The sequence below is a fragment of the Dendrobates tinctorius genome, unplaced genomic scaffold (genome assembly GCF_039654945.1).
Source record: "Dendrobates tinctorius isolate UK_male_01 unplaced genomic scaffold, ASM3965494v1 ptg000257l, whole genome shotgun sequence".
In the NCBI taxonomy this organism is placed as follows: domain Eukaryota; kingdom Metazoa; phylum Chordata; class Amphibia; order Anura; family Dendrobatidae; genus Dendrobates; species Dendrobates tinctorius.
Genome location: NW_027361924.1, coordinates 6,327,655 through 6,459,133, shown reverse-complemented (window position 1 = coordinate 6,459,133; position 131,479 = coordinate 6,327,655). Strand labels below are relative to the sequence as shown.

General features: G+C 48.1%; 2 protein-coding genes and 1 long non-coding RNA gene across 4 annotated transcripts; 1 reads left to right on the top strand and 2 right to left on the bottom strand.

Annotated features, from left to right (window-relative positions):
* Positions 1–10,226: 10,226 nt before the first annotated feature.
* LOC141069168 (uncharacterized) lies at positions 10,227–13,216 on the bottom strand. Its single transcript, XR_012226524.1, has 2 exons — positions 13,087–13,216; positions 10,227–12,994 (listed from the first exon to the last, which is right to left on the bottom strand). It is a non-coding gene; the product is annotated as an uncharacterized lncRNA (long non-coding RNA).
* Positions 13,215–49,062, top strand: CLCN7 (chloride voltage-gated channel 7). 2 transcript variants are annotated; one of them, XM_073558552.1, is made up of 25 exons: positions 13,215–13,340; positions 26,732–26,803; positions 27,580–27,651; positions 27,877–27,942; positions 28,094–28,226; positions 29,706–29,815; positions 29,894–29,974; positions 30,241–30,303; positions 30,376–30,459; positions 31,817–31,910; positions 32,457–32,521; positions 32,698–32,814; positions 35,725–35,779; positions 35,858–35,918; positions 36,558–36,696; positions 36,944–37,037; positions 37,218–37,390; positions 37,966–38,017; positions 39,893–40,020; positions 40,239–40,324; positions 41,151–41,283; positions 43,371–43,430; positions 46,178–46,354; positions 46,435–46,515; positions 47,139–49,062. In XM_073558552.1, exons 1-25 carry the CDS (start codon positions 13,236–13,238, stop codon positions 47,223–47,225), a joined length of 2,388 nt encoding a protein of 795 aa, XP_073414653.1. In that variant the 5' UTR covers positions 13,215–13,235; the 3' UTR covers positions 47,226–49,062. The 2 variants fall into 2 exon arrangements, with proteins under 2 accessions (XP_073414653.1, XP_073414652.1); XM_073558551.1 differs by lacking the exon at positions 13,215–13,340 and adding an exon at positions 13,347–13,551.
* A 6,548-nt stretch (positions 49,063–55,610) lies between these two features.
* On the bottom strand, positions 55,611–94,166 carry PERCC1 (proline and glutamate rich with coiled coil 1). The gene is made up of 2 exons (XM_073558549.1): positions 93,988–94,166; positions 55,611–56,626 (listed from the first exon to the last, which is right to left on the bottom strand). Exons 1-2 carry the CDS (start codon positions 94,041–94,043, stop codon positions 55,801–55,803), a joined length of 882 nt encoding a protein of 293 aa, XP_073414650.1. The 5' UTR covers positions 94,044–94,166; the 3' UTR covers positions 55,611–55,800.
* Positions 94,167–131,479: the final 37,313 nt, after the last annotated feature.

Here is a 131,479-nt window from a genome sequence, read left to right as displayed (position 1 = left end):
CGCCCCTTTAATTACAGATGCTTGCATAGTATGTGCCCCGGTAATTTATTGTAAGCAAAACCAGGGACAATGGGGATGGAGAAATCACATTCGACTGGTTGTGAAATCTGCTCCTTGTTTTTTGGGAGAGGCAAAGGACCTCCTGCTGTGCCGCTCCTGGACGAAGATGAAACTACATATAAAGAGGAAACAAAAATCTAGACATGGAAAAAGAGTTTGTGCCGCCAGGAACAGCTCAAAATAGGGTAAAAAAAAATAATCACATGTATCTTACTAATCCCTCATTCTTCCTGGTCCCTCACCCCTTAAAGATATATTCATATATACTATGCAGTGACTTAAAATACCACCATATAATGGATAAAGAAAACAGCTATACAGTGCTCAAATAGCACTGCACAGTGTATAAAGACTACTGTTATGTAATACTCGAATAATACCGCTATACAGTGTACAATGATTGTCATACATTGCTCACATACCACTATACCGCGTACAAAGACTACTATGATACAGTGCTCAAATAATACCGCCAGTCAGTATATAAATAATACTATCATACAGTGCTTAAATACCGCCATACAGTTATAAAGAATACTACCATGCAGTACTTAAATAACACCATCATACAGTATATAAAGCATACTATCATAAAGTGCTGAAATAATACTGTCATACAGTATATAAAGAATACTATCATACAGTGCTGAATAATACCATCATACATTGCTGAACAATACCTTCTACAGTAAAGAATACTATCATACAGTACTGAAATAATACCATCATACAGTGGGTACGGAAAGTGTTCAGATCCCTTTAAATTTTTCACATTGCAGCCATTTGGTAAATTCAAAAAAGTTCATTTTTTTTCTCATTAATGTACACTCTGCACCCCATCTTGACTGAAAACACAGAAGTGTAGAAATTTTTGCAAATTTATTAGAAAAGAAAAACTGAAATCTCACATGGTCATAAGTATTCAGCCCCTTTGCTCAGTATTGAGTAGACACACCTTTTGAGCTAGTACAGCCATGAGTCTTCTTGGGAATGATGCCACAAGTTTTTCACCCCTGGATTTGGGGATCCTCGGCCATTCTTCCTTGCAGATCCTCTCCAGTTCCGTCAGGTTGGATGGTGAACGTTGGTGGACAGCCATTTTCAGGTCTCTCCAGAGATGCTCAATTGGGTTTGGGTCAGGGCTCTGGCTGGGCCAGTCAGGAATGGTCACAGAGTTGTTCTGAAGCCACTCCATTGTTATTTTAGCTGTGTGCTTAGGGTCAATGTCTTGTTGGAAGGTGAACCTTCGGCCAAGTCTGAGGTCCAGAGCACTCTGGAAGAGGTTTTCATCCAGGATATCTCTGTACTTGGCCGCGCATTCATGTTTCCTTCAATTGGAACCAGTCGTCCTGTCCCTGCAGCTGAAAAACACCCCCATAGCATGATGCTGCCACCACCATGTTTCACTGTAGGGATTGTATTGGGCAGGTGATGAGCAGTGCCTGGTGTTCTCCACACATACCGCTTAGAACTTTTTGGTGATAATTCTATCTTTGTCTCATCAGACCAGAGAATCTTATTTGTCATAGTCCGGGAATCCTTCGTGTGTTTTTGTAGCAAACTCTATGCATTCTTTCATATGCCTTGCACTGAGGAGAGACTTCCGTCAGGCCACTCTGCCATAAAGGCCAACTGGTGGAGGGCTGCAGTGATATCTGACTTTGTGGAACTTTCTCCCATCTCCCTACTGCATCTGTGGAGCTGTTACACCATTCTGACATACTCACCCGGCATCCGATCCCACGCCGTCTCTGCATACTCACCCGGCCTCCACTCCCACGCCGCAGCCTCTCGCCACCCGACGGCCACGGCGGTCACCTCTGACAGGCTCGCGGCCAACACCATCTCTGCATGCAATGCGCATGCGCCATAGGCCGCAGCCGCGCCTCCCTTCTGCTTCTTGTGCTCCGGCTGTGCCCTGACCCGGAAGCACCTTCGGACCAATGGCAGACCAGACGGGGCCTTATCAGGCCGCTTCCCCCTGAGGGAGGCGCCTGATCGTTGTTACCTTGCACACTGGGCCCTGCTTCCTCCTGTGCTCTCTGCAGCCTCTCGTTGCCGTCCTCGGTGTTTCCTGCAGCAGCCTCGCAGCCTGTCTTCTGTGTTCCCTGCGGTATTCTCAGTCCTGCTCCAGTGTTCCTGTTTCCTCCGTCTCCTGCCCTGTTCCTGTTCCAGCTTACTCCAGTCCTGCCTCCAATGTTCCTGTTCCATCCTGCTCCAGTCCTGCCATTCTACTCCAGTCCTGCCTCCGGTGTTTCTGTTTCATCCTGCTCCTGTCCTTCCGTCCTACTCCAGTCCTGCCTCCGGTGTTCCAGTTCCATCCTGCTCCAGTCCTTCCGTCCTCCTCTAATCCTGTTTCTTGTGTTCCTGCTCCAGCCATCCCTCCACGTTCCAGTCTACTGTCTTACTCCATTACTGTCTCCTGGGTTCCAGCTCTTTCCTGTCATCTACATTTCAGTCCCTCCACGTTCCAGTCTACAGTCTTACTCCACTCCTGTCTCCTGTATTCCAGCTCTGTTGTGTCATCTACACTTCAGTCCCACAGTCCTACTCCAGTACATCCTGAGCCGCCCCTCTCGGTACCGGCTACCGTGGTACTCGAACCCCTGGGCCTGATCCTAATGGTCCCTGTATAGGGGTCGGTTCCACCGGGCAGCTCGCTCGGGGGCCCCTCGGTGCCACGGCCCAGAGGGTCCACTCCTGGAGATTCCGGCTTCAGACCAGCCACGCTAACAGTACGATCAGGCCATGGACTCCGCCGGTACTACTGCTGCTACTCAGAAAGAGTTGCTCTTCCTGCGGGAGAATCAGGGATGCATTATGTCGGTCATGAAGTCTATGGACACCCGTTTGTCGGCCCTTCAGGTGGCAGATCCTGGAAATGCCACTCAACTGGCCAGTCTCCAACAGGAGCTGGGTCAGCAACAAGATACTCAAGCCCACATTTTGTCTTACATGGCCTCTTTTGACAGTCGCTTGTCGGCCCTCCAGGCTGCCACCGCAGCCCCGACTCCTCCTTCCGCGTCTACAGCTCTCCCGACGCCCCGCCTCGCTTCACCGGGGATCCCAAGCTCTGTAGGGGGTTCTTAAATCAGTGTAGCCTCCACTTTGAATGGTTGCCGCAGCAATATCCCTCTGACCGGGCCAAGGTGGCCTTCATCATGTCCCATCTGGAGGGGGAGGCCCTGTCTTGGTTGAATCCCCTCTGGGAACGTGACGACCCTGTAGTCTCGAGTCTCCCGGTTTTCCTGGATACTTTTCGCAGAGTCTTCGATGAGCCGGTTGGCCTCTCTCACTGAGTCACTCTTTAACTTACATCAGGGTTCTCTCACGGTCGGACAGTATGCTATTCGCTTTCGCACTATCTTCTCCGAGCTCGGCTGGAATAACGCGGCTTTGGTAGGGGCATTCTGGCGCGGTCTTTCAGGCAGAATAAAAGATGAACTCGCAGGTCGAGATACCCCGTCCACCTTAGAGGACCTTATCTTGCTGGCTACCCGCATTGACCTACGCTTCCAGTAGCGTGCTCGGGAGTCAGCGAGAGACAGGAGGTCTACCAGGCCAGTTCCCCTTTTCACCCGCTCTGCCAGTCCCCGTTCGGCCGGGTCCTCTTCTCCCTCCTCGGTCGAATCCATGCAGATAGATCGCCTAAAGTTGGCCGAGCTGCGTCAGAGAGAGAGGCGGGCACAAGGTCTGTGCCTCTATTGTGGTGATTCGTCACACTATGTCCGCACCTGTCCTAAGAGACAGGGAAACTTCTCCACCTAGGTCAGGTAAGAGAGGCCTCCCTAGGTGATGATGATCCCTCTCAACCTCTTACGATTTCTGTGCTTTTGGTTTCAGGGGAGAGACGTGGTTCCGAGGTGGCCTACATGGATTCGGGCTCGGCAGGTAACTTCATTCGACCTGAAGAGGTGGACAAATACCAAATTCCCGTGGTTACTCTATCTAACCCTATCCAGATTGCCGCAGTGGATGGCAAACCGCTACAGGTGACAGTCACCTTGGTCACTGAAGAAGTGGAGTTGCAAGTCGGAGCCTTACGCCGAGAGAAGATAGCCTTTTACATTTTGCCTAAGCTCTCTCACGCCTTTCTACTCGATCTTCCATGGTTAAGGACTCATCAGCCTGTTCTCGACTGGTCTTCTGGGGAGATACTCCGCTGGGGGCACCCATGCCAAGCTCGCTGTCTGACTCCTGTCCACCTGGCGGCCACTCCTCGGTCACCTCCAGACCTTCCGGGTCATCCTCCAGCCTACAGCTCCTACGCCGATGTTTTTGATAAGACGGAAGCAGAGGTCCTTCCTCCACACCGGCCGTTTGACTGCCCAATTGAACTTGTTCCCGGTTCAACCCCTCCAAGGGGCAGAATCTACCCCCCTGTCTCCCGCAGAGACCACCGCCATGTCCGAGTACGTCCGAGAGAACCTCGCCAATGGCTTTATACGGAAATCCTCTTCGCCCGCGGGAGCCGGGTTCTTCTTCGTCAAAAAGAAGGACGGAACTCTACGGCCGTGCATTGACTATACGGGCTTGAATGAGATTACCATCAAGAACAGGTACCCTAAACCAGGGGTCCCCAACCGCCGGTCCGCGGCCCAGCACCGGGCCGCTGCAGTGCCCTTGCCGGTCCGCGGACACAAGGGGAGCCAGGGGCGGTCAGTGGTGTAGCGGGGGCTGGGGCGGCGTGTGTAGCGGCGGCAGGGAGCGATCCAAGCAGCTCCGCTGCCTGCAAGAGGGAATAGCAGGAGCGGAGCTGCAAGGACCCGTCCAGCTTCCTGGCCGCCGCCCGCGCTTCCTGTCTCTGACACAGAGAGGAGCACGGCCGCTGCTGTGTCAGAGCGAGGAAGCGCGGGCGGCGGGCAGGTGAGAGGAGAGGTGGTGTCTGTGTGTGTGTGTACGTATAATATGTATGTGTGCGTATGTGTATGTGTGTGTGTGTGTGTATGTATGCGTGTATGTATGTGTATGTATGTACAGTGGGGAAAAAAAGTATTTAGTCAGTCAGCAATAGTGCAAGTTCCACCACTTAAAAAGATGAGAGGCGTCTGTAATTTACATCATAGGTAGACCTCAACTATGGGAGACAAACTGAGAAAAAAAAATCCAGAAAATCACATTGTCTGTTTTTTTTTCATTTTATTTGCATATTATGGTGGAAAATAAGTATTTGGTCAGAAACAAGCAATCAAGATTTCTGGCTCTCACAGACCTGTAACTTCTTCTTTAAGAGTCTCCTCTTTCCTCCACTCATTACCTGTAGTAATGGCACCTGTTTAAACTTGTTATCAGTCTAAAAAGACACCTGTGCACACCCTCAAACAGTCTGACTCCAAACTCCACTATGGTGAAGACCAAAGAGCTGTCAAAGGACACCAGAAACAAAATTGTAGTCCTGCACCAGGCTGGGAAGACTGAATCTGCAATAGCCAACCAGCTTGGAGTGAAGAAATCAACTGTGGGAGCAATAATTAGAAAATGGAAGACATACAAGACCACTGATAATCTCCCTCGATCTGGTGCTCCACGCAAAATCCCACCCCGTGGGGTCAGAATGATCACAAGAACGGTGAACAAAAATCCCAGAACCACGCGGGGGGACCTAGTGAATGAACTGCAGAGAGCTGGGACCAATGTAACAAGGCCTACCATAAGTAACACACTACGCCACCATGGACTCAGATCCTGCAGTGCCAGACGTGTCCCACTGCTTAAGCCTGTACATGTCCGGGCCCGTCTGAAGTTTGCTAGAGAGCATTTGGATGATCCAGAGGAGTTTTGGGAGAATGTCCTATGGTCTGATGAACCCAAACTGGAACTGTTTGGTAGAAACACAACTTGTCGTGTTTGGAGGAAAAAGAATACTGAGTTGCATCCATCAAACACCATACCTACTGTAAAGCATGGTGGTGGAAACATCATGCTTTGGGGCTGTTTCACTGCAAAGGGGCCAGGATGACTGATCCGGGTACATGAAAGAATGAATGGGGCCATGTATTGTGAGATTTTGAGTGCAAACCTCCTTCCATCAGCAAGGGCATTGAAGATGAAACGTGGCTGGGTCTTTCAACATGACAATGATCCAAAGCACACCGCCAGGGCAACGAAGGAGTGGCTTCGTAAGAAGCATTTCAAGGTCCTGCAGTGGCCTAGCCAGTCTCCAGATCTCAACCCTATAGAAAACCTTTGGAGGGAGTTGAAAGTCCGTGTTGCCAATCGAAAAGCCAAAAACATCACTGCTCTAGAGGAGATCTGCATGGAGGAATGGGCCAACATACCAACAACAGTGTGTGGCAACCTTGTGAAGACTTACAGAAAACGTTTGACCTCTGTCATTGCCAACAAAGGATATATCACAAAGTATTGAGATGAAATTTTGTTTCTGACCAAATACTTATTTTCCACCATAATATGCAAATAAAATGAAAAAAAACAGACAATGTGATTTTCTGGATTTTTTTTTCTCAGTTTGTCTCCCATAGTTGAGGTCTACCTATGATGTAAATTACAGACGCCTCTCATCTTTTTAAGTGGTGGAACTTGCACTATTGCTGACTGACTAAATACTTTTTTTCCCCACTGTATGTATGTGTGTGTGATGTATGTGTGTGTGTGTATGTATGTATGTGTGATGTATGTGTGTGTGTGTATGTATGTATGTGTGTGTATGTGTGTGTGTGTATGTGTGTGTGTATGTATTGGTCTGTGTTTGTGTAGCCTGGCCCTGGAGGAGATGGGGACATGAGGAGAAGGCCATGAGGGAAGTGATGGAGAGACAGCAGTGATGGGGTGAAGGCAATGATGGGGAGAGGGGAGTGATGGGGTGAAGGCAATGATGGGGAGAGGGGAGTGATGGGCTGAAGGCAATGATGGGGAGAAGGGGGTGAAGGCAATGATGGGGAGAAGGGAGTGATGGGGTGAAGGCAATGATGGGGAGAAGGGAGTGATGGGGTGAAGGTAATGATGGGGAGAGGGGAGTGATGGGGAGAAGGGAGTGATGGGGTGAAGGCAATGATGGGGAGAGGGGAGTGATGGGCTGAAGGCAATGATGGGGAGAAGGGAGTGATGGGGTGAAGGCAATGATGGGGAGAGGGGAGTGATGGGCTGAAGGCAATGATGGGAAGAAGGGAGTGATGGGGTGAAGGCAATGATGGGGAGAGGGGAGTGATGGGGTAAAGGCAATGATGGGGAGAAGGGAGTGATGGGGTGAAGGCAATGATGGGGAGAAGGGAGTGATGGGGTGAAGGCAATGATGGGGTGAAGGCAATGATGAGGAGAGGGGAGTGATGGGGTGAAGGCAATGATGGGGAGAGGGGAGTGATGGGGTGAAGGCAATGATGGGGAGAAGGGGGTGATGGAGCACTTATTCAAAACCTATGGTGAGTTGAGTCACATTATAAATGTTATTTAATTCTAAGTATGCACTGCTACACTACAACCGTGTCCATAGCCCCGCCCCCTTATGACCAAAGCCCCGCCCCTGCCACACCTCCATCCCCGCCCTGCCGGGCCATGGAAGAATGGTCTTGCTTGAAACCGGTCCCTGGTGCAAAAAAGGTTGGGGACCACTGCCCTAAACCACTCATTCTGGAGCTGTTTGACTGTCTCAGAGGGGCTCGAGTCTTCTCCAAGCTGGACCTGAGGAGCCTATAATCTGGTCCGTATCCGTGCAGGTGACGAGTGGAAGACCGCTTTCAACACTCGAGATGGCCATTACGAGTACCTGGTCATGCCCTTTGGTCTCTGCAATGCTCCTGCGGTGTTTCAAGAGTTCGTCAATGAGATCTTCCGGGGTCTCTTGTACTCCTGTGTGGTCGTGTACTTAGACGACATCCTCGTCTTCTCGCCGGACCTCTCGTCCCACAGAGTGTCCGCCTGGTGCTACAGCGTCTTCGGGAGAACCGCCTGTATGCGAAGATAGAGAAATGTCTCTTCGAACAGACCTCTCTGCCGTTTCTGGGATACATTATCTACGACGCTGGACTAAGGATGGATCCCGAGAAGTTATCTGCCATTCTCAAATGGCCTCGCCCCATCGGAGTAAGGGCGATACAACCCTTTCTCGGATTCGCCAATTATTACCGGCAATTCGTCTCCCACTACTCCGCGATCACAAGACCTATTTCTGCTCTCACCCGTAAAGGGACTACCCCCAAAGATTGGACTCCAGAGGCGGAAGAGGCCTTTCTGACCCTAAAACAGGCTTTCTCCACGGCTCCGGTCCTGCATCGCCCTGAGAGCAATCGACCTTTTGTACTCGAGGTGGACGCTCCCTCAACAGGTGCCGGGGCACTATTGTCCCAGAGATCCGCCTCCGGTCGCCTGCACCCTTGTGGCTTCTTCTCGAAGGCCTTTTCTCCATCCGAGTGTAACTACTCGATCGGTCACTGGGAACTCCTGGCCATCAAGTTGGCCCTGGAGGAATGGCGTCACCTCCCTTTGTCATCTTCTCTGACCACAAGAATCTGGCCTATCTACAGTCTGCCCAGAGACTCAACCCTCGTCAGGCCAGATGGTCCTTATTTTTCGCCCGATTTGACTTCGAAGTGCAGGACATTCTCGCTATGAAGAGGGTTAGAGGTAGGACATTCTTTCTTGTTGATTGGAAGGGCTTTGGTCCTCAGGAGAGATCCTGGGAACCTCGGGAGAATATCAATGCTCCCCTTATCCTCAAGAGATTTCTTGCTAATCTCCGGGGAGGGCGGCTTAGGGGAGGGGGTACTGTTACATCGCTTCGACATACTCACCCGGCCTCCGATCCCACGCCGTCTCTGCATACTCAACCGGCCTCCGCTCCCATGCCACAGCCTCTCGCCACCCGACGGCCACGGCGGTCACCTCTGACAGGCTCGCGGCTGACGCCATCTCTGCATGCAATGCACATGTGCCATAGGCCGCGGCCGGGCCTCCCTTCTGCTTCTTGTGCTCCGGCTGTGCCCTGACCCGGAAGCACCTTCGGACCAATGGCAGACCAGACGGGGCCATATCAGGCCGCTTCCCCCTGAGGGAGGCGCCTGATCGTTGTGTTACCTTGCACACTGGGCCCTGCTTCCTCCTGTGCTCTCTGCAGCCTCTCGTTGCCGTCCTCGGTGTTTCCTGCAGCAGCCTCGCAGCCTGTCTTCCGTGTTCCCTGCGGTATTCTCAGTCCTGCTCCAGTGTTCCTGTTTCCTCCGTCTCCTGCCCTGTTCCAGCTTACTCCAGTCCTGCCTCCGGTGTTCCTGTTCCATCCTGCTCCAGTCCTGCCTCTGGTGTTCCTGTTCCATCCTGCTCCAGTCCTGCCTCCGGTGTTCCGGTTTCATCCTGCTCCAATCCTTCCGTCCTACTCCAGTCCTGCCTCCGGTGTTCCAGTTCCATCCTGCTCCAGTCCTTCCGCCCTCTTCTAATCCTGTCTCCTGTGTTCCTGCTCCAGCCATCCCTCCACGTTCCAGTCTACTGTCTTACTCCATTCCTATCTCCTGTATTCCAGCTCTGTTCTGTCATCTACACTTCAGTCCCACAGTCCCACTCCAGTTCATCCTGAGCCGCCCCTCTCGGTACCGGATACCGTGGTACTCGAACCCCTGGGCCTGCTCCTAACGGTCCCTGTATAGGGGTCGTTCCACCTGGCAGCTCGCCCGGGGTCCCTCGGTGCCACAGCCCAGAGGGTCCACTCCTGGAGATTCCGGCTTCAGACCAGCCACGCTAACAGGAGCTCAGCCACAGTGATCTTGGGGTTCTTCTTTACCTCTCTCACCAAGGCTCTTCTCCCACGATTGCTCAGTTTGACTGGACGGCCAGGTCTAGGAAGACTTCTGGTGGTCCCAAACTTCTTCCATTTAAGGATTATGGAGGCCACTGTGCTCTTAGGAACCTTGAGTACTGCAGAAATTCTTTTGTAACCTTGGCCAGATGTGTGCCTTGCCACAATTCTGTCTCTGAGCTCCTTGGCCAGTTCCTTAGACCTCATGATTCTCATTTGGTCTGACATGCACTGTGAGATGTGAGGTCTTATATAGACAGGTGTGCGCCTTTACAAATCAAGTCCTATCAGTGTAATTACACACAGCTGGACTCCAATGAAGGAGTAGACCCATCTCAAGGAGAATCACAAGGAAATGGACAGCGTGTCACTTACATACAGTATGAGTGCCCGAGCAAAGGGTCTGAATAAGTATGACCATGTGATGTTTCAGTTTTTCTTTTTTAATAAATTTGCAAAAAGTTCTACATTTCTGTTTTTTTCAGTCACGATGGGGTGCAGAGAGTACATTAATGAGAAAATTAATGGACTTTTTTGTATTTACCAAATGGTGGCAATGAAAGAGTGAAATACCATCATAGAGTAAAGAATACTATCATAAAGTGCTGAAATAATACTGTCATACAGTTTATAAAGAATACTGTCACACAGTACTGAAATAATACCGTCATACAGTATATACTATCATACAGTGCTTAAATAATACCTTCATGCAGTGATGAAATAATACCGCTGTACAAATATAAAGAATACTATGACACCGTGTATAAAGAATAATACTATACACTATCCTTTGTGACTGATCGTGTGCGTCCATCGCCTCTGCTATCACAATACACCTCCATTGCTCACACACAACACTACTAACAGCGGCCTCACTCACTACTTACACTGCTGAGGTAAAACGAAAGTTGAGCTCTGACTGGTTGCACAGGAATAACAGCTGATCACTAAGGTTATGTGCACACGCTGCGGATTCACCTGCGGGTTTTTCCGCGCGGATCAGCAGGTAAAACCGCAGGTAAAGTGACCTGCGGTTTTCCTGCGATTCTGCCCTGCGGTTTCACACCTCTACTATGTTAAAGGTGTGAAACCGCTGCGGAATCCGCCCAAACAATTGACATGCTGCGGTTTGTAAACTGCGTGGAAAAAAACGCAGCGTGAGCACAGCGGATTTGAAATGCCATAGGCTAACATGGTACTGTACCATGTCTGCGGAACTGCTGCGTTTCCGCAGGGCCAAAAATGCTGCGGAAACGCAGCAGAATCCTCAACGTGTGCACATAGCCTTATTGGTTGCTCTAACAGTGTCAGTTATACTATAGGACAATTGTGATGAACAAGGCTGGAGAAGCGTCGTCCTGTACCGACCTCACGAAGAGCTGTCCCCTCAAGGCCGTCACATTATGGTCGTCCCCTCACGAGGAGCCGTCCCCTCACGGCCGCCCCCTCATAGCCGTCACCTCACGAGGAGCCGTCCCCTCACGGCCGTCACCTCACGAGGAGCTGTCCCCTCATGGCCGTCACCTCACGAGGAGCCGTCCCATCATGGCCGTCCCCTCACGAGGAGCTGTCCCCTCACGAGGAGCCGTTCCCTCACGAGGAGCCGTCTCCTCACGGCCGTCACCTCACAAGGAGCCGTCCCCTAACGGCCGTCACCTCACGAGGAGCTGTCCCCTCACGAGGAGCTGTCCCCTCATGGCCGTCACCTCACGGCCGTCCCCTCACGAGGAGCTGTCCCCTCATGGCCGTCCCCTCACGGCCGTCACCTCACGAGGAGCCGTCCCATCATGGCCGTCCCCTCACGAGGAGCCGTCCCCTCACGAGGAGCCGTCTCCTCACGGCCGTCACCTCACAAGGAGCCGTCTCCTCACGGCCGTCACCTCACGAGGAGCTGTCCCCTCACGAGGAGCTGTCCCCTCATGGCCGTCACCTCACGAGGAGCCGTCCCATCATGGCCGTCCCCTCACGAGGAGCCGTCCCCTCACGGCCGTCACCTCACGAGGAGACGTCCCATCATGGCCGTCCCCTCACGAGGAGCCGTCTCCTCACGGCCGTCACCTCACAAGGAGCTGTCCCCTCATGGCCGTCACCTCACGAGGAGCCGTCCCCTCACGAGGAGCCGTCCCATCATGGCCGTCCCCTCACGAGGAGCCGTCTCCTCACGGCCGTCACCTCACAAGGAGCCGTCCCCTCACGGTCGTCACCTCACGAGGAGCTGTCCCCTCACGAGGAGCTGTCCCCTCATGGCCGTCACCTCACGGCCGTCACCTCACAAAGAGCTGTCCCCTCATGGCCGTCACCTCACGAGGAGCCGTCCCCTCACGGCCGTCACCTCACGAGGAGCCGTCCCATCATGGCCGTCCCCTCACGAGGAGCCGTCTCCTCACGGCCGTCACCTCACAAGGAGCCGTCCCCTCACGGCCGTCACCTCACGAGGAGCTGTCCCCTCACGAGGAGCTGTCCCCTCACGGCCGTCACCTCACGAGGAGCCGTCCCATCATGGCCGTCCCCTCACGAGGAGCCGTCCCATCATGGCCGTCCCCTCACGAGGAGCCGTCTCCTCACAAGGAGCCGTCCCCTCACGGCCGTCACCTCACGATGAGCTGTCCCCTCACGAGGAGCTGTCCCCTCTTGGCCGTCACCTCACGAGGAGCTGTCCCCTCACGGCCGTCACCTCACGAGGAGCCGTCCCCTCACGGCCGTCACCTCACGAGGAGCCGTCCCCTCACGGCCGTCCCCTCACGAGGAGCTGTCCCCTCATGGCCGTCACCTCACGAGGAGCCGTCCCCGAGCCCCAATAGTGACTATGAATGCCACTTCGATGCACCAGTTACATACTGTACTGTACTGGACAGCGCCATATAGTGACTGAATAATACCGCTAGCACTAAGCCCCTGGTGTATCAGTGACACCCCACACCGGGGAATGGCACACCCCAGCTACCAACACTTACAGGGGTCCTCTGGGAAAATAAGCCGTGACTTAGTAACGGGATGGGGGATAGCTGATGGGGGATTGGCCCAGAATTCCCCGCTGTGGATGTGGCGGTGCCGGACGGCCGCGCCCTCCCTCCGTCCATCCGCCATGTGACTGCCGGACCCGTCTGAGCCCCGCGCTCGGCTTCTTCCCATTCACACGGGCATTCCCGGCCCTCGGAACCAGTGTAGGTGCCGGCGACCCCACCTCATCACCTACGGAAACATGTAAAGACGGAATTAACCCTTTAAGGCGACGCTGAGGGTTTTTTTTTTTTTTTAGCTGGACCAATCCACCGAATTGTTACCATTTTTCGCTGTTATTTTTGCAGCCTTTTGATTGGACAGTGCCTAGTATGGAGCAGATTCCAAAAGGCCACATTGACAGGTCACAGAAGGGTTAAACGAGACAGAGCTGGGTCACGCGACAGGCCGCCATCACCCTGGAAAGTTCCACATGACAGCTCCTCAGCTGCTTAGGAAAGGCCCCAGCCAGCAGCCGTGTTGTTATGGCAACACTGTAGGACTACATTACCCGTCATGCCCCGGGCGCGCTTTCCAGGTATGACCCCGCTGCGGCGCTGTAGATTGGCAGTCACATGACCGTGGGATCTGCCGAGGCTCCGGCTGTCACATGCACAAACAGCGAGCGGAGCGGCCGCACAGGACGGAGCATGGCCAATGTGGCCAACAGGGTGTCGTGGTCCGGCCGGGAGCAGCTGGAGGAGGCCGGGGAGAGCACGCCGCTGCTGAACGGAGCCGGCAACCGGCAGGTGAGGGCGGGAGGAGGGATGCTGGGAATTGGGGGCTGTGCAGATAGGTGGCCACGGGGAGGACATGGGGGGGCTGTGCTGGGGGTACATGGAGAGTCTGCAGGGGGGTACACGGGGAGGCTGTGCTGGGGGGTACATGGAGAGTCTGCAGGGGGGTACACGGGAAGGCTGTGCTGGGGGGTACATGGAGAGTCTGCAGGGGAGGACACGGGGAGGCTGTGCTGGGGGGTACATGGAGAGTCTGCAGGGGGGACACGGGGAGGCTGTGCTGGGGGGTACATGGAGAGTCTGCAGGGGGTACACGGGGAGGCTGTGCTGGGGGGTACATGGAGAGTCTGCAGGGGGGTACACGGGGAGGCTGTGCTGGGGGGTACATGGAGAGTCTGCAGGGGGTACACGGGGAGGCTGTGCTGGGGGGTACATGGAGAGTCTGCAGGGGGGTACACGGGGAGGCTGTGCTGGGGGGTACATGGAGAGTCTGCAGGGGGGTACACGGGAAGGCTGTGCTGGGGGTACATGGAGAGTCTGCAGGGGGGTACACGGGAAGGCTGTGCTGGGGGTACATGGAGAGTGCAGGGGGTACACGGGGAGGCTGTGCTGGGGGGTACATGAAGAGTCTGCAGGGGGGTACACGGGGAGGCTGTGCTGGGGGTACATGGAGAGTCTGCAGGGGAGGACACGGGGAGGCTGTGCTGGGGGGTACATGAAGAGTCTGCAGGGGGGTACACGGGGAGGCTGTGCTGGGGGTACATGGAGAGTCTGCAGGGGGGTACACGGGGAGGCTGTGCTGGGGGGTACATGGAGAGTCTGCAGGGGAGGACACGGGGAGGCTGTGCTGGGGGGTACATGAAGAGTCTGCAGGGGGGTACACGGGGAGGCTGTGCTGGGGGTACATGGAGAGTCTGCAGGGGGTACACGGGGAGGCTGTGCTGGGGGGTACATGGAGAGTCTGCAGGGGGGTACACGGGGAGGCTGTGCTGGGGGGTACATGGAGAGTCTGCAGGGGGGTACACGGGGAGGCTGTGCTGGGGGTACATGGAGAGTCTGCAGGGGGTACACGGGGAGGCTGTGCTGGGGGGTACATGGAGAGTCTGCAGGGGGGTACACGGGGAGGCTGTGCTGGGGGGTACATGGAGAGTCTGCAGGGGGTACACGGGGAGGCTGTGCTGGGGGGTACATGGAGAGTCTGCAGGGGGGTACACGGGGAGGCTGTGCTGGGGGTACATGGAGAGTCTGCAGGGGGTACACGGGGAGGCTGTGCTGGGGGGTACATGGAGAGTCTGCAGGGGGGTACACGGGGAGGCTGTGCTGGGGGGTACATGGAGAGTCTGCAGGGGGGTACACGGGGAGGCTGTGCTGGGGGTACATGGAGAGTCTGCAGGGGGGTACACGGGGAGGCTGTGCTGGGGGTACATGGAGAGTCTGCAGGGGGGTACACGGGGAGGCTGTGCTGGGGGGTACATGGAGAGTCTGCAGGGGGTACACGGGGAGGCTGTGCTGGGGGGTACATGGAGAGTCTGCAGGGGGGTACACGGGGAGGCTCTGTAGGGGAGGACATGAGGGCTCTGTAGGGGGTGTACTGTGGGTCTGTGCAGGGGGAGGACATGTGGGTCTCCTTACACTGTTTTATGGTGCGGCTCTCGGCAGGGCGGTGGTGGAGGGTCAGTAGGGCGTTGGTTTCTTCTGGGGTCCTTGTGGACAGCATTTTTATGGGGGTTGATGTCCGATTTCCTTGACTCTTGATCTGCATCTCGTGTAATAATACTGGGGGAGGGGGCACTTACTTTCTGTGCGGTATTTACACAGGGATTGGTCACAGCTTGTGTCACACTGTTGCCCTTTAAGTGGGGGGGGAGGTGAACCTAAGAGGATCACATGTTTCTTAAAGGAACAGATCTCAATAAAAAGGAGATCTTATCTGGTCCATCTCTTATTCTTGATTTAGGAACTACAGCTCCCAGCATGCTCAGGTCCCCTGTATATTCATGACATTAGGGCTTATTTCAGACCATGTTTTGCAGCAGAATCCGTGTTTGGGTTCTCTTGGGCTGGAAGAGTTAAATTCTGTGCAGATGTCAGCTTGCTGGGAATTGTAGTTATGCAGCATCTGTACATGATATTCTGTCCGGTGTCATAAGAGCTTGTGTGATGGGGTCCCAAGTGAAGTATCCGCTTTCAGGCTTCTTCCTGCTGCAGCCACTGTCTGTTCCTTGTACACGTTGTGGAGTTTCACAATAGATCCTGTGGTCTGACAGTAAGGAACCCGAAAAATCCAGAATGAGGTAAAACCAGTGGAAACCACACACAGCACAAATGCTGTACTGCAGCTCCCCAGGGGGTCCTGTACTGATCCTGAGAAACCTCCAGCATTATACTCCAGAGCTGCACTCACTATTCTGCTGGTGCAGTCACTGTGTACATACATTACATTACTGATCCTGAGTTACATCCTGTATTATACTCCAGAGCTGCACTCACTATTCTGCTGGTGCAGTCACTGTGTACATACTGTACATTACATTACTGATCCTGAGTTACCTCCTGTATTATACCCCAGAGCTGCACTCACTATTCTGCTGGTGCAATCACTGTGTACATACATTACATTACTGATCCTGAGTTACCTCCTGTATCTCTTTTATTATAAAAATATCAAAAACACAATACATAATACATAAGACAGACAAAAACAACATTCCAGAACTAAAAAACAAGACAAAACCATACAGAAACATACAACGCCTGTGCAAAACTTGCAATGTCCTTTGTGGTCCTCAAGCTTTCCAGCTTGGAAGGCCCCCAGCAGGAACTCTCCACCAACACTATACAATTTAAAAAATAAAAAACCCCACATATAATCCATTCATCCTCATGCATACCCGTTCACGCCCCATTCACGTTTCCCACCCATACCTATATACAAATAACTAAAGAAATACTTCCGGCCCATACTGCCTCAAAACTAGCTTTAGCCATTAACTTGGCAAAAAGAACCGCCACCGAGCTTACCACCCCTATCCTTTTTTTTTTTTTTTTTTTTTGAATTTTTTTTATTATATATTTTTTTTTATAATTTTTTTTTTTTTTTTTTTTTTTTAATTTTTTCCCCCCACCTTTTTTCCTCACCACAGGTCCATATACGTCCATGGCCTATCACTCCACAAGGTCCATAACAGTTCGTGGCCTATCACATCTACTTGAGGAGCACGAAAGTTTTATGCCCCTCAAGAAAAAAAAAAAAAAAAAAAAAACCCCCCACCATTTGCCTCCGATGTGCTCCAGCATGCCTTCTTCCTCCATGGTATATCTCAACTTGCCACTTCCCTTGACTTGGGGTCCTTTGATTTTTCCATTCTCACCTCCCCCATTCACCCCCCTCCCAACCTCACTATACCCTCCCATGCCCTCTAACTAAAAGAAAATAATAACACATACACAACACATAATAACATACAATACAATACATAATACAATATAACACCAATTAAATATAATTAATTACTAAATACACCATACCCTTCAAAACGTTTCTTACAGGCCCAAGTTCAGTGCCTGCAAGCCCAATATCCATTAATGCTCTATGTTTCCAAAACAAAAGACTAGAGTGGCATGCTTTTAGCCCACCACCAGGAAAAGGAGTTCTCGAGGCCCCGTCCCTCACTAACTCATTCACCCTGTCCCTTAACAACTAAGACTGTCCCTGCTTCTGTCCCTAAAGAAACTGTCCCTATCTGTCCCTTCCTGTCCCTACTCCACCTAACTTAACATAACTAACTCTCTATCTGTCCCTCAGTGCCTGTCCCTCCCTGTCCCTATCTGCCCCTACTTCTATCCCTAACACACCCAGTGAAACTTATGCTATCCCTACCCTCATTCACACGGAGCTAGCCCTCCCTTGAGTGCGTTTTTAAAAGGAGAGGCCTCTCCAAAGCCAAGAGGCCTTCCTCACACCCAACCTTTCGAACTCCAAAGAACGGACCTTCACCAGGTCACCCAAGATGTTTCCTACCACCTCATCCCTTGGGAGGGTTTTTTTCCGCGTCGAAACTAGGCACCGTGCATTCCAAGTGTAGAACCTAACCACTACACTGACTAGGAATAAAGTGCACGGGTCCCGGCCACCCAGGGATCTGAACGCTCCATAGGCCCACTCAGCGTAGGAGAGGGACGCCAGCCGCGGCCAGCGTATGGAAGCACCCACCCTGTTGTACACCTCTGCATTAAAGGGACACTGAAGCAGGAAGTGCTCCATGCTTTCCAGCACGTCGCCACACTCCTCACGGGGACAACCCCGATCATCGGATTTCCTGCACTTCAAGTTATCCTTTACATACAGCCTCCCGTGGAAGCAACGCCAGGTCAAGTCCCAAAACTTCATGGGGATCCGCTTAGAATTTAAAAGCCCCAGCCCGACCTCCAGATCCCGGCCTGGGCAATCCTTAAGGGCCAGGGGCTTCTGGAAATGGGTCAACAGGACCCTCCTGTCAAGGCATTGCCTCGACATGGTCCTGATTTCCCACATTCCCAGACCCCACCGGCGGATCACCTTCAGAACCGGGGTAGCGTAAGCCGGGAGATGCCCATGAGGTGTGCGTAGATCCTTCACCTGCCCTCCTGTCTCCCATTCCTGGAAGAAAGGCCAAAGCCAACCCTTGCAGGAGACTACCCACGGAGGAGCCCTCTCTAGCCAGAGGTTGGAGATGTTAGTCTTAAGAAAGGTGTTTACTAGAAACACCACCGGGTTGACCATACCCAACCCGCCTAGTCTCCTCGTACGGTATGTAACCTCCCTCTTGATTAGGTTAAGCCTATTCCCCCATAACAATTGGAAGAACAGGCTATAGACCCGTGTCCAGAGAGGTTCCGGCAAGATGCACACACTGCCCAGGTATATTAATAAAGGTAGCAGAAAGCCTTTAGCCAGGGCAACCCTTTCCCTCAGGGTTAAAGACCAACCCTTCCATTGGTCCACCTTTTGGGCGGCGATCTTAAGTCTGCCCTCCCAATTTTGCTGGGGGTAATCCCCGGGGCCAAATTCGATGCCTAGAATTTTGGCGGTGGCCTGGGGCCCTGGAAGGGTGTCCGGGAGATCAAACCTAGGATCTCCCCCTCCCAGCCAGAGACTTTCACACTTATCCCGGTTGATCATGGACCCGGATGCCTCCGAGTAGCGCACTACCTCCGACATGACCCAATCCGCCTCCCCTCTCGAGGACACGAAAAGGGAAACATCATCAGCATACGCCACCACCCTCAGAGAGGACCCAGAGCCCGCCTGGTCCATCCCGACTCCCGCCAACGGTCCACGATCTACCCTCCTTAGGAAGGGATCGATCGCAAACACGTATAAAAGCGGGCTCAGCGGACAGCCCTGACGGACCCCAGAACCCACCTCAAAAGGGCGACCTGACCAACCGTTCACCAGCGGAAAAGTCTCAGCCCCTTGGTACAAGATCTCTAACCATTTTACAAACCTCCCAGGCAGACCATACCTCAAAAGAACGGACCAGAGGTACTCGTGGTTGACCCGGTCAAAGGCTTTCGCTTGATCTAATGACAGCAAGTACCCCTTCCAGTGACCTGCCCTACCCTGCTCCACTGCCTCTCGGACACCGAGCACAGCACTAAAAGTACTGCGGCCTGGAACAGAGCAATGCTGGGCCCCTGACAGGAGCCGGGGTGCAAACTTCACCAGCCGATTAAACAGCACCTTGGCCAGAACCTTCCGGTCCGTATCGAGAAGCGCTATGGGACGCCAATTCTCGATACGGGACGGATCCTTACCCTTTGACAGAATAATGAGGGCTGACTTCCTCATTGAGTCGGGAAGAGTGCCCGAGGAGAGACACTCATTGAATACCCCTGTCAAGAGGGGGACCAAGGAGTCCCTAAAAGTCTTATAGAACTCGGATGTTAAGCCATCCGGACCTGGCGATTTCTTGGGCCGAAGCCCATCAATGGCCAGTCTCACTTCCTCTTCCCTGATTTCTTCTGCCAAAACACCAAGAGAGGGATCACCCCCTGGCTCAGGGACGGTTTCAGCCAGGAAAGCCGACATCCTGTCCCGATCCAGATCCTTCTTTTCCAAGAGGTGTGAGTAGAAGGATCTGACCACCTCCAGGATCCCTGATTTGGATCTGTTCAGGGACCCCGTACTGTCGATCAGTCCTGTCACCATCTTACAATTCACTGACATCTTACAGTTTCTGTAAGGGTCGGGCGAGCGGTACTTCCCGAAGTCCCTCTCAAAAACTAAAGATGTGTGTCTATCATACTGACACCTCTTGAGCAAAGATTTCACTCTGGAGATTTCCTCACGGTCACCTCCAGTCGAGACAAGCTGCTCGAGTTTCCTCCCCAGGGCCTGGTACAAGCGGTGCCTGTTCAGACTCCTGAGGCTCGAGAGCTGACGGAAGAACCCCGCCACCCGCTTTTTGAAGATCTCCCACCACTCTGACTTACTACTACAGAGATCCAACAGCGGTACCTGGCTCTGAAGAAAGTCCTCGAAGGATTGTCTCACCTCCGCTTCTTCCAGCAGGGACGAATTGAGCTTCCACAGCCCTCTTCCCATCCGATGAGTCTCTGCAACATTCAGAGAAAAGAAAATTAGACAGTGATCGGAGAACTCCACCTCAATGGCGGACACAGCAGAAAAGATGGCGTCCTCCTTCAAAAAAAACCTGTCTATTCTAGACCTACTGCTACCCCTATGGTAGGTGAAACCCCCGTGACCTGGGGTGTGCCGGATGTGGACATCCACCAGGCGAGCTTCACTGGCTATGCTATTCAACGTGACGCTATCATAAGCCAGGCGATCTCCGGGACCCCCCCGGTCACGGGACCTCGTAATGGTGTTGAAGTCCCCACCGAAGACCACCTGCCGGCTCGTAAAAAGAAAGGGCTTGATCCTCAGGAAGAGACATTTGCGGTCCCACTTGGACTGCGGGCCGTAGATGTTGATGAGCCGGAGCTCTTGTCCCCTCATGAAGACATCTAGGATCAGGCACCTCCCCATTTCCAACTCAGTAACCCGTCGGCATTCAACAGCTGCAGTCTTAAAAAGGACTGCCACCCCGCTATACGGCTCGGCCGCAAGAGACCAGTATGAGGGCCCGCACCTCCACTCCCTCCGTGCTTTATAGATGGCCCCCATGTCTGTTAGTCTGGTCTCTTGCAAGAATAAAATTTCTGCCTCAATCCGGGAGAAAAAATCAAAGGCCGTGAAGCGAGCCGCATCTGACTTTATGCTGGCAACATTAATAGATGCCAGCGTCAACGGGGCGAGTTCCGCCATCATGGGTGATCAAGTTGGATGGCCAACTTCTTACCACTGCTATCACCTCCTCCTGGGGAGGGGTCGGACACCTTCCTTTTCAGGGAAGCTCCCGTTGTGTCCATCCCACCCCCCCCGGTGTCCTCGCCCCCGGGTTCCAGGTCTGTCCCCCCCCCAGGAGGAACACTGCCCCCTGAGGGACGGACCCCACCATCCCCCGAAGGACCCTCCGGTGGTACCCCCGGCCCAGCATCCTCGTCTTGCGGCCCATCATCCGAGCCTCCGAGGACGCTGAACCGGTTGGAGAGATCAATCAGAGGGGGGTCAGCGGGCCCTTCCGTGCGCACCCTGGTGGTCGGGGGCGGGGGAGATTTTGAAGGCTTGCCAGCCTTCTTCCCCCCCGATTTGTTACGATTGGCACGTTTACTTTTGCCACCCGCTGCTGTAGGCTGCTCCTGGACCTCCTCATCAACACTTTCATACTGTGAGGACCCGTCCGAGTCAGCCGCTTTATCCTCCCTCTCCATCCTCCTGATCTCCTCTCTCACCACACTCTCCCTCAGGACCTCAGAGGCTTTTGCCATGGGCCTGGAGGGAGGAGCAGGCATCGACCCGGTTGCCCGAGACTTCACCTGCCCCCCACCCCCATGGCGTTTTTCTTGCCTCCGCACATACGCGGGGCCCCTCACCTTGGCATTGCCCTTCCTCACCGGTCCCTCAGCCCCTTCCCCTCCGCCACCACCTGCCACAGCTGCAGGAGCGCCGCCAGAGGTTTCTCCCTCACGGACTCCTCCCGCCGGGCCTGCAGCGGCATTAGAAAAGGAGCGAGGGCAGCGGCTGAGAGGGTGACCTAGGTCACCACACAAGTGACACCGAATGTCTTTACACGAGGCGGCCAGATGACCTACCCCACCACACAAGGCACATTTCTGTACCTTGCAGCTAGCGCTGAAGTGAGTGGGGTCGCCGCACTTGTGGCAGACCTTCGGTTGCCCCTGGTAGAAGACCAGGATCCTGTCCCTTCCCAGGAACGCCGAGGAAGGGATGTGGGTGACCGTGCCGCCGGAAACCTTCAGTTTAACCATGAAGGTCCAGCCCCCCGACCAGATGCCGAATTCGTCCCTGTTCTTTTTGGGGACCTCGGTGACTTCCCCGTAACGGGAAAGCCACGTCATAATGTCCACGCCGGCAAGTGACTCATTACAAGTGACCACGGTCACTCGCTTGACGGAATTTTGGCGAGACACCGCTTGCGCAACGAAGCCTCGCCATCCGGGCTCTTCCCGCACCAGCTCATAGTTAGACCAGAAGAGCTCAAGCCCCTCTGGCCGCACAAAGCTGACGTCGAAGAAGCGGGACGCCGAAGGATGTATCAGGGCAAAGATGTCATTCGCCCCGAAGCCCATCTTAAGGAGGAGCTCCACCACCTTGCTCCTAGGTGGAACAGCTTCACTGCCCCCCCACCTAAGACGGACCACATTCCTCCTTGGCGGCCCCTGCCCGGCTGTGGGGAGAGACCAAACAGTCCCTCCCTCCCTTTGGTTTTGGAAGGCAGCAAGGCCGTGTCTCTCTATCCAGAAAGACAAGTCCACTGTCCTCCCCTCTACCACTATCGACCTTTCTCCTTTTTTGAGGGCCTCCAGGAAACGGTGGTGCAAAGCGCCGTCCCTGGAGCCCGGAGGCGAGGAGACCCCCCCAGGACCACCCCGAGGACCACCCCGACCCCCAGCCGCGGCCCCCGCATAACTATGTTGGGGTCTTGCGGCCAGGGGGGCAGACGGGCCAGCCCTCCCACCACTTGTGCCAGCACCCTCATTCGTCCTCCCACTCACTCTCCCATTCACTCTTTTATTATTTGCATTCACTCCAGCACACTCACCCACATTCACAGTAGCACTCACTCCCTCATCCATGTCACTCATATCACCATTCACTTCAGCAAACATCTCCTCAAATATGTCCACTCCGCTTTCGTACTCACTCTCACTCGCACAATTGGTGAACATAGCAACATTATTTACATTTTTTACATTTTTAACATTTCCCAAACCAGTGTAGTTCCTCTCTTTGCCTGCTGGGGGCCCTGAGCTCTCTTGCTGGGAGCTACTCCAGCTCCTGTCCAGGAGCGCTGCTGCCCCTTTAAATGCCTCAGTGCTGATGACATCCTGCACTCTGCCCTGGCTGGGCCTAGGAGCAACAGCAGCTCCTGGTTTCAGCTCCATTTTTTTTCCTTTTACTGAGGTTTCATTACTCTGGGCAGGGACGGCCACTGGCACCGCTCCCTGCCCTGCACTTTTCTTCACCCCCGCCGCCGGCTTGCCAGGGAGCGCCAGAGTCCCCGCACCCTCAGATGAAGGTAGGTGGGCCGGGGACCCCGACAACTCCCCGCCAGCTTTTGGGGGCAGCACAGCATTACTTGGAAGGGTGGGTGGGACACAGGGCAGCGGGCCCGCAGCGGCCACGCCCCCCCCGCCGGTCGCAGCCACTCCAGGCAGAGCCGCGGCCCCCTGCGAGGCCACGGCCCCCCCGGGTGACGCGAGCACAGCGGGTGGAGCCGCGACCGCTGAGGCCACGCCCCCCCCGCCAGCCACAGCCACCACGGGCAAAGCAGCGACCCCTTGCGAGGCCACGCCCCCCCCGGGCGACGCAGATGCAGCGGGTGGGACGACGGCCGCGGAGGACATGCCCCCCCCGCACGCCACAGCCTTTGCAGGCCGGGCAACACTCGGGGAGGCCACGCCCCCCTCACGGACCACCGCCGCCACCCCATGCCCACCACTTGAGACAGGCAAGGCCGGCCACTCCCCCTCGTCGCCCAGCGGCGGCGGAGCCCCCTGCACGGACCCCTTTTTGGGTCGACGTGCCGGAGACCCCGCTCTCACCACAGGCGCCGACATGGGAGCGACCAGCACTTTGCACCGCCTCAGCTGCTGCTTGATGTTTTGTTCGCCCTTCCTAGGCTTCTGGACCCCCACTAGCGATCCAGACTTAGCGGATCCGTACGTGGGGGGTCCAGAAGCCCCAGCACTCGCCGCCGGAGGTGCGGCCCTGGCTGTACCAACTTTACCTGGTGCCAGGCCAGCCCCCCCTGCCACTGAGGGCTGAGCCTGGACACCACCACCACAACCAGCACCGACCTCCATGTCGCTGCCCTGGTCTGAACTGTCACCAGATGCGACAGTCAGGTCACAACAGTCATCTCTCTCCCCGCTCCCTCGCTGCGGACCCACCACAGGGCCCGAGCCGGGGTGGGTAGCGGGTTCCACACAGCGGGACAGAGGGGCCCCAGGAAGAGGAGCAAAAACCAGTTGTTCCTCCACGCCTTCAGAGGCCTTACGCCTGCGCCTCCTGTTTCTCCTCTTCCCGGTTGCCTCATCCTCCGGGCAGACTTCATACCCAAACAACAGCGTGCCAAACCGTGCTGGGGATTCAGTCTGCCGTACTTGTTTAAGGATGAGGCAGCCCCCCTCAGAACTACTCCCGCTCCCTCCATCCTCCCCCTCGCTCCCGCTTTCCTCCGCGTTACTGGAGTCCAGCGGGAGGGCCACCTGCTCGGGGGCTATCCCGCTGCATGTTACCTGACTCACGCTGGTGTCCGCCAGGTCTTCAGGTGGAGGTGGCCCGGATGTGGTGTGGGCGCCATCTTGTTCTTCCTCCTCCTCGCTTTCCTCCACCTGGATGGGGACTCCTGACCCCCCAGGAGACCCACCGGCCATGGCCCTGAACCGGTCCTCGTTCTGCAGCTTTTCCTGGAAGGGGCCGCTGCCGGCCATGATGGAACTTCGCCTGTCCTCCAGGGCCCGAATCTCCCCTTTCAGCCGCTTGACCGTGGCGGTGACCTCCGCTCTCTTTGAGGCAGGGAGCCTGTTTTTACTGATGACCCGGGCTCCCTCCAACTCCCCCCGGAGTCTCCTGAGCTGCTTGCCGGCCTCCTCGTACTCGGAGAGGTGGGCATGAATGCGGGAGGCGTAGGTGGTAGCTGGCTCTCCCGCAACCTTGGAGCCCCAGATGTTAAGGGGGGGCCCCGCCTCACCTCTGCCGGCTGCTGCACCTCCGGGGGAAGGGCCCGCCACAGCCTTCACTTCGGGGGTCCCGGACCCTGGAGCCTTGCGGCCCCCTGGGGTCCGCTTTTTCCCCATCCCTGGGACTTGCTGGCTGTGCCTTGGGCCTCCTTGTGGTGGATGAGGCCCCCCACCCCCAGCTGGCTTGCCGGAGGGTGGGAGCCAGGGGCACAGCCCCGGCGCTCAGTCCCAGGGAGAGTCCTCTTTCCTGGGAAGGGGGCAGATGGAAAGTCCTTGCAGGAAAAAAAACCTCCCTTCCCAGGAGCTTAGCAAAACCCCAGCCTGCAGAGCTCAGCACAGACGCTCCTCCTCTTCCTGGGCGTGTACAGGGCTGCACTCACTATTCTGCTGGTGCAGTCACTGTGTACATACATTACATTACTGATCCTGAGTTACATCCTGTATTATACCCCAGAGCTGCGCTCACTATTCTGCTGGTGCAGTCACTGTGTACATACATTACATTACTGATCCTGAGAAACCTCCAGCATTAAATTCCAGAGCTGCACTCACTATTCTGCTGGTGCAGTCACTGTGCACATATATTACATTACTGAGTTACATCCTGTATTATACCCCAGAGCTGCGCTCACTATTCTGCTGGTGCAGTCACTGTGTACATACATTACATTACTGATCCTGAGAAACCTCCAGCATTATATTCCAGAGCTGCACTCACTATTCTGCTGGTGCAGTCACTGTGTACATACATTACATTACTGAGTTATATCCTATATTATACTCCAGAGCTGCACTCCCTATTCTGCTGGTGCAGTCACTGTGTACATACATTACATTACTGATCCTGAGAAACCTCCAGCATTATATTCCAGAGCTGCACTCACTATTCTGCTGGTGCAGTCACTGTGTACATACATTACATTACTGAGTTACATCCTGTATTATACCCCAGAGCTGCACTCACTATTCTGCTGGTGCAGTCACTGTGTACATACATTACATTACTGATCCCGAGTTACATCCTGTATTATACTCCAGAGCTGCACTCATTCTTCTGCTGGTGCAGTCACTTTCTGCCTCTCCTCCCCACATCTGACATTCTGCACGTTCCCGACGCTCTTGCTGTATGTGACACACGGTACAATGTCGCCATCACACTTCTCTGCTGTCCTGCCTCATACACGGGTCACAGTCTCCTCTGTGACTCATCGGGCTGATAACAACGGGTAATAGATCACGTTGGAGAAGGGTGGTGTATGTGGAGGGCAGGGTCTCGGCCATTAGTATGTGCCCCCCTTCCTCGCTGTGCTGATTTTGTACATAACAGGCGAGCGGCGTCTCATTTCCTGCGCGGACACTGAGCCGCCATTCATAGCACAAACCGCCGTGTAATGTGATAAAGCCATGATCATCAGTAGCGCTGTCAGCGGCCGAGAGGTGGCTGATCACAGGGAGCAATAGATCAGAGCGACATGACTGGCAAGATGTTTGTGGTGCAAACACAGCGATGATCGGGGCGATTATCTCGGCTGCAGCTGATATAACTGGTCTGCGGCCTCCCGGGCGGTCAGCCATGAGGACGGAGATTATACTAATCAGTCCGGGCACACTGGCACTGAGCGCGAGGGCGGGGGTTACCACACCGTCCCTTTAAGTAATTTTACTGCTTTCTAAGTAGCATTGTTCTTTTACTTGGCGAAACCTCAAATTCTGCTTCCTGCTCTGAAGCCTTCCTCTTTCCAATCTGCAGCAGAGTAATCGGTGTCCTGTCATCCATTTAAAGGGGAAGTCCACTTTTTAGTATCAGGGCCGGATGAATGGTAATTAGCCCCTCCCCTTTCATTTATTCATAATTAATAGATATTTTTTTCCCCCTTTTTAGTTTCCCAGTTCTGTTTTCTTTCGCATCGGACAGCTGAGCACCGTGGACCTCGGCGATGAGAACCGTGAGCTGGTAAGGGGTTAATCCGCTTACATCCAGAGCTGAGATTATAGTTCTGCAGCCTTCCTATTAGGCCACATTCACACGTTCAGTATGTGGTCAGTATTTTACATCAGTATTTGTAACCAAAGCCAGGAGGGGGTAAGTGTAATAGAAACGCGTCACCACGTCTGTATGTATCACCCACTGCTGGTCCTGGTTTACAGATACTGATGTCCCCTTTGCCCTCTCGCCCGCCCGCCGCAGGTTGCCTTTGCCCTCCCGCCCGCCCGCCGCAGGTTGCCTTTGCCCTCCCGCCCGCCCGCCGCAGGTCGCCTTTGCCCTCCCGCCCTCTCGCCGCAGGTCGCCTTTGCCCGCTCGCCGCAGGTCGCCTTTGCCCGCTCGCCGCAGGTCGCCTTTGCCCGCTCGCCGCAGGTCGCCTTTGCCCGCTCGCCGCAGGTCGCCTTTGCCCGCTCGCCGCAGGTCGCCTTTGCCCGCTCGCCGCAGGTCGCCTTTGCCCGCTCGCCGCAGGTCGCCTTTGCCCTCCCGCCCGCTCGCCGCAGGTCGCCTTTGCCCTCCCGCCCGCTCGCCGCAGGTCGCCTTTTCCTGCCTGCCCGCTCGCCGCACGTCGCCTTTGCCCTAAAGGTCGCCTTTGGCAGGGGGCCTTTGCCCTCCCGCTCGCTCGCCGCACGTCGCCTTTGCCCTAAAGGTCGCCTTTGGCAGGGGGCCTTTGCCCGCCCGCCGCAGGTCGCCTTTGCCCGCCTGCACATCACTCCCGTTATAATTTTCTGTTTTTGGATTTTTTTCAGGAAACAGAGCTCTCATCTCCAGTCATTAAAGAAATCCCGCACAACGAGAACCTCCTCTCCCTGAAATATGAGGTGACCCCCAATGTTGGGTGTTGCAGTTGTCTCTGAACCTTCATCAGTCGCTTAAGAAATTGCACAAATGGCAGTTCCTTTAAAACTGTCCTGTGTAAAGCCTCAGCTCCCAGGATGTGACTCCCAGCACATTCATGCTGATGGTTTCCACCATTACTGTGGAGGGGGGATAGAGTGGTGCAGTCAGCTGAGGTGTTGTTTAAGTGTGTCACTCCTCTCTTGCAGAGCCTGGATTATGATAACAGTGAGAACCAGCTGTTTATGGAGGAGGAGCGCAGGATCAATCACGCCGTGAGTATAACCCCCAACGTTAACTATTGTCATGGGGATGTTAATGTATTTGTGAACTACAACTCCCAGCATGCCGTGAAGGCAGCTGCAGAGGTTGTGTGGGGCTGATAACTGCAGACTATAGCCGTTCGGTGACTGATGTCTCTGGCAGGCGTTCCGCACCGTGGAGGTGACGCGCTGGGTGATCTGCGGGATGATCGGGATCCTCACCGGACTCGTCGCTTGTTTCATTGACATCATGGTGGAGAAGCTGGCGAACGTGAAGTACCATGTCATCAAGAGCAGTATCCTCCGCCGGGGGGCCGCCACAGCAGTGCTGAAGGGGGGGTTGTCGCTCATAGCCACCAATATGGTCTCATTACACTTTACTCCTGAAATACTCTGTGCTGCAGCACGCTCCCGTGTGATCACTGCGCTCCTGAAACCCTCTGTGCTGCAGGACTCTCCCGTGTGATCACTGCGCTCCTGACACCCTCTGTGCTGCAGCACGCTCCCGTGTGATCACAGCACTCCTGAAACCCTCTGTGCTGCAGCACGCTCCCGTGTGATCACTGCGCTCCTTACACCCTCTGTGCTGCAGGACTCTCCCGTGTGATCACTGTGCTCCTGAAACCCTCTGTGCTGCAGGACTCTCCCGTGTGATCACTGTGCTCCTGAAACCCTCTGTGCTGCAGGACTCTCCCGTGTGATCACTGTGCTCCTGAAACCCTCTGTGCTGCAGGACTCTGCCGTGTGATCACAGCACTCCTGAAACCCTCCGTGCTGCAGCACGCTCCCGTGTGATCACAGCACTCCTGAAACCCTCTGTGCTGCAGCATGCTCCCGTGTGATCACTGCGCTCCTGACACCCTCTGTGCTGCAGCACGCTCCCGTGTGATCACTGCGCTCCTGAAACCCTCTGTGCTGCAGGACTCTGCCGTGTGATCACAGCACTCCTGAAACCCTCCGTGCTGCAGCACGCTCCCGTGTGATCACAGCACTCCTGAAACCCTCTGTGCTGCAGCATGCTCCCGTGTGATCACTGCGCTCCTGAAACCCTCTGTGCTGCAGCACACTCCCGTGTGATCACTGCGCTCCTGAAACCCTCTGTGCTGCAAGACTCTCCCGTGTGATCACTGTGCTCCTGAAACCCTCTGTGCTGCAGGACTCTGCCGTGTGATCACAGCACTCCTGAAACCCTCCGTGCTGCAGCACGCTCCCGTGTGATCACAGCACTCCTGACACCCTCTGTGCTGCAGCACGCTCCCGTGTGATCACTGCGCTCCTGACACCCTCTGTGCTGCAGCACGCTCCCGTGTGATCACTGTGCTCCTGAAACCCTCTGTGCTGCAGGACTCTGCCGTGTGATCACAGCACTCCTGAAACCCTCCGTGCTGCAGCACGCTCCCGTGTGATCACAGCACTCCTGAAACCCTCTGTGCTGCAGCATGCTCCCGTGTGATCACTGCGCTCCTGAAACCCTCTGTGCTGCAGCACACTCCCGTGTGATCACTGCGCTCCTGAAACCCTCTGTGCTGCAGCACGCTCCCGTGTGATCACAGCACTCCTGAAACCCTCTGTGCTGCAGCACGCTCCCGTGTGATCACTGCGCTCCTGAAACCCTCTGTGCTGCAGGACTCTCCCGTGTGATCACAGCGCTCCTGAAACCCTCTGTGCTGCAGGACTCTCCCGTGTGATCACTGCGCTCCTGAAACCCTCTGCTGCTGTGATCCCGCTCCGAGGTCTTTTTGTTGTATTTTTTTTCCCTTAACCTTTCACGTCAGATATCGACAAGTTCACGGAGAATGGCGGCCTGTCGTTCTCGCTGCTGCTCTGGGTGACGCTGAACACGGCCATCATCATGGTAGGCTCCCTGATTGTCGCCTTCATAGAGGTAAGTCTGACGGAGGGGCTTCCTTATATCGGACGCCATCAGGGGGCTCTCGCCTGATATTTTGGGTTCTTCTTCCAGCCAGTCGCAGCCGGCAGCGGGATCCCACAAATCAAGTGTTTCCTGAACGGGGTGAAGATCCCCCACGTGGTGCGACTCAAGGTTAGGAACGAGCATGAAATCCCCCCAAATAGTCCTCTTCTCCAGTCACATCCAAAGCTGCAAAGAGAATTCACTATCCTTCCAGTTGTCCTCGAGCGGTTTTACCCTGTTGTCACCTGTTATCAGGTTTTTTAGGGACACGATCTGGAGGCTTTGGGAATTGAGATGCAGCTTTGGTTGTGATTGGAGAAGAAGTAATGTTACTGCCTAGAGCTGTGTGATACCCCGCACCGGACTGTGTGTGAGTGACCTCTGTCTGTCCGCAGACCCTGGTGGTGAAGGTGTGCGGGGTCATCCTGTCCGTAGTTGGAGGACTCGCAGTTGGGAAGGTCGGTGGTGTCTTTACCCTTTGTTGTGACGCGGCGTGACGTGTAGTAAAGTCTCATTCATTCTGTATGTAGGAAGGGCCCATGATTCACTCCGGGGCTGTGGTCGCAGCCGGCATCTCTCAGGGAAGATCAACCTCTCTAAAGAAGGATTTCAAGGTCAGTGATGTTATGTTAGATCCTGCGGGGGGCGACACTAGTGTCTTAGTGGTTGCTGCAGACAGGATCTTATCATGTATCTCTGTATACAGGGAGATCCCCCTAGTGGTGGCTGCAGACAGGATCTTATAATGTATCTCTGTATACAGGGAGCTCCCCCTAGTGGTGGCTGCAGACAGGATCTTATCATGTATCTCTGTATACAGGGAGCTCCCCCTAGTGGTGGCTGCAGACAGGATCTTATCATATATCTCTGTATACAGGGAGCTCCCCCTAGTGGTGGCTGCAGACAGGATCTTATCATGTATCTCTGTATACAGGGAGCTCCCCCTAGTGGTGGCTGCAGACAGGATCTTATCATGTATCTCTGTATACAGGGAGCTCCCTCTAGTGGTGACTGCAGACAGGATCTTATCATATATCTCTGTATACAGGGAGCTCCCCCTAGTGGTGGCTGCAGACAGGATATTATCATGTATCTCTGTATACAGGGAGCTCCCCCTAGTGGTGACTGCAGACAGGATCTTATCATGTATCTCTGTATACAAGGAGCTCCCCCTAGTGGTGACTGCAGACAGGATCTTATCATGTATCTCTGTATACAGGGAGCTCCCTCTAGTGGTGACTGCAGACAGGATCTTATCATATATCTCTGTATACAGGGAGCTCCCCCTAGTGGTGGCTGCAGACAGGATATTATCATGTATCTCTGTATACAGGGAGCTCCCCCTAGTGGTGACTGCAGACAGGATCTTATCATGTATCTCTGTATACAGGGAGCTCCCCCTAGTGGTGGCTGCAGACAGGATCTTATCATGTATCTCTGTATACAGGGAGCTCCCTCTAGTGGTGACTGCAGACAGGATCTTATCATGTATCTCTGTATACAGGGAGCTCCCCCTAGTGGTGGCTGCAGACAGGATCTTATCATATATCTCTGTATACAGGGAGCTCCCCCTAGTGGTGGCTGCAGACATGATCTTATCATGTATCTCTGTATACAGGGAGCTCCCCCTAGTGGTGGCTGCAGACAGGATCTTATCATGTATCTCTGTATACAGGGAGCTCCCTCTAGTGGTGACTGCAGACAGGATCTTATCATATATCTCTGTATACAGGGAGCTCCCCCTAGTGGTGGCTGCAGACAGGATATTATCATGTATCTCTGTATACAGGGAGCTCCCCCTAGTGGTGACTGCAGACAGGATCTTATCATGTATCTCTGTATACAAGGAGCTCCCCCTAGTGGTGACTGCAGACAGGATCTTATCATGTATCTCTGTATACAGGGAGCTCCCCCTAGTGGTGGCTGCAGAGTTTCTTTCCTCGCCTCCTCTCATCTGTTTTCTCTCCTCAGATCTTTGAATACTTTCGCAGAGACACGGAGAAGAGAGACTTTGTTTCTGCAGGAGCTGCGGCCGGAGTCTCCGCAGCGTTCGGGGCTCCCGTGGGTACGATCTCTTTATCCAGAGCCAGAAATAAATGTCAGGATGGCGCAGTGCAGACGGAGTGTAACGTCCCCTCCTGGGATTCCCATCTGACAGCTGCTCTCTCGTTTTAGGATCCGTCCGTCTTTATATCTGTACAGTTATAGTTACCGGAGCCGTTGCCATTTTTGGCCTTTTCCTGCTATCTTTGGTCTCCCGCAATCTGCGGACTTGCTGGGAGTTGTAGTGTCACAACAGCTGGTAAGCCGCGGCCTGCAGAGCACACGCCTGGAGGATTTGTCAGTGAGGACTCTGTAATCTGCGGATCAGTGTTGGCCGGCGCTGCAGATATTTTGTTACGGTTGCATCATGTGGTGTGCTCTAGTCACAGCTAGAGCTGCGGTGCGAGGATGACGTTACCTTCCTATTTCGGTTCTCACAATGCATTGCAGCAGAGCGAGCATGTAACGCCTTGCAGGAAACCATCAGCATTATAGATGCAGCTCTGGATGTGACTGGAGTAGAAGAGCTGTGTTAACCTGTACTGATTATGGGGGTGTCTCTCCGCAGGCGGGGTGCTCTTCAGCTTGGAGGAAGGAGCTTCTTTCTGGAACCAGCTGCTCACGTGGAGAATAGTAAGTACAGGTGTAAAATAAGGCGGGCGGCATGCTGGGAGTTGTAGTCTCACGTCAGCTGGGGTAGAGGGACGGTGACTGTTGTGGAAGGACTGTGAGCGCAGCTCTAGAAGTGACTGAGGATGTGGAGTCCTAGAGATGTTTTCCATTTCACAGATTTCTGCTCTCCTCCCCAGTTCTTCGCCTCCATGATCTCCACCTTCACCCTGAACTTCGTCCTGAGCTTCTACAACCACAAGCCGGGCGACCTGTCCAACCCCGGCCTGATCAACTTCGGGAGGTTCGACACCGATGTGAGTCTCGTCTGCCTGTGTGTCCTCTATATAGGACGACCCCCTGCAGGGAACATCGTAGGCACTGCTTCCTGCTGGGGAGTGGGATCGTAAGCGCTGCCTCCTGCTGGGGGGGATCGTAAGCGCTGACTCCTGCTGGGGACATCGTAGGCGCTGCCTCCTGCTGCAGGGGATCGTAGGCGCTGCCTCCTGCTGCAGGGGATCGTAGGCGCTACCTCCTGCTGCAGGGGATCGTAGGCGCTGCCTCCTGCTGGGGGGGAGATTGTAGGCGCTGCCTCCTGTGGGGGGAGGGGGTATTGTAGGCGCTGCCTCCTGCTGGGGGGGCCGCACAGCAGCATGTTGCAGATGATCAGGTTATACATTTATCCCCTAGTCTGTTGATTTGGATAATGGGTGTATTTAGAGGGATAACCCCTTTAAGAGCCCCCGTCTTCACGCGCTGCTCCTCGCCCGTCCTTCCTCTTTCTGAGGACCCTTCCTGGAAATTCATCTTCTCTGACCAAAATATTCCTTTCCTGTTTCAAGCCCTCGTATAACGGACTGATCTCACTATATAGATGTGTGACTTATTGTAACAGACCCTCAGCTCTGTGAGGACTGGGCCAATATTCAGCCTGTGTATAAGCGGAGGTCTTTATAGGTCAATTCCTCGCCATTTTGAAGTATATTGGAAAGTTGCAGAACTTTTTATTCAACCCGGTCGGTTCAGAACCTGAAAGACGAGAGAAGGCCTCACAATGTGGGGGGGGATAAGAAGGGTCTGGGGTGTAAGAAATTGTAAGACACACGTCCCATTGTTCTTCCCCACAACAAGGCCGCGGTTATTCCCTGCATGTGACCCCCCATCGCGTGTTCAGATTACACGGACGCTGCCCCCTCCCCGCACAGCACGTCCTCTGAGAATATATATATATATGTCTGTGTATAAGAAAGCGGCTCACAAGGCAAGCTCGTGGTGTAATGGCCGAAGCCAGCGCCCTCAGGGGTCCTCCTGATGAAGATGAGACAACCGACTGCTGCATAAAGCATTACCAACATGTTCTCTTCCCGAGTGTCCCGTACTAATGTTCCCTGGCACCACACACATAATCGCCTTACAATTAGTTTTATAATCATGTCACACACTAATATGACTGCTATAATACCGCCCCCTATGTACAAGAATATAACTACTATAATACTGCCCCTATGTACAAGAATATAACTACTATAATACTGTCCCCTATGTACAAGAATATAACTACTATAATACTGCTCCTATGTACAAGAATATAACTACTATAATACTGCCCCCTATGTACAAGAATATAACTACTACAATACTGCCCCCTATGTACAAGAATATAGCTACTATAATACTGCCCCTATATACAAGAATATAACTACTATAATACTGCTCCTATGTACAAGAATATAACTACTATAATACTGCTCCTATGTACAAGAATATAACTACTATAATACTGCCTCTTATGTACAAGAATATAACTACTATAATACTGCCCCCTATGTACAAGAATATAACTACTATAATACTGCCCCCTATATACAAGAATATAAGTACTATAATACTGCCCCTATGTACAAGAATATAACTACTATAATACTATCCCCTATGTACAAGAATATAACTACTATAATACTGCCCCTATGTACAAGAATATAACTACTATAATACTGCCCCCTATGTACAAGAATATAACTACTATAATACTGCCCCCTATGTACAAGAATATAACTACTATAATACTGCTCTTATGTACAAGAATATAACTACTATAATACTGCTCCTATGTACAAGAATATAACTACTATAATACTATCCCCTATGTACAAGAATATAACTACTATAATACTGCCCCCTATATACAAGAATATAAGTACTATAATACTGCCCCTATGTACAAGAATATAACTACTATAATACTATCCCCTATGTACAAGAATATAACTACTATAATACTGCTCTTATGTACAAGAATATAACTACTATAATACTGCCCCTATGTACAAGAATATAACTACTATAATACTGCCCCTATGTACAAGAATATAACTACTATAATACTGCTCCTATGTACAAGAATATAACTACTATAATACTGCCCCCTATGTACAAGAATATAGATACTATAATACTGCTCACTATGTACAAGAATATAACTACTATAATACTGCCCCTATGTACAAGAATATAACTACTATAATACTGCCCCCTATGTACAAGAATATAACTACTATAATACTGCCCCCTATGTACAAGAATATAACTACTATAATACTGCCCCCTATGTACAAGAATATAACTACTATAATACTGCCCCCTATATACAAGAATATAAGTACTATAATACTGCTCCTATGTACAAGAATATAACTACTATAATACTGTCCCTATGTATAAGAATATAACTAGTATAATACTGCCTCTATGTACAAGAATATAACTACTATAATACTGCTCCTATATACAAGAATATAACTACTATAATACTGCTCCTATATACAAGAATATAACTACTATAATACTGCTCCCTATGTACAAGAATATAACTACTATAATACTGCTCCCTATGTACAGGAATATGACTACTATAATACTGCCCCCTATGTACAAGAATATAACTACTATAATACTGCCCCCTATGTACAAGAATATAACTACTATAATACTGCCCCCTATGTACAAGAATATAACTACTATAATACTGCCCCTATATACAAGAATATAACTGCTATAATACTGCTCCTATGTACAAGAATATAACTACTATAATACTGCCCCCTATGTACAAGAATATAACTACTATAATACTGCCCCCTATGTACAAGAATATAACTACTATAATACTGCCCCCTATGTACAGGAATATAACTACTATAATACTGCCCTCTTTGGTTGTTTTCCAGGAGAACAGTTACAAGTATTTTGAGCTTCCGATCTTTATAGGGATGGGAGCGGTAGGTGAGTCTGATGGCGGTGTTAGTTATAGTGGTGTGTGCGGTATGATATCACTGTGACTTGCTGTGTGCTCTCTGACAGGCGGGATGCTGGGGGCGCTGTTTAATGCCCTGAATAACTGGCTGACCATGTTCAGGATCAGGTAATGTGACATTTTCCTCCTTTTTGTTGCTTTCGCAGAGACAGGGCTGAGTGTTGGGAAGCGATCCTGTGTCGGTACTGTTCATCCTGAGCCTGCTGGTTCATGAGCACAGTAGTAAACGGAGAGGGAGAGCAGATTGCAGGACGCCAGGTGATGCCCCCTCTGGGTCGCTGTAGTATTGGAGTCTCGGCGCCTGCTTTTTGCGGTTTCCTCCCACAGAGGGGGCCACGTCTGCGGCCGGTGATATTTAATCCGCTTCTTCCTCACAAACCTCATTTCTCATTAACTTTAGAAATGGAAAATTGTAGGAAGTTATTAGTAACGTTTCTCTGGGAAAGCGGCAATTGGCGGCGTCCAGTGATTGCAGATTTACATGTGCGGACCCTCCAGTCCTGAATATCGAGGGGGGGCAGAGCAGAGGGTTGATGTTTAACCCCGTGTATGGCTTTCTTGTTGGGACCTCCATGGGTATAGCTCCTGGTCCTATCACTGACAAATAGTGGTCCGTCCCTTTAAGGATAGGGCCGGTTTTTAGTATTTTGCTTCCCCCCCCCATAACTTCTATTTTTCCATGTTCATCATGGCACATCAAAGGGTTAAAGATTGGCAGGATTTGTATAACGGCCTCCATCTTTTCAGGTACCTGCATCGGCGCGGCCTGCAGGTGATAGAAGCCATGCTAGTAGCCGCCGTGACGGCCACCGTGTCCTTCGTTATGATCTATTGCTCCTCGGATTGTCAGCCGCTGCGGCAGAGCGCCGGAGAATACAACCTACAGGTAATCTCAGCCTGCTCCTCCATTCACATCCAAAGCTGCAGTCTGATTTCTGCTCCGCTCCTGTTGTGGCGGGAGCTCAGGTGACGGCAGGTTCCCCATGCTGTCATCCATGTGACCGAGCAGTGAGAATCTGAAAGCTTTGGGTGCAACTGGAGAACACTGCATGAATTTAGTTTTCTTGAGCGTTTAGGGGATTGCAGAAGTATTCACCCCCTCTAATGCTGTGCTTATATCTCCGCCTGTTCAGCTCTTCTGTGCCGATGGAGAGTACAACGCTATGGCCTCTGCATTCTTTACTACGCCAGAAAGCAGCGTGCGGAGGCTTTTCCATGAGCCTGCCGGTGAGTGTAGTGTCGGCACACATGCGCCTGCGGCCCCCCTACCTTCCTCTCTCCTCGGACCCTCTTATTTTTCGTTAGTGTTTTTAGTTTTTTTGCTATAACTTGTCGTTATCTGGGGAAGTGGTCGCTGCGATCTGAACGCCTCGGTTTGACCCCCTCACTGTCCTGTCCTCTCCGCAGGTTCCTTTAACCCTCAGACCCTGGGGTTGTTCACCCTCCTCTACTTCTTCCTGGCGTGCTGGACCTACGGCCTGACCGTCTCCGCCGGGGTCTTCATCCCGTCCCTCCTCTTGGGGGCCGCCTGGGGCCGTCTCTTTGGGATCCTCCTAACCAGCATCTCCAATGAGTCCATTGTAAGTGTCTGCTCCTGGGAAAGCTGAGCCTTTGCCGGTATGGCTGCCCCCCCCCCTCCTGCCGGTATGGCTGCCCCCCCCTCCTGCCGGTATGGCTGCCCCCCCCTCTGGTGGGAAACCACACACTGCCAGGATGGCCGCCTCCCTCCTGCCGGTATGGCTGCCCCCCCCTCTGGTGGGAAACCACACTCTGCCAGGATGGCCGCCTCCCTCCTGCTGGTATGGCTGCCCCCCTCCTGCCGGTATGGCTGCCCCCTCCCCTCTGGTGGGAAACCACACACTGCCAGGATGGCCGCCTCCCTCCTGCCGGTATGGCTGCCCCCCCTCTGGTGGGAAACCACAGTCTGCCAGGATGGCCTCCTACTGGTATGGCTGCCCCCCCCTCTGGTGGGAAACCACCCTCTGCCGGTATGGCTGCCCCCCTCCTGCTGGTATGGCTGCCCTCCCCTCCCTCTGCCGGTATGGCTGCCCCCCTCCTGCCGGTATGGCTGCCCCCCCCTCCTGCCGGTATGGCTGCCCCCCTCCTGCCGGTATGCCCCCCACACCCCTAACCCTCTGTTTCTTGTGTTGTGCAGTCGTGGGCCGATCCCGGGAAGTACGCGCTGATGGGGGCAGCGGCTCAGCTCGGTGAGTGTTTCAGCAGACGCAGGAAGCCGCCGCTGCTCACCCTACTGGAATTTCTGCATTTATTAATCTCTTATGACGGCTGATTATTTAGACAGATGTGCAGCCGCCTGACGGCAGAACTACTACTCCTAACATGCTTTTAGAGCATGCTGGAACTTACAGTTTACCAGCTTGCAGTGTTATACCCCCAAATGTAAGAACTGGGTAATTCTATTGGGGTCAGATTTATACAGTCACCACTAGGGGGGGCCTCACTACATACAGATTTATACAGCCACCACTAGAGGGAGCTCACTAAATACAGATTTATACAGCCACCACTAGAGGGAGCTCACTAAATACAGATTTATACAGTCACCACTAGAGGGAGCTCACTACATACAGATTTATACAGTCACTACTAGGAGGAGCTCACTACATACAGATTTATACAGTCACCACTAGGAGGAGCTCACTACATACAGATTTATACAGTCACTACTAGGAGGAGCTCACTACATACAGATTTATACAGTCACCACTAGGGGGAGCTCACTACATACAGATTTATACAGTCACCACTAGGGGGAGCTCACTACATACAGATTTATACAGTCACCACTAGGGGGAGCTCACTACAGATTTATACAGTCACCACTAGGGGGAGCTCACTACATACAGATTTATACAGTCACCACTAGGAGGAGCTCACGACATACAGATTTATACAGTCACCACTAAGGGGAGCTCACTACATACAGATTTATACAGTCACCACTAGGGGGAGCTCACTACATACAGATTTATACAGTCACCACTAGGGGGAGCTCACTACATACAGATTTATACAGTCACCACTAGGGGGAGCTCACTACATACAGATTTATATGCTCACCACTACAGGGAGCTCACTACCTTCATATTTATACAGCCACCACTAGGGGGGGCTCACTACATACAGATTTATACAGTCACCACTAGGAGGAGCTCACTACATACAGATTTATACAGCCACCACTAGGGGGAGCTCACTACATACAGATTTATACAGTCACCACTAGGAGGAGCTCACTACATACAGATTTATATGCTCACCACTACAGGGAGCTCACTACATACAGATTTATACAGCCACCACTAGGGGTAGCTCACTACATACAGATTTATACAGTCACTACTAGGGGTAGCTCACTACATACAGATTTATACAGTCACTACTAGGGGGAGCTCACTACATACAGATTTATACAGTCACCACTAGAGGGAGCTTGCTACATACAGATTTATACTGCCACCACTAGGGGTAGCTCACTACATACAGATTTATACAGTCACTACTAGGGGGAGCTCACTACATATAGATTTATACAGTCACTACTAGGGGGAGCTCACTACATATAGATTTATACAGTCACCACTAGGGGGAGCTCACTACATACAGATTTATACAGTCACCACTAGAGGGAGCTTGCTACATACAGATTTATACTGCCACCACTAGGGGGAGCTCGCTACATACAGATTTATACAGTCACCACTAGAGGGAGCTCACTACATACAGATTTTTACAGCCACCACTAGGGGGAGCTCACTACATACAGATTTATACAGTCACCACTAGGGGGAGCTCACTACATACAGATTTATACAGTCACCACTAGGGGGAGCTCACTACGTACAGATTTATACAGTCACCACTAGGGGGAGCTCACTACATATAGATTTATACAGTCACCACTAGGAGGAGATCAGTACATACAGATTTATATGCTCACCACTAGGGGGAGCTCACTGCAGATATTACAGACACTGGGGACATATTAGTGAATGCTTCCCTCCACCCTTCCACCGCCGGTGTGTGTTTTGTGCTAATATCTCGTGTTCCTCGTGTGACAGGCGGGATTGTCAGGATGACGCTCAGCCTCACAGTCATCATGGTAGAAGCCACTGGAAACGTCACCTATGGTTTCCCGATCATGCTCGTCCTAATCACGGCGAAGATAGTCGGAGACTTGTTTATTGAGGTCAGTATCGAAGTTCCTCTACAGCGCCACCATTGGAGAAATTAGGCATTACACCGTGGGTGGCAATGTTATGCATGTAAACAGTATATGTCGAGTCCTCCAGGGAGGCAGGGGGGTGCTCTTTATCAACTCCCCCCCCCCCAAGATCTGTGCTTTCTGTCAGTGAATGGAGGCCGGAGACTTCAGGTGTATTCATGGTTTCCCCTTCTACCATCCAGGGCCTGTACGATCTACACATCAAGCTGCAGAGTGTCCCGTTCCTGCACTGGGAGGCCCCCGTCACCTCGCACTCCCTGACGGCCAGGTCAGTCGCCTCTGGTTCTTGTCTTTAAATGTTGCTGTAAATCCGTCATGTGCGTGTGTGGCGCCCCTGTGCCCGCCACTACTATAGGAGGCACAGCGCCATCCATAGAGTGTGGCCACCACAAGTACTGCAGCCTAGCTGATTCCATCAAATAAGACCTGTAGTACCGGGCATGGCCAAAGTCCTGTGGGTGTCACTGTGTCCGCGTCTTTTCTGCGGCGTGTGCCCCTTTAAGCAGCAGACGGCGATTTCACGACGGCATGTTAGATTAGATCCTGATAACTTCCCATGATCTAGAACCGTTCCGCACTGTTAGAATGTTCCGCACGTTTCACGCCGCCATTAATAAATTGATCCGCTGATTTTCTATGGTCGGTTTATCTGGAAATCCACAACCTTGAAAGATCTGATATTTCCACTCGTGAAAAGAATGAAAGGAAGGAGCCGCTAAACTGCCAGATGGGAGGAGTAGTTATACATAGTGGATAATCGCCCGGTCATGACGTGGTTAAATAAATCCGCAGGGATCTCTCACCTCTCCTGTTGGTAGAAGGGATGAATGTGTTCATAAGGGAATTGAGGCTGGGCTGCAATACCAAACACAGCCTATGGAATGAGGAGGCGCTGTTTCTCAAGGGGGGCATTTTTCCTTTCAATCTCAGCTCACCCCCTTTAGGACCCTGTGGCCACATCTGTACTTTGGGTAGTAAGTGATGTGTGGATTTTCTGGGCTCTGCTGCCACCTGGTGGTGCTTTTATGTCTTTACAGCCAATCTTTTTTTTTTTTTTAAATTACCAAAATGTTATTTTTCCACGCCGTTATCAGAGAAGTGATGAGTACGCCGGTCACGTGTCTGCGCAGGAGGGAGAAGGTCGGCCTCATCGTGGAGATTCTGAGCCAAACCACATCAAACCACAATGGCTTTCCTGTGGTGGAGAACAGCGGGAGTACTGGTCAGGTGAGTAAATGTGCGCCGTGTCCCCCACGTCAGATCGTCTGGTACCCTACAGGCCGGAGAGGGTAACCAGTGACCTCAAAATCAGTCGGCATGGGAGCTGCATACAGAAAACGGGGGGACATTTTTAATCTAGACTTTGCTCAATTGCTTCATTATTTTTTGGTGTTTATTTAATTATTCATAGAATTATTCATAGAATTATTCATTGAATCGAAGAGTTGGAAGGGACCTCCTGGGCCATCTGGTCCAACCCCCTGCTCAAAGCAGGATTCGCTAAATCATCCCAGTTAGATGTCTGTCCAGCCTCTGTTTGAAGACTTCCATTGAAGGAGAACTCACCACTTCTCGTGGCAGCCTGTTCCACTCATTGATCACTCTGTCAAAAAGTTTTTTCTAATATCTAATCTGTGTCTCCTCCCATTCAGCTTCATCCCATTGCTTCTAGTCTTTCCTTGTGCAAATGAGAATAAAGTTGATCCTTCTACAATGTGACAGCCCTTTAGATATTTGTAGACAGCTATTAAGTCTCCTCTCAGTCTTCTCTTTTGCAAACTAAACATTCCCAAATCCTGCAACCTTTCCTCATAAGACAGGGTTTGCAGACCGGTCACCATTCTGGTCGCTCTTTTCTGAACTTGCTCCAGTTTGTTGATGTCTTTTTTAAAATGTGGTGCCCAAAATTGGACACAATATTCCAGATGAGGTCTGACCAAAGAGGAGTAGAGGGAAATAATTACTTCACGTGATCTAGACTGTATGCTTCTGTTAATACATCCTAGAATTGCATTTGCCTTTTTTGCTGCTGCATCACACTGTTGACTCATATTCAGTCTGTGATCTATTAGTATACCCAAGTCTTTTTCACATGTGCTGTCACTTAGCCCTATTCCTCCCATTCTATATATGCTTTTTTCATTTTTATTGCCCAGATGTAGTACTTTGCATTTCTCCCTGTTAAAAACCATTCTGTTAGTTGCTGCCCACTTCTCCAGTTTATTTATATCTTTTTGAATCCTCTCTCTCTCTTCTCTAGTATTAGCTATCCCGCCTAGCTTTGTGTCATCAGCAAATTTAATCAGTTTACCCTCAATTCCTTCATCTAAATCGTTGATAAAGATGTTGAACAATACAGGGCCCAGGACAGAGCCCTGTGGTACCCCACTTGAGACATTCTTCCAACTGGATGTGCAGCCATTTACGACCACTCTTTGGGTCCGATCACTAAGCCAGTTATGAATCCACCTAACAGTTGCCTTGTCCATTCCATACTTAGTCATTTTTTCAATAAGGATTGTATGAGAGACTTTGTCAAATGCTTTGCTGAAGTCAAGATATACTATATCTACAGCATTTCCTTGATCCACCCAATCAGTAATACCATCATAGAAGGAAATTAAATTAGTCTGACATGACTTATTAGTTACAAACCCATGCTGACTCTGTTTAATCACTTCATTCTTATCCAGGTATTGACATACATGTTGTTTAATAATTTGTTCAAAGATCTTTCCTGGTATAGAAGTCAGACTCACCGGCCTATAGTTGCCTGGGTCCACCTTCTTCCCCTTTTTGAAGATAGGAACAACATTTGCTCTTCTCCAGTCTTCTGGGACTTCTCCTGTTCTCCAAGAATTTTCAAAGATTATGGAGAGGGGTTCAAAAATTTCTTCTGCTATCTCCTTCAGTACTCTGGGGTGTAATTCATCTGGACCTGGAGACTTGAATTCATTTAGGTTAGCTAAGTGTTTCCTCACTATCTTTCTGTTTATAGATATCCTGGATTCTTCTATTCCCTTAATAGGACAGTGAATAACAGTTGATGTTACATTTCCTTTCTGAGAGAAAACAGATGCAAAATAGGAATTTAAAAGTTCAGCCTTCTCAACATCCTGTCTTACCATTTCATCATTTTCATCCTGTAATAATCCTATAGCATCTTTGACTTTTCTTTTACTTTTGACATATCCCCAAAATCCTTTATTAATTGCTTTTTAGATGCGCTAATCGTCAAATTGCAAAAGTATTCCTACCCTGTAAATAAAATGTTAGAGTGGAACATAATTGTGATTTTATTTTTTTGCTGACAGGCTCCGCGATTGTGCGGATTAATCCTGAGGTCCCAGCTGATCGTCCTCCTGAAGCACAAGGTGCGGCGCTCTGGACGAATAACCTGCACATTTGAATGAAGGGGTGGGGCTTAATTTTGTGGGCGTGTTTAATAGTTTGGCACTCGAGATGGGGGCGGTGACATCTGCTCCGTCTCCCTGGGACAGTGATGGCGATACTATTAGAGAAAAGCGCCCAAAATGAAGCCAAAACCCACGCACTTACTGCAAAGTGCCAACAGGTAATATAACCTGAATACTGATGCTTTACTTTAGGAAAAACCGCTCCTACAGAGAGCGGGCAGGGGTAAGAGGGCAGGGGTAAGAGAGCAGGTGACAGTGAGCAGGGAGAGGTAAGAGAGCAGGTGACAGAGAGTGAGCAGGCAGGGGTAAGAGAGCAGGTGACAGAGAGTGAGCAGGCAGGGGTAAGAGAGCAGGTGACAGAGAGTGAGCAGGCAGGGGTAAGAGAGCAGGTGACAGAGAGTGAGCAGGCAGGGGTAAGAGAGCAGGTGACAGAGAGTGAGCAGGCAGGGGTAAGAGAGCAGGTGACAGAGCAGGCAGGGGTAAGAGAGCAGGTGACAGAGAGTGAGCAGGCAGGGGTAAGAGAGCAGGTGACAGAGTGAGCAGGCAGGGGTAAGAGAGCAGGTGACAGAGAGTGAGCAGGCAGGGGCATCAGAGAGCAGGCAGGGGTAAGAGAACAGGTGACAGAGTGAGCAGGCAGGGGCATCCGAGAGCGGGCAGGGGTAAGAGCAGGTGACAGAGAGTGAGCAGGCAGGGGTAAGAGAGCAGGTGACAGAGTGAGAAGGCAGGGGCATCAGAGAGCAGGCAGGGGTAAGAGAGCAGGTGACAGAGTGAGCAGGCAGGGGTAAGAGCAGGTGACAGAGTGAGCAGGCAGGGGCATCAGAGAGCAAGCAGGGGTAAGAGAGCAGGTGACAGTGAGCAGGCAGGGGTAAGAGAGCAGGTGACAGTGAGTAGGCAGGGGCATCAGAGCGGGCAGGGGTAAGAGAGCAGGTGACAGAGTGAGCAGGCAGGGGCATCAGAGAGCGGGCAGGGGTAAGCAGGTGACAGAGTGAGCAGGCAGGGGCATCAGAGAGCAGGCAGGGGTAAGAGAGCAGGTGACAGAATGAGCAGGCAGGGGTAAGAGAGCAGGTGACAGAATGAGCAGGCGGGCATCAGAGCGGGCAGGGGTAAGAGCAGGTGACAGTGAGCGGGCAGGGGTAAGAGCAGGTGACAGTGAGCGGGCAGGGGTAAGAGCAGGTGACAGAGTGAGCAGGCAGGGGCATCAGCGAGCAGGCAGGGGTAAGAGAGCAGGTGACTGAGCATGCAGGGGTAAGAGCAGGTGACAGAGCAGGCAGGGGCATCAGAGAGCAGGCAGGGGTAAGAGAGCAGGTGACAGAGTGAGCAGGCAGGGGCATCGGCGAGCAGGCAAGGGCATCAGAGAGCAGGTGACTAAGTAAACAGGCATATCAGGGAGCAGGCAGGGGCATTGGGGAGCAGGCAGAGGTAAGAGAGCAGGTAACAGAGTAAGCAGGCAGGGGCAACAGCAGGATGCAGGCAGGGGTTAAGAGCAGGCAGGGGTATGAGAGAGCAGGTAACAGAGTAAACAGGCATGTCAGAGCAGGCAGGGGTAAGAGGGCATGTAACAGGGTAAGTCGGCAGGGGCATTGGGGAGCAGGCAGGGGTAAGAGAGCAGGTAACAGAGTAAACAGGCAGGGGCAACAGAGCAGGATGCAGGCAGGGGTTAAGAGCAGGCAGGGGTATGAGAGAGCAGGTAACAGAGTAAACAGGCATGTCAGAGCAGGCAGGGGTAAGAGGGCATGTAACAAGGTAAGTTGGCAGGGGCATTGGGGAGCAGGCAGGGGTAAGAGAGCAGGTAACAGAGTAAACAGGCAGGGGCAACAGAGCAGGATGCAGGCAGGGGTTAAGAGCAGGCAGGGGTATGAGAGAGCAGGTAACAGAGTAAACAGGCATGTCAGAGCAGGCAGGGGTAAGAGGGCATGTAACAAGGTAAGTTGGCAGGGGCATTGGGGAGCAGGCAGGGGTAAGAGAGCAGGTAACAGAGTAAGCAGGCAGGGGTATCAGAAAACATGCAGGGTTATCAAAGCAGGGAGAGGCAACAGAGAGCAGGTAGGGGCAACAAAGTACAGCCACAGACAGGAGCAGGGGTAGCAGACCGCAGGAATAAAGTGCAGGCCCCAGACTGCAGGCAGAGGAGAGATGGTGGTAAATTACAGAATCAAGAAAGAGCAGAGATCAAGCAGTGGTCTCTGTGCGCGCTGCATGAGGCATCTCCCCCGGCACCTGCTGCTCTTCTTGGCCTCGGTGGTCCTGTTACGCTGCCTGCAGTGCACCCCGGAGCTCCTGCCCGCAGCCTTCTCCTGCCCCGCCTGTGTGCAGCTGGTGCGGGCTCCAAGCTTCGGCTGTTGCTCCATGTACGCCTGGCTGGAGGGGGAATTGTGGGGTCTACACTGCACCGCTGGACTGAGCTGTTACCCCACCCCCGGCACAGAGCGTCACCTGCCCGTGCTGAGGAATTGCTGCGCGTGTGCCCCCTCTGGCCCGTGTGTCATAGGTTCGCCACCACTGCCCTAGGATGATGCTTATAGTGACATCTAGTGGCTGATGTGAAAATTGCAGCTCTTCAATTTTACATAAATCACTTAAAAGTTTCTATAAGTTTTTCCTAATACAGTTTCCATTTCAGGGGTTCAGAGTCCACCTGTAATTTGATAATCTGGGGTTCAGAGTCGCTCATGGATGGGTCGGGACCTTTTTTGTGATTTCTTTAGGTCTTCGTTGAGCGAGAGAATCTAAGTCTCATCCAGCGGCGCTTGAAGTTGAAAGATTTCCGGGACGCGTATCCCCGCTTCCCCCCCATCCAGTCCATACACGTGTCTCAGGACGAGTGCGAATGTCTGATGGACCTGACGGAGTTCATGAACCCCACCCCGTACACAGTGCCCCAGGTACGGCGTCCATGCCCGGTATCGTTTTCCACCCCGTGATGTCGGGATCGGGGTGATGATCTTACACTTGTGATTTACAGGAGGCCTCATTGCCGCGGGTGTTCAAACTATTCCGAGCGCTCGGCCTCCGGCACCTGGTGGTGGTGGATGATCGCAATCGGGTGAGTCCCCCCCCCAGATGTCGCCCTCCTGTAGGCGGCTTTATTAGCCCGTGTCTCCCTCGCCTGCTGCTCTGATCATTTACCCACCTTTGTCTGACCTTTAGGGCCCTACCTTCCTGCTTTCTCCGTTCTTTCTACCCATTGCCTCTTACATCATCTCTCCTTTTTCTTCCTCCTCCTTTATCCTACTTTCTTGCCATGTTTCGCCAGAGCTGCTTTCTCCTTGGCTTCCGCTTTTTGTCTTTACATCTGGGTAACCCTTCTTTTGCACGTCATATTTTGCCTTTGCTCTCACCCCCACGTGCTCGCTGCTTTTTGTTTAACTGTTTGCTTCCCAGGTGAATTTCCCTTGTGCTTCCATCCCACTTGTCTTTTGCTTTTCACCTTAATCCTTACCCGCGTTGCCCGTTTTCACGTGTCCTCATCCCTGTCATGTTCTGCTGTGTTTCGCCTGTGCTTCCTTCTCACTTGTCTTTTCCTTTTCCCCTTCGTCCTTCCCCTACTCTTTTACCCATTTTTGGTCTTGTGTTTCACCCTTTTGCGTCACCGTCACATTCTCGCCGTGATTCGCCTGTACTTTCTTCTCATTTGTCTTTTGCTTTTTGTTTCCCATTTTTTCGCAGGTCGTGGGTCTGGTCACCAGAAAAGATCTTGCTCGCTATCGTATTGGGAAGAACGGCCTGGAGGAGCTGAGCCTGGCGCAGACGTGATACCACCCAGCGCCACTGTTTTCTATTCTTCTCCTTTTCTTAAAGCGGACACTTGGCAGGTCTGAGAACTTTCCGCACTGCCGGGACCTGACTGCAGCGGAGGCAAACACATGAGCGGCCTCTTACACCTCATCCACCAGTCCTCCACTGCTGGAAGTGAGTGCACGAGCGGCCTCTTACACCTCCATCCACCAATCCTCCGCTCTGGAGCCGGCCGTAAAGTGTACTCTGCTCCGGTCTATCCAGGAAACCACTATTTTACTTTGCTCCGACACAAGCTCCCCCATAACGCCGATGTTACCTGCACACATCCTGGTCTTATCACGGTACAAATGTGTTGTATTGTGCTCCAATCACATCCAAAGCTGCATCAGAATGCCTTCTCTCAGTGTGTGCAGAGAATCATGAGAGCTCCTCGATGAGTCGGTCAGTAAAGCACTGAACAGAATTAGGGTCGCAGCTCTGGATGTGATTGGAGCATAGCATAACTTAAACCAAATGGATTTATACTGGCTTCCCTCGAGTTCTGGCCTCCAAACTTTTGCTAAACTACGACTCCTAACATACAAGCAGTCACCACCTCTTGGGAGTGGTAGTTTACCATCAGCCTCGTGTCTGTGATTATTGCTCCATTAATCCGGCAGAATTCCCAGGGAATGCAGCAGCGTCATCAACCCATGCACAGAAAATGGACGATATCTCTTTAAAAATAAGGGGGAAAACAATTTTTTATGTCAAAATATTACAAAATGTTAAAAAAAATATATATATACTTGCGCAGCGGAGCCTCCAGATTCAGTTTTAATTAATTTTTTATCTACTATAATGCCTGTAGGGGGCGACTTTGCTTTCAGGTTTGATAGAATCGGTCAGGAGCAGCACAACATATGCAATGAACGGCTTTAAGAGAGCCGAGCATCATGGGAAAAGGTATAGCGGTACAAAGCAGGGGGTGGGGCTATGTCTCTCTGACTTCACTTTTGTGTTTCTTTATTTTATTCCTCTAGTTTTATTCTGCAATTATTAGGTGTCGGGTGTGAGTGACCAAGAAAGGCAAAAAAAAAAAAAAATTTAGTTTTTTTTTTCCCTAATTTTTAGTACATATTTTTCCCCAGTTTTTCGACCTAAATAATGGACTTCACTAGAATATTGATACGGGGTTGTAGGGCAGCTTGGTGCACGTTTGGTTCTTCAACTATTGTCCCCACAATAAACTATCATTAGGTGTGAATTTTGAGACCCCCCCCCAGCTTCATGACTTGCTTATTACGAAAAAAAAATGTATTTACAACTTGCTGAAATGCCTAAAATCTTCAGTTCTGCCCAAACAAAACCTCTGCTGCTCCTCCAGGGCTGGTCACAGTGGTAGAAACCTTATGGACCAATGAGATTCCACTATGTTGCCCCGCCCCTGAGGATTTTCTGGATTCCAGTTCTTTGTTTGATCTGATCTAGGCATTGTTTTTTTTTCTTTTAATGAATCCTAGTTGATTTTGATTATTTCTACTTTCGTCTTGATTCAGCATACGGCACCGGGTGATGCCGCTTTGTGCGCCGGCTCCTGGACCGTCAGCAGTGACCTGACAACCGTTTTTCACGAAGTGACCACTTGCTATAAAAGCCAAATATTGCAAAAATTTTTACAGGGTTTTTTTTTTTTTTTTCAAATTAATTTGAACAAGACCCTATTGGTGTGCGAGAGCGGCTGGAAGGACGTGTCCGTGCGAATGATTGTATGATCGTCGTCCGGCTTTCAATATTAAGTGTCTTTCTTTTATCGGATTCTGTTCTAGAATGTTCTGCTGTTTCAATAAACCGTTTAGTTTACCTGCGACAATTCTCTGGAATGTTTGTCATTTTATAGAGATGATCGAGCACTAAATGGCTCAAGTGCTTGTCGCTCAAACTGAGCAATTCCTAATACTCGAGTATAATGGGAGTCAATGGGGAAGCAGAGTTTTTGTCCGGCAGACCCTACAAAGAGGTCTGGGGGGCAATGAAAATGTTGAAATGGATGGGAAAAGTGCTGAATGGAAGGTCACGTGGAGCAGATATATATTTAGCAATGGACTACAAAGCCTTGCCTAGCCCTGCCGGTGTCCGCTTCCGGGCAAGTGCCGAAGCCCTGAGCAGGCAGGGTGCCCCACTCGCCATCGGGAACACCGGTGCACTAAGAGGGGCTCGGTGCTAGCGCCCGCGAGTGGCCCACTCCCCTTGCCTTGCATGCTCAGGGCCTTGATACATTCAATAGTTGCCTCTCTCCGTTCCCCCGAAGCTGCGGCGTCTTCCGCCTCTTCTGACTGTGACATTTCAGGTCAGAGGGCGCGATGATGTCACTACTGTGCACCCTCTAACTTATCTAGATGTGTGGTGAGAACTTTGAACCCACAAGGGCTTCACAGAAGTTTATAACGTACAGCGGTACAATTAAAAAATCTTTTCACCCCCAATTCTTATTTTTCCAAGGGTAACAGGACCCTAAAAGTTATTGTGCAATTTGTCCTGAATACGCTGATACCCCATATGTGGGGGTAAACCACTATTTGGGCGCATGGCAGAGCTCGGAAGGGAAGCAGCGCCATTTGACGTTTTTGGCTGGAATTGAGATTGGACACCATGTGATTGTAAAACCCCTGATGTACCAAAACAGTGGAAACCCCCCCACAAATGACACCATTTTGGAAACTAGACCCCCAAGGAACTTATCTAGATGTGTGGTAAAAACTTTGAACCCCCAGTGCTTCACAGAAGTTTATAATGCCCGGGCATGAAAATAAAAAAATCGTATTTTTTCCACAAACATGATCTTTTAGTCCCCAATTTTATTATTTTCCCAAGAGTACCAGGAGAAATTGGACCCCAAAAGTTGTTGTCCAGTTTGTCTTGAGTACGCTGACACCCCATATGTGGGAGAAAACTACTGTATGGACACGCGTCGGGGCTCGGAAGGGAAGTAGTGACGTTTTGGAATGCAGACTTTGATGGAATGGTCTGCGGGTGTCATGTCGCGTTTGGAGAGCTTCTGATGTGCCTAAACTATTGAAACTCCCCACAAGTGACCCCTTTTTGGAAACTAGACCCCCCACGGAACTTATCTAGATGTGTGGTGAGAACTTTGAACCCCCAAGTGATTCACAGAAGTTTATAACGCCCGGGCGTGAAAATAAAAAAATCATTTTTTTCCACAAAAATGATATTTTTGCCCCCAATTTTTTATTTTCCTAAGGGTAACCGGAGAAATTGGACCCCAAAAGTTGTTTTGCAGTTTGTCCTGAGTAGGCTGATGCCCTACATGTGGGGGTAAAACACTGTTTGGGCGCATGGCAGAGCTTGGAAGGGGAAGGAGCACCATTTGACTTTTTCAACGCAGAATTGGCTGGAATGGAGATCAGACGCCATGTTGCATTTGGAGAGCCCCTGATGTGCCCAAACAGTGGAAACCCCCAATTCTAACTCCAACCCGAACCCCAACACACCCCTAACCCTAATCTCAGCCCTAACCCTAATGGGAAAATGGAAATAAATACATTTTTTTTATTTTATTATTTTTCCCTAACTAAGGGGGTGATAACGGGGGGTTTGATTTACTATTTATGGCGGTTTTTATTTTTGGCAGCTGTCACACGCTAAAAGACGCTTTTTATTTTAAAAATAGTTTTTGCATCACCACATATTGAGAGCTATAATTTTTCCATATTTTGACCCACCGAGTCCTGTGAGGTCTTATTTTTTGCGGGGTGAGTTGACGTTTTTATTGATACCATTTTCGGGCACGTGACATTTTTTGATCGCTTTTTATTCCGATTTTTGGGACGCAGAATGAACAAAAACCAGCGTTTCATGAATTTCTTTTGGGGGGGTGTGTTTACACCGTTCCGCGTGTGGTAAAATTAATAAAGCGGTTTTATTCTTCGGGTCGGTACGGTTACAGTGATACCTCATTTAGGTCTTTTTTTTATGTTTTGGCGGTTTTATGCAATGAAAACTATTTCATATAAATAATTATTTTTGCATCGCTTTATTCTGTGAGCTATAACTTTATTTTTTCGCTGATGACACTGTATGGCGGCTCGTTTTTTGCGGGACAAGATGAAGTTTTCAGCGGTACCATGGTTATTTATATGCGTCTTTTTGATCGCGCGTTATTGCACTTTTTGTTCGGCGGTATGATAATAAATCATTATTTTTTGCTTCGGTTTTTATTTTTTAATGGGTTCGCTAAAGGGGTTAACTAATGGGACAGTTTTATAGGGCAGGTCGTTACGGACGCGGCGATACCAAATATGTGTACTTTTGTGTTTTTTTTTCTTATTTTATTTCCAAAAAATGAATTTATTGGGGAATATTTTTTTTTTTTTCTTTTCGAATTTATTTGGCGATTATTTTTACACTTGGAGCGCTATGTGGTGCCCATTATACTGTATGGAGCGCTATGTGCGTTTCGGCCTAGCGGTCTTTATCAAAGCCAAGCTTTGGCTTTGATAAAGACCGCTAGGTCGAAACGTGTAGCCTGTCTCCTCTGCTGTGGTGTGGTTATATGGAGAGTCCTTTGTATTGCACATTTTAAATGGTTTCATTAAAGAAGATTTTATTAGCTGGAGCTGAACTTTCCTTCCAGCGCTATATGGTGCCCATTATTCTGTATGGAGCACTATGTGGGGTCCATTATACTGTATGGAGCAATATATGGGGCCCATTATACTGTATGGAGCACTATGTGGGGCCCATTATACTGTATGGAGCACTATGTGGGGCCCATTATACTGTATGGAGCAATATATGGAGCCCATTATACTATATGAAGTAATATATGGTGCCCATTATACTGTATGGAGCACTATGTGGGGCCCATTATACTGTATGGAGCAATATATGGGGCCCATTATACTATATGAAGTATTATATGGGGCCCATTATACTGTATGGAGCACTATGTGGGGCCCATTATACTGAATGGAGCAATATATGGGGCCCATTATACTGTATGCAGTAATATATGGGGCCCATAATACTGAATGCAGTAATATATGGGGCCCATTATACTGAATGGAGCAATATATGGGGCCCATTATACTGTATGAAGTAATATATGGTGCCCATTATTCTGTATGGAGCAATATGGTGCCCATTATACTGTATGGAGCGCTATGTGGTGCCCATTATACTGTATGGAGCGATATATGTGGCCCATTATACTGTATGTAGCGCTATGTGGTGCCCATTTCTATAGACAGATATTTAATAAAAATATTTTTTATATACATAGATTTTATTTAGATTTTTTAATTAAATGCATGTGTTTGGGGCTAACAATTGTTTTTTTGCGGTTGGGTTTCATTAAAAAAAATTTGTGGTGTTTTGCTTTTACATCCTCTGTTTTTCATGACATTCAACTTTGATGTGGTCTGTCGCCATAATTCAGCAGAGTAGGAGCTCGGCGAGGGGGGGCAAGAAATCAGATAAATGATCTAAAGACTCTCCTGTAAGACATCAGAATGAGCTCGCTGACAGAATCTCGGTTAGCTCATTCTGCAGCTAGCAATAGACAGTGCAGCACGGAGGCTGTAAAAGGCAAATGGTGCATCATTTTTAATAAAATCCAAATGTAAAGAAAAAAAAAGGTCTCCAAAGGTAGACAACCCCTTCAATACTACTTTTCTTTTTGTCATATGTTAGATTTTTTTTTTTCTTCATCGAACCATATGTAGTCAGTATTATAAAACCTCATGTGTGTCTACAGACCAGCCGGTGTGCTGTGATTTCCCAGGACTGGACTGCAGCAAAACAAACTGTAGTTTTGAAAGCAGAGCTGTCAATCACGCAGCAGCCCCGCCCCCTGTGAGCCGCGCAGGGTTATAAGCGGCCGAGTCAAAAACTTCGTTGTGGGGAGAAAAATAAAAATGTAGAAGACGTTGTCCATTATATATACTGTATATCTTTTAAACTTTATTAAGCAAAATAAATTCTGATTATGTACAGATCTGGGTATACAGTTGTGGCCAAAAGTATTGACACCCCTGCAATTCTGTCAGATAATACTCAGTTTCTTCCTGAAAATGATTGCAAACACAAATTCTTTGGTATTATTATCTTCATTTAATTTGTCTTAAATGAAAAAACACAAAAAGAATTGTCCTAAAGCCAAATTGGATATAATTCCACACCAAACATAAAAAAGAGGGTGGACAAAAGTATTGGCACTGTTGGAAAAATCATGTGATGCTTCTCTAATTTGTGTAATTAACAGCACCTGTAACTTACCTGTGGCACCTAACAGGTGTTGGCAATGACTAAATCACACTTGCAGCCAGTTGACATGGATTAAAGTTGACTCAACCTCTGTCCTGTGTCCTTGTGTGTACCACATTGAGCACGGAGAAAAGAAAGAAGACCAAAGAACTGTCTGAGGACTTGAGAAACCAAATTGTGAGGAAGCATGAGCAATCTCAAGGCTACAAGTCCATCTCCAAACACCTGAATGTTCCTGTGTCTACCGTGCGCAGTGTCATCAAGAAGTGTAAAGCCCATGGCCCTGTGGCTAACCTCCCTAGATGTGGACGGAAAAGAAAAATTGACAAGAGATTTCAACGCAAGATTGTGCGGATGTTGGATAAAGAACCTCGACTAACATCCAAACAAGTTCAAGCTGCCCTGCAGTCCGAGGGTACAACAGTGTCAACCCGTACTATCCGTCATCGTCTGAATGAAAAGGGACTGTATGGTAGGAGACCCAGGAAGACCCCACTACTTACCCCGAGACATAAAAAAGCCAGGCTGGAGTTTGCCAAAACTTACCTGAAAAAGCCTAAAACGTTTTGGAAGAATGTTCTCTGGTCAGATGAGACAAAAGTAGAGCTTTTTGGGCAAAGGCATCAACATAGAGTTTACAGGAGAAAAAAAAGAGGCATTCAAAGAAAAAAACACGGTCCCTACAGTCAAACATGGCGGAGGTTCCCTGATGTTTTGGGGTTTCTTTGCTGCCTCTGGCACTGGAGTGCTTGACCGTGTGCATGGCTTTAAGAAGTCTGAAGACTACCAACAAATTTTGCAGCATAATGTAGGGCCCAGTGTGAGAAAGCTGGGTCTCCCTCAGAGGTCATGGGTCTTCCAGCAGGACAATGACCCAAAACACACTTCAAAAAGCACTAGAAAATGGTTTGAGAGAAAGCACTGGAGACTTCTAAGGTGGCCAGCAATGAGTCCAGACCTGAATCCCAGAGAACACCTGTGGAGAGATCTAAAAATGGCAGTTTGGAGAAGGCACCCTTCTAATATCAGGGACCTGGAGCAGTTTGCCAAAGAAGAATGGTCTAAAATTCCAGAATGAGTAAGAAACTCATTGATGGTTACCGGAAGCGGTTGGTCGCAGTTATTTTGGCTAAAGGTTGTGCAACCAAGTATTAGGCTGAGGGTGCCAATACTTTTGTCTGGCCCATTTTTGGAGTTTTGTGTGAAATGATCAATGTTTTGCTTTTTGCTTCATTCTCTTTTGTGTTTTTTCATTTAAGACAAATTAAATGAAGATAATACCAAAGAATTTGTGTTTGCAATCATTTTCAGGAAGAAACTGAGTATTATCTGACAAAATTGCAGGGGTGTCAATACTTTACAATACAACTGTATGACGTGTGGGTGGGGGGCGATTGGTAGAATACGGTGTACTGCAAAATGTGTCGGGGGGGCAGGAAATTTTTGTGAGGCTAACCCCTGAGACCCATTGGTTGGGATTCTCTGGTGATCCTGCACTCAATTTTCATTCCATGGAATGGGAAATGACCATGTTTGTCGGTGGTCTTGGGGTACTGTCACACTTGGCGACACACAAGCGATCCCGACAACGATACGACCTAGTAGGGATCGCTGGTGCGTCGCTACGTGGTCGCTGGTGAGATGTCAGTCAGATCTCACCAGCGACGCAGCAACGATACGACGGTCGTTGGGACCCTGTCTCTCAGACCTGTAGTATAGAGGTTGTTCGCCATTGTCCCTGTCAAACACAGCGATGCATGCTGGCCAGCGGGACACCAGTGATCAAAAAATGGCCCAGGACATTCGAGCACAATCAGCGACATCGCAGCTGGGGCCCGATAACCGCTATGGGTCACATAACGAGATCGCAGGCGAGATCGCTGTTGCGGCACAAAATCGGTGACGCAACAGCGATCTCGCTATGTGAGACTGGGGCTTTAGACCCTCTTGTTTGATTACATAGTAACATGGTTAACAAGGCCGAAAAAAAGACATTTGTCCATCCAGACCCAGCCTATATTCCAATTGCGGTACTGCTTTCCAACCTCTGTTCGTAGAAACTGTCAGAAGACCTAAAGTTTTCTGGTAGGGGTCAACCGCTCCTTACCCTCCCACCCACCCATTGTAATGATTCTGGGAACCCGGTGGGTTTGGGTTTTCGCAGATGTGGACCATTCGGCCTACAGTCCTGTTATGGAGTTTGGCACCAGGATCGGTTCATATTCTACCAGGTAGATAGATAAATGTTCTTCTAATCTAGAAAGTTTCTGCTTCTCCTAAACTATCTGGAAATACATAATATATTTTGGACATGAATACTCGTGATCTATCTTCCGAATTCACTCATGAGGTCCCTTCCGGCGCTATGTAATTCATGATGCGTGTCCGACGTCCAGTTTTCCAGAAGATCGCTGAAGTCCGGGGTGTTGGTGTTCAGGATGCAGGATGGTAGAGGAGATGGTTCCTTCCAGAAGGAGAGGGGTAGCATCCGTCTGTGCATGGGCACGATATGAGCATACTTGCGGTCTAGTCTGTGCAGCCTGGCATCCTTTCCCATTGACATCTTTTGCCTTGTGTACTTTCGAAGACCGAAGTCAAAGAGCTCGGTGAGAGGACCAAGCTTTTTGGGATCTTCCTTGGTGCAGATGCTCTTTAATATCTTATGGTCTATTTCTACAGGAGGAGTGAGAGGGTGGAGGAAATCTCTATCGTGGTCTTTGCTTTGTGCCATCTTTACCAGGTCTTGATAATACAATTCCTGCCCTCCATACATTCGAGGTGTGAAGTAGTCTTCGTAAATATTACAAGAGTCCGGGTCTTCTTCTTTGGTCTTTTGTCCAAAATATCTTTGAATGTCATTGCTGATGAGTTCCGAAAACTTGAGAAGCTGCTCTGTCATCTCTGTAGGACTTTCTCTGGTGGAGATATCATGGTTGCTTACGTTGCTGGTTGACCCGATATCTTCTTGCTCTTCTCCGTAAGATAAATCCTCCATCTCATCCTCTTCTAAAAGTTCATCATCTTCTTCTGAGGAATCTTGGAAGTCCACATCCTGAGTCAGGGCTGGGAAGAAGAATGGATGTTGGAAGGGTGGCGGTAACTTAAAGTCTGAGAGGTTCCTTATGACACCAGTTGCCATTGTGTTTCGAAAGCTGCCAAGAAAAAAGAAACTTGGTTTAGTAGAGTCTCATGACCTTCAAGATGTAACTGGCTACCCTTCTGATTTTCTCCCCTATTTGGACCATCACTCCTGAAATATTTAGCAAAAAAATCACTTTAATAGGAGTAATCTCAGGTGTAAGCCCAAAATTTGGGACCTTTCATGGTTTTTTCCTTTTTTAATGGGTCAGTGTTGTAGGCTCTAAATCGCCACTGGTCATGTGGGGGGTTGTGTACTAGGCTTTACTAGTACATGGCTATAGGCAGTGCAGTCATAGCAGTCAGACCAGGGTTCCTGTGTCTTAATGCTTCTCTGTCACGTCACAGACAAGTTTGATAATGACACATGATAAGTAGGGGGTCCTGTTAAAGGGATCTTGTCGTAAATATGCAAGCACAGTCCAATCAGCAAGCGGCTCGATAAGGTGAGAAGATTGATGTATAGTTTTGTTGGTGATAGATTTAGCATAACTTTTTATTGATCTAAAATCCTGCTTATTCCAAGATCAGGAGTCCAATGGGCGGTTCTAATAGTAACTTAGGACCTCCCACTGGACGCCTAAGCTTTTTATTAATATATGACAGGTTATATGACAATCTTTTCCTACATATATATATATCACTCTTCTATGCTGCTCCTGTTCTATAATATGCCATGTCTAAGGTGACTGCTTCCCTTTTAAAATACATTGGGACCCAAGAACTTTCAAGTTAGACCCATAAAGCTGAAGAATCCCAACCTACACCTGAAAAAGCGAGAGACGGCAATGCTTAATCTTGAGTACAATCCATTAAATCTATAGGAAGATCTTAAAGGATACTAATACTTCTCCAACGTTTTTTCGTGTTGTTTAGACAGTAACTATAGAGACGCATATCTCTGCAAAGGGGCTGTGTGCACAAAATGGAAGGAGATTTTTTTATTTTTATTTTTTTACTGTTTAAAAACTTTTTAATCATCCCTTGAATAAAAGGCGAAACATGTAAATACAATATCAGACCAAGCAATAAAAAAAAATCTCATTTTAAAAAGAATTTTATACATTTTAATGCCCAGGGTTTTCAGAAAATTACATACGAAATTATTAACATCATTTTATCAATTAGTAAAGCGATTATTAAGAAAAGTAAAATATTAAAATAGTCATTTATTATCGTTCCCGGCGGCCAGGATCTGTTTAGTTTCTCTAGACATTAGCTTTGTTACTTCGCTAATTTTTTTTTTTTTTATGTTTGCATTATGTTTATACTTTGAAAAATATTTTTTTGTTTTGTTTTTTTAAAGGGGAAATCTTAACAAAATGATTTCAGATTACTTTATTTTAAAGTAAAATTGATTTATTTTGCTTTATTTTTATTTTTTAAACAAATTTGCTATTTTTATTTTTGCTAGACAAAATTTTTAGTTTTACTTTTTTTTTTTTCTATTTAGCTAATTAGTTTAAAATGAAAAGTAGCTGCAAAGGAGACAACCCTTTGACATTACCCTTTCAAGTGAATGGATCTTGTACTTGAATTTTTTTATAATTTATTTCTTTTAAATCCCTTTTTTTTTTTTTTTTTTTTTTTTTTAATCTGGCATTCAGGATATTGATAAACTGGCAATTGTTTACGAACTGAACGGTAATCTGGATTAAAAAAAAAGATAAAAAGAGCAGAGATAAGTAAATGTTAAATTCCTGGTAAAATACTTTAAGAACTTTGGTGCGATTTCCCTTCATTCCTGTAATTAGATCTTATTTCATCCATTTTCAAAAAAAAAAATTGTGCATCTGTAATAAACCATTTATTTTTAAATTTTAGAAGAGAAAATGAAAAAAGTTATTTGCTTTTGATATCAAGGTAAGGAAAGTATTAGTGTAAATGATCTTGAGCAACATAATTCACATCTATCAGTCATTCAACTATTATATTGATTTTATGGTTATATTTAAGCACGAAAAATAAATCTAAAAATTGGGGCTAAAGGTGCGGGAATAGTTTTACAGACATTAAGTTTGTATCTAAGATAAAATCGCCTATAATAATTAATTTTAGACTTAGGTTTTAATTTATGATTTTGAAAATAAATGGTCACTTAAATAAAAAAATGCATTTGCTCAAATTGTAAAATTGTTTTTCAACTTTTCCAGAATTTACATTTTGCCAATTGAGAAACCAAAGTAAAAAATAAAGCGATAAACTTAATGAATAAATATAACGTTTATGAATTTAAAAAATGAATAAAACTACCATAATTCTCATCTGGCTTATTGTTTGGCCAGTGCTTAAGCCAAAAAAGAAAAGAATGCATTTACTAATAAAAAATATTTTTTAACTTTATATTATGCGTATATTTTATAAATTGTCAATTTTGGATTTTTTTTTTCTAAAATGTATAAAATTGAAATGAGCTGAGACGACTCACCTTCTTGTTTGCTGGGTTCCCCGTTCTATAGCACCTGAGGCTTTAGATAAAGTATTTATAGGGGAGGTTGGAGCTGACAGGTTGACAAATATTTGATAGGAGTATTGTAATTGTACACTCGGCAAACACAGCAGGGATTTGTTTTAGCACCCGGCAACCGGTGGAGCAAGAGGAAGGGAGCAAATTAGAACGGATGGTGACTTCTAAGTTAATGGTCAATTTGCCAGGGAATTCTCAAGTGGTGTGCCTGTGAATTCTGCTATTAAGTCTCTGGCCACAGATGCCTGGCCACCCCTTACACTTGTACGTATGGCCCTTATCACTAGGCCTGATCTCAGGCTCAGTCCGGCTCTGACAGATTGCTGGAAAATTACATTTCATGCTATTTTGACTTCTGGAGTAGGGATCTTTTAAAGGACATGATGCTTGACAAACAGTTAATATTTATATAGACACTTTGCCAGTCGAGCGGAATGACTGACTGCAACCGGACACGGCCGGGACCACAAAAATGCAGGAAAAAACATGTCAATTTTTTTTAATTTATGCTGTTTTATTTCTATATTTTTTTTAAGAAAATGTAAGTGTTTTTGATCTATTGTAATCCGTAATGTCTGGTCTCTGTTCACAAAGGCATTATGGTTTTTGGAACGCGATAAACGCTTCTGGCACAATATTGACTTATGAGCTCTGTTGGATCCCGTTCCGGTTGCCACTGTTCTGAGAAAAATGGCGGCTCTGTGTTAGGGGCTTCTGATGCTGATGCAAACAGGACCTCAAAGGGGTTTCCACTACTAGGACATCCCCCTTCTTGATCAAAATGTTTGGCCTCCATAAAATAATAAAGCCTATACTCGCCTCCCGTGGCTCGCTCTCCCGTGGCTCATTCTTGTGACACGTGACGCCGGCGCCCAATCGGCGCCAGTATCACTGTCCCTGCCTTCGGACAAATTGAACATGATGAGGAAGTCCAGGCTGTAGCTGATCTGACTTCCTTTTCATGATCAATTCAACAGGAAGTGGAGACAGTGAGGCCAGCGCTGATTTGGCGCCAGCGTCGCGTGTCACAACAAAAGCACGGGAGCTGCAGGACCGAAAGTCCTGACACTGCGGGAACGGCGCTAGCGTGGGAGGTGAGTATAAACTTTATTATCTTATGGGGGTCAAGTAAGGGGAATGACAAGAAATTGTTCAAGTAGTGGACAACTTCTTTAAGCTACCTTTCTGACTACCATACACATGCATGGTCATCTTGGCTGTGCGTGCATGTTTATTTAAAAGGATAGAGGCCTTTATTGTTAAAGGCCAAAGAATTGGACAGATTAAACGCCAATATGGCTGACGGAAAACACTTGGCTAGAGAAGAGATCACGCTACAGCAAGTACAAAAGAAGACACCAGCATGATGCCATCTTGCCACCTACCCATCACTTCCGGAACAATATAGGTCCCAGTGTAGAGAGAACGCCTTGTTCTCTGAGTAGTGCAAGCCTCAGCAAGTATATAGGACAACCTGAATTAGGGCCAGAGGTGCATGTTTTTGAGTTGCAGAGTGCAGAACATTACTGAAGAGCGCATGTCCATTATTAGAACCGCACATGTGGTGTGCGCAGCTGCGATTGACTGCCCATCTAGGTTACGTCACTTATGACAACATGGACCTTGCAGAAAGAGAGGTAATTTACATACCTTTTCCCCTAGAAGCATTGTATGTGCTTTTATGATTCCCTTATGCCTGCCGGTGGTCTCCATTAGAAAAAAAATGCTCAACCACAATAATGCCCTACGGTAGGAGAGGTTCCTCCTCTGCTTCATTTCTACCCTAGTGTCTGTCACGTTAAAGGGTTTGTACCAAGTTTGGAAGTTATCCTCTATCCATGTGATAGGGGATAACCGCCGACCGCCGGGACCCCAGCTTAGAACGAAGGGTCTGAACAGCCCCATGTGAATGTTAGCAGTGGTCAATCATGATCACCTCTGTCCCATTAATGTCTAATGGGAGTGCTGAAGATCAGCCAAACGCAGCGCTCATCTACATCCGGCAAAGCCCTTGTTCTCAGCTGGTAAGTTTTTTCCCTATTACGTAGATAGGAGATAACTTCCAAACTCGGTACAAATCCTTTAATATGCTGGGAATATGAGTAGAAATGGATCAGAGGAGAAAGTAATCCAATTCCACTCCATTCACAGGTGGCCTTTCGGAGCCCGGGTTCTTGACATCGGTGGGGGTCCCAGGCATCAAGAAGTTACACAAGATTTTGGAGTGCGGCACCAATTTTTCTTCTTAGTTATGTTCCCTTTCCCAAAACCATCTTCTCTAAATGGACCTTCCCCTTAAAGCACAGTTTATTTATTTCACCCCCACCCCACTGGGTTAATATTTCTATTAATTGATTAGGCGTCTTAAAACAGTCAATTTTTATCTCCCTGAATGGACTATAAATATTGACATTGGGGACATGTGGCTACATTCACACTGCGGCTGCAAACTCTGCTCCATTATGTTCTTCGTGAGTGAGATTCTCTTAGACTGCTTTTACCCTTACTGTGTTTTTGCGGGCTGATTTTGCAGCCCCAATAGATTTCTATGGGGCCGCAAAATCGGTCCGCAAAAATTCTATGGTGTGCCGTACGGCCATGGGGGCCGTTTTTGTGGTCGTGATAAAAGATCGAGCTTGCTCGATCTTTTTCACAGTGTAGACACGACCACCATTGTAAATCAATGGGGCCGCAAAAACAAACGGAAGTTTGGTTTTTGCGGCGCACCGTGACTTCCAGTTTTGCGGAACGCCGTTTTTGCTTTCCAATACTATTTCAAGCTTTTTTGTGGCGATACGGCCCGTAATAACGGGTCGTATAAACAGCGGTAAGTGTAAAAGTAGCCTTATATTACGGCACCAGGCAGATGCGAAGGATATAATGGGCAGAGACAACCCACTAGGGAAGGAAAGACTAAGTATCCACCAACCAGTTATAAATTGCCATTTAATTTCTCCTAATCCTATTTGTCCCTTTTCTGGCTGGGGCCCTCCTGAGGATCCTCCTGCCCTTGGGTGGGCCAGTTTAACCCTGGATATTTCTGGACACACTTTGAGTCATCACCCTATTTCCCAGTACATTAGCCATTGGATTTATTACACAAGTCATATGTGCCAACATCCTAAACTTGTCACATGTCCGGGGCGCTGTTGAAGTCTATTAAAATCTCCCGGAAAATTGAAATGGTTCATTATGAGGTGGAACCCAGCATCTAAATCGGACATAATTAAAGATGGAGGTAGATTGGAGAACATGGACAGTGTCTGGATGAAATTAACCATGGGGGAACGTTTGGCTCTGGTGTCCTGGAAGAGGATCTAGGAAAGTCGGCAACTGTGAGTGAAATCGCAATCAAGAAATGTTCTTTGTGGGCGTCATCTTTTTTGGCCAGATCCTCAGGGGAGGGTCAATTTTCACCTTATTAAAGGGAACCTGTCAGCAGTTTTGGCCGATATAAGATGTGGCCATCACATATTGGCCAAAACTGCTGACAGGTTCCCTTTAATAACAAAAATAGTAGAATCTTTGTACACTTTTTATGAGGTCCTGGTTGTGAGGGGGTTTTGAGGGTCAGTCCCTGCATTTACCAGAGCCCTTTTTATGCTTTTGATTGCCTGAGGAGACACAAGAAGTACCTACAGTCATGGCCGAAAGTGGCACCCTTGAAATTGTTCCATAAAATAAATTATTTCTCCCACAAAATTACTGCAATTACACATGTTTATTTCCTTTGAGTTTATTGGAAAAATAGAACAAAAAGAGGAAAAAAAAGACAAGTTGGGCATAATTTCACACAAAACCCCAAAAAGTGGTCAGGCAAACTTGTAGTAAAAAAATTTGTTTCCAGCATGTGATGCTTGCTCAAACTCACCTGTGAAAAGTAACAGGTGTGGGCAATATGAAAATCACACCTGAAACCAGATAAAGGAGAAGTTGACTCAATCTTTGCATTGCGTGTCTGTGTGTGCCACATTAAGCATGGAGAACAGAACGAGGAGAACAAAACTGTCTGGACTGATCTCCCTGGATATGGACAGCAGAGAAAAATTAATGAAAGGTTGCAATGCAGGATAGTCGGGATGGTGGATAAGCAGCCCCAATCAAGTAACAAAGAAATTCAAGCTGTCCTGCAGGCTCAGGGTGCATTTGTATCAGTGTGGGCTATCCATCGACATTTGAATAAAATTAAACACTTTGGCAGGAGACCCCAGAGGACCCCACTGCTGACACATAGACATAAACCTAGGCTGCAGCTCGCCAAAATGTATGTAAGTAAGCCAATATTCCTCTGAGGAAGTGTCTTGTGAACTATGAGACCAAGATAGAGCTATTTGGTAAAGCACATCATTCTACTGTTTCCCGAAAAGAGAATGAAGCCTACAAAGAAAAGAACACAGTGCCTATAGTCAAATATGGTGGAGGTTCAAAGATGTTTTGGAGTTGTTTTGCTGCCTCTGGTATTGGGGGCCTTGGCTGTATGCAAGGCATCATGAAATCTAAAGATTACTAAAGGATTTTGGGTGGCAATATAGTCCCCAGTGTTAAAGTTGGGTCTGCGTCCTAGGTCATGGGTCTTCCAGCAGAACAATGACCCCAAACATACTTCATGAAGCCACCAGAAAATGATGGAAACGAAGCACTGGAAAGTTCTGAAGTGGCAGCAATGATCTAAATCCCAGAGATCTTAAAATTGCTGTTGGGAGAAGGCAAAATAAGGGTGATCCAAAATTCCAGGTGAGAGGGGTAAGGCTTGATGATGGTTAAAGGAAGCGATTGATTGCAGTTATTAATTTCAAAGGGTGCAACCAGATATTAAGTTGAGGGTGTCAACTATTTTGTCCTGCCCATTTTCGGGGTTTTGTGTGAAACCACGGTATGTCCAATTTGCCTTTTTTTTTTTTTTTTTCCTTTTTTTGTGTTGTTCCAAGAAACATAAAGGAAATAAAAATGTGTATAACAAAACAAGTAATTGCAATAATTTTTCTGTGAGAAATACTTTACTTTCTGGAACAATTTCCAGGGTGCCAACACTTCTGGCCACGACCGTACATTTAATAACTCGTGGTCCTATTTATTTTTATTATATCCCCAGGATTTCCATGTTGGATGACTGCTCTTCCTATTCAATTTGTAGAGAAAAGAAGATCACATGAGACACAGCCTGGACCTTTAAAAAGAGGAGGAGCTCTGTTTCTATTGAGTCAGGTAGGCGGGGCTGACTTAAAGTCATTTTCCTAGTTGGGGGATTTACATTATCATCTGATCCAGCCTATTTTATGCAATTGATATTGAAGATTTATGGGTCCATGAAGGCCTTATTCCAAAAATAATGTGACTTCAGTGGGGATCACTAGTCACACGTAGCCTAATAGTCCTCATTAATGGACTAGGGACTATGCTGTGTTTTTGCTTTTTTTTTTACTCTTTTTACTCCCCCTTTCAGCAGATCCAGACAGAAAAAACCTCTAATATGGCACATCGCAGCATATGTCCGAGCATCTGCCGCTCTGCCGAATTTGCAGAGCCATCTCAGTCCTCGCTCTTATCAGCCCATCGCATTGGGGGGGGGGGGGGACGGACCAGGCCCTGCGTCTACTGTCATGGTTGCCCAGAAACCTAAAAAAAAAAATAATAAAAAAAGTAAACCTTAGTTAATAATACACCCCCATCCCCTCCCCCGCTGCTCCTCGTCTTCCACCGTATGATTTTACAAGGCAAAAATCAATATGTACAATATGTTTGCACTTAAAGAGAGCTCTAATGAATTACACGGTCCATTAGGCACACGAGGACCGCGGCTCAGCCTCCGCCATTACACGGACATTAACAAAACTATAATACAGTTTGTTTTTAGATAACAGATAAACTATCACCTCGGCTCCCTTCCCCGGGTTCCAGGAACATGTCAGCCCCATGAACATGGAAATGATCACTATAAGCAAAGTATAACAACATAAATCACTGAAGACTAAAAATAAAGGGGTACTCCACCCTACAATATCTTCCTACTGGGCGACGCCGTATCGCCAGAGACGAGAGAATCCTCTAATCTTTAACATTATCGTAGCTTGATACCACAGAGGAATCGTCTGAGCGGGGACATCAGATGAAAATTTCCTCTGTGTCCAGGTGATCGCTGCATGATAACCAATTCTGTAAGTCCAAAATGAGCCTGATCTGAACTTTGTTTGAATGGATCCAACACAAGGGCCAATAAAAACTTGGGGTGGGGGTAGTATCGGTATTATAGTACACTGCTCAAAAATCCAATTAAGGGAACACCTAAATAACATAATGTAACTCCAAGTCAATCGCACTTCTGTGAAATCAACCTGTCCAGTTATGAAGCAACACTGATTGGGAGACCATTTCTCCTGCTGTTGTGCAAATGGAACAGACAACAGGTAGAAATGATCAGCAATTAGTAAGACACTCCCTATAAAAGAGTGGTTCTGCATGGGGTGACCACGGACCATTTTTATGTTCTCATTCTCTTTGGCTGTTTTGATCACTTTTGCATTTTGTCATTGCTTTCACCCATAGAGGTACTGTATCGAAGTATCAGGCGGTGTCTACAACCCACAGAAGTTGCTCAGGTAGTGCAGCTCATCCAGGATGGCACATCAATGCGAGCTGTGGCAAGAAGGGTAGCTGTGTCTGTCAGCACAGTGTCCAGAGTATGAAACAGATACTAGGAGACAGGCCAGTACAACAGGAGACATGGAGGGGGCTGTAGGAGGGCAACAACCCAGCAGCAGGACTGTTAGCTCCTCCTTTGTACAATGAGGAACAGGGGGAGCAGTGCCACAGCCCTACAAAATGACCTCCAGCAGGCCACTAATATCCATATGTCTTCTCAAACTGTCAGAAACAGATGCCATGAAGTTGGTATGAGAGCCCGAATTCCACAAGTGGGTGTTGTGCTTACAGCACAACGCTGTTCACGGCGATTGGCATTTGCCAGAGACAACACAAAGATTAGCAGATTGCACATTGGAGCCCCGTGCTCTTTACGGATGAGAGCAGGTTCACTCTAAGCACATGTGAAAGAGTCTTGAGACGCGGTGTGGAAAGTTCTGCTGCCTGCAAGATCCTCCAGCATGACCGGTTTGGCAGTGGGTCAGTAATGGTGTGGGGTGGCATTTCCTTGGAGGCCCTCCATGTGCTAGCCAGAGGTACCCTGACTGCCACTAGGTACTGGGATGAGATCCTCAGACCCATTGTGAGACCATATGCTGGTGCACTTGGACCTGGGTTCCTTCTGATGCATGACAACGCTAGGCCTCATGTGGCTGGAGTGTGTCAGCAGTTCCTGCAAGATGAAGGAATTCATTCTATGGACTGGCCTGCCCGTTCCCCAGACCTGAATCTAATCGAGCACATCTGGGACATCATGTCTCGTTCCATCCACCAACGACACACCACAGACTGTGCAGGCGTTGACTGATGCTTTAATTCAGGTCTGGGATGAGATCCCTCAGGAGAACATCCGCTGCATCATCAGGAGCATGCTCTGGCATGGTAGGGAGGTCATACAGGCACATGGAGGCCACACACAATACTGAGCATTTCCTTGTCATTTCCACTGACGTTGGATCAGCCTGTAATTTGATTTTGAACATCATTCCAAATCCAGACCTCCATGGGATATTAATTTTGATTTACATTGATTATTTTTATGTTTTCTATTTCTCAACACATTCCACTATGTAATGAATAAATATTTTCAACTGGAATATTTTGAATATTTCATAAAGTGATATCTAGGATGAGGTATTTTAGTGCTCCCTTTATTTTTTTGAGCAGTGTAGTTTAAAACTGCCCCCTATGTACAAGAATATAGCTACTATAATACTGCTCCTATGTACAAGGATATAACTACTATAATGCTGCCCCTATGTACAAAAATATAACTACTATAATACTGCTCCCTATGTACAAGAATATAACTACTATAATACTGCTCCTATGTACAAGAATATAACTACTATAATACTGCCCCCTATATACAAGAATATAACTACTATAATACTGCCCCCTATGTACAAGAATATAACTACTATAATACTTCCCCTATGTACAAGAATATAACTACTATAATACTGCTCCTATGTACAAGAATATAACTACTATAATACTGCTCCTATGTACAAGAATATAACTACTATAATACTGCCCCCTATATACAAGAATATAACTACTATAATACTGCTCCCTATGTACAAGAATATAACTACTATAATACTTCCCCTATGTACAAGAATATAACTACTATAATACTGCCCCTATGTACAAGAATATAACTACTATAATACTGCTCCTATGTACAAGAATATAACTACTATAATACTGCCCCCTATATACAAGAATATAACTACTATAATACTGCCCCCTATGTACAAGAATATAACTACTATAATACTTCCCCTATGTACAAGAATATAACTACTATAATACTGCTCCCTATGTACAAGAATATAACTACTATAATACTGCTCCTATGTACAAGAATATAACTACTATAATACTGCCCCCTATATACAAGAATATAACTACTATAATACTGCTCCCTATGTACAAGAATATAACTACTATAATACTTCCCCTATGTACAAGAATATAACTACTATAATACTGCTGCTATGTACAAGAATATAACTACTATAATACTGCCCCTATGTACAAGAATATAACTACTATAATACTGCCCCTATGTACAAGAATATAACTACTATAATACTGCTCCTATGTACAAGAATATAACTACTATAATACTGCCCCCTATGTACAAGAATATAACTACTATAATACTGCTCCCTATGTACAAGAATATAACTACTATAATACTGCCCCTATGTACAAGAATATAACTACTATAATACTGCTCCTATGTACAAGAATATAACTACTATAATACTGCCCCCTATGTACAAGAATATAACTACTATAATACTGCTCCTATGTACAAGAATATAACTACTATAATACTGCTCCTATTGTGAGAATCATGTGGGAATAGTGGATGAGGGCAGGTATATCTCGCCCAGATTCCTTTCCTATGTGGCCTAGTCTGGTCAGTATCGCACCTGCTTACTAATGGATAATGGGAGGTGGATATAAAAGGATGCAAGGTGGTTGTGTGAGGGTCTCAGCCAGGGAACACAGAGAGCTTGTCTGTGTGAGAGAGACACACGTGAGTGGAAGCAGTGCCCACTGCAACTGTGGTTTTGGCTGGACGGGAGAAGCCCGCCAGTTGGTAGTTAGGTTGTACTTTGTTTAGTTAGTGCCGGACAGGCAAGGATTTGTTTTATGTTTTATTTCCTTTTGCATTGCTTTCACCTTGAATAAACCTGACCCAGGGTCAGTTATACCCGAATCCAGCTCTGCGCCTGAGTTTCATACTGAAGGCACGTGACCTTTGACCCCAGCAAAGGAGATCCCGGAGTGTTTTATCACATTGTGGTGGAGAACGCGGGCATCACGTTGCAAGCATGAGCATGGAGGACGTGGTGAAAGCGCTGGTACAGTCCACCGCCGTCCAGCAAGAAGCTAATCGGGTGATGATGGCCCAGCTGAAGGAGTTGGTGGACATGACAGTTACCAATCGTTCGCTTCTCCAGCAGGTGGCGCAGCGCTTGGCAAGCTTACCTGAGCTTAACCTGGAAGCCGAGTCGAGAGTGATTCACGTGAGTCGGTACTGGCAGAAAATGACGACCGAAGATGACGTCGAGGCATACCTGACCACGTTTGAATGGACGGCGGTGAGAGAAAAATGGCCGAAGGCACGATGGGCCAGCCTGATTGCCCCGTTTCTTTCCGGTGAGGCCCAAAAGGCTTATTATGACTTAGAGCCTGAAGCCGCGCAGGACTTTGACAAACTGAAAGTCGAGATCTTGGCCCGGCTGGGAGTGACGACCGCTGTCCGTGCACAGAGTGCATCAATGGACTTATCAGCCGGATAAACCACCGCGGTCACAGATGTTCGACCTGATCCACGTGACGAAGAAGTGGCTACAACCCGAGGTGCTGACAGCGCCAGAGATAATCCAGAGAGTCGTCATATACAAGTACCTGAGAGCTCTACCGCCAGCCCTGAGGAAGTGGGTAAGCCATGGAAATCCTACGACGGCAGATCAACTGGTGGATCTGGTTGAACGTTACTCCGTGGCGGAAGGACTCCGAGACGACGCTACCCCACCTCGTTCTTCATCTCCATGTGGAACCGGTAAGACTGTTCCAGGGAGTAGGGGAGATGGAAAAATCCCTAAGACAGTGGGGGAGGAAAACGGGACTGCCCGCACTGCGAGGCCGAGAGTAATGAACTATGGTCTAAGCAAGGGGCCCGTTAGGTGTTTCCGCTGCCAAGAGATGGGACATATTGCTGCGAACTGTCCGGTCACTACTGAACCCATGCAGTGCGACGTCACAGACTCTAAAAACCGCATGTCTATGGTGGCACGGGTAGTGAGTGTGAATGCCGGTCAAAAAGATGTGGAAAAACATTTGTGTGATTTAACTGTTGATGGCAAAAATGTGGTGGCATTGTTAGACTCGGGAAGTGTGGTGACTCTGGTGAAGGCCAGTCTGGTGTCAGCCCCGCCTGGACCATCAGACAAATTTTCTGTAACGTGTGTGCATGGAGACACCTGTTCGTACCTCACCGCTGTCGTATGCATTACTACTTCCTATGGGTCTGTGCAACATAAAGTGGGACTCGTCCCGGCGTTATTGCATGATGTTATCCTGGGCCGGGATTTTCCCCACTTCTGGCAATTGTGGGAGAATCAGTTGATGCCCTCGGGTAATAGTGCACATGATTCTTCTCCCAGGGCGCGTGTGAGTCCCGAACCCCTGGAAGAGGTCTCCCTGGAAGACTCTGGAGAAGAGTCTGCGGGAAATGACCTGCTGTTCCCGTTTTCAGTCATGGCGGGTGATACGGAGGAGACCGGGGAAGAGGAGGAGGCCGACAGCCGTCCACCTCCCCGTTTGCCGGATTTAGAAGTTCAGAAAGATGACTTCCAAAGCGAGCAAATAAAGGATCCTACCCTTTCTCAGGCTAGGACAAATGTAAAAGTGATAAATGGGGTACCCGTAGAACCTGGCTCTAGGCTGGCATATCCTTACATGGTTCTGGAGAATGATTTACTCTATCAGAGAAAAAGGGGGAAGATACGGTGCAACTATTAGTCGTGCCAAAACCCTACCGGCGGCAGGTGCTGGACCTGGCCCACGGACATGTGATGGGAGGTCACCTGGGAGTCCAGAAAACCACCGAAAGGATATTACACTGTTTTGTTTGGCCAGGCATGCATCACGATATTCGAGTATATTGTGAGTCTTGTCCTGACTGCCAAGCCTCTGCACCTAAGCCCCCGTTCTGTAGCCCTTTGGTACCCCTACCTATTATTGAAGTCCCGTTTGAGAGGATTGGGATGGATTTAGTTGGGCCCCTTCCACGGTCTGCACGTGGACACCAACATATCCTGGTCATCTTGGATTATGCCACTCGTTACCCGGAGGCCATCCCTTTGCGTAACACGGCCACCAAGACGATTGCCAAGGAACTGGTGCATGTGTTTAGTCGGGTCGGTATCCCAAAACAGATACTCACCGACCAGGGGACCCCCTTTATGTCCAGGGTAATGAAGGAGCTCTGCCGATTGTTACAAATCGAACCGTTACGCACATCCGTGTATCACCCTCAAACAGACGGGTTGGTAGAACGGTTCAATAAAACTCTGAAGCAGATGCTGAGAAAGGTGATAGACAAGGATGGGAAGAACTGGGACTATTTACTTCCGTATTTGCTTTTTGCCATCAGGGAAGTACCCCAGTCTTCCACGGGATTCTCGCCTTTCGAGTTATTGTACGCCCGACGTCCTCGCGGACTGTTAGACGTTGCAAAAGAAACCTGGGAGGGTCAGGTCACTCCGTTTAAAACAGTGATAGATCACGTCACACAAATGCAGGACCGTATTGCGACTGTTATGCCTATCGTCAAAGAACACATGATACAGGCTCAAGGAGCCCAAAAAAGAATCTATGATAGGGGCGCCAAGATCCATACGTTTGCACCCGGAGATAGGGTGTTGATCCTGGTCCCCACGGTGGACAGTAAGTTCCTGGCAAAGTGGCAGGGCCCCTTTGAGATCAAGGAAAGAGTTGGTGAAGTAAACTACAAAGTATACCAGGCAGGTAAACGGAAACCTGAACAGATTTATCATGTAAATCTGATAAAGCCCTGGAAGGATCAGTCTGCCTTGTCAGCGGAGCTGGCCCGTCCCGTCTGCTCGCGTACCGTACCGGAGGTACGGGTTGCAGAGACTCTCTCGGAGCGGCAAAAGACGGAAGTCAGGCAGTTTCTACTTCACAACCAAAAGTTTTTCTCAGAAAAACCCGGGCAGACTATGCTAATGAAACATGACATCGTAACGGAACCTGGTGTCACAGTTCACGTAAAGCCCTACCGAATCCCGGAAGCGCGCCGTGAAGCCGTTTCCCGAGAGGTGAAGGCAATGTTAGAGTTAGGAGTCATTGAGGAATCGCACAGTGCGTGGTCCAGCCCGATTGTGCTAATTCCTAAACCGGACGGCACCATCCGGTTCTGCAATGACTTCAGGAAACTGAATGCGGTCTCAAAATTTGATGCCTACCCCATGCCCCGGGTCGACGAGTTAATAGATCGGTTAGGAAAAGCCCGGTATATTACGACCCTAGACCTAACAAAGGGGTATTGGCAGATCCCTCTGGTGGAGGCTGCCAGAGAAAAGACAGCATTTGCTACGCCGGAAGGTTTATTTCAGTATGTGTATATGCCGTTTGGACTGCACGGGGCACCGGCGACCTTCCAGAGACTGATGGATCGAGTCTTGAGGCCACATAGGCGGTATGCTTCGGCCTATTTGGATGACATTGTCATTTACAGCTTGGACTGGGAGACTCATCTCCAGAAAGTACAAGCTGTGATTGACGACCTGTGGGAGGCAGGTCTAACCGCGAACCCCAAGAAATGTCACATCGGGCTAGAAGAAGCCCGGTATTTGGGGTATGTAATTGGGAGGGGTGTTGTTAAACCCCAGGTTGATAAGATTCAGGCGGTTCAGGACTGGCCACAACCTGTCAACAAGAAGCAGGTGCAAGCCTTCCTGGGGATCGCCGGTTATTATCGCCGGTTCATACCCAATTTTGCAGCCATCGCTACCCCCCTGACGGATCTTACAAAAGGGAAAGACTCCGTCATGATTAAATGGAGTTTAGCGGCTGAAGAAGCCTTCCATAGCCTAAAACGGGCACTTTGCTCTCAGCCCGTACTGGTGACTCATAGAATCATAGAATCGTAGAGTTGGAAGGGACCTCCTGGGCCATCTGGTCCAACCCCCTACTCAAAGCAGGATTCGCTAAATCATCCCAGTCAGATGTCTGTCCAGCCTCTGTTTGAAGACTTCCATTGAAGGAGAACTCACCACTTCTCGTGGCAGCCTGTTCCACTCATTGATCACTCTAACTGTCAAAAAGTTTTTTCTAATATCTAATCTGTGTCTCCTCCCATTCAGTTTCATCCCATTGCTTCTAGTCTTTCCTTGTGCAAATGAGAATAAAGTTGATCCTTCTACAATGTGACAGCCCTTTAGATATTTGTAGACAGCAATTAAGTCTCCTCTCAGTCTTCTCTTTTGCAAACTAAACATTCCCAAATCCTGCAACCTTTCCTCATAAGACAGGGTTTGCAGACCGGTCACCATTCTGGTCGCTCTTTTCTGAACTTGCTCCAGTTTGTTGATGTCTTTTTTAAAATGTGGTGCCCAAAACTGGACACAGTATTCCAGATGAGGTCTGACCAAAGAGGAGTAGAGGGAAATAATGACTTCACGTGATCTAGACTGTATGCTTCTGTTAATACATCCTAGAACTGCATTTGCCTTTTTTGCTGCTGCATCACACTGTTGACTCATATTCAGTCTGTGATCTATTAGTATACCCAAGTCTTTTTCACATGTGCTGTCACTTAGCCCTATTCCTCCCATTCTATAAATGCTTTTTTCATTTTTATTGCCCAGATGTAGTACTTTGCATTTCTCCCTGTTAAAAACCATTCTGTTAGTTACTGCCCACTTCTCCAGTTTATTTAAATCTTTTTGAATCCTCTCTCTCTCTTCTCTAGTATTAGCTATCCCTCCTAGCTTTGTGTCATCAGCAAATTTAATCAGTTTACCCTCAATTCCTTCATCTAAATCGTTGATAAAGATGTTGAACAATACAGGGCCCAGGACAGAGCCCTGTGGTACCCCACTTGAGACATTCTTCCAACTGGATGTGCAGCCATTTACGACCACTCTTTGGGTCCGATCACTAAGCCAGCTATGAATCCACCTAACAGTTGCCTTGTCCATTCCATACTTAGTCATTTTTTCAATAAGGATTGTATGAGAGACTTTGTCAAATGCTTTGCTGAAGTCAAGATATACTATATCTACAGCATTTCCTTGATCCACCCAATCAGTGATACCGTCATAGAAGGAAATTAAGTTAGTCTGACATGACTTATTAGTTACAAACCCATGCTGACTCTGTTTGATCACTTCATTCTTATCCAGGTATTGACTTACATGTTGTTTAATAATTTGTTCAAAGATCTTTCCTGGTATAGAAGTCAGACTCACCGGCCTATAGTTGCCTGGGTCCACCTTCTTCCCCTTTTTGAAGATAGGAACAACATTTGCTCTTCTCCAGTCTTCTGGCACTTCTCCTGTTCTCCAAGAATTTTCAAAGATTATGGAGAGTGGTTCAGAAATTTCTTCTGCTATCTCCTTCAGTACTCTGGGGTGTAATTCATCTGGACCTGGAGACTTGAATTCATTTAGGTTAGCTAAGTGTTTCCTCACTATCTTTCTGTTTATAGATATCCTGGATTCTTCTATTCCCTTAATAGGACAGTGAATAGGACAGGACTCCGGACTTCCGCAGCGAGTTTGTGGTACAAACGGATGCCTCTGATACCGGTATCGGGGCCGTACTCTCACAAGTGAGGGACGGAGTGGAACACCCAGTCCTCTATCTCAGCAGGAAGCTGAATAAACACGAGCAAAGGTATGCAGTCGTGGAAAAAGAGTGCCTAGCCATTAAGTGGGCTCTAGAGGCCCTCAAATATTACCTGGTGGGCCGAAAGTTCAGGCTGATCACTGACCATGCCCCTCTCAAGTGGATGCACTTGAACAAGGAACGGAATAGCCGGGTGACCCGGTGGTTCCTTGCCCTGCAGGCCTACACTTTTACGGTGGAGCACCGCCCAGGAGTACAGATGGGAAACGCAGATGCCCTGTCCCGAGTGCACTGTTTGGCGGGTGTCATTGCTCGACCGGAGTGGTCTGAGCAGAGGGGGGGGATATGTGAGAATCATGTGGGAATAGTGGATGAGGGCAGGTATATCTCGCCCAGATTCCTTTCCTATGTGGCCTAGTCTGGTCAGTATCGCACCTGCTTACTAATGGATAATGGGAGGTGGATATAAAAGGATGCAAGGTGGTTGTGTGAGGGTCTCAGCCTGGGAACACAGAGAGCCTGTCTGTGTGAGAGACACACGTGAGTGGAAGCAGTGCCCACTGCAACTGTGGTTTTGGCTGGACGGGAGAAGCCCGCCAGTTGGTAGTTAGGTTGTACTTTGTTTAGTTAGTGCCGGACAGGCAAGGATTTGTTTTATGTTTTATTTCCTTTTGCATTGCTTTCACCTTGAATAAACCTGACCCAGTGTCAGTTATACCCGAATCCAGCTCTGCGCCTGAGTTTCATACTGAACGCACGTGACCTTTGACCCCAGCAAAGGAGATCCCGGAGTGTTTTATCACACTATGTACAAGAATATAACTACTATAATACTGCCCCCATGTACAAGAATATAACTACTATAATACTGCTCCTATGTACAAGAATATAACTACTATAATACTGCTCCTATGTACAAGAATATAACTACTATAATACTGCCCCTATGTACAAGAATATAACTACTATAATACTGCCCCTATGTACAAGAATATAACTACTATAATACTACTCCTATGTACAAGAATATAACTACTATAATACTGCCCCCTATGTACAAGAATATAACTACTATAATACTGCCCCTATGTACAAGAATATAACTACTATAATACTGCCCCTATGTACAAGAATATAACTACTATAATACTGCTCCCTATGTACAAGAGTATAACTACTATAATACTGCTATCATGTCATTCCCTTTTACATTAGTCTAGAATGATTCACAGTTCACCATAGCTCGGATTACTGGACAATTATTAGTCATCTTGATTGTCAGACTTTTCCTTTTTCTCTTTATCTTGTAGATTTTGCATTATTCTCTCACCTGAGACACCTTTGATTGAGATGAGACATGGGTATTTGGGAAAGGGCCGCTATCTCCCAACCTGAGACACAGGTACAGATATGGTTCTCCGTTTCCTGATATCTGTCCTTGAGAGTCAGAATGAAGACAAAAGAGCTCAGGACAGGTTCAATATTTTCCCTTGATTGTGGGAAGGTGTGAGTGACAGTGATAAATGGGATTCAAGGATCCTATGTAAGAGAAGGAAGAGAGCAAATAAAGATGATGGAAGAAGGTGGTGTAATATGAGAAAGATGGATGGCAACAAATGGGGTCACTATGAGGTAATCACAACTACTACACACATGGGATAACAGCAATGGAATTGGGTAAAGGATGTTGTTAACTACTATAATACTGCTCCTATATACAGGAATAGAACTACTATAATACTGCCCTCTATGTACAAGAATATAACTACTATAATACTGCCCTCTATGTACAAGAATATAACTACTATAATACTGCCCCTATGTACAAGAATGTAACTACTATAATACTGCCCCTATGTACAAGAATGTAACTACTATAATACTGCCCCTATGTACAAGAATATAACTACTATAATGCTGCTCCTATGTGCAGGAATATAACTACTATAATACTGCCCCTATATACAAGAATATAACTACTATAATACTGCCCCTATATACAAGAATATAACTGCTATAATACTGCTCCTATGTACAAGAATATAACTCCTATAATACTGCCCATATGTACAGGGATATAACTACTATAGTACTGCCCCTATATACAAGAATATTACTTATATTCCTGTACATAGGGGCAGTACTATAGTTGTCATCATCTTGTACATAAGAGCATTATTATAGTAGTTATATTCTTGTACATAGGGGGCAGTATTATAGTAGTTATATTCTTGTACATAGGGGCAGTATTATAGTAGTGATATTCTTGTACATAGGAGCAGTATTATAGTAGTTATATTCTTGCACATAGGAGCAGTATTATAGTAGTTATATTCTTGTACATAGGGGCAGTATTATAGTAGTTATATTCTTGTACATAGGGGCAGTATTATAGTAGTTATATTCTTGTACATAGGAGCAGTATTATAGTAGTTATATTCCTGTACATAGGGGCAGTATTATAGTAGTTATATTCTTGTTCATAGGGGGCAGTATTATAGTAGTTATATTCTTGTACATAGGGGGCAGTATTATAGTAGTTATATTCCTGTACATAGGGGCAGTATTATAGTAGTGATATTCTTGTACATAGGAGCAGTATTATAGTAGTTATATTCTTGCACATAGGAGCAGTATTATAGTAGTTATGTTCTTGTACATAGGGGCAGTATTATAGTAGTTATATTCTTGTTCATAGGGGGCAGTATTATAGTAGTTATATTCTTGTACATAGGGGGCAGTATTATAGTAGTTATATTCCTGTACATAGGGGCAGTATTATAGTAGTTATATTCTTGTACATAGGGGCAGTATTATAGTAGTTATATTCTTGTACATAGGGGCAGTATTATAGTAGTGATATTCTTGTACATAGGAGCAGTATTATAGTAGTTATATTCTTGTACATAGGAGCAGTATTATAGTAGTTATATTCTTGTACATAGGGGCAGTATTATAGTAGTTATATTCTTGTACATAGGAGCAGTATTATAGTAGTTATATTCCTGTACATAGGGGCAGTATTATAGTAGTTATATTCTTGTACATAGGGGGCAGTATTATAGTAGTTATATTCTTGTACATAGGGGGCAGTATTATAGTAGTTATATTCTTGTACATAGGGGCAGTATTATAGTAGTTATATTCTTGTACATAGGGGCAGTATTATAGTAGTTATATTTTTGTACATAGGAGCAGTATTATAGTAGTTATATTCCTGTACATAGGGGCAGTATTATAGTAGTTATATTCTTGTTCATAGGGGGCAGTATTATAGTAGTTATATTCTTGTACATAGGGGGCAGTATTATAGTAGTTATATTCTTGTACATAGGGGGCAGTATTATAGTAGTTATATTCCTGTACATAGGGGCAGTATTATAGTAGTTATATTCTTGTACATAGGGGGCAGTATTATAGTAGTTATATTCTTGTACATAGGGGCAGTATTATAGTAGTTATATTCTTGTACATAGGGGCAGTATTATAGTAGTTATATTCTTGTACATAGGAGCAGTATTATAGTAGTTATATTCCTGTACATAGGGGCAGTATTATAGTAGTTATATTCTTGTTCATAGGGGGCAGTATTATAGTAGTTATATTCTTGTACATAGGGGGCAGTATTATAGATGTTTCTGTGGTCACTTCTCCTGTGTATGTTCGGGTTTACAGTACATTTCTTAGCAGGGTAATGTTCCTTCCTGGAGTAAGGTGAATATATAATTGTTTCTGTATTCTTAAGCACGATTGATTATAAAAGGTAAAAGTTTGTAATAAATCTTGTTTCAAAAAATGTCATCACTTCATTACTTGATAGCTGGAGTGATGTTGGGGAGTGAGGAGATTCGTGTATCAATTGTGTTTTGGTTCAGTTCATTCTGGATAATTAAAGGGGTTTTCACCATGAACAGAGCTAATTTTAATTAACATCCTGGTGAATAATTCTTGGAATAATAATAATTTCCACAATTGGATGTGTGTAAATAATATCTTCCTGTGCTGAGATAATCTTATAAATGTGCCCCTGCTGTGTACTGTGTAATGGTCATGTCTGACCGTACAGGAACATGGTGTGATCATACCACTGCTCCTGGGCGGGGGGGGACTATACTGACATTACTGTAACAACCCTGCTGGCATCGCTGCATGGCCTTCCATCCCCCACTCACCAACTTACTCACTGCTCCAGGTCATGCTGTGATTTCTCTCTGCCGCCAGCTCCATGCCTTGTCTCCTGTCTGCCATGTTTCCTGACTGTGTGTATAGGGGGGCGGCGCCTGAACTCTCTGCTTCTTATGGAGTCAGGGTGCACCTGGCTAATGTGTCCCTGACCAATTACCTAGAGCCCTCTAGTATTTAGGGCTGCCCCACCCACTGCATCAATGCCTGTGCAATGTCTAAACTCAGTATCTTGCTACTGAGCCTGCCAGGTCCTCTCCCGTTTATCTCCTTCTCCGGAGGATTTTCCCCTTGCCTTGCTTGGTACTCTCTGTCTGCCCTCCAGGAGGCAGAATATCCTGTTCTCTGTGTCTTGTCCTAGCCCTGTCTCTGTACTTAGGCTAGTACTTCTCTGTCCGCCCTCCAGGAGACAGAATATCCTGGTCCCGATGCCATTACTCCTTGTCTTGTCTTGGTCTAGCCTTGCTTTGTGTCTGTCCCCTTAGTCCTATACCTTGTCTCACACCTATGCCTTGTCTGAACTCTGTCCTACCTCTGTCTGTCAGTCTCCTTTCCCTGCTGTGTCTTTCCTGGTGTCGTCCCTGTCTGCTTGTGCTCTATACTCTAGTGCTTCCGCTCTGTTCTGCCTGTGCTCCACTTCTGCTGCTGCAGAACCTCTTGCTGCAGCTTCTCTCCACAGACCTTGTGGTTTAGCTTGCTCTGCTCCTGCAGAACCTCTTGCTGCAGCTTCTCTCCACAGACCTTGTGGTTCAGCTTCGCTCTGTTCAAGCTGCTGCAGAACCTCTTGCTGCAGCTTCTCTCTACAGACCTTGTGGTTTAGCTTGCTCTGCTCCTGCTGCTGCAGAACCTCTTGCTGCAGCTTCTCTCCACAGCACTCCTATGGCTCCGCCTACTCCGCACTCCTATGGCTCCGCCTACTCCGCACTCCTATGGCTCCACCTACTCCGCAGTCCTACGGCTCCGCCTACTCCGCACTCCTGGCTGTATGTGTACCTGCACCTCCTGTGTGAACAGGTCCAAACCTGTTCCTTCATATTCCACTCCTTCCCGCCTGTAACCGTACCTGCACCCGCTGTGTGAACAGGTCCAAACCTGTTCCTTCATATACCACTCCTGCCTGCCCTGTCTCTCCTGTGCCCGCTTGCCAGTGTCTGAAGCAGTGCATGCCTGTGTATCAGCCGTGCTTGCCGTGCCTACCTGCCTACCTGTCGCACCTGTCCAAGTGCCTTGTCCCTGAGTGGGATCAGCAGCCACAGCCAGACACCCCCCTGGAGTGGCACCCGACAGCTATCTGCCGCACAACCCTGACCTCACCATCAGAGACTCCAGTGAAGACCAAGGCAGCTGTCTTAGTCACTCCCCTTCCAGGGTAGTCTGGTCTGTGGCGCAGTGGGGCCACAACCCCCCGACTCACACCAACCTGCCAAGGCGCGAGCGTGACAATTACAGCATAGGATCACAAATTATTCTTTCTTGGAGGTAAAATTGCTTAAAAACAGACACTGAAATGTTTTACCTTACAGAAAGAATCTGCTGTGATCCCGTGCTATCCTGTCTGGATACTCTTACTCCCCCACCCCCTGGCCCAGGAGATGTGGTACGATCAGACCATGTTCCTGCATGGTCAGACGCGACCATTACACAGTAGGGCCACATTTATAAGATCATCTCCGCACAGGAACCTTTTTTTTTTTTTTTAAATACCTGCAATTTTGGAAGTTATTTTAAGAACTAATAATTAAAGTGTACTTTGTTCGTGGTGTAATGTTGCAGACCCTCCACATGGGGGAGTCATGGATCTGGAGGTGTGGGTGCTATCTGTCCTCCTGGTGTTACCTGTCCATGGTGCTGAACTGCTGAGCTGGAGGTTAAAACCCCGCAAGACCCCAGCAGGAGCGCCCACTAGCTGTAACCTGTCATGTGCTAATTACTCCATTCACTCCCTTTTTATTATCTCTGATGTCAGCAACAGGGATCAAGGTTTAGATCCAGGAGCTTAATATCCGGTACGGCCCTCATACGTCTCACAGCTGAGGGTTTGTTACCACTGTGTTCGGCGTAGACAATCCTCTGTGACCTGGTCCACTTTGATTCCTGTTACATTTTACCTGCACTGATACATTGTAACAAACCCTCAGAAGTATTAGGTCTGCCCCAGTCCTCGGCCTTGTCAGTCAGCTGTCATCGAGCAGCGCCTGTGAGTCCCATCGTGACTGCTCACCACTTCCATGGATTCTTTGCTTGGTGGAGGGTCTCTCCTTGTGAACGGACGTCATCACCGAGTCTCCCAGAGGAAATCTCCTCGAAGAGCCGCCTAATCTGCCTGAAGCTCCGCAGTCCCACCTATCCCCTTCCCTCTGCTCCTGGTCAAGTGCAGGGATAAGAAAAGGTCGGATAAGGGCTTGTTTTAGGTCTGGGGGTCTGTATACATAGAGGACACTTTTTAGGGGTCAGGGTTCCCTATTATTTTGGGGGGAGGTTTTCATCAGTTTGGGCGTCTGGTTTGGGTTCTCGATTAGGTTATGGGTCTGGTCTGGGTTCTCTATTATTGTTTATGGGTCTCTTCTTTGTTCTCTTAGTTTTGGGGGTCTGTCCTGGTTTCTCCATTAGTTGTGAGGGTCTGTCCTGGTTTCCCCATGATTTTAGGGGGTGTGATCTCTGTTCTCCATTAGTTGTCTGGTCTGGGTTCTTCATTAGTTTAGGGGGTCTGGTCTGAGTTCTCCGTTAGTTTAGGGGGTCTGGTCTTTCATTAGTTTAGGTGGCTTGGTATAGGTTTCCTATTAGCTTAGTGGGTTTGTTCTGGGTTCTTAGTTTTAGGATCTGGTGTGCATTTTCTACTAGTTTAGGGGGTCTAGTATGGATTCTATTTTAGCTTAGGTGTGTGGTCTGGGTTCCCTGTTAGTTTGAGGTCTGGCCTTGATTTTCTATTAGTTTTGGGGTCTAGTCTATGTTTATTAGTGTATGGGGTCTGGTCTGAGTTCTCCATTAGTATAGAGGGTCTGGCCTTGGTTCTTTGAGTTTAGGGGGTCTGATTTGTGACCATCAGTGTATGGGGTCTGATTTGTGACCATCAGTGTATGGGGTCTGGTCTGTGTTCTCCCTTAGTTTAGGGGGTCTGATCTGTGATCATTAGTTTATGGGGTCTGGTCTTGGTTCTCCATCAGTTTACGGGGTCCGATATGGATTCTCCTTTAGATTAAGGAGTCTGGTTTTGGTTCCCTATTAGCTTAGTGGGTTTGTTCTGGACTCTGTTAGTTTAGGGGGGTCTGTATTAGTTTAGCAGATCTGGTCTGCGGGGTGAATTTATTTTGGGGTATTTTGAGGGGTTTTAACTGCTATGTGTGATTGAAATGTCTTATTCTGCAGTTGTCTCATTCTGATCAGCACAACATTAGTGAGAACCAGACCCAGAAATGTTGTGTCCGGCACTTTCTATTCCTTTGTTTTTCTTCTGTATTTTAGCAGAAATCCCCATAATGACCCCGAGTCTGCAGAAAGCTGCCCACTTCTTTATTCTGCAGATATCATTATTTTTCTATTTATTTCCCTAAAGAAGCAAATTCTCCTGAAATGCTTTTGACCATCAGTGTTTTTTTTTAGTGATATCTCCTTCTGGGAAAGCTGGGTGACGGCCGCACTTATACCAATATAACATAAAGCATGTCAGACTGATTTTCTTGTCTCCAATCTCAGATTTTCACATATTCGGGACCCTAAGAAAACTTGAATATTACCCCAATAGTGGCTGGAAGAACTGGTCTTCACCCACTCTTTACACCCAGGGGCTGAGAAGACCCACCCTGGTCACTCAGCTGCGGGACAGGTTACAAGAATGTGCTCTGATACACTGTAACGAATCTGCACCGGTGTGAGCTGACCCAGTGGGGATACGTCTTCAGGCTCAATACTAAAAGTTTGCATTCAATGGCAGCAAGCAGTGATATTGGAAACAGTAAGAACTTGAAAGAGTTAAGTGTTGCAATGATGGCCGTTCACACTCATGGCTCAGTCACGTCACCGCCCTGAGCCTCCAGGTGAGGCCGCAGGGGTGGGGAGGCTGCCAGCTCCGCTTTCCCACGGTGCCAGTTTGTAACACAGGCCTGTAACTACTCTCACGTGTCATACCCGCAAGCCAGGGAGTCAGGGAGCAAAACTGGGCACTGTACTGTATAGAGGGGCACACTGTGAATGGGGGCTCTGGCTCCGGTAATACGTAGGGGGCACAATGTAACAGTGGGACTGGGAGCACTATATACAGAAATATGGGGGACGTCATATTGTGGGGAAGATCTTGCAAATGGACTGTGTATACTGAAGGCTCTGTGTATACTGAAGGCTGTGTGTATACTGAAGGCTCTGTGTATATACTGAAGGCGCTGTGTATATACTGAAGGCGCTGTGTATATACTGAAGGCGCTGTGTATATACTGAAGGCTCTGTGTATATACTGAAGGCTCTGTGTACACTGAAGGCTCTGTGTATACTGAAGGCTCTGTGTATACTGAAGGTGCTCTGTGTATACTGAAGGCTCTGTGTATACTGAAGGCTCTGTGTATACTGAAGGCTCTGTGTATACTGAAGGCTCTGTGTATACTGAAGGCTCTGTGTATACTGAAGGCGCTGTGTATACTGAAGGCTCTGTGTATACTGAAGGCTCTGTGTATACTGAAGGCTCTGTGTATACTGAAGGCGCTGTGTGTATACTGAAGGCTCTGTGTATACTGAAGGCGCTGTGTATACTGAAGGCTCTGTGTATACTGAAGGCTCTGTGTATACTGAAGGCTCTGTGTATACTGAAGGCTCTGTGTATACTGAAGGCGCTGTGTGTATACTGAAGGCTTTGTGTATACTGAAGGCGCTGTATATACTGAAGGCTCTGTGTATACTGAAGGCGCTGTATATACTGAAGGCGCTGTGTGTATACACTGAAGGCTCTGTGTATACTGAAGGCTCTGTGTATACTGAAGGCGCTGTGTACACTGAAGGCGCTGTGTATACTGAAGGCTCTGTGTATACTGAAGGCTCTGTGTATACTGAAGGCGCTGTGTATATACTGAAGGCGCTGTGTATATACTGAAGGCTCTGTGTATACTGAAGGCGCTGTATATACTGAAGGCGCTGTATATACTGAAGGCGCTGTGTGTATACACTGAAGGCTCTGTGTATACTGAAGGCTCTGTGTATACTGAAGGCTCTGTGTATACTGAAGGCTCTGTATATACTGAAGGCTCTGTATATACTGAAGGCGCTGTGTACACTGAAGGCGCTGTGTATACTGAAGGCGCTGTGTGTATACTGAAGGCTCTGTGTATACTGAAGGCTCTGTATATACTGAAGGCGCTGTGTGTGTATACTGAAGGCTCTGTGTATACTGAAGGCTCTGTATATACTGAAGGCTCTGTATATACTGAAGGCGCTGTGTACACTGAAGGCGCTGTGTACACTGAAGGCGCTGTGTACACTGAAGGCGCTGTGTACACTGAAGGCACTGTGTGTATACTGAAGGCACTATATATACTGAAGGCTCTGTGTATACTGAAGGCACTATATATACTGAAGGCTCTGTGTATACTGAAGGCTCTGTGTATACTGAAGGCTCTGTGTATACTGAAGGCGCTGTGTACACTGAAGGCGCTGTGTACACTGAAGGCGCTGTGTATACTGAAGGCTCTGTGTATACTGAAGGCTCTGTGTATACTGAAGGCTCTGTATATACTGAAGGCTCTGTATATACTGAAGGCGCTGTGTACACTGAAGGCGCTGTGTACACTGAAGGCGCTGTGTACACTGAAGGCGCTGTGTACACTGAAGGCACTGTGTGTATACTGAAGGCACTATATATACTGAAGGCTCTGTGTATACTGAAGGCACTATATATACTGAAGGCTCTGTGTATACTGAAGGCTCTGTGTATACTGAAGGCTCTGTGTATACTGAAGGCGCTGTGTATACTGAAGGCGCTGTGTACACTGAAGGCGCTGTGTATACTGAAGGCTCTGTGTATACTGAAGGCTCTGTGTATACTGAAGGCGCTGTATATACTGAAGGCGCTGTATATACTGAAGGCTCTGTGTATACTGAAGGCACTGTGTATATACTGAAGGCACTGTGTATATACTGAAGGCACTGTGTATATACTGAAGGCACTGTGTGTATACTGAAGGCACTATATATACTGAAGGCGCTGTGTATACTGAAGGCGCTGTGTATACTGAAGGCGCTGTGTATACTGAAGGCGCTGTGTATACTGAAGGCGCTGTGTATACTGAAGGCGCTGTGTATACTGAAGGCGCTGTGTGTACTGAAGGCTCTGTGTGTACTGAAGGCGCTGTGTATACTGAAGGCGCTGTGTATACTGAAGGCGCTGTGTATACTGAAGGCGCTGTGTATACTGAAGGCGCTGTGTATACTGAAGGCGCTGTGTATACTGAAGGCGCTGTGTATACTGAAGGCTCTGTGTATACTGAAGGCTCTGTGTATACTGAAGGCGCTGTGTATACTGAAGGCGCTGTGTATACTGAAGGCTCTGTGTGTATACTGAAGGCTCTGTGTATACTGAAGGCGCTGTGTATACTGAAGGCGCTGTGTATACTGAAGGCGCTGTGTATACTGAAGGCGCTGTGTATACTGAAGGCGCTGTGTATACTGAAGGCGCTGTGTATACTGAAGGCTCTGTGTATACTGAAGGCTCTGTGTATACTGAAGGCGCTGTGTATATACTGAAGGCGCTGTGTATACTGAAGGCGCTGTGTATACTGAAGGCGCTGTGTATATACTGAAGGCGCTGTGTATATACTGAAGGCGCTGTGTATATACTGAAGGCGCTGTGTATATACTGAAGGCGCTGTGTATATACTGAAGGCGCTGTGTATATACTGAAGGCTGTGTGTATACTGAAGGCGCTGTGTATACTGAAGGCGCTGTGTATACTGAAGGCGCTGTGTATACTGAAGGCGCTGTGTATACTGAAGGCGCTGTGTATACTGAAGGCGCTGTGTATACTGAAGGCGCTGTGTATACTGAAGGCGCTGTGTATATACTGAAGGCGCTGTGTATATACTGAAGGCGCTGTGTATATACTGAAGGCGCTGTGTATATACTGAAGGCGCTGTGTATATACTGAAGGCGCTGTGTATATACTGAAGGCTGTGTGTATACTGAAGGCGCTGTGTATACTGAAGGCGCTGTGTATACTGAAGGCGCTGTGTATACTGAAGGCGCTGTGTATACTGAAGGCGCTGTGTATACTGAAGGCGCTGTGTATACTGAAGGCGCTGTGTATACTGAAGGCGCTGTGTATACTGAAGGCGCTATATATACTGAAGGCTCTGTGTATACTGAAGGCTCTGTGTATACTGAAGGCGCTGTGTATACTGAAGGCGCTGTGTATACTGAAGGCGCTGTGTATACTGAAGGCGCTGTGTATACTGAAGGCTCTGTATATACTGAAGGCGCTGTGTGTATACTGAAGGCTCTGTGTATACTGAAGGCGCTGTGTATACTGAAGGCGCTGTGTATACTGAAGGCGCTGTATATACTGAAGGCGCTGTGTGTATACTGAAGGCGCTGTGTGTATACACTGAAGGCTCTGTGTATACTGAAGGCTCTGTGTATACTGAAGGCTCTGTGTATACTGAAGGCTCTGTGTATACTGAAGGCTCTGTATATACTGAAGGCGCTGTGTACACTGAAGGCACTGTGTGTATACTGAAGGCACTATATATACTGAATGCTCTGTGTATACTGAAGGCACTATATATACTGAAGGCTCTGTGTATACTGAAGGCTCTGTGTATACTGAAGGCTCTGTGTATACTGAAGGCGCTGTGTATACTGAAGGCGCTGTGTACACTGAAGGCGCTGTGTACACTGAAGGCGCTGTGTATACTGAAGGCTCTGTGTATACTGAAGGCTCTGTGTATACTGAAGGCGCTGTATATACTGAAGGCGCTGTATATACTGAAGGCGCTGTATATACTGAAGGCTCTGTGTATACTGAAGGCACTGTGTGTATACTGAAGGCACTGTGTATATACTGAAGGCACTGTGTATATACTGAAGGCACTGTGTGTATACTGAAGGCACTATATATACTGAAGGCTGTGTGTATACTGAAGGCGCTGTGTATACTGAAGGCGCTGTGTATACTGAAGGCGCTGTGTATACTGAAGGCTCTGTGTACACTGAAGGCGCTGTGTATACTGAAGGCTCTGTGTATACTGAAGGCGCTGTATATACTGAAGGCGCTGTGTGTATACTGAAGGCGCTGTGTGTATACTGAAGGCTCTGTGTATACTGAAGGCGCTGTATATACTGAAGGCTCTGTGTATACTGAAGGCGCTGTGTATACTGAAGGCGCTGTGTATACTGAAGGCGCTGTGTATACTGAAGGCGCTGTGTATACTGAAGGCGCTGTGTGTATACTGAAGGCGCTGTGTATACTGAAGGCTCTGTGTATACTGAAGGCTCTGTGTATACTGAAGGCTCTGTGTATACTGAAGGCGCTGTGTATACTGAAGGCGCTGTGTATACTGAAGGCTCTGTGTATACTGAAGGCTCTGTGTATACTGAAGGCTCTGTGTATACTGAAGGCGCTGTGTATACTGAAGGCGCTGTGTATACTGAAGGCGCTGTGTGTATACTGAAGGCGCTGTGTGTATACTGAAGGCGCTGTGTGTATACTGAAGGCTCTGTATATACTGAAGGCTCTGTATATACTGAAGGCGCTGTGTGTATACTGAAGGCTCTGTGTATACTGAAGGCACTATATATACTGAAGGCACTGTATATACTGAAGGCGCTGTGTGTATACTGAAGGCGCTGTGTGTATACACTGAAGGCTCTGTGTATACTGAAGGATCTGTATATACTGAAGGCGCTGTGTGTATACTGAAGGCTCTGTGTATACTGAAGGCACTATATATACTGAATGCTCTGTGTATACTGAAGGCGCTGTGTGTATACTGAAGGCGCTGTGTGTATACACTGAAGGCTCTGTGTATACTGAAGGCTCTGTGTATACTGAAGGCTCTGTATATACTGAAGGCGCTGTGTACACTGAAGGCGCTGTGTACACTGAAGGCGCTGTGTACACTGAAGGCGCTGTGTATACTGAAGGCACTATATATACTGAATGCTCTGTGTATACTGAAGGCACTATATATACTGAAGGCTCTGTGTATACTGAAGGCTCTGTGTATACTGAAGGCTCTGTGTATACTGAAGGCGCTGTGTACACTGAAGGTGCTGTGTACACTGAAGGCGCTGTGTATACTGAAGGCTCTGTGTATACTGAAGGCTCTGTGTATACTGAAGGCTCTGTGTATACTGAAGGCGCTGTATATACTGAAGGCGCTGTATATACTGAAGGCTCTGTGTATACTGAAGGCACTGTGTGTATACTGAAGGCACTGTGTGTATACTGAAGGCACTGTGTATATACTGAAGGCACTGTGTATATACTGAAGGCACTGTGTGTATACTGAAGGCACTATATATACTGAAGGCTGTGTGTATACTGAAGGCGCTGTGTACACTGAAGGCGCTGTGTGTATACTGAAGGCTGTGTGTATACTGAAGGCGCTGTGTATACTGAAGGCTCTGTATATACTGAAGGCGCTGTGTACACTGAAGGCGCTGTGTACACTGAAGGCGCTGTGTATACTGAAGGCACTGTGTGTATACTGAAGGCACTATATATACTGAATGCTCTGTGTATACTGAAGGCATTATATATACTGAATGCTCTGTGTATACTGAAGGCACTATATATACTGAAGGCTCTGTGTATACTGAAGGCTCTGTGTATACTGAAGGCTCTGTGTATACTGAAGGCGCTGTGTATACTGAAGGCGCTGTGTATACTGAAGGCGCTGTGTATACTGAAGGCTCTGTGTACACTGAAGGCGCTGTGTACACTGAAGGCGCTGTGTACACTGAAGGCGCTGTGTATACTGAAGGCACTGTGTGTATACTGAATGCTCTGTGTATACTGAAGGCACTATATATACTGAAGGCTCTGTGTATACTGAAGGCTCTGTGTATACTGAAGGCTCTGTGTATACTGAAGGCTCTGTGTATACTGAAGGCGCTGTGTATACTGAAGGCGCTGTGTACACTGAAGGCGCTGTGTACACTGAAGGCGCTGTGTACACTGAAGGCGCTGTGTACACTGAAGGCGCTGTGTACACTGAAGGCGCTGTGTATACTGAAGGCTCTGTGTATACTGAAGGCTCTGTGTATACTGAAGGCTCTGTGTATACTGAAGGCTCTGTGTATACTGAAGGCGCTGTATATACTGAAGGCTCTGTGTATACTGAAGGCACTGTGTATATACTGAAGGCACTGTGTATATACTGAAGGCACTGTGTATATACTGAAGGCACTGTGTATATACTGAAGGCACTGTGTATATACTGAAGGCACTGTGTATATACTGAAGGCACTGTGTATATACTGAAGGCACTGTGTATATACTGAAGGCACTGTGTATATACTGAAGGCTCTGTGTATACTGAAGGCTCTGTGTATACTGAAGGCGCTGTGTATACTGAAGGCTGTGTGTATACTGAAGGCGCTGTGTACACTGAAGGCGCTGTGTACACTGAAGGCGCTGTGTATACTGAAGGCGCTGTGTATAAACTGAAGGCTGTGTATATACTGAAGGCTCTGTGTATACTGAAGGCGCTGTGTGTATACTGAAGGCGCTGTGTGTATACTGAAGGCGCTGTGTGTATACTGAAGGCGCTGTGTGTATACTGAAGGCGCTGTGTATACTGAAGGCGCTGTGTATACTGAAGGCGCTGTGTATACTGAAGGCGCTGTGTATACTGAAGGCGCTGTGTATACTGAAGGCGCTGTATATACTGAAGGCGCTGTATATACTGAAGGCGCTGTGTATACTGAAGGCGCTGTGTATACTGAAGGTGCTGTGTATACTGAAGGTGCTGTGTATACTGAAGGCTCTGTATATACTGAAGGTGCTGTATATACTGAAGGTGCTGTATATAGGGAGACCATTAGTTGAAGCACAGTGAATGAGGGCACGATCTGATTTGGGCCATGTGTCCCATCTCCTAAGGATTAGGAAAGAAGGAAAGGCTATTTTTGACGCCAATATTTTGAAGCTAAGCTATACCTCTAAACTTGTCCTATGTGTTTTAGGCGCTCCAATAGAAACCGTGTCCCCCAGAGCCCCCATAGTGTCCCCCATAGTGTTTCCACACAGTGCAATACCACTTGTATGCAGTATCACGCCCCTAGAGCCCCCTCATATACTATCACACGCTATATGGCGCCCCCACACATTGTCTTGTACATACACCCATTTGATGTCCATTCACACAGCATTATGCCTCCATAAAGGGATCTATTCCCCTTGTAGGGATTCACGCTCTCAGGTAGCCATTAGGGAGCGTTCACACAGGCCGTGCTGTTTGGTCCAAACAGCTGCAGTTTTATCACTTTCAATAAACTCTAAAGGATTCAGTACAAAAAAAACAGCAAATCAACAGGTAATGCCGCAGCTACATATATGTCAGTGCGGTCTTCCCTAGATAGATATCAGTCCTTTCTCCCAGAGCAGACTTTATAAACAGCAGGGGCACAATCCCACCCGTCGTGATATCACCTTCCGCTTGATCTCCAGCAGCTTCCAGCCCTGAACAGACGTGTTCAACTCCAGACACGGCTCACACCAGGGGCGGAAGCTGACAGCTTGGGGCCCCTGTGCAAGAAATGTGTCTGGGCCCCCTTCCTTCTATGGTGACAAAGCTACACATTATATATATATATATAGCCACACACAAATACAGGTGTATATATATTACATAGTCTCCTTATGTATATTGCCATCTCTTATTACACAGTGGCCTCTCTTGTTATGTACAGTACCGTCCCTTACATATTGGATTATATATAGCCCCTGTCTTTATAACATACCGTCCTGTCTTGTTAGCTGTATAATGCAATGATGGCTGATGGAGCATGGGAAAGCTTCCTTTCTAATGGAGGAGCTGATGGACTGTTCGTCTGGTCACCGGCTCCTCGATCAGCAGTCATTTTATATCAAAAAAGAGTGGGGACTATGTAATAAAAGAGGGCGCTGTAAATGGCAAAATTAACAAGAATACACTATGTAAGAGACAGCACTATACATAACAGCAGAGTAGGCTATATAATAAGGGACGGCACCATATATAACTAGAGAGGATGGTACGTAATAAGGGATGGTGTCATACATAATAAGAGGAAACTATGTAACTAAGGATGGTGTTATACAGAATCAGTGAGTACACTATATCCTAAGGGACTGTGTTATACATAATAAGTATGTACACTATATACTAAAGGACTGTGTTAGACATAAGTGAGTACACTATATACTAAGGGATTGTGTTAGACATAATAAGCAATAATGTCTTTCTCCACCTCCCCCGTTCCTAAGGCCGTTATAAGTCCCCCTTCCTCCCATCCCAATCCCCCACACCCCTCATTGTCCTCCTCCCCCTGCCTCCCATTATTGTCCTCTTCACCACCTTCATCATTGTCTTCTCCCCCACCACTATCTTTGCTTTCTCCCCTACCAGTCCCATCATTGCCCATTCCACCACCTGCATTTCCTCCTCCCCCACCTCCTCCATTATTACCCTTTCCACCACCACCATCATTGCATTCTCCCCCACCACCCCATCATCATTTCTTTTCCCCCCACCACCCCATCATTGCCCTTTCCACCACCTCCATTATTGGCTTCTCCCCATCACCCCATCATTGCCTTCTCTCCATCACTCCCATCATTGCCTTGTCCCCATCATTCCCCTCTCCTCCACCTACACAGACACACACAGCACCACTGATGTCTCTGCATATTCCCCGCAGCGCTACGCATGCACGCACACACACACCACCACTCATCTCTACACACACAGAGCACCTCTCACCTGTCCGCAGCGTCACCGGCACCCGCGCTTCGTCGCTGTGGCACAGCGGCCGCTGAATGATGTTGTCATCCAGCAACGTCATCCAGCGGCGCTGCTGTCTGTGTCAGAGACAGGAAGCAGGACGGATCCCTGCAACTCCGCTCTGCTGCTATTTTCGCTTGCAGGCAGCGGAGCTGCTGGGATCGCTCCCTGCCCGCCGCACATGAGGGCAATCTGGCCAGGGGCCCCCCCGGAGCCTCGGGCCCGGAGAAACCAGCCAGATTGCCCTCATTATTAGCTGCCCTGCAGGGGGCCCTGGAGCCTCTGGGCCCCGATGCAGCCGCACCGATTGAACCGGCGGTATGTCTGCCCATGGCTCACACTGAACAGACTGCAGCTTCCACATGTTCTCTGCAGCTCCAACACACAGACTACTCAGCTTTCCCAGCTAAGCCATTCATTCTCCATTCTGTACATCTCTCTCCCAGCTGTAGCTCACATTTTGGCTGGTCATTCACCAGCAAAACACTTGACTATGCTCAATATCCAGCAAACTGACACCCACCCAGTGAACACAGAGCAATGATTCCTACTGTAAAACAAAGTCAGGTACATTGACTCAAGACTTGCTATGCTATGATTTAACCCAGTCCTATCTGGCTTTGCTACACCCTATATGATGCTCCCACACAGTACAGTGTCCCCATATGATGCTCCTACACAGTACAGTGCCCCCATATGATGCTCCCACACAGTACAGTGCCCCCATATGATTCTCCCACACAGTACAGTGCCCCTATATGATGCTCCCACACAGTACAGTGCCCCCATATGATTCTCCCACACAGTACAGTGCCCCCATATGATGCTCCCTCACAGTACAGTGCCCCCATATAATTCTCCCACACAGTACAGTGCCCCCATATAATTCTCCCACACAGTACAGTGCCCCCATATGATTCTCCCACACAGTACAGTGCCCCCATATAATTCTCCCACACAGTGCAGTGCCCCTATATGATGCTCCCACACAGTACAGTCCTCCCATATGATGCTCCCACACAGTACAGTGCTCCTATATGATGCTCCCACACAGTACAATGCCCCTATATGATTCTCCCACACAGTACAGTGCTCCTATATGATTCTCCCACACAGTACAGTGCCCCCATATGATGCTCCCACACAGTACAGTGCCCCCATATGATGCTCCCACACAGTACAGTGCCCCCATATGATTCTCCCACGCAGTACAGTGCTCCTATATGATGCTCCCACGCAGTACAGTGCCCCATATGATGCTCCCACACAGTACAGTGCCCCCATATGATTCTCCCACGCAGTACAGTGCTCCTATATGATGCTCCCACGCAGTACAGTGCCCCATATGATGCTCCCACACAGTACAGTGCCCCATATGATGCTCCCACACAGTACAGTGCCCCATATGATGCTCCCACACAGTACAGTGCCCCCATATGATGCTTTCACACAGTACAGTGCCCCCATATGATGCTCCCACACAGTACAGTGCCTCCATATGATGCTCCCACACAGTACAGTGCCCCATATGATGCTCCCACACAGTACAGTGCCCCATATGATGCTCCCACACAGTACAGTGGCCCCATATGATGCTCCCACACAGTACAGTGCCCCCATATGATGCTCCCACACAGTACAGTGCCCCCATATGATGCTCCCACACAGTACAGTGCCCCCATATGATGCTCCCACACAGTACAGTGCCCCCTTATGATTCTCCCACGCAGTACAGTGCCCCCATATGATGCTCCCACACAGTACAGTGCCCTATATGATGCTCCCACTCAGTACAGTGCCCTATATGATGCTCCCACTCAGTACAGTGCCCCATATGATGCTTTCACACAGTACAGTGCCCCATATGATGCTCCCACACAGTACAGTGCCCCCATATGATGCTCCCACACAGTACAGTGCCCCATATGATGCTCCCACACAGTACAGTGCCCCCATATGATGCTCCCACACAGTACAGTGCCCCCATATGATGCTCCCACACAGTACAGTGCCCCCATATGATGCTCCCACACAGTACAGTGCCCCCATATGATTCTCCCACGCAGTACAGTGCCCCCATATGATTCTCCCACGCAGTACAGTGCCCCCATATGATGCTCCCACACAGTACAGTGCCCCATATGATGCTTTCACACAGTACAGTGCCCCATATGATGCTCCCACACAGTACAGTGCCCCCATATGATGCTCCCACACAGTACAGTGCCCCATATGATGCTCCCACACAGTACAGTGCCCCCATATGATGCTCCCACACAGTACAGTGCCCCCATATGATGCTCCCACACAGTACAGTGCCCCCATATGATGCTCCCACACAGTACAGTTCCCCCATATGATGCTCCCACACAGTACAGTTCCCCCATATGATGCTCCCACACAGTACAGTGCCCCCATATGATGCTTTCACAGTACTGTAACTTATATAACACCCATACATGGTAATGTATGTCCATATGAGACCACCAGACAGTAGAATGCCCCATACAAAGCCCCCACACATTATTATGCCATCACATGATGCCCCATAGTGTTATGCCCCACACAGTATTATGTCACCATATGCAGCCCCCACACAGTACTTTGCAACCATTTAATGTCCTTGACACAGTATTATGCCCCCATCCCCATAACATGCCCCCACACAAAACCTTGCTCCCATATGATGCCACTGCCTCACTGGCAAATGAGAAAAAAAAAATACCAGCTCTTAGTGGATTGTGTCTCTGCTTCATGTTCTTGGCGGAACAGTCGTGTCATCGCGCTCCAGTGGTAAACCTCAGACAGGTGATCGGTGGGTGCGGACAGGTGCACGGCTCCATTCCAGTGTCAGACAGGTATCCAAAAGAAACAAGCTAGGAGGCGTCAGAGCCAGCGAGTATATAAGGAGAGGCTTCCTCGCTGCTGATTGCCACTACTTGTACAGAGACAGAAGACCTTTCATGTCCTGCAGAAGAGGAATGACGCCGAGACAGAGACAGAAGACATTCATTTTTTTTTCCTTTGCTTAACATACTCAGACCCTGGACAAAAATCACCTTCAAGGTTCTTATTTTTAAGCAACTTTTTTTATTTAATTTTTCATTTACGGTACATTTCTATTTATTCATTTAATTGATGAATCTTTAAATGATTTTTATTTTTTTCTCACCAATTTCTATTTGTAATATGTATATTTTTTAAATATTTTTATAAAACATTTTTAATTCATTTTTATTTACATCGTTTCATTTACTATAATTTTTGACCCTTTTTTTTTGTAAATTCTTTATTTTTAACTTATAATATTTTTTTATTTCTTATTTATTTTCTCATGAGTTACGGTAGTTATTTTTTATTGCTGCTTTTTGTTATTTTTTTTAAATTTTGATCAAGTTTTTGTTACTTTTCAGGAAACATTTGGGAATTATTTCCATTCTTTTCTATCAGGATATTAATGTAATCTCTGCAGGATAATTACCCTCTGATCGGCTGCGCTGTGCATCTAATCATCTCCTGTGTGATACTGTCTGCTGAGTTGTGCATCTATTCCTTTGTGATACTGACTGCTGAGCTGTGTATCTAATCCTTTCCTGTGTGATACTGACTGCTGAGCCGTGTATCTAATCCTATCCTGTGTGATACTGACTGCTGAGCCGTGTATCTAATCCTATCCTATGTGATACTGTCTGCTGAGCCGTGTATCGAATCCTATCCTGTGTGATACTGTCTGCTGAGCCGTGTATCTAATCCTATCCTGTGTGATACTGACTGCTGAGCCGTGTATCTAATCCTCTCCTGTGTGATACTGACTGCTGAGCCGTGTATCTAATCTTATACTGTGTGATACTGTCTGCTGAGCCGTGTATCTAATCCTATCCTGTGTGATACTGACTGCTGAGCCGTGTATCTAATCCTCTCCTGTGTGAGTCTGCTGAGCAGTGTATCTAATCCTCTCCTGTGTGATAGTCTGCTGAGCCGTGTATCTAATCCTATCCTGTGTGATACTGTCTGCTGAGCCGTGCATCTAATCCTATCCTGTGTGATACTGTCTGCTGAGCTGTGTATCTAATCCTATCCTGTGTGATACTATCTGCTGAGCCATGTATCTAATCCTCTCCTGTGTGATACTGTCTGCTGAGCCTGTATCTAATCCTATCCTGTGTGATGCTGTCCGCTGAGCCGTGTATCTAATCCTCTCCTGTGTGATACTGCCTGCTGAGCCGTGTATCTAATCCTCTCCTGTGTGATACTGTCTGCTGAGCCGTGTATCTAATCCTATCCTGTGTGATACTGACTGCTGAGCTGTGTATCTAATCCTATCCTGTGTGATACTACTGTATCTGCTGAGCCGTGTATCTAATCCTCTCCTGTGGGATACTGCCTGCTGAGCCGTGTATCTAATCCTATTCTGTGTGATACTGACTGCTGTGTATCTAATCCTCTCCTGTGTGATACTGCCTGCTGAGCCGTGTATCTAATCCTATCCTGTGTGATACTGTCTGCTGAGCCGTGTATCTAATCCTCTCCTGTGTGATACTGACTGCTGAGCCGTGTATCTAATCCTATCCTGTGTGATACTGTCTGCTGAGCCGTGTATCTAATCCTATTCTGTGTGATACTGACTGCTGTGTTTCTAATCCTCTCCTGTGTGATACTGACTGCTGTTCTGTGTATCTAATCCTCTCCTGTGTAATACTGACTGCTGAGCCGTGTATCTAATCCTATCCTGTGTGATACTGTCTGCTGAGCCGTGTATCTAATCCTCTCCTGTGTGATACTGACTGCTGAGCCGTGTATCAAATCCTAGCCTGTGTGATACTGACTGCTGAGCCGTGTATCTAATCCTATCCTGTGTGATACTGTCTGCTGAGCTGTGTATCTAATCCTCTCCTGTGTAATACTGACTGCTGAGCCATGTATCTAATCCTATCCTGTGTGATACTGTCTGCTGAGCCGTGTATCTAATCCTATCCTGTGTGATACTGTCTGCTGAGCCGTGTATCTAATCCTATCCTGTGTGATACTGTCTGCTGAGCCGTGTATCTAATCCTATCCTGTGTGATACTGTCTGCTGAGCCGTGTATCTAATCCTCTCCTGTGTGATACTGTCTACTGAGCTGTGTATCTAATCCTATCCTGTGTGATGCTGACTGCTGAGCCGTGTATCTAATCCTATCCTGTGTGATACTGTCTGCTGAGCCGTGTATCTAATCCTATCCTGTGTGATACTGTCTGCTGAGCTGTGTATCTAATCCTATCCTGTGTGATGCTGACTGCTGAGCCGTGTATCTAATCCTCTCCTGTGTGATACTGTCTGCTGAGCCGTGTATCTAATCCTCTCCTGTGTGATCGTGACTGCTGAGCTGTGTATCTAATCCTCTCCTGTGTGATACTATCTGCTGAGCCGTGTATCTAATCCTCTTCTGTGTGATACTGACTGCTGAGCCATGTATCTAATCCCATCCTGTGTGATACTGACTGCTGAGCTGTGTATCTAATCCTATCCTATCTAATCCTATCCACGGCTCAGCAGTCTGCATCACACAGGATAGGATTAGATACACAGCTCAGCAGACAGTATCACACAGGAGAGGATTAGATACACATGGCTCAGCAGTCAGTATCACACAGGAGGGGATTAGATACACGGCTCAGCAGTATCACACAGGATAGGATTAGATACACGGCTCAGCAGTCAGTATCACACAGGATAGGATTAGATACACAGCTCAGCAGACAGTATCACACAGGATGGGATTAGATACACATGGCTCAGCAGTCAGTATCACACAGGAGGGGATTAGATACACATGGCTCAGCAGTATGACACAGGATAGGATTAGATACACGGCTCAGCAGACAGTATCACACAGGATAGGCTTAGATACACATGGCTCAGCAGTCAGTATCACACAGGAGAGGATTAGATACACGGCTCAGCAGATAGTATCACACAGGAGAGGATTAGATACAGGGCTTGGAAGATGGTATCTAATCCCATCATTCATTTTCTGCATTTACTGCTGTATAATAAAGTTGTCGTTTTCTCACAGTAAAGCTTCCGTTGTTATTTTCTGCGTCGTCTTGGTTGATTTGGGAGTTGCCATGTAAGCAATTTCCTATTTTGTACGGCGGAATCAGAGTTTTTCTAATCTTTAGCCTGTGGCAGTGAGGACATGCTGGGAGTTGTAGTTGTATCTAAACTTTAGTCTCACAGGGAGAACGCTAAAACAGAATAATATGTAACTGCTTACAGGACAATTCCCTAATGTATGACAAGGGAGCTGAGACCTGATGAGTGCAGACAACGCTCAGAGACACAGACCACAAGTCTCATCCAGCCTCATAGTTTGTTAGATAGTAATTGGTAATCGTGCACTGATTACTGGAGCGCTCCGGCCTACACTGTGTCACACCCGGGGGTGGAGAGCGGCACATGAAGGGTTCTCTATTTAGGGTGTCCCTTTAAGATAGATAAATAAAATCCCCTTTAAACTGTGAGATGCGCGTGTTCTAGTAGAATCTACTAGATAAAGGAGGAGCTGATTGCGATATGGCATCCGTGTGACGTCATCTAGGGGCGACCAGACCCGGATATTTCTGCCACCACCGCCCGTCTCATCACACCGCCATTAGAAAACTTCCTCCCAGCCGCTCGGATCTCCTCCAACCAGTTTGGGTAGGTGACGCGCGTCGTGGGCACGGGAAAAAAGTGTTAGTGGTGACAAATAGTACACAGTACGTATTCTCCTCCCCCATCTATACACTTTATAATGGCTGCACGGTGAGCGCGTCCCGCACCTGAATCACACAGAACGTGAAATAAATAATGTCGTTTGCAATGTAAAGAGTTAAACTGGCGGCACAAACCGCATGTAAATAAGTAAAAGGATGAGACATCGTGGGAAAATGACTGCTGAGACAGAAGCCACCATCTTTGAAATCCAACCGCACCCTGAATATTCCGCTGAATCAGGTCTGAGGCGACGAGACGCGGCTCACACCCGGTAATTATCACTAATATTGGGTCATCTAAGTATGAAAGTGCCAAATTCTCACGCCCTGGGTAATGATGCGGGTGTGTATACATATGTGTATACTCTATACACGAGGATGGGGGAGGCGAGTCTTGTAGTCGGACACAAAACCTCTCAGGTTATACGATCACATAGTACGATGGATCACGTGAGTAACGCGTCGGTGCTCTGGGGCACATCCGGACACGGAAAGCATCAGCGATAGGGGAGAGAGCAAATGTTTCCCTTATGTATGGCAGAACAAATATTCATTTTCTCCAGGGGCCACATGAGAGACTGTGGAGCCCGAACCAATAGGCTGAAAGTAATTTTGCTCAATATTAATATAATATAAAAAAAAAAGATTAATAATTGTATGACCTAATATTGAGCAGAATTAAGTATGCTGACCTCATACAGTATGACCCACCACATAGCCCCCTACATACAATATGAGCTCCCATAAAACCCCCTCAATCAATAGCTATAGCTATGGGGCTCTTAAACATGTAAGCCATAACAATAAAAACCTTACATTTAGCTCCCTATACACTGTGTGAACCGCACACAGCCCCCCTATTTACAGTATGAGCCCCCATATAGCTACCTAGATACAGTATGAGTCCCCACATAGCCTCCTATATACAGTATGAGCCTGCACATAGATCCCTAGATATTGTATGAGCCCGCACATAGCCTCCTATATACAGTATGAGCCCGCACATAGCCTCCTATATACAGTATGAGCCCCCATATAGCCTTCTATATATAGTATGAGCCCCCATATAGCCTATATACAGTATGAGCCCCTGTGGCGCCCCTGAGGGTTCAGTTGCCACAGAGGTACTGCACCTCCTCCTGAGGTGTGGTACCCCACCATCCAGGTAGGTTGGAGGCTCCTGACCACACTCCAACACCTGCATCCCACACAACACAGTAGTTCAGCAAAGCCACATTGCGGCTCCCTGCTTGGAACACAAAACGTGCTGGGAGGTGGGTGGAGTTAGAATACATAAAAGAGTGGGAAGGTTTAGGATTTCAGTTTAGTTGAGTCTAGTTCAGTTCAGAGGAGTGAGGAGAGAAGATCCCTGGGAGAGGGATGGAGGAAGGAGGTGCTGCAGCAGATCTCAGTGACCTGGGTCTGCTGGCACAGGAAAGGAAAGAAGGAGAAAGACTTTGAACAGAAACCTGATCTTTCCATAAGAGGGAGAGACTAGTACCGAACGAAGGAGTAAAAGGGAACAGAGGACGTGGGTTAGAGGAAGAACCCTGCCTAGAAGTTCTAAGCGCAAGGCCGGGGTCCGGTCCCCGAGGTTGTATGTATGCTAATGGTCCTGCAGCAGACACCGGTGGAGTAGTGAGCTGTAAATGCACTACTCCCATCTCAGACTTGGTGGCACAACAGCAACTTGGATAGTGAGCCGGGACTTAGGAGTAAGGAGTCCCCAAAGCAGGCTACAGCTGTCTGCCGTACAAGTAGAGTTCATAGGAACATCTGACAGGAGGAACTTCAGTGTAACTCAGTACTGGGAGTACTTCACACCAAAGGCACTATAACAGTAGACGTTCAGAAAGGCACATGTTGGCGGAGTGTTGGAAGGGAGCATTCCATCTGGCCTGGAGGTTGACTGAGTCCCTGACCCGGAGGACACGGCACGGAGGCAGGCACCTGTGTGTACTACAGACTGTGAGTAAAGCTTTGGAACTACATGCCCTGGTGTCCTCCACTTATTCCGGCGCCAACCTGCCCAGCACTGCTACATCCCTAGCGCCTGACACTCCACCATCTACGTGTCACTTCACCTACTCTGCCCTGGGACTACAGCCCTGCCTATGGAGGGCTATACCATCACTGCTGCACCACACCATCTGTCCCAGAGGATCTGTCTGCAGCGTCGGCTTACATCTTCATTGCTGAACACCACAGGTGGAGTCACGACTTACACATCGACACTGAACATTTACAATGGACGCCCAGGGCCACGGGCTGGGTTCCAGCTACCGTGACATCTCCCCTTGAGGACCATCAGGCCCGGTACCGAGTACCCCACAGCCCTGGGTGTGAGGGCGTCCCACCCTCACATAGCCTCAAATATACAGTATAAGCCTGCGCATAGATCCCTAGATATTGTATGAGCACCCACTTAGCTACCTACAATATGCACCCCCAAATAACCTTTTATACATAGTATGAGCCCCCATATAGCCTATATACAGTTTGACCCCCTATATAGCCTCCTATATACAGTATGAGCCTGCACATAGATCCCTAGATATTGTATGAGTGCACACATAGCTACCTATATACAGTATGAGCCCCCATATAGCCTATACACAGTATGAGCCCACACACAGCCTCCTATATACAGTATGATCCCCTATATAGCCTCCTATATACAGTGTGAGCCCCCACATAGCTTCCTACAGTATATATATAGCATGATCCCATTTATAGCCTCCTATATACAGTGTGAGCCCCCACATAGCTTCCTACAGTATATATATAACATGATCCCATTTATAGCCTCATATATATATACCGTATGAACCCTCACATCCCATACACATACAAATTAAAAAAAAACACATACTCGCCTCACTCCCGGTCCCCTGACTCTCTGCTCTGGTCCCTGAGGCTCCTCTCCTAGTCAGGCCACCGCGTACATGCTAGCGCACTGACGTCATGGCGCTGGCACGTCACAGCAGAGACATTGCCCTCATAATCCGCCTATGCTCTAGATAACCTATATACCTCTATATAACCTCACCGGACACAGACAGAAGAGGCCCTTGTGCAGGTCCAGTATATGGGCCTCCTGCAGTGCAATAATGTGTCTGTGACAGAAGCAGTTTGCAGTTTTGGAGGAAGAATGGGGCCCCTGTGAGACTGCACCAATGATAGGTCTGCCCCTGAACCTCACATACCTGCGGATAACCTCAAATACCTGCGGATAACCTCACATACCTCCATATAACCACACATACGGTTGTGGCCAAAAGTATTGACACCCCTGCAGTTCTGTCAGATAATACTCAGTTTCTTCCTGAAAATGATTGTAAACACAAATTCTTTGGTATTATCTTCATTTAATTTGTCTTAAATGAAAAAACAAAAAGAATTGTCCTAAAGCCAAATTGGATATAATTCCACACCAAACATAAAAAAGAGGGTGGACAAAAGTATTGGCACTGTTCGAAAAATCATGTGATGCTTCTCTAATTTGTGTAATTAGCAGCACCTGTAACTTACCTGTGGCACCTAACAGGTGTTGGCAATAACTAAATCACACTTGCAGCCAGTTGACATGGATTAAAGTTGACTCAACCTCTGTCCTGTGTCCTTGTGTGTACCACATTGAGCATGGAGAAAAGAAAGAAGACCAAAGAACTGTCTGAGGACTTGAGAAACCAAATTGTGAGGAAGCATGAGCAATCTCAAGGCTACAAGTCCATCTCCAAACACCTGAATGTTAATGTGTCTACCGTGCGCAGTGTCATTAAGAAGCTTAAAAGAAAAATTGACAAGAGATTTCAACGCAAGATTGTGCGGATGTTGGATAAAGAACCTCGACTAACATCCAAACAAGTTGAAGCTGCCCTGCAGTCCGAGGGTACAACAGTGTCAACCCATACTATCCGTCATCGTCTGAATGAAAAGGGACTGTATGGTAGGAGACCCAGGAAGACCCCACTTCTTACCCCGAGACATAAAAAAGCCAGGGTGGAGTTTGCCAAAACTTACCTGAAAAAGCCTAAAACGTTTTGGAAGAATGTTCTCTGGTCAGATGAGACAAAAGTAGAGCTTTTTGGGCAAAGGCATCAACATAGAGTTTACAGGAGAAAAAAGAGGCATTCAAAGAAAAGAACACGGTCCCTACAGTCAAACATGGCGGAGGTTCCCTGATGTTTTGGGGTTGCTTTGCTGCCTCTGACACTGGACTGCTTGACCGTGTGCATGGCATTATGAAGTCTGAAGACTACCAACAAATTTTGCAGCATAATGTAGGGCCCAGTATGAGAAAGCTGGGTCTCCCTCAGAGGTCATGGGTCTTCCAGCAGGACAATGACCCAAAACACACTTCAAAAAGCACTAGAAAATGGTTTGAGAGAAAGCACTGGAGACTTCTAAGGTGGCCAGCAATGAGTTCCGACCTGAATCCCATAGAACACCTGTGGAGAGATCTAAAAATGGCAGTTTGGAGAAGGCACCCTTCTAATATCAGGGACCTGGAGCAGTTTGCCAAAGAAGAATGGTCTAAAATTCCAGCAGAGCATTGTAAGAAACTCATTGATGGTTACCAGAAGCGGTTGGTCGCAGTTATTTTGGCTAAAGGTTGTGCAACCAAGTATTAGGCTGAGGGTGCCAATACTTTTGTCTGGCCCATTTTTGAAGTTTTGTGTGAAATGATCAATGTTTTGCTTCATTCTCTTTTGTGTTTTTTCATTTAAGACAAATTAAATGAAGATAATAATACCAAAGAATTTGTGTTTGCAATCATTTTCAGGTAGAAACTGAGTATTATCTGACAGAATTGCAGGGGTGTCAATACTTTTGGCCACAACTGTACCTCTATATAACCACACATACCTCCATATAACCACACATATCTCCGTATAACCTCACATACCTCCATATAACCTCACATACCTGCGTATAACATCACATACCTGTATATAACCTCACATACCTCTATATAACCTCACATACCTGCGTATGACATCACATACCTCCATATAACCTCACATACCTGCGTATAACCTCACATACCTGCGTATAACATCACATACCTCCGTATAACCTCACATACCTGCGTATAACATCACATTCCTCCGTATAACCTCACATACCTCCGTATAACCTCACATACCTGCGTATAACATCACATTCCTCCGTATAACCTCACATACCTCCGTATAACATCACATTCCTCCGTATAACATCACATACCTGCGTATAACCTCACATACCTGCGTATAACATCACATTCCTCCGTATAACCTCACATACCTGCGTATAACATCACATTCCTCCGTATAACATCACATACCTGCGTATAACATCACATACCTCCGTATAACCTCACATACCTGCGTATAACCTCACATACCTCCGTGCAACCTCACATACCTGCGTATAACCTCACATACCTCCGTATAACCTCACATACCTCCGTATAACCTCACATACCTGCGTATAACCTCACATACCTGCGTATAACATCACATTCCTCCGTATAACCTCACATACCTCCGTATAACATCACATTCCTCCGTATAACATCACATACCTGCGTATAACATCACATACCTCCGTATAACCTCACATACCTGCGTATAACCTCACATACCTCCGTGCAACCTCACATACCTGCGTATAACCTCGCATACCTCCGTATAACCTCGCATACCTCCGTATAACCTTGCATACCTCCGTATAACCTCACATACCTCCGTATAACATCACATACCTCCGTATAACCTCACATACCTGCGTATAACATCACATACCTCCGTATAACCTCACATACCTGCGTATAACCTCACATACCTCCGTGCAACCTCACATACCTGCGTATAACCTCGCATACCTCCGTATAACCTTGCATACCTCCGTATAACCTCACATACCTGCGTATAATATCACATTCCTCCGTATAACCTCACATACCTCCGTATAACCTCACATACCTCCGTATAACCTCACATTCCTCCGTATAACCTCACATTCCTCCGTATAACCTCACATTCCTCCGTATAACCTCACATTCCTCCGTATAACCTCACATACCTGCGTATAACATCACATACCTGCGTATAACATCACATTCCTCCGTGTAACATCACATACCTGCGTATAACCTCACATTCTTCCGTATAACCTCACATACCTCCGTATAACCTCACATACCTGCGTATAACATCACATTCCTCCGTATAACCTCACATACCTGCGTATAACATCACATACCTGCGTATAACATCACATTCCTCCGTGTAACATCACATACCTGCGTATAACCTCACATACCTCCGTATAACCTCACATACCTCCGTATAACCTCACATACCTGCGTATAACATCACATACCTGCGTATAACTTCACAAAGTCACAATTTCTTGACCTCGGAGGTTTGGGGCTCAGGCCTCAGTCCATAACAACCTTTCTTGGTTACCCATTGCAACCAATCACAGCGTAGCTTTCATTCTGCCAGAGCTGTTTAAAAAATGAAAGCTGCGCAGTGATTGGTTGCTATGGACTACAAAGCCTGTTTTTCTTTTACTCCATTTTGATAAGCGAGGGCCTATGGCTCTGCCTCTTCCTCTGTGAGCGGTCAGCAGATCTCACATCTCTGGGTCTCTCTGCTCGCAGTTACTCCCGCACTTCGTCACCTTTTCCTTCCCTTGGTCCCTCATTATTAATAAAAGTCTGCGCCATCATACTGCGTCAATGATATTGAGTAGCGCTGCACGGGCCTGTGCTGATGCCGAAGCCCTCCACGTGGAAGCTGCCCCCACTAACCTGAAACACCACCATTTACAGTGACCCACCCGCCAGCTTACAGGAAAGCACACCCTCCAACCCCCCGAACGTCAATAAAAGCTCCTGAAAAAAAGAGTACACCTCCAGAGTCACAAAAGTTCCTACAGTATATAATTCGAAACTCGCATATCAGCTACTTCGGGGTAAATCAAAAATTTTTTTTTTTTATTGTAAATACTTTTAAAAACAAGGACTAAAGTTCAATAGATGATCACCAGCAGCAGTGGTTTCAGGAACCGGTATGAACATAAAAGGGTCTTAAAATAATATATAGATATGTTAATAAGACCAGTAAACATTCACATATATATATTAATATTCATACTGTATTTAAGGTGGTCTTTTATTTACAGGAATGTGGCACTGCGATGGGTACGGCCTGTACACCTTCATTCGCCACCGTCTCCTCTGTGTCTGGTGGGCTTCCTCCGGGTTCACCCGGACCAGTTAACAGTCACCTATATATATTAATATTCATACTGTATTTAAGGTGGTCTTTTATTTACAGGAATGTGGCACTGCGATGGGTACGGCCTGTACACCATCATTCGCCACCGTCTCCCCTGTGTCTGGTGGGCTTCCTCCGGGTTCACCCGGACCAGTAAACAGTCACCTATATATATTAATATTCATACTGTATTTAAGGTGGTCTTTTATTTACAGGAATGTGGCACTGCGATGGGTACGGCCTGTACACCTTCATTCGCCACCATCTCCCCTGTGTCTGGTGGGCTTCCTCCGGGTTCACCCGGACCAGTAAACAGTCACCTATATATACTAATATTCATACTGTATTTAAGGTGGTCTTTTATTTACAGGAATGTGGCACTGCGATGGGTACGGCCTGTACACCTTCATTCGCCACTGTCTCCCCTGTGTCTGGTGGGCTTCCTCCGGGTTCACCCGGACCAGTAAACAATCAATTATATATATTAATATTCATACTGTATTTAAGGTGGTCTTTTATTTACAGGAATGTGGCACTGCGATGGGTACGGCCTGTACACCTTCATTCGCCACCGTCTCCCCTGTGTCTGGTGGGTTTCCTCCGGGTTCACCGGTTTCTACCCACACTCCAAAAACATACTGATAGGGAGTTTAGACATACTGTGAGCCCCAATGGTGACATAGATGATGATGTCTGCAAATCCCTGTGGAATTATTGGTGCTATGTGAGTAAAATAAATAAGCATGATGGTGGTTTGGGGATGTGTACAGTGAAGCATAACGGGGGCTCAGTGATGCCTACAGTGAAGTATGGTGGTGACTCAGTGATTCCTACTGTGAAGCAAAGTTCACCAAGGCTTGGGTTCTGGTTATATCCTAGAAGATTTGGGGGCAGCTGTTACAGTTTTCTGACTTGGACCCCATAGAAAATCGTTAATAGGATGTGAAGAAGGAAGTTGCAGCAAACCCAATAATATTAATAATCCAGGGGTCATTACTCATGAGGAAAGGGTGAAAGATTCTTCACGAATGCTGCAAATAGCTGGTGTCTGGCAATGCATCATGTGTGCAGCAGGTCATAACAGCCAGAGGGGCAGCAGGTTAAAACAGCCAGAGGGGCAGCAGGTTATATATCAGCCAGAGGGGCAGCAGGTTATATATCAGCCAGAGGGGCAGCAGGTTATAACAGCCAGAGGGGCAGCAGGTTATATATCAGCCAGAGGGGCAGCAGGTTATGACAGCCAGCGGTGCTCTCCTAAGTACTAAAGACACTGGTAATGAAGGGGTCAATATTCCCAAGATGGCAGTAGTCACTAATAGTGGCATTTTTTGCAGAATTTGGAGATCCCACTTGTTATACTAGTTGTGTTCAGCTATTTAGATTTTTCTTGTTTCACTGATGTATTGAGCAGAAAGTTGGTAAATGTTGCTATTAAACGAAATATGTATAGCTCCATGAAACCGCACACCTCTATGTATCCTCTCACCTTCACGTAAGCGGAGTGCCACCATAAACTCTGCACGCTATATGATCCGATGGGGGCAGAGTTTTTGGGGATGTCTGTTATTACAACCCCTACAGATCTGATTTATTCTTATGTTTCTCTCTTTTTTTCTAGGTCGTTGTAAATGATGGCGCATTCGTGTAAGTATCCACGGGGTCTTGGACATTACTGAAACATTTTAAGCACCACGGTTCTGGAAATAAAATGTGACAAACCATGTACTGAGAGCACAAGATAGGAAATGAAGAGTAAAATACATAATAAATAAATACCGCCACTCTGTAACCGATCCGAGACGTGGAGCTACTGCAAAGAAGAGGGGGCAAAGATCACCAATTCTAGATGTGCCGCGCTAATAGACCCCGACCCAAAAAGAAAGAATGATGTCGGAAATTCACAGGGAACTTCAACAAAGTATTAATATAAGGGTGTGCAAATTTATGCAACATCATTATTTTACTTCTTTATTTTTTCTTTTTCCACCTAAAAAGATTTTCAGTTTGTTTTCAATGGAATTGTGCAGTTTATAGGCAACATTAAAGGTGGAAAAGTTCTAAAATGATTCTTCTAAATAAGATTTTTTTTTTTTTTTTTGCATGACAAAAACATGGTATTATAAAAGGGGCGTGTAGACTTTTTGTATTCAATGTATATATAGAATGTATTACTATAAATCCAGAATATGGGCAAATATTTTTTCAGATCACAGGTATTTAAAATTCTATTCTATTTTTTTTTTCACTATTCTTTTTCTTTGCCCTCCAAAAAAGTTTTTTTTAAATTTTTTTTATAAGATTAGAGAAGAACACGAAAAAAGATTCTGCATAAAATCTATATTATTTATATATTACTCTCCTCTCTCCTGTCTAGGTCTCTGGAACGTCTTGTGTTGTTTCAGGGGCTCTTGTGGTAAGTTTACATTCACAATAACCATTAATATTATATACAGTATATATCAGGATCAAAGGGGATTTACGCCTTTTTGCTTTTATTATTTTGTTTTCTCCATCTCTGAGTTGCGTGTTAATGAAGTTCCTGGGTCCGACCTCCCTTGTGCCATTAATAATACAGGAGTGTCTTAAGGGCCCCTCAGTTATTAGGGCCCGATAGCTACAGATATAGTTACCAACAACTGTGTTTTTGCTTCTTCTGGATTAAAACCATGTAGTTATTTTTTAATCCTACTTACATTTGTCTCTTTTTTCCTTAGAGGGGACTGGCGCGCATCGATCTAACGTGCCCCCTCTGTGTAATCCCACCCAGGAAGAACAGGATGCGTGTATTAATAACCAGGCAGGTTGGTATTCTGCATGTTCACGTAAAGTGCCAGTGTAGTCCGTGATCCTAGACAGTTCCTGACTGTGCCAGCTGGACCAATAGTCCGTGATCATGGCCAGTTCCTGATGGTGGCAACTGGGCCAATAGTGCATGATCATGGCCAGTTCCTGACTGTGCCAGCTGGGCCAATAGTCCGTGATCATGGCCAGTTCCTGATGGTGGCAACTGGGCCAATAGTGCATGATCATGGCCAGTTCCTGACTGTGCCAGCTGGGCCAATAGTCCGTGATCATGGCCAGTTCCTGATGGTGGCAACTGGGCCAATAGTGCATGATCATGGCCAGTTCCTGACTGTGCCAGCTGGGCCAATAGTCCGTGATCATGGCCAGTTCCAGACTGTGCCAGCTGGGCCTATAATCTGTGATCGTGGACAGTTCTTGACTGTGCCAGCTTGGCCAATAGTCCGTGATCATGGCCAGTTCCAGACTGTGCCAGCTGGGCCTATAATCTGTGATCGTGGACAGTTCTTGACTGTGCCAGCTGGGCCAATAATCTGTAATTGTGGCCAGTTCCTGACTGTGGCAGCTGGGCTGTGGGGAAGGTGACTTGACGGACAGACTTGACTGGTAGTAGGCGGGGACGGTTTCTGCACTAGAGACGGAGATTGACAGGTTAGAAGGGTGACAGCTAAAGGAAAGGAGAGATAGGAGAGTGCAGTACCGAGAAATGACCACAAGATGGCAGGGGAGAGTAGCTTAGGACTTAACAACAGCTTATGGTTCGAGAAATGCTTAGTCATGGGGGGCGGGGAGATAGGAACCCAGGAGGGGAATTCCCGGTGAGAGAGGGGATAAGTAGGAGTGGTTGGGGTTCCAGGGAGTCAGTCGGAGGAGCTCGACAGAAGATGACTCAAAACGGAACGGTGAAGAGCTTGACCGTGGGACTGACAGGAGAAGATAGTCAGGGGGGTGGCCCTGACACAGCATACCGCAGGACAGACGAGGCGGTGACTCTGACACGACGTACCGCAGGACAAGTGAGGCCCCGGGGGTGCCGATTGGACGACGACCTCGGCAAGGTGAAGTGCTGGCGGTAGTTTGGTCTAGGACAGCCCCAGCGAAAGATCCGCGAGGGACGTTTCTTTGACTGGAGCAAAGGTGCAGGTACCCGGGCCTGGAGATAGAGTGCTGTAAAGAAGCTGCGGTGCATGGTTGTGGTCGTCAGGAGGACGACGAATAAAGATCCGGAACTGTTGCAAGTGGAATCTGTCTCCGTCTCGTCTTTGTCTCGTCTGGTAAGCAGCGGTCCACCCCCCAATCCCGGCCCCTACCACAGGGCTAATAGTCCGTGATCATGGCCAGTTCCTGACTGTGCCAGCTGGGCCAATAGTCCGTGATCCTGACCAGTTCCTGACTGTGGCAGCTGGGCCTATAATCTGTGATCATGGCCAGTTCCTGACTGTGGCAGCTGGGCCAATAGTGTGTGATCGTGGACAGTTCCTGACTGTGCCAGCTGGGCCAATAGTCCGTGATCCTGACCAGTTCCTGACTGTGGCAGCTGGGCCAATAGTCTGTGATCGTGGACAGGTCCTGACTGTGCCAGCTGGACCAATAGTCTGTGATCGTGGCTATTTCCTGACTGTGCCAGTGGGTCAATGGTCTGTGACCGTGGACAGTTCCTGACTGTGCCAACTGGACCAATAGTCTGTGGCCATGGGCAGTTCCTGACTGTGCCAGCTGGGCCAATAGTTCTTTGATCCTAGCCAGTTCCTGACTGTGCCAGCTGGACCAATAGTCTGTAATTGTGGCCAGTTCCAGACTTTGCCAGCTGGGCCTATAATCTGTGATCATGGCCAGTTCCTGACTGTGGCAGCTGGGCCAATAGTGTGTGATCGTGGACAGTTCCTGACTGTGCCAGCTGGGCCAATAGTCCGTGATCCTGACCAGTTCCTGACTGTGGCAGCTGGGCCAATAGTCTGTGATCGTGGACAGGTCCTGACTGTGCCAGCTGGACCAATAGTCTGTGATCGTGGCTATTTCCTGACTGTGCCAGTGGGTCAATGGTCTGTGACCGTGGACAGTTCCTGACTGTGCCAACTGGACCAATAGTCTGTGGCCATGGGCAGTTCCTGACTGTGCCAGCTGGGCCAATAGTTCTTTGATCCTAGCCAGTTCCTGACTGTGCCAGCTGGACCAATAGTCTGTAATTGTGGCCAGTTCCAGACTTTGCCAGCTGGGCCTATAATCTGTGATCATGGCCAGTTCCTGACTGTGGCAGCTGGGCCAATAGTGTGTGATCGTGGACAGTTCCTGACTGTGCCAGCTGGGTTAATGGTCTGTGATCGTGGACAGTTCCTGACTGTGCCAGCTGGGTTAATGGTCTGTGATCGTGGACAGTTCCTGACTGTGCCAGCTGGGCCAATAGTCTGTAATCGTGGCCAGTTCCAGACTCTGCCAGCTGGGCCTAAAATCTGTGATCATGGCTAGTTCCTGACTGTGGTAGCTGGGCCAATAGTCCGTGATCATGGCCAGTTCCTGACTGTGCCAGCTGGGCCAATAGTCCGTGATCATGGCCAGTTCCTGACTGTGCCAGCTGGGCCAATAGTCCATGATCATGGCCAGTTCCTGACTGTGCCAGCTGGGCCTATAATCTGTGATCATGGCCAGTTCCTGACTGTTTCAGCTGGGCCAATAGTGTGTGATCGTGGACAGTTCCTGACTGTGCCAGCTGGGCCAAAAGTCCGTGATCCTGACCAGTTCCTGACTGTGGCAGTGGGTCAATGGTCTGTGATCGTGGACAGTTCCTGACTGTGCCAACTGGGCCAATAGTCTGTGGTCATGGGCAGTTACTGACTGTGCCAGCTGGGCCAATAGTTCTTTGATCCTAGCCAGTTCCTGACTGTGCCAGCTGGACCAATAGTCTGTAATTGTGGCCAGTTCCAGACTTTGCCAGCTGGGCCTATAATCTGTGATCATGGCCAGTTCCTGACTGTGGCAGCTGGGCCAATAGTGTGTGATAGTGGACAGTTCCTGACTGTGCCAGCTGGGTTAATGGTCTGTGATCGTGGACAGTTCCTGACTGTGCCAGCTGGGCCAATAGTCTGTAATCGTGGCCAGTTCCAGACTCTGCCAGCTGGGCCTATAATCTGTGATCATGGCTAGTTCCTGACTGTGGTAGCTGGGCCAATAGTCCGTGATCATGGCCAGTTCCAGACTGTGCCAGCTGGGCCAATAGTCCGTGATCATGGCCAGTTCCTGACTGTGCCAGCTGGGCCAATAGTCCGTGATCATGGCCAGTTCCTGACTGTGTCAGCTGGGTCCAATGGTCTGTGATCGTGGCCAGTTCCTGACTGTGCCAGTGGGTCGCCCTCCCAGGGCCGTGGGGTGCTCGGTACCGGGCCCGATGAGCTTCAATGGGAGATGTCATGGCAGCTGGGACCCGGCCCGTGGCCCTGGGCGCCCATTGTAAAAGGGGGGGATGTTCTGTGTGCTTATGATGATTAGAGTTTATGAATGAATGAGTCGTGACGCCACCTCTGGTGTTTGGCAATGAAGATGTTGAGCCGACGCTGCAGACAGATCCTCTGGGACAGATGGTGTGGTGCAGCAATGATGTTATAGCCCTCCACAGGCAGGACTGGAGTCCCAGGGCAGAGTAGGTGAAGTGACACTTAGATGATGTAGTGTCGGGCGCAGGGGATGTAGCAGTGCTGAGTGTGTTGACACAGGAATAAGTGGAGGACACCGGGGCATGTAGTTCCAAAGCTTTACTCACAGTCTGTTGTGGCACCAGAGCCCGCGTCCGTGCCATGTCCTCTGGGTCAGGAGCTCAGCCAACTTCCAGGCAAGATGAAGTACTCCTTTCCAACACTCCGCCAACATATGTGCCTTTTCTGAACGTCTCCCTCTTAGCGCCTTTAGTGAAGTACTCACAGTACTGAGTTACACTGGAGTTCCTCCTGTCAGATGTTCCTATGAACTCTACTTGTACGGCAGACAGCTGTAGCCTGCTTCGGGGACTCCTTACTACCTAGTCCCGGCTCACTCACGTTGCTGTTGTGCGCCCAAGTCTGGTGTGGGAAAAAAGTGGTGACAACTTCTATTTCTCCGGTGTCTGCTGCAGGACCATTAGTATCCGTACAACCTCGGGGACCGGAACCCGGCCTTGCGCTTAGAACTTGGGAAGGGTTCTCCTCTAACCCTGATCCTTGGTTCTCTTCTTCTCCTCACGTTCCGTACTAATCCTTTCCTTCTTATGGATAGAGTCAGGCTTTCTATCAAAGTTCCTTTCCTGTGCCAGCGGACCCAGATCACTGAGGTAGGCTGCAGCACTCCCTTCATCCATCCCACTCCGGGGATCCACATTCGGACACTATAAGATGGCGTTCACATAATATTTAAATTATTGTAAATGGAAAACTTGCAGAACCTACAGAACTTCAAGTGAAATATATGTAGTAGTTTTAATTCATTATTTTCATTTGCAGAAATATTAGTGGATCAATCAACTGGACGGCCAGGTTCTGGCCGAAATAACTCTTCAGTAACAGTATGGGATAAAGGTAAAAAAAAATAACCTGATCTCCTGTCCTCCTGCTTCAACCAAAGGGCCCCGAATTTTTGACATCCGCTGAAAACAGGAAACGTTCAATGAAACTATAGTTACCACTGCTTCCCGGCCAGCGGGGGTAAAGTCCGAGAGGGGGTAAAGACAGAGAGGGTGTAGTCAGATGGGGTGAAGTCAGAGGGTGTGTAGTCAGATGGGCTGAAGTCAGGAGAGGTGAAGAGGATACAGCCCTATAGAGGCCGTGGTGCTGGAGGGGGGGCAGAATATTGCTCTGGAACATAGGAGAACAGCATTGCTGGGGCCCCAGTACAGATATTATATGACACCGGCTTGCCCACTACCAGATATTGGCTATTGTTTGTTAAATGCGCTTTTTTTATTTTCTAGGTACCTCATTCATAAGAGAGTAATATGGTGGAAAACTTCACGAAGCTGATAGTCGATGCTAGGCTGAAGAGCTTACAATCTACACGGAGCTCATCTTATTAACTATATTAAGAGGAATTTGAGGACATTTTATTAGAGCAGAAACAGCACCAGGATGAAAAGCGAGCTCCTCGGGGGACGGCAGAGTCTAAAGCAGCATCAACATATGGAAATAGGATATCTTGTTGAAGCTCTCAGCAGTCCGCCTGTAAGACAGTTTAATGTGGGTCTCACACCCTTGATTTGATGTCTATCAGGGCAATTTTTTTTGCAGTATGAACTCTGGTTTTCAATGTCTCCATATAAAAAAAAAACAATTTTGCCATTTCAAATATTTTTTTCTATTTTGGTGTTCAACATAAGCTATTATAAAATTCATCCCTTATTAGTTTTGACTCACGCAGACATACTGAACAAATGATTTTTTTTAATTCAATATTTATTTTTACTTTTTTTTTTATATTTCAATATTTATGTTTGGAGGAAAAAGGGACATTTAAAATGACTTTTTTTTATAATTATGTTTACATGTTTTTTTAATCTTCTCAAGTGACTTGAACTTGCATTCTTTTGATCACTTATATAATATACTTGTAGTTTACAGCACTGCGATACATTCGTTTATTCGATTTCCGTTGAGGAGGAGATACACCCTTATATTGCTGTGAGAATACTGTCACAAAAAATGTCACAAATCTGGAAGCTGCCTCATTACTGAATTCTAAGCTGATACATATTACATACAGAATGCTACAAATAATAATGTAAAAAGTAAAAGCCCGCCATGACCTTATGTGAAATATTTTTTTTTTTTAATAAAAGTATCACGAAACTCTGAACAATGCGTATTTTGATATATATATATATATATATATATATATATACAGTTGAGTTCAAATGTTTAAATACCCCGGCAAAATTTTTGCTTTCTTGGCCTTTTTTCAGAGAATTGAATGATAACGCCAAAACTTTTCTCCACTCATGGTTAGTGGTTGGGTGAAGTCATTTATTGTCAAACTACTGTGTTTTTTCTTTTAAATCATAAAGACAACCCAAATGACCCTGATCAAAAGTTCACATACCCGGGTGATTTTGGCCTGATAACATGCACAGAACTTGACACAAATGGGGTTGAATGGCTACTAAAGGTAACATCCTCACCTCTGACCTGTTTGCTTGTAATCAGTGTGTGCATAAAAGCTGAGTGAGTTTCTGGGATCCAGACAGACTCTTGCATCTTTCATCCAGCCACTGACATTTCTGGATTGTGAGTCATGGGGAAAGCAAAAGAATTGTCAATGGATCTACGGGAGAAGGTAGTTGATCTGTATAAAACAGGAAAGGGATACAAAAAGATATCTAAGGAATTGATAATGCCAGTCAGCAGCGTTCAAACTGTGATTAACAAATGGAAAATCAGGGGCAAAACAATGTTCAGGTAGACCAACAAAAATTTTGTCCAAAACTGCCAGGAAAATTGATCGGGATGCAAAGAAAAGAAAAACCCACTAATAACATCAGCTGAAATACTGGACTCTCTGAAAACTAGCAGTGTGGCTGCTTCAAGATACACAATAAGGAGGCACTTGAAGAAAAATGGGCTGCATGGTCGAGTCGCCAGAAGAAAGCCATTACTGCGCAAATGCCACAGAGACAAGCTTCAAAACTTCTGGAACAAGGTAATTCGGAGTGATGAGACCAAAATTGAACTTTTTTCCACAACTATAAACGTTACATTTGGAGAGAGGTCAACAAGGCCTATGATGAATATGATGAAAGGAACACCATTCCTACTGTTAAGCACGGAGGTGGATTGCTGATGTTTTGGGGATGTGTGAGCTACAAAGGCACAGAAGACTTGGTCAAAGTTGAAGGAAAGATGAATGCAGCACGTTATCAGCACATACTGGAGGCAAGTTTGCAATCATCAGCCCGGAAGCTGCGCATGGGACATACTTGGACATTCCGACATGACAACGATTCCTCACCATTTGCTGTCCCCCACCCCCGAGTCTCAATTCATGATCATTTGCTCCCCCCTTCCCACACTCATTTAATTCATTTTATAAAAAAAAAAAAAGAAAAAAGTATTTCATACTTGCCTCTCAGACAAACCCCCTTCAGGTTCAGCTCCATTTCTGCTGTCCTCTTGGTGAGTGGCGCTCGTACATACCGGCACGTGTGCAATGACGTCATCACTTACGCGCTGTCACTAGTGAGTCACAGAGGTGGCTGAGAGAGCCCTGGAGCTGTGCAGCTGTTCTGTATTGAGGGCTGTGCAGCACCTGGCAGGAAAGCTTCTAGCGCACAGTACATTATACCCTGGGGCCGATGAGCAGAAGCACAAGGGGGGCAGGAATGGGCCCAGGTTCCCCTTCTTTCCTTCGGGTCACCAGGCCCCATGCAGCAATAAGGGCAGTAATGCTCTAATGGTGGCCCCGGTAACCTGTATAAAAGACACCAGTCAACACACTCAATAAATCACACTCCAACCTCTCCACCATGGCCAAGACCAAAGAGCTGTCTAAGGACACCAGGGGCAAACTTGTAGACCTGCACAAGGCTGAGATGAACTACAGGATAATAGGCAAGCAGCTAGGTGAGAAGGCAACAACTGTTGGCACAATTATTAGAAAATGGAAGAAACACAAGATGACTATCAATCTTCTCTGGTCTGGGGCTCCATGCAAGATTTCGCCTCATGGAGTAAGGATAATTCTGAGAAAGGTCAGGAATCGGCTCAGAACTACACAGGAGTACCTGGTCAATGACTTGGAGAGCTGGGACCACAGTCTCAAACATTACCATTAGTAACACACTACGCCGTGATGGATTGAAATCCTGCAGGGCACGCAAGGTCCCCCTGCTCACACCAGCACATGTCCAGGCACATTTATAGATTGCCAATGACCATCTGGATGAGCTAGGGGAAGCATGGGAGAAGATCATGTGGTGAGATATGACCAAAATAGAACTTTTTGGTATCAATTCCAGTCGCCGTGTTTGGAGGAAGAAGAAGGATGAGTACAACTCCAAGAACACCGTCCCCACCATGAAGCATGGTGGGGGAAACATGATACTTTGGGGGTGCTTTTCTGCAAAGAAGAAAGGATGACTGAACGGAGGTTGGATGGGGTCATGTATCACGAGATTTTCGCCAACAGCCTTCTTCCCTCAGTAAGAGCATTGAAAATGGGTCGTGGTAGGGTCTTCCAGCATGACAATGACCCAAAACACACAGCCAGGACAACTAAGGAGTGGCTCCGTAAGTAGCATTTCAAGGTCCTGGAGTGGCCTAGCCAGTTTCCAGACCTGAACCCAATAGAAAATCTTTGCAAGGAGATGAAACTCAATGTTGCCCAGCGACAGCCCCAAATCCTGAAAGATCTGGAGAAGATCTGCATGGAGGAGGGGGCAAAAATCCCTGCTGCGGTGTGTGCAAACCTGGTCAAGAACTACAGGAAACGTCTGACCTCTGTAATTGGAAACAGAGATTTCTGTACCAAATATTAAGTTCTTTTTTATTGACTGGCATGAGACCTGTGAAGATTTCTGGCTATATTTCTTTTTTTCCTTATTTTTGCAGGTGCAGAATGAAGTAAAACAGGAAATACAGATAAGAACTCATAAATTTCATTTGAATTCTTACAATTATTTTGTCATTTTCCTGATCCACAGCTCCAAAGCCCCTGCATAGATATACAATCAATGAAAAACCTCTGTGTCAGCAGCTACCACTAGAGGGAGCTTAATGTATAAACAGCATACAGTTAGCTCCTAAGCTCCCTCTAGTGGTGACAGTAGGAAGTAAAAATTCTATTGGTTAACTTTTTCCTGGCTGAACTATTTTTCTATTTTTGAGCTTTTCTTCTAATATCTATATCTTCTTTATATATATTTCCAACATCTTTTTAATCCCCCTACAGGGACTTGAACTCGTAATTATTTAGTCACTGACCATGTACAGTATTTCAGAGTTCCCCCTGGCAGTAAATACTACTGTCTAGACTGACAGCAACATCTAAGTGATTACTCACTCACTTCTGCTAGATGTACAGTAGGTACTGGCTGTAGAACACTGCTGACACCCACTGTGCAAGGAGTGGGCTCAGACCATGAGCCATGCCCACGCCATAAATATCTGCCCTGAGCTGAGCCCACTCCATGCATTCTCCCCCAGTACCTGAGCCCACTCCATGCATTCTCCCCAGAACCTGAGCCCACTCCATACATTCTCTCCGTGAGCTGAGCCCACCCACTCCATGCATTCTCCCCAGAACCTGAGCCCACTCCATGCATTCTCCCCAGAACCTGAGCCCACTCCATGCGTTTTCCCCCAGAACCTGAGCCCACTCCATGCATTCTCCCCAGAACCTGAGTCCACTCCATGCATTTGTGGGGAAGGTGACTTGATGGACAGACTTGACTGGAAGTAGGAGGGGACGGTTTGTGCACTTTAGACGGAGATTGGCCATGACAGAAGAGTAACAGCTGGGAAATATAGAAAAGGGAGTGCAGTACCTAGAATTGACCACAAGATGGCAGGGGGGAGTGTAGTACAGGACTTTACATCAGCTTAGGGCTTAGGAAACCGCTTAGTCATGGGGGGCGGGGAGATAGGAACCCAGGAGGGAAATTCCCAGTGAGAGAGGGGATAAATAGGACAGGACAGGGTTCCAGGTGAGGTTAGTCCCAGGATGAGCTCAGGTGGAGAGACTCACTACAGAAGACTGACGACGGTGGAGAGCTCAACCAAGGGACTGACAGGAGAAGACAGTCAGGGGGTGGCCCTGACACGACATATCGCAGGACAGACGAGGCCCCCGGGGTGCCGATTGGACGACGACCTCGGGCAGGTGAATCGCTGGCGGTAGATTGGTCTAGGACAGCCCCAGCGAAAGATCCGCGAGGAACGTCACCACGACTGATGGAAAGGTGAAGGTACCCGGGCCTGGATATGGAGAGCTGTAAAGGTGCTGCGGTGTGTGGATACGGTCGTCAGGAGGACGGCCAATAAACTCGGACCTGTTACAATTGGAATCTGCCTCCGTCTCGTCTTTGCATCGTCTGGTCGCGGTAAGCAGTGGACCACCCCCCAATCCTGGCCCCTACCACACATTCTCCCCAGAACCTGAGTCCACTCCATACATTCTCCCCGTGAGCTGAGCCCACTCCATGCGTTTTCCCCCAGAACCTGAGCCCACTCCATGCGTTTTCCCCCAGAACCTGAGCCCACTCCATGCGTTTTCCCCAGAACCTGAGCCCACTCCATGCATTCTCCCCAGAACCCGAGCCCACTCCATGCATTCTCCCCAGAACCTGAACCCACTCCATGCATTCTCCCCAGAAACTGAGCCCACTCCATACATTTTCCCCCAGAACCTGAACCCACTCCATGCATTCTCCCCAGAAACTGAGCCCACTCCATGCATTCTCCCCGTGAGTGGAGCCCATTCCATTCATCCCCCCAACTCATTTTACAAGTATTGAAAAAAATCACCCCTCCTCCCCGTCCCCATTAGATAACATCGGAAAAAAAAACAATACAATTGTTTTACCCATACAGGAAACACCGCAACGCAAAATAAAAAAATTAAAAATGCCAAACTCGCCAATTATTTATTTATTATTATCATTATTACATAAATCCTAGGCCTTTGAAAACCAGCTATATTGCAGATTTTTTTTTGCACCGAAAATCCTAAAAATGCTATTACAATAGATGTCGCTCCTTCAGTCTTCCAGTGGGGCGCGGGCTACCAGCATAAACTCTGAGGATGTGGGCAGGGAAGGTATTTGGTGATTGTGACTTTTGTGATGAGTTCACCCCACCATTGTCACCAGTGAGGAGAGGTCGGGGCTCTGCCTGGCGGCTCTTTCTCATTATCTGCCCAGAGCCCTTGCTATTGTTTCAGGACCTTTTGAACATTTTTCAACTTTCTGCTTTTGGGTGGGCCACTGGTTAAGAAATTTGGTGGGCAGCTCAATTCATCTGAGACCTGCGAATCAGCTGCAAAACGTAATCATTCTGTTCCGGGCTACTGAAGGTTTTTCTTTTGGGTAATAATCAGAGAAGCTAAAGTGCCCCCCAGATCACTACCATAGCAGCCACAGTGCTCCCGATCACTACCATAGCAGCCACAGTGCCCCCGATCACTACCATAGCAGCCACAGTGCTCCCGATCACTACCATAGCAGTCACAGTGCCCCCGATCACTACCATAGCAGTCACAGTGCCCCCGATCACTACCATAGCATACACAGTGCTCCCGATCACTACCATAGCAGCCACAGTGCCCCCGATCACTACCATAGCAGCCACAGTGCCCCCAATCACAACCACAGCATCCACAGTGCCCCCCAGATCACTACCATAGCAGTCACAGTGCCCCCGATCACTACCATAGCAGTAACCGTGCCCCCGATCACTACCATAGCAGTAACCGTGCCCCCGATCACTACCATAGCAGCCACAGTGCCCCAATTACTACCATAGCAGCCACAGTACCCGATCACAACCACAGCATCCACAGTGCTCCCGATCACTACCAAAGCAGCCACAGTGCCCCCGATCACTACTACAGCAGCCACAGTGCCCCGATCACTACCATAGCAGCCACAGTGCTCCCGATCACTACCATAGCAGCCACAGTGCCCCCGATCACTACCATAGCAGCCACAGTGCCCCTGATCACTACCATAGCAGCCACAGTGCCCCAATCACTACCATAGCAGCCACAGTGCCCCTGATCACTACCATAGCAGCCACAGACAGTCTCCAATCACTACCATAGCAGCCACAGTGCTCTTGATCACTACCATAGCAGCCATAGTGCCCCCGATCACTACCATAGCAGCCACAGTGCCCCCGATCACAACCACAGCATCCACAGTGCTCCCTGTTATGATTGAGTCACCGTAGGAGGCAAAAACAGAAATACAAGCTAAGTCCAGAAAACCAGAGAAGTTGGCAACTATCAGATTGCAGACCCCTGAACCTATCAACACAACTAGCAGTAGCCGTGGGGGGTTCCTACGATGCCCTAGACCCCTCGATCATAGCCGGAGAATTAAATAGGCCTAAAGAAAGAAAGGGGAAATCTAAACTGCCCCAGAGCAGACCCAAAAGCAATAGGCAGCCCCCAACATATAATGACGGTGAAGCAAGATGAAAACACTAACACAGACAGAAAGATAGACTGAGCAAAGCCGGGGCCCAAAACTACCTAGATAGGAAAGAACAGGAAGGCTGCTGTCTGCAATCTGCAAAAACCCTATCAAAGACATAAGCCAACAAGCTGATATGAAAAAGACCCTGAAGCAGCTAGGCTTCAAAAACTAAATAAGCACTCAGGTATTTTCAGAAGACAGAGCTAAAGGAATTCAGCACACCCCAGCAGGGAATGGCAGAAATCCAGAAAAACAAAGCAAAACAAAGTCAAAGCACAAATGCAAAAAGCCGAGCAGCAAACTTAGCTTTAGAGGAGCAGGAATTCAGACTGGTCTCCAAGGATCCCACAGAGAAATCACCCGCAGGGCAGAAGGGCGTCGGCAGCCTTATATCCAGTCAGTAACTCCACTCAGCCAGTCATCATCATCAGCCTCAGGTGTTTGATAATCAGGCTCACTACCTTTCTTTACCTGAAGAGGGAGTTCCTCGGGCCTCAGTAGTGAAGGGGAAAATGAACTCACAACAGCTCCCGATCACTACCATAGCAGCCACTGTGTTCCAAATTACTACCATAGCAGCCACAGTGTTCCCGATCACTACCATAGCAGCCACAGTGCCCCTGATCACTACGATAGCAGCCACAGTGCCCCTGATCACTACCATAGCAGCCACAGCGCCCCGATCACTACCGTAGCAGCCACAGTGCCCCGAACACTATCATAGCATCCACAGTGCTCCCGATCACTACCATAGCAGCCACAGTGTCCCCGATCACTACCATAGCAGTCACAGTGCCCCCGATCGCTACCATAGCAGCCACAGTACCCCCAATCACAACCATAGCAGCCACAGTACCCCCGATCACAACCATAGCAGACAAAGTGCTCCCAATCACTACCATAGCAGCCACAGTACTTCTGATGACCATCATAGTGTGGCGCCACTGAGAGTTCAGTCGCCACAGAGGTACTGCACCTTCTCCTGAGGTGTGGTACCCCACCATTCAGGTAAGGTTGAGACTCCTGACCACGCTCCAACACCTGCATCCTACACAACATAGTAGTGTAGCAAAGCACCCTTTGGAGGCTCCCTGCTTGGAACACGAAGCATGGCCGGAGGCAGGTGGAGTTTAGTCTGCACCAAAAGAGCGGGAAGAGTTTAGGATTTAGGCAGTCTGACAGAGTCAGTGGAGGAGTGAAGATCCTCCTGAGTGGGATGGATGAAGGAAGTGCTGCAGCAGACCTCAGTGACCTGGGTCCGCTGGCACAGGAAAGAGACATTGATGGGAAGCCCGAATCTGTCCATAAGAAGGAAGGATTAGTACGGAACGTAAGGAGAGGAGGACTAAGGATCAGGGTTAGAGCAGAACCCTTCCCAAGTTCACAGCGCAAGGCCGGGGTCCGGTCCCCGAGGTTGTACGGATACTAATGGTCCTGCAGCAGACACCGGAGGAATAGAAGTTGTCACCACTTTATTCCCACACAAGACTTGAGGGCATAACAGCAACGATAGTGAGCCGGGATTTGGTAGCAAGGAGTCCCCGAAGCAGGCTACAGCTGTCTGCCGTACAAGTAGAGTTCATAGGAACATCAGAAAGGAGGAACTCCAGTGTAACTCAGTACTAAGAGTACTTCACTATAGGCGCAAAAGGGAGACGTTCAGAAAAGGCACATATGTTGGTGGAGTGTTGGAACGGAGTACTTCATCTTGCCTGGTGGTTGGCTGAGCTCCTGACCCGGAGGACACGGCACGGATGCGGGCACCTGTACCTGCAACAGACTGTGAGTAAAGCTTTGGAACTACATGCCCTGGTGTCCTCCACTTATTCCTGTGCCAACACACTCAGCACTGCTACATCGCTGTGCCTGACACCGCACCATCTACGTCTCCTCCCTAGCTCTTCACCTACACTGCCTTGGGACTACAGCCCTACCTGTGGAGGGCCACACCATCATTGCTGCACCACACCATCTGTCCCAGAGGATCTGTCTGCAGCGTCGGCTTAACATCTTCTTTGCCGAACACCACAGTTGGCGTCACAAATCATTCACTAATAAACTTTAATCATCCACACGCTCAATATTCCCCTTTTACAATGGACGCCCAGGGCCACGGACCGGGTCACAGCTACCGTGATAACTCCTATTGAAATCCACCGGGCGCGGCTCCGAGTACCCCGCCGACCTGGTGAGACCCTGGGGCCGCTCCAATAGCAGCCACAGTGCCTCCGATCACTACCATATCAGCCACAGTGACCCCGATCACTACCATATCAGCCACAGTGCCCCCGATCACCATAGCAGCCACAGTCCCCAATCACTACCATAGCAGCCACAGTGCCCCGATCACTACCGTTGCAGCCACAGTGCCCCGATCACTATCATAGCATCCACAGTGCTCCCAATCACTACCATTGCAGCCACAGTGCCCCCGATCACTACCATAGCAGCCACAGTGCCCCCGATCACTACCATTGCAGCCACAGTGTCCCCGATCACTACGATAGCAGCCACAGTGCCCCTGATCACTACCATAGCAGCCACAGTACCCCCGATCACTACCATTGCAGCCAGTGTCCCCGATTACTACGATAGCAGCCACAGTGCCCCTGATCACTACCATAGCAGCCACAGTGCCCCCGATCACTACCATAGCAGCCACAGTGCCCCCGATCACTACCGTAGCAGCCACAGTGTCCCCGATCACTACCATAGCAGCCAGTGTCCCCGATCACTACGATAGCAGCCACAGTACCCCCGATCACTACCATTGCAGCCACAGTGCCCCCGATCACTACCATAGCAGCCACAGTGCCCCCGATCACTACCGTAGCAGCCACAGTGTCCCCGATCACTACCATTGCAGCCAGTGTCCCCGATCACTACGATAGCAGCCACAGTACCCCCGATCACTACCATTGCAGCCACAGTGTCCCCGATCACTACCATTGCAGCCACAGTGTCCCCGATCACTACGATAGCAGCCACAGTGCCCCTGATCACTACCATAGCAGCCACAGTACCCCCGATCACTACCATTGCAGCCACAGTGTCCGCGATCACTACGATAGCAGCCACAGTGCCCCTGATCACTACCATAGCAGCCACAGTGCCCCCGATCACTACCATAGCAGCCACAGTGCCCCCGATCACTACCATAGCAGCCACAGTACTTCTGATGACCATCATAGTTTGGCGCCACTGAGGGTTCAGTCGCCACAGAGGTACTGCACCTCCTCCTGAGGTGTGGTACCCCATCATCCAGGTAAGGTGGAGACTCCTGACCACGCTCCAACACCTGCATCCTACACAACATAGTAGTGTAGCAAAGCACCCTTTGGTGGCTCCCTGCTTGGAACATGAAGCATGCTGGGAGGCGGGTGGAGTTTAGTCTGCACCAAAAGAGCGGGAAGAGTTTAGGATTTAGTCAGTCTGACAGAGTCAGTGGAGTGAAGATCCCCTGAGTGGGATGGATGAAGGAAGTGCTGCAGCCGACCTCAGTGACCTGGGTCCTCTGGCACAGTAAAGATACATTGATGGGAAGCCTGACTCTCTCCATAAGAAAGAAGGATTAGTACGGAACGTAAGGAGAGGTTGTATGGATACTAATGGTCCTGCAGCAGACACTGGAGGAATAGAAGTTGTCACCACTTTATTCCCACACAAGGCTTGGGGGCACAACAGCAACGATAGTGAGCCGGGATTTGGTAGCAAGGAGTCCCCGAAGCTGGCTACAGCTGTCTGCCGTACAAGTAGAGTTCATAGGAACATCTGACAGGAGGAACTCCAGTGTAACTCAGTACTGTGAGTGCTTCACTATAGGCGCAAAAGGGAGACGTTCAGAAAGGCACATATGTTGGCGGAGTGTTGGAAGGGAGCACTTCATCTTGCCTGGAGGTTAGCTGAGCCCCTGACCCGGAGGACACGGCACGGATGCGGGCACCTGTATGCTCTAAGACTGTGAGTAAAGCTTTGGAACTACATGCCCTGGTGTCCTCCGCTTATTCCTGTGCCAACATACTCAGCACTGCTACATCGCTGTGCCTGACACCGCACCATCTGCATCTCCTCCCTATCTCTTCACCTACTCTGCCCTGGGACTACAGCCTTACCTGTGGAGGGCTACACCACCATTGCTGCACCACACCATCTGTCCCAGAGGATCTGTCTGCAGCGTCGGCGTAACATCTCCCTTGCCGAACACCACAGGTGGCATCACGAATCATTCACTAATAAACTTTAATCATCCACACGCTCAATATTCCCCTTTTACAATGGACGCCCACGGCCACGGACCGGGTCACAGCTACCGTGACAACTCCTATTGAAATCCACCGGGCCCGGATCCGAGTACCCCGCCGACCTGATGAGACCCTGGGGCCGCTCCAATAGCAGCCACAGTGCCCCCAATCAAAGCCATAACAGACACAGTACCCCCCCAGATCACTACCGTAGCAGCCACAGTGCCCCGATCACTATCATAGCAGCCAGCACCCCCCGATAACTACCATAGTACCCCTGATAACTAGATAACTACAATAGCAGCTACAGTGCCTCCGATCACTTCTATAGCAATCACAGTGCCCCCCATATCACTACCATAGCAGCCACAGTTCCCTAATCACTACCATAGCAGCCACAGTGCCGCAATCACTACCATAGTAGCCACAGTGCTCCCAATAACCAACATAGCTGCCATAGTACCCCTAGTAACTACCATAGCAGCCACAGTGCTCCCGATAACCACCATGGCTGCCATAGTACCCCTGGTAACTACCATAGTAGCCACAGTGCTCCCGATAACCACCATAGCTGCCATAGTACCCCTGGTAGCTACCATAGCAGCCACAGTGCTCCCGATAACCACCATAGCTGCCATAGTACCCCTGGTAACTACCATAGCAGCCACAGTGCTCCTGATAACCACCATAGCTGCCATAGTACCCCTGGTAACTACCATAGTAGCCACAGTGCTCCCGATAACCACAATAGCTGCCATAGTACCCCTGGTAACTATCATAGCAGCCACAGTGCCCCCGATCACTACCATAGCAGCCACAGTGCTCCCAATCACTACCATAGCAGCCACAGAGCCCCCGATCACAACCACAGCATCCACAGTGCCCCCCAGATCACTACCATAGCAGCCACAGTGCCCCCGATCACAACCACAGCATCCACAGTGCCCCCCAGATCACTACCATAGCAGTCACAGTGCCCCCGATCACTACCATAGCAGTAACAGTGCCCCCGATCACTACCATAGCAGCCACAGTGCCCCCGATCACAACCACAGCATCCACAGTGCCCCCCAGATCACTACCATAGCAGTCACAGTGCCCCCGATCACTACCATAGCAGTAACCGTGCCCCCGATCACTACCATAGCAGCCACAGTGCCCCCTGTAATATCCACACGTTATGAAGAATTCAAGGTATTAAACTTTAGATATGTTTTATTCTTCGTCCTCCAGCACACAGCATAACACTTGCATTCCCCATGCTACCAGAAGTGAAACTGAAACTTCCCTTCTCATCCCTCCTGTCTCCACCCCCCAAGTCCCATAAGTCTGGCTTGCTTAAAGAGACAGATCTAATTATTATACACTCACTGGCCACTTTATTAGGTACACCTGTCCAACTGTGTGTTAAGACTTAATTTCTAATCAGCCAATCACATGGCGGCAACTCAGTGCATTTAGGCATGTAGACATGGTCAAGACAATCTCCTGCAGTTCAAACCGAGCATCAGTATGGGGAAGAAAGGTGATTTGAGTGCCTTTGAACGTGGCATGATTGTTGGTGCCAGAAGGGCTGGTCTGAGTATTACAGAAACTGCTGATCTACTGGGATTTTCACGCACAACCATCTCTAGGGTTTACAGAGAATGGTCCGAAAAAGAAAAAAAATCCAGTGAGCGGCAGTTCTGTGGCCGGAAATGCCTTGTTGATGCCAGAGGTCAGAGGAGAATGGGCAGACTGGTTCGAGCTGATAGAAAGGCAACAGTGACTCAAATTGCCACCCGTTACAACCAAGGTAGGCAGAAGAGCATCTCTGAACGCACAGTGCGTCGAACTTTGAGGCAGATGGGCTACAGCAGCAGAAGACCACACCGGGTACCACTCCTCTCAGCTAAGAACAGGAAACTGAGGCTACAATTTGCACAAGCTCATCGAAATTGGACAGTAGAAGATTGGAAAAACGTTGCCTGGTCTGATGAGTCTTGATTTCTGCTGCGACATTCGGATGGTAGGGTCAGAATTTGGCGTAAACAACATGAAAGCATGGATCCATCCTGCCTTGTATCAACGGTTCAGGCTGGTGGTGGTGGTGTCATGGTGTGGGGAATTTTTTCTTGGCACTCTTTGGGCCCCTTGGTACCAATTGAGCATCGTTGCAACGCCACAGCCTACCTGAGTATTGTTGCTGACCATGTCCATCCCTTTATGACCACAATGTACCCAACATCTGATGGCTACTTTCAGCAGGATAATGCGCCATGTCATAAAGCTCGAATCATCTCAGATTGGTTTCTTGAACATGACAATGAGTTCACTGTACTCAAATGGCCTCCTCAGTCACCAGATCTCAATCCAATAGAGCATCTTTGGGATGTGGTGGAACGGGAGATTCGCATCAGGGATGTGCAGCCGACAAATCTGCGCCAACTGTGTGATGCCATCATGTCAATATGGTCCAAAATCTCTGAGGAATGCTTCCAGCACCTTGTTGAATCTCTGCCACGAAGAATTGAGGCAGTTCTGAAGGCAAAAGGGGGTCCAACCCCTTACTAGCATGGTGTACCTAATAAAGTGGCCAGTGAGTGTACATTACATCATCCCCTTTTTTTTTTTTTTTTTAATAAATAATCTATATTACTGATAAATGCAACAACATGAAAACGTCCAAAGAAATCATATGTCCGTTTTGTCTTATTTGTTCAATTCTAAAACCAGAGAAACAAACAACAAAAAAAAAACAAACAAAACTGTAGTTACACTTCTTCAATAAGCCTCGATGGAGCTCTTCTCTCTCGTGTAGGATAACGTCTGGGCTCATTGAGAGAGTTCATTGTTGATGGACCAGCTACCTCTTGTTGGTCCTCTCCACCATCGGATACCAAATCTTCCACCAAAGAGAGTTCATTGTCATCATTCTGCGGTATGACTTTAAAATATGAAGAATTTCGCGTTATGGAGTGTCCATCTTGTTCAGCTGTGATCATGCTGCCTTTCCTTTTGGTAACATAATATTTTGCAGGACCATATACAGGTGAGGTCTTGTTGGTTGGTCTTTGACGTACCACCACGACATCCCCTCTTTCGATGGCACTTGACTGTGTCCTTCGCCTTCTGTCTGCATAACGTTTCATGGCTTGTTTGTTGGAGAAATCTGTGGATCTCACTGAGGAGTCACTCGGTCGGGGATGGCTGGTCACATCAGGGAGACGTATACGCAGGGTTCTGCTGAACATTAAATGAGCTGGAGCAGCATTAGTAGTGGAGTGTGGCGTATTGCGGTAATTACGCATGAATTTGTATAATGACTGTTTCAGTGGGATGTGCTCCAGACTCGCTGCCTTGATACGTTTCCCCAGAGTGCGCATAAAACGTTCCACAATTCCATTGGCTTGCGGCCAGCAAGGTGTGATTTTCCTGTGATTGAATCCCAAGTATTCAGAAAATTGTGTAAACACATGTCCATTGAATGGAGGTCCATTGTCTGTTTTGACCACTCTTGGAATACCATATGCCGAGAAAATGTCGTCCAGCTCTGGTATAACATTATTAGCAGATGTTGAAGAGATAAATGAAATGACAGGGTATCGAGAATATTCATCAATTGTTACGAGAATGTATTGGCCATTTGGCAATGGTCCATATATATCGACTGCCACTTCCTCCCAGACAGCAGTGGGTAACGGAAACATTTGTAATGGCTCTAAGTTTGATGATGGAGTGACTAATTGACAAGTAGAACAGCGTCTAATCTTTTCTTCCACCAAGTGATCCATGTTTGGGAACCACACTTTTTCTCTGAGTAACTTCTTTGTGCCAACAATTCCTAAATGACCTTCATGTGCCATCTGTATGACTAAGTTACGCAAAGTCTTAGGTACAACTAGTTTGGTACCTCGAAGAATGAGGTGTTCTTTAGTGACTGATAATTCCTCACGTACGTTTGAGAATAGTTTTAACTCTTTCAGATCAATCTCAGAATCAGGAAATTTTTCTTTTTGAATTTCATGCCACCTTCGATTTTGGATGATTTGTATTAGGGCACAGAGTGTCTTGTCTTTTGTTGTTTCATTTATAAATTGATCAAGAGAAAGTGCTTTTGGCACGGCATGATCTGTAACAAAACGTAGGTATTCTTCAATGGAGGAATGCACATGTAATTTATCCCCATTCTCCATTACGGTAGCCTGATGATCTGCTATTTCTATAGCACGGGCCATTTTGAGCAAATCATGTAGAGAGATATCCTGCTGCAGAGCCTTACGCCTTAGGTTATTAGACGAGCAGGTGACAATTATTTGAGTTAGGATTTCATCATCTACATCTGTAAAGGCACATCCATGTGCTAACTCTTTCAGCCGTGTGACATAAGTGTCTATGGACTCTTCTGGAAGCTGCTTGGCAATCCTGAATTTATATCTTTCATATCTGATGTTCTGTTTGGGGTTGAAGTAGCCAGTGAGAGCTTTAGTGCAGTTGCTGTATGTGTCTGTTTCTGCTGCAGGTAACGTACTGTATATGTCATAGACTCCTGTGCCTGCACAATGCAGGAGCAAAGCTCTCTTTCTTTTCTCCTCCTTTATGTCCACGGCTTCTAGGAAATTCTAAAATCTGTTTAGCCATTTTCTCCAGTTATGGGAGAGATTAATGACATCAGTCATATCAAACTGTGGGAATGTGTGCAAGTAGTCAGCCATGATAGAGTCTCTCAGTGGTGCTGGCGTGTGAAGCGGTAAAATAGAGTCCGTACTCACAGCAGCAGGTGATTATATCCCATCCTCGTCGCCAGTTGTAATATCCACACGTTATGAAGAATTCAAGGTATTAAACTTTAGATATGTTTTATTCTTCGTCCTCCAGCACACAGCATAACACTTGCATTCCCATGCTACACAGAAGTGAAACTGAAACTTCCCTTCTCATCCCTCTTGTCTCCACCCTCCAAGTCCCATAAGTCTGGCTTGCTTAAAGAGACAGATCTAATTATTATACATTACACCCCCGATCACAACCACAGCATCCACAGTGCCCCCAAGATCACTACCATAGCAGCCACAGTGCCCCCGATCACTACCATAGCAGCCACAGTGCCCCCGATCACAACCACAGCATCCACAGTGCTCCCGATCACTACCATAGCAGCCACAGTGCCCCGATTACTACCATAGCAGCCACAGTGCCCCGATCACAACCAGAGCAACCACAGTGCTCCAGATCATTACCATAGCAGCCACAGTGCTCCCGATCACTACCATAGCAACCACAGTGCCCCCGATCACAACCACAGCAACCACAGTGCTCCAGATCATTACCATAGCAGCCACAGTGCTCCCGATCACTACCATAGCAGCCACAGTGCCCCCGATCACAACCACAGCAACCACAGTGCTCCAGATCACTACCATAGCAGCCACAGTGCTCCCGATCACTACCATAGCAGCCACAGTGCCCCCGATCACTACCATAGCAGCCACAGTGCCCCCAATCACTACCATAGCAGCCACAGTGCCCCTGATCACTACCATAGCAGCCACAGACAGTCTCCAATCACTACCATAGCAGCCACAGTGCTCTTGATCACTACCATAGCAGCCACAGTGCCCCCGATCACTACCATAGCAGCCACAGTGCCCCAATCACTACCATAGCAGCCACAGTGCTCCCGATCACTACCATAGCAGCCACAGTGCCCCCGATCACTACCATAGCAGCCACAGTGCCCCCAATCACTACCATAGCAGCCACAGTGCCCCTGATCACTACCATAGCAGCCACAGACAGTCTCCAATCACTACCATAGCAGCCACAGTGCTCTTGATCACTACCATAGCAGCCACAGTGCCCCCGATCACTACCATAGCAGCCACAGTGCCCCAATCACTACCATAGCAGCCACAGTGCTCCCGATCACTACCATAGCAGCCACAGTGCCCCTGATCACTACCATAGCAGCCACAGTGCCCCCGATCACTACCATAGCAGCCACAGTACTTCTGATTACCATCATAGTGTGGCGCCACTGAGAGTTCAGTCGCCACAGAGGTACTGCACCTTCTCCTGAGGTGTGGTACCCCACCATTCAGGTAAGGTGGAGACTCCTGACCACACTCCAACACCTGCATCCTACACAACATAGTAGTGTAGCAAAGCACCCTTTGGTGGCTCCCTGCTTGGAACACGAAGCATGCTGGGAGGCGGGTGGAGTTTAGTCTGCACCAAAAGAGCGGGAAGAGTTTAGGATTTAGTCAGTCTGACAGAGTCAGTGGAGGAGTGAAGATCCCCTGAGTGGGATGGATGAAGGAAGTGCTGCAGCCCACCTCAGTGACCTGGGTCCGCTGGCACAGGAAAGGGACATTGATGGGAAGCCTGACTCTGTCCATAAGAAGGAAGGATTAGTACGGAACGTAAGGAGAGGAGGACTAAGGATCAGGGTTAGAGCAGAACCCTTCCCAAGTTCACAGCGCAAGGCCGGGGTCCGGTCCCCGAGGTTGTATGGATACTAATGGTCCTGCAGCAGACACCGGAGGAATAGAAATTGTCACCACTTTATTCCCACACAAGACTTGGGGGCACAACAGCATCTATAGTGAGCCGGGGACTAGGTAGCGAGGAGTCCCCGAAGCAGGCTACAGCTGTCTGCCGTACAAGTAGAGTTCATAGGAACATCTGACAGGAGGAACTCCAGTGTGACTCAGTACTGAGAGTACTTCACTATAGGCGCAAAAGGGAGACGTTCAGAAAGGCACATACTGTATGTTGGCGGACTGCTGGAACGGAGTACTTCATCTTGCCTGGTGGTTGTCTGGGCCCCTGACCCGGAGGACACGGCACGGATGCGGGCACCTGTATGCTCTAAGACTGTGAGTAAAGCTTTGGAACTACATGCCCTGGTGTCCTCCGCTTATTCCTGCGCCAACATATTCAGCACTGCTACATCGCTGTGCCTGACACCGCACCATCTACGTCTCCTCCCTAGCTCTTCACCTACTCTGCCCTGGGACTACAGCCCTACCTGTGGAGTGCCAC

Excerpts from the sequence above, each read along its gene's own strand:
- CLCN7 (XM_073558551.1), top strand. The coding sequence starts at position 13,378 with ATGACCGTGGGATCTGCCGAGGCTCCGGCTGTCACATGCACAAACAGC. Across the intron at positions 35,919-36,557 it reads CTGACCATGTTCAGGATCAG|GTACCTGCATCGGCGCGGCC; the intron begins GTAATGTGACAT and ends CCATCTTTTCAG. Across the intron at positions 43,431-46,177 it reads TCGTCCTCCTGAAGCACAAG|GTCTTCGTTGAGCGAGAGAA; the intron begins GTGCGGCGCTCT and ends TGATTTCTTTAG.
- PERCC1 (XM_073558549.1), bottom strand. The coding sequence starts at position 94,043 with ATGACACGACTGTTCCGCCAAGAACATGAAGCAGAGACACAATCCACT. Across the intron at positions 56,627-93,987 it reads ACACAATCCACTAAGAGCTG|CTTTCGAAACACAATGGCAA; the intron begins GTATTTTTTTTT and ends TTTTCTTGGCAG.